Source organism: Rattus norvegicus, chromosome 19, assembly GCF_021556685.1.
Source record: "Rattus norvegicus strain SHRSP/BbbUtx chromosome 19, alternate assembly SHRSP_T2T, whole genome shotgun sequence".
Lineage (NCBI taxonomy): Eukaryota > Metazoa > Chordata > Mammalia > Rodentia > Muridae > Rattus > Rattus norvegicus.
The window spans coordinates 10153199-10284684 of NC_141552.1; the positions used below are offsets into that span (position 1 = coordinate 10153199).

The window sequence follows — 131486 nt, forward strand, 5'->3', positions numbered from 1 at the left end:
ACGAAAGCCAAGGGTTGGCTTGGGGTTCAACAGCAGCCCTGGAGCCAAGCTAGGACCCAAACCTGGGCTTCAAATTCCAAGCCAGCACCAGCAGCAACTTCCCAATGGTGCCTGGAGAGCTAAGTGGTAGTAGGCAAGTAAGAATATTTTTAATCAATAGGGAGATTAAGAGACATGTGGACAAGAAAGGGGCCTTAGAAAGTTATGGGTTTTCTTTTTTAAAGATTTATTTATTTTCACCCGTGTGCCAGAAGAGGGCCTCAGATTCCATTACAGATAGCTGTGAGCCACCATGTGGTTGCTGGGAATTGAACTCAGGACCTCTGGAAGAGCAGTCAGTGTTCTTAACCGCTGAGCCAGCTCTCCAGCCTCAGCTATGGGTTTAATAATCAGCTCTACTATCCAGTGCCCAGGCTGTGCTGGCCTCACCGACCCTCCAATTTCCTCTATGTAAGATTAGGCCAGAGAGACCCATTTCCCAGGGAGAAGAACTCAACCATTTTTAGGATCCTTTCCTGTGGAAGCCAGCCCCTGCCCTAGGTCTAGTCCTTTAACTAAAGGCCTTGGACAGGAATACATCATTAGTACATGAGCCCCTGCTTTCTACCCAGCATAGATCATGTACCCCAGCCACACCAAGGCCTGCCCAGCACAATGCTCCCGTTTAGACATGGCTCCACAAACAGCTAGCCCTGCTCACCATGGGCTGGGGCTCTGCCTCTGGCTTCCTCTAGTTGCCCCTGGCTGGAATGAGGAAAAGACCAGTCACAACCCAGAAAAAAATACTACTGGATTCATTTCATTTTCTATATGAGAAACTGGGGTTCAGGAGAGCTAGGTCCCCAAAACAGAATCATGCCTTAACTTCACTTCTGAAAGCAGGGGTTTCTTTGGAGTTGGAAGGAGCTGGGTCCCTAGCTCTTCACTCCTGGGATGCCACGAGGCCTGTACACCTGGGAAGGGGCCTGTGGGGTCTGGGGATGGGGACCAATGGGTGGGAGAATGGAGGGATCCAGGGCACTAACCTGTAAGCTTTAGCAGTCACGTCCTCACCGCTGCCTCGAGTCGGTCCTCTAGCTTCTGTAGGGAGAAAAGGAAGTTGCCAAGGGTCGAAAGCTACGGCTTCTCTGTTCACCTCAGGCCACTTGCTACCTAGCTTTTCTGGCCTCACTTCACCCTGTGCTCCTGCATTACTTCTTCTTTTGTGGTAGCAGCCTCTGTTTCCTCTGAGCTGCTGGCTAGAGCAAGATCTCCTTGATCTCACTCTGGCGGTGGGGGTGGGGGTGGGGTGGGAGGATGCTGGGGTCAACCTCCCTAGAAGTGCCAGGAAGGGCAGCATGGTACTGTGGAGGGTTCAAGATGGGCCAGCTCTGCACCCTTGGGCAAGCTATGGCTCCTCCCTGAGTCTCATTTATAGAAAGGGGAAACTATATCTATATTTTTAATATATATATACACATATATACTTATATATTAGAGAATATATATCTTCATTTGTATCAGCAATGAGACCAGCAAGTGTCACAGATACTGAACTGATAGACTAGAGAGGACAGGACCCGGTTCCAGTTGGTCCAGGGTAACTATCAGGAAGTATGGCCAGAACAGCAGGAGGAAAAGTAGACCAGCCTCTTTCTTTAGCCAGCAGTCCCACAAGCCTATCCTCCAACACAACGGTGCTTTCTACAGAACCCTAAAGAGAACGAGGAAGTGATTCAGAGAGAGGGAGCCTACCCAAATTCCCTGCGGGGGAAACCATAACTTAAGAACATGGGCTTCTGCTCCTGGGGTGGCAGGGGGGTGGGGGTGGGGCGGGAATAGAGAAACTGGGAAAGGAAGAAAGCATTGGTCCCAGCAGTCTCCTGCCCTCTACCACCCAAGCCAGCGTCTTCAGAGCCAGTTCAGCACAGCTCACAGAGGGTGCGGGGGGCGGGGGGAGGGGCTCAGAGAGGAAGGGGGCCCCACCCCAGATGCCATCAACGGTTTTGCAGGGCAATTGTGTCTCAACTCCTTGGCCAGACTCCCACTGGGTGACTTAGATAAGCACTTGCCCTCTTAGCATGTTGGCTTTTTTTTTTTCCTGGCTATTGTCTTGTGTGGTGCTTGGCCTCAACCCCAGGGCCTTGTGCTTGTGTAGTAAGCATCTGCACGCTGAGCCACACCCCTAGCTCCCACACACCCATGTTGTAGTTTACTCTGACCATTATAACCAGACATTCGCCTCCTGACCTTTCATAGCAGGGGTCTCCTGGCTGCCTGGACTGAACCACAAGTTCTGAGGTGAGCAGCTGCACTGAAGGCCTAGGTAGAGCTCTGCTCCCCAGGCCCCTACAGCCTCTCTGTTTCCTACCTCATTGTTCTGCCTCCAAGATTGGGATGCTGGTCACCCCTGCATACAACACCTTAGAACTCACCTTCAGACAGTCTTATGCTCAGAAGCCAGATCCATACCTTCCTTAGTCCCTCGGAGGAGATGAGGTCATTGCCATCCCTTGACGAGGGTCTCTCCGCCTGGGGTCAGGGGAGGGGCTGAGAATGACTGGACATTGGAACAGGAAGGAGAGTAACACCCTTCAAATCTTCCCAGTCTTGATAGCAATCAGAAGCCTCCAGTTAGAGACAGAACATCCTTAGCCTCTATCTCAGTTCTGATCTGTCGTGTTGCTGATCTGGGCCAGTTCCCCTTCCTAAAGCAATCCAGCAGTCGCCATACTGACCCAGCACTTGGGGGGACACTCAATCAGCACGGCACACCACAGGCCAGAAGTTCTGGGCTCCAGCAATCCTTCTGGCGTGGCTGGAACTACCTCTGTGCCTAGCAGGCTTTAGTCTCTTTCCAAGTCAGACCTCTGTTCCTCTTCTTCTTGCCCTGCTCCACTCCCTCCACCCCATCCCCCCCACCCATTCTTTATTCTTATTAAAAACAAGGAGTTGAGCACGGTTGGCAGGCACAGTCCTGCGAGCCCCAGCATTCAGGATTCCACAGGAGGTCCCTCTGCTCTAGGCTGGCCTCAGTTACATAGTGAAATCTTGTTTCAAAACACAACAACAAAAAAAAACTTAAAAAAGTTTTATTGTGGTAACACATGCATATATCACAAAATTTACTATTTTATCCAGTTATAGGTATCGAACCCTGCAACATGAAGTACACACACTGTCGCACAACCATAACTATTGTCTGTCACCAAGCTTCTTTGATTTTCCCAAACATAGCACCCCACTCACCAGACCCAAAGGCCTGGCAACCACTCCTCCTATTTGTCTCTATCAATGAAACTACTGTAGCGAACTCCTATAACCAGGATCACATAGGGTGTGTCCTTCCGACCGGCTGATTCCACAATGCACACCCTCAAGATTCAGTCATGTTATACATAGGTCAGAAAGTCTTCCCTAATGCCCTGTGCCTATAATCCCAGCAACTGGGAAGCCAGGGCGGAAGCACCAAGAGTTCAAGGTCATCCTTAGCTACAGACCAAGTCTGAGGTCAACCTGCAGTACATGAGAGACTCTACCTCAGACAAACAGCAGAACCTGTTTCCTGCACTTGGGAGAGAAATGCGGTAGGATCAAATGTGCCAAGCCGGCCTGTGCTACATCACCTTGTCTCAAGAGGAAGGGGGGGGGGGATGTCCTTTTTAAATGTTTAAAATCATTCCACTGTGTATATATAGCACCTTGTTTAAAATTATTCCACTGTGTGTATATATATGCACCACGTTTTTCCTACCCAGTCACCCGTTGATGAGCAGGGGTTCCCGCTACCTCCTGAATTCAGTTCATAGCCCCAATATGCATGGGTGTGCAAGCAATCTTTTATGACAAAGTTTCTAGCTAAATTTTATTTTGTTTTGCTGAGATAGGGTCTTAACTCTGTAATCCTTGGCTGGTCTGAACTTACCGTGTAAACTAAACTGGTCCTGAACTCAGAGACTCGCCTGCCTCTGCCCCCAGAGTATCGGGATTAAAGATGTAAGCCACCACACTACCACATCTACTTAATTTTAAATAGTGTTGCTTTATTTGAATGCTATTCGTTTTATAATTTTTTTTCTATTTACAGTACCTTATGCCCATATCTCCTGTTTACTCTAATAATATGAAGCATTCCCTTAAAATATACTTACATTCTAAAAGAAAAAAAAAATGCCAGTGTGGTCTGGAGAGATGGCTCAATGGTTAGGAGAACCTGGGGGAACGCATGTCAGCTTACACTTGTCTGTGACTCCAAGACGTGACACCCTCACACAGACATACTACAATGTAGGCAAAACACCAGTGCACATAAAATAAATGAAAAAGCAATCTGAAATGCCAATGCGTTGATGGTAATGATAACAGCAAGAACATAGAAGTGACATACTAACACAGGCCACGCTCGATCTCCAGTGTCTCGAGTCTGAAGACAAAACTCCTTGCCCTGTCCGCAGATGAGGGGGGCTAAAACCAGATTAGCATTTCACTAGAGGTGCCTGGAGAAGGGACAGTGCTCAAACTTGAGAGATACAGACTCCGTGACTTCCCAGAGTGAATTTAAGCCAATCAGTGGGTTTCTGATATTCTCTGGGCTCGCCATGGCATGATGGTAATGATGTCCAGTACACAGACATAGCTGTGCAGCTAGGTAACTTAAGGGAGCAGTCTAGCCTATGGCCAGCATGAACTGAGTTCCAAGAGTGAGTGGCTCCCCTTATCCACCCTATGAAAAAAGTGCACACACACACACACACACACACACACACACACACACTCATTTCCTCTCCAAACAAAGAGGGCTCAGTTGCAATGAAGTATAGCCAGAGGCTAAGCACACCATCAGCCTGACCACCATCACCTTCCCACCCTTTACCAGCTCCAAACACTAGGCAAAGAGCTCTTAGATCTTGGTTCAGAGCTGTCACTGCTGAGATATCCCTTCTCCGTGGGACATCTTACTGCTGTGAGATCCCATTCGAGCCCAAAGCCAGCCTAAACTTTCATTTCCCCAGCTCGAAAAAGGAAGCCTTTTTTTTTTTTTTTTTTTTTTGTCTTGTCATTTGTCATGAGTTCTCGATGTGTGAATCTCACACATCCCACCTATGCGTGGAGCAGAGGACAGCCGCTGGAGCATCTGCAGGCTAGCAATCTGCAGATGCTAACCAAAGTACAAGCATTCCCGCCCAAACTGGTCTTGTGCAGATTATAGCAGCTGTCATGCGCCCACCACACACTACCTGCCCAGCACATGAACTGACAAGTGAAACTACAAAACTTGCAAAATCTGTGGGATTTCACGAAGTCGGTGGAGGCGAGGCAGAGAAGGCAGCAGGAGACCACAGAGAAGGATGTCTGTGGGGAGAGTGAATGACGTCAAAAAGATGTCCTGAGTTCTCAGAACACTCAGTGCAGGACGGGGTGGGGGCGGGGGGGGGATACCGAAGAGGTGGGTTAAGAGCACTTGGTGCTATTTCGGAGGGCCCCAGTTTGGTTCCCAGCACCTACATGGTGGCTCACGGCTATCAATAACTCCAGTTTCAAGGGATCTGAGCCCCTCTTCTGACCTTGGAGGCCACCAGATACACACATGATCCCCTTAAAGGAGAGTTGTCAGAGTGATCCTTGTTTTTGAGGAAGCCCTAGGTCTTTTTTGGTTGCCTGTTTGTTTTATTTTCTTAAGTCAGGGTTTTTCCACTATAGCCATTGCTTTCTGGGAACTCACCACGAGGTAGACCAGACTGGCCTCCAACTCAGAGATCTGCCTGCCTCTGCCTCCCAAATGTTGGGATTAAAGGTGTGTACCACCATAGCCAGCGAACCCCGGTATTTTTGTAAAACGAAAACAGTCTCTTAATAGCAAGGATGCTACCACTCAATTTTGTAAGAAATCTTCAACACTCAGTATGCGTTTCATTCTTCCCAAACAACTCTGCACATGACCGTAATTAGAATTAAAACATTCTTAACCAGGAAGTACGTGATTCATTTATCTTCATAATCTTCCATCTTTTTTTGGACAATAGCTCAATCCTGCCCACACGTTTCTGGGACTGTTGGTCCAGGATGTGATGGGGGGGATGCCATCCTGATTTTCTTCTTCCCAGACAAAACTACAGACACCCTACCCAAGGAAAGAGATAGCACCTCAAGGGATGGCACAAGAAGGTCGGGGGCTCTGCCAAGCACCATTGCACACCAGAGGGGAAAACTCCACAGATGGAATAGGTCCCCATCACACTCCTTTATAGGCCTGAAGTCGCTTTGGTTATAAAACTAAGGGAAACTGAGGCCCAGTGAGGACATGGCTCAAGCCCAGTCTGCAGTCAGCGCGGGCACTGGGAAGAATGCAGTCAACCAAGTGAAGACTTGGTGAAGCTCTCCACGTGGGTCCGTGGTGCCCACTCCTGTCGCCGGGCTCCTAGCCCGTGGTTGGCGGGAAAGTCGAGGTTGCGGATCCTGCCTGGACGACCCCATGCTTGGGTGGGCTAGCGGGGGTCCGGTAGCCTGGCCCCAGGCCGCCGCAGACCGCGCCCCACGCGGGGCCCCCGCCCGCTCCCCTTCCCCTCCCCCGGCAGGAGGAGGAGACTCGGCGGCCCTCCCCCGGCCTCCCGACGGCCGCCGCAGCCAGCCCCGCGCCCTCTCCACCCAGAGCAACAGCTCGGACGTCCGGAATCCCGGCCCTGGCCTTAGGTGAGTGAGGGCGGCGGGGCGGGAGGTCATCGCGGCCGAGGACTCGCTGAAGTCCCGGAGCCTCTCACGCGAGGGAAGAACTTTGCAGCGAGGGACAGGAGCCCGGGCGGCGCCCGCCGCACCCCAAACTTGAGCTCAACTTTTTAGTCCCCACTTGGGGTTCTCCAGCCCGTCTCCATCCGGGTGGAAGCCGGGTCCCGTGGCGGGACAGTGGGGGAGGGGTCGCCGGTGGAATGCCGGCAAGGCCAGGAAGGGGGGTGGCAGGCGGGGGCGGGATGTGGAACTCTCCCGGGGGACCCAACGTGGTCACCATGGCGAGTGCCGGACGGACGGGTGGCACTGGCCAATCAGAGAAGGGCTTTACGCCTAGACCCGTTGCGCTGCCAATGGAAACCAAGCGGTGGGGTGGGCGGGACCACGCCTTGCAGGACCGGACCCCCGCACCCCCTCCAGCCGCTAGGGGGAGCGGGGCTGGTGGCTCTTGAAGGGGCTACCAAGTGGGGACTAAGGCTGCTCTGGGCCCTGGAAAACTGAAAACTTAATTTCGGAAAGGAATGCGGGCAAGTGGGGCAAGGGCTTGATGCTAAGAGAAAGGAGGGGCCTCAGCAGCCCATTGCCCTGGTAGTACTGAGGGGTAGCAGCGCTCTTGCCCATCCCGCGACTTAAGCTTGTGTAAGTGAATGTCCCTTATTCCGCCCGGATCCTGAACTTTTTTGTAGAAGTATGATGGGTTCTTATTGACACTGAGTCTGCCCACCTGCTGGAGATATTAAGAATCTTCTTGGTGCCTCTCAGTGCGATACGTAGGGAAACTGATGCCCAAAAAGGCCAGAGACCTGCACATACCACGAGGTGTGTTAATAGCAAAGCTAGGCTTCATGTCTATTTTATACGAATGTGTGATTCCAAGAGTTGCTGAGAGTCCTGGGACTGGAGTGGGTGCCCATGAAGGCTTCCACTTTCCCTTATTCAAAACACGTTTGTTTTGGCGGGCCTAGTATCTGAAGATCTCACTAGTAGGCGCTCCCAGGGGCATGGTGCTCTTCAGGTAGTCATGACCTAGCCACAAGCTCTGTTCTAGCATAGAAACCCTGCTTTCCTCCCTCTCCAACTCCTCCGTTTCTTTCCTGGATCCAGCAGCTGTAAGCTGGGCTCTCAGTATCCATGGTCAGAGGGACAGACAGCCCACAGTCTGCGGGCTGACCAGCCTTGGGCCCTGCACTTATCCAATCAGGCAGTCCCCTTGCGGTTTCCCGCTGGGCTGTAATCCCTAACCACAGCTAGGCCTGTGGCCCTGGGCTTACCCCAGAGTCTACCTGAAAGTTTCTAAGAGGATATGGGAGGATTCTGAGCTCTGGAGGTCCTGGGTTCCCCATTCCCTCAGCTGATCCTCATCCAGGTCTTAGTGTTGTTCATTCTTCTCCGTGGATACTGAGAGAACCAACCAAATATCAAGGGCAGAATACAAAGTTGCTATCTCCTCCCTCTCCCCAATCAGAGCAAGAGCACCTGACTTTGACCTTGACTGCAGATGGGCTTAGATACCTACCTGTATCAGCGCTGGCTGAAAATCGAATTCTAACTTTTAGGATGACACAACTCTCCCAAACTCTGGTCACAGGAGGACTCCCTAATAGGAGCTTTATCCGTCTTCCATGGGCTCAGGAAACGTTCACAGGAGCACCGGCTCCTGCTCAGCCCTGTTCACATAGCTAACGAGACCAAGAAGCTTTTGAAAGCTTCATACAATTCCCTAAAGCGGAGGTTCTCAGCCCTGCTAAAGCCGCAAACCTTTAATACACTTTCTCGTGTTGTGGTGACCCCCAACTACAAAACTATTTTTGTTGTTATTCCATAGTAATTTTGCTACTGTTATGAATCATAATGTAAATATCGGATATGCAGGATATCTGATTTGTGACACCCCCCAAAGAGGTTGTGACCCACAGGTTGAGAACCACTGCCCCTGAAGGAGATGGTCCTAGTGTTTAGGAAAACAAGCACAAAGTATTCAGAGATTAGGAAACTCTTCTGGAGCGAGGGGTTGTTGCAGGTCTGTCTTGCAGGGTGTGTGTAGGAGTTTACAGATGTAGAAGGAAAGAGGGAGCCATTCCAAGTGAGTGTGTGAACAAAAGATGTTGGTCACTTCCTATGGGCAGCACTGGATCTGTGACCTGTAATGAGTGCCCAGTCAAAGCCTCCTTGTTTCCGGGAGCAGGGGGTGACATAGTTATGGCTGGGGTTCAGGAGCTTTGAGACCTGCCACTCTGTTGCAGCCAGGGTACAGCTCTACATCCCCCGTCCCACCAGTCAAATTTAAGCAAGTGCTGTACGAGGGGCCCACCCTATAGGCTGTAAGCAACACACATTCCCTATGAGTGGAAGGCTGTGCTATAAGAGAGGCCACTGGCCGGGTATGGCTGGCTGTGGAGTGGGACAGAGCATCTCAGGCATTTCCTAGTAGTGGTTCCTGAGTTAGAAGGGGGATGAGGGGGACTGGCTTTAGGAAGGACGAAGACAGAAAGGAACTCTCTGGGTCTGTGGAGGCTGCTTCCACCCTGAGCTGCTCCGTGGAGTGCAATGGCTGCATTGTGGTAAATCGAAAGCCCACCCCCTATAATGGCACTGAACGGGGGGGGGGGGAGGAACAAGTGACTGGCAGCTGGGGCCCCTCTCTACAGCATGAGGCATAAGTCAGGCCTGTGTGGACCTGGGTTAGCAAAGCTTCTTGAGTGTTTCCAAGGCTGTCATGTGAGGAGGGTGGGAATGGGGAGGTGTGGCTAGGCAGAGGCCAGCTGCACTGGGGTCTGCACAGGTGTGCGTGTGGGGGGAGGGGTGGACGCGCCTCACCTCTTCCCCCATGCATGTGCGTACCTGTCCTGAGCCCGAGGAGAAAGGCAGAAGGTGTTCACGGCCTTCCTGTTACTGGTTCCCACCTTTTCCCCCACCCTGCAACCCAAGACTGGCCAGGGCTGACTTTGGAGGCCCCAACCTGGAAACTATTAGGGGCCTGGATAATGTCTGCCCTGCTCCTGTTTCATGGGCTTAGATTTTCTAGAAGGAGCCGGTTGGAGTCCTCTCTAAGCCAAGCAGAGCCCTTTGCCAGGCCTGGCAGCTCCAAGCCCGTGGAGATGGCAGCAGCCCCCACTGCCACACTTCTACTGTAGGGCTGTGGAAAGGCCTGCCTTCAGGACTGGTACTTGGGCTTCCTGCCAGCCCCACTCTTCTTTCCCACTGCAGATGCTAGTACTGTTTCTTTTATGGCTGTTCTGATGGAATTGGGCCAGGAAAATGGGGAAGGAGAGGAGCAGCGTGTGTTCAGAGCTCTCTTATGTTTAGGGGCCCATCCGTGTGGTGGTACATGTATTCAAGTGTTATCTCTGTTTGTATAGCTATGTGCCCACATGTCCATCTCTGACTGTGTGTGTCACTTATCCCTGTTTCCTGTGGATGAGATTGCTTGTATGTTCCCAGATGTGTCTCTGTGTGCAGAAATGTCTAGATGCTTGTGGGCGCCAAGGCTACCAGCTCATCACACGGGCCGAGACACTGAGTCAGCGAGGACACACTGCCTGTTAGGAACTAGAGCCCGGGTCTGTGTGGCTGTCTGGTGACTGTCTACACAAGCATCCTTGGGGTCGAGATATGTATGGTACTGTAAGTAGTGAGGGTGGCACGGGCTTGGGGGCATAGCTCAGTGGTGGAGGGCTCATTGGTGGCTTTGCGTGGAGGGGACGGGAAAGCTGAGAGACTCAGGGTTGCATTGATGTTACTTGAATACTCACATGTCCCAAACATGGACTTCTGAAATGTAGAGCGTCTGCTGCATACCTGCCAAACATCCTGGCCCACAGAACTGTCGATTGTTAATTAAGCAACAAGGGTCCAGGGGAATCCGATGAAGGAATTCTGGGCTTCCTTACCCTGCCCCCATTGTACAGGTGGAGAGACTGAAGCCCCCCGAAAGGCCCAGTGGCACAACAAAGCAGCCTTGCAGGGATGAGTTGAGGGGAGTTCGAGCCGGGGGCAGAAGGCCCCTACTGGACTCCTTGGGGTCACCCTGGAACACTGTTCCCTCCTCCTGCTTCTGCCACTACTGCCCCCTTCATGCCCTGAGCATGCACAGGGCTGATTCGGGTGACTGATGGTGGTGGGCACAGCCCAATAACCTGTTCTTCCGCAGGTCTGAAGAGACATTCCAGAGTATCCTAGAGAGCAGTGGGTCAAGGCTTTCGTCACTCGCAGTGGTATCATGTAGGTGTCTGTCCCACGCGTCGTCCTTGAGCCTAGCCGCAAGTTCGCACCCAGGGCCAGCCCAGCCTCACTATGAGCCACGGCCCGAGCCCCCGGCTGGCTGAGTCCCCGCAGCTGTCCAAGAGCAGCCTGCTTACCATCCTGGGCAGCCCGTCCCCGGAGCGCATGGGCCCGGCCGACTCGCTGCCACCCACGCCGCCTAGCGGCACTCCATCACCCGGACCACCACCCACACTACCCTTGACTGCGCCCGCACTGCTGGCCGACGGCGACTGGGAGAGCCGCGAGGAGCTGCGGCTGCGGGAGCTGGAGGAGGCGCGCGCCCGAGCCTTGCAGATGGAGAAAACAATGCGCTGGTGGTCGGACTGCACGGCGAACTGGCGCGAGAAGTGGAGCAAGGTGCGCGCTGAGCGCAACCGTGCGCGGGAAGAGGTTCGCCAGCTGCGCCAGCGCCTGGACACGCTCACCAAGGAGTTGGCGGGCGCGCGCCGCGAGCGCCAGGAGGCTCAGGGCGAATGCGAGGCGCGCGGCCGCGAGCTGGCCCGGCTGCGGGGAGCGCGCGGTGCTGCAGACAAGACACATGAAGGCCCGGAGGCGGAACGCGAGCACGAGCCAGTGCGGGACATCGGGGCGGAGAGGTCGCCTGGCAGCCAGGTGCGCCCAGCAACGGGGCTTGGAAGAAGGCTGAGTTTTGGGCCAGTGTTACACAGGGGCCCAAATGGGAAGGAAGAGCGAAAAGGGCTAGTAAGAATCTGGTTTCCAGTGAGGTGTAGATCAGTCTCACTTCCACGTAGTGGTGGTGGTGGTGGTGGTGGTGGTGGTAGGAGCTAAGGCAGATAAAAATCACCTTGCTTTGGAGATCCACAAGTTCTACCTGCCCCCCCCCACACACACACTTTAGAAGTCATCAAAATCAAAGAATCTTCCACACCAAGCACAGGGGAGATTCGTGGACTTGGCTTAGATTCGAAATAGAGCTGACTTCTCATGCTTTTCGTCCTGAAGGGATGTGGTCCCTGAGTCAGGCCTTTGGGATGGTTGGCAGAAAGACTCCCCTCCCCCCAAAAAAGTTAAGCTGGGACTGGGAGGAGGCATATATATTAGCTGTGGGAAGTGCAAGAATCCATAATCCATGGTCATGACAGAAGCCCAGAGGCTGGGGGCCTGCTGAACCTGGGTAGTGGCGGTAGTTGTCCCCATCACTCAGGGCCTGCAGACACATTGTCTCCTACAGCAGACCTGAGACACAGGGAGGTTCAGAACTAAGCTCCTCTGTGTTGGCTCCTCCAGCTGAGGGGTTTGTACCCTGGTGGTGAATCTTGCACAGAAGTTGGGCAGGATGAACTGGTATGAGGGCAGGCCATGCAGGCAAGGTCTCAGCTTTGATCCCCAGAAGACCAGATCCCAGCAATGGGACTCTTAGCTGCTCCCCTCCTTTCCGGCCTAGCCCTCTCCCTATGGCCTGGTATCTGGAGACATTTTTCTAACCTATCTACCAAGGCCTCCTGCTCTCTTTGTCCTCTTGTTTGGTGGTCATCACAGCCCCAGAGTCCCCAGGGACAATTCAGAGTCCCAGGTCTGCTGTCTGAGTGTACACACCAGCTGAGGTAATTCCATCTGTCCCAGGTGGCAGCCAGAGTGCCCCACAGGACCATGTGAGGCCAGGAGGATGGGAGGTCAGTCCTCCACAAGTCCTCAGAGCCACCAGTGTCCCTGTGTCCATGTTTCCTCCTGAATTGGAATCCTAAGCCTTGGTAGAATTCCTGCTTCACCAGTTCCAACTAGTGCACCCAGTGTTTGCATACTTGGGGTGATGGGGACCCTCGCTAGGGACGTTCCAGGATACAGGAAACCCTGGTAGTTGGCACTGTTCTTCCAGGATGGGGGGGGGGGGTAGAGAAGAATGAAGCAAACTGCAAAAGATAAAACCAGGGCTAGGAGGCACTGTGTCGCCTGTCTCAGGTCAGTTAGCAAGCTCATTCCAGAATAGGGCCTCAGATAGCCATGAGGATGGTGGCCAGAGAAGGGCCTTGGACCAGGCGCAGTCCCTCACTTTGGTCCCCACAGGAGCTGGACCTGGTAGAGAGCCTGCTGAAGAGCAGACCAGAGGAGCTTGAGGGCTCCTGGGATGCCTGCAGTGTGGCAGCTGGGGGCTCTCGGGTCAGCTCCGGACGCCAGGATCGCAACCGCCTGCCCTGGGAGGACACAGCCGGCACAGAGGAGGATACCTCCAAGTTGACCGCCCTTCGGCTACGGCTAGATGAATCCCAGAAGGTTCTCCTCAAGGAGCGAGAGTGAGTTCTGGGATGTGGGGGCTGGAGCAGGGCACCCCCAGAATCCTGAGGCACGGTCCCAGGTTTTACTTACCTCAGGGTGATGTTTTTTGTTGTTTTGGACCTTTTGGCCATTTTTCTCCCCTTCCCCGCTGCAGCCCCCACTTCAGGACTGAACCCAGGGCTTTGTGCTTGCCAAGGAAGTGCTCTATCTACCGTTGAGCTAAATTTAAACCCCAAAATCTAAGATTTTAGAACAGTGAACCCACTACAATCTTAATTTTTTAATTTTGTGTGTGTGCATGATGAGTGTGTGTGTGTGTGTGTATGTGTCTATCCATCCTTCTCTCTTTGTGTGTGTGTGTGTCTGTCTATCCATCCTTCTGTGTGTGTATATGTGTGTCTATCCATCCTCCTGTGTGTGTGTGTCTGTCTATCCATCCTTCTGTGTGTGTGTGTGTGTGTCTATGTCTATCCATCCTTCTCTGTGTGTGTGTGTTTATCCATCCTTCTGTGTGTGTGTATGTGTCTATCCATCCTTCTGTCTTTGTGTATGTGTGTGTGTGTGTGTGTGTGTCTGTCCATCCATCCTTCCGTCTGTGTATGTATGTGTATATGTCTGTGTGTGTCTGTGTGTGTCTGGTGCCCATGGGTATTGGAAGAGGGTATTGGATGTCCTAGAACTGGAATTCAGCTGTTTGTACACTGCCCATCTTGGATGATGGGAGCCAACCCTGGGTCTACCGTAAGAATAGCAAGTACTTTCACCTCTGAGCTGTCTCTCAGTCCCCGTCCTTTGTTTTTAAAGTAGGGCCTCAGTACATGAACCCATGCCGACCTTGAGCTCAAGCTACGGTGGCCTCAAGCTCACTTCTAGTGGTAAAAAGGGTAGCAGGTTCCGAGAAAGCAGGGACGATGAGGGAGCTAGGAAGTTTAAGGTTAGAGGAGTTGTATTTGGCACAGCAAAGTAACAATTTGTGAGCAAGTGGGTCTGGAGGCCCAAACCAGTTTGAGCTGGAGGTGAAAAGGCAGGGGTCATGAACAGGTGGCCTTGAAAGCTAGGACTGTGAGAATCAGAGGCGTGGATGGGCAAGGAGAAGGTTATGGGGTGGAGTCCTGGTTCTGTCAAGTCCAGAGGCCGGCAAGAGGAAGGGGAGCCATTTGCAGGGAAAAGGAACCAAAAGAGACTGTGTAACAGGAGAGTGGATGGCTGGACTGAGTGGGCACTTAGTTGACGGATGGATGGATTTAGAACATGGAGGTCGTCAGGGACTCTGAGGGTGATTTGAGAGTCTGCCCTGATGATGTTCATGAGTATTCTACAGCTCTGGTCTAGGAAATAAGTGTATAGATTATAAACTCGATTCACACATACGATTTTACTGTAAAATATAATCACACAAGGACTTGGGAAGACGGGATTAGCACAGTGGTAGAGTGCTTGCCTATCATGAATAAAGTCCCTGTTCCGTGGGACCGGGAAGGAAAGGGAGGAAGGAAGAAAGCTTACCTCTGATGACAGTTGGACTCAGGCTTCTATGGGTGTCATTACATTGTTGGCCAAGGAAAGCCAAAGGGACCAGTAGCCAGCAGAAGCCGGGGAGAGGATGACATGGGTTCTTCCTGACTGGGTTCCCCGGCCCACACCTCATCTCCGACTTCTAGCCACAGAACATCTGGGCGAACACAGTCTGTTGTTTAAACAACAACAGCAAAGTCAAACTAATATACTTCCTGAAATAGGAAGTCAGGACAAAAGAAGTCTGATAAAGTCTGTGTGCTTGCCTGTCCCCACTCCCCAGGGATAAGCTGGCTTTGAGCAAGAACATCGAGAAGCTGGAGGGGGAGCTTAGCCAATGGAAGATCAAATACGAGGAGTTGAGCAAAACCAAGCAGGAGATGCTCAAGCAAGTAAGCCTGGGGGTGGGGGTGAGGGTGGGGGGCTTCCTGGTGGTGGTGGCTGCACGCTGGGGAGTTCCAGCCTTGGGGACAAGTTAGGATGGAATTCATTCACTCACTCAGCCGCAGTTCCAGGTCGGTTACCAGGACCTGGATCAGGTACCAGCCATAGTTCCAGGACAGGCGGGTAATGGTAGCCCAGCAGGTAAGCTCTGTGAGCCATGAAGGCATCAAGACAGCATGAAGGGGATGGGGTGGAGGTCAAGGAGGGCCTCTATAAGAAGACATGTGAGCAGGGTCTAGTGGGTCACACCTGCAATCCCAGCCCTTGGGAGGCCGAGACAGGAGGATTGCTTTGAGTTCAAGGCCGACTTGCATACAGAGTGTCACCCTGACTCAACATCCCTCCTCCATTCCCTTCCTACATGAAGGGGATGGATGAAGCCATTCTTGAGCATAGAGGGGATTTGGGTGCTCACAGCAGCAGCCCTGGAGTAGGCAGACACCTGGCGTGTGCTGGACACTGAGAAGGTCGTGTGGCTGGAGAATCCTGTCAGAGGGAGGATCAAGGGGCTAAATTTCAGAGGGTTTGAGACCAGAAGTGTCAGCTGTGACATTGAGTGTGTATCTGAAACCGAAGCCTCTTCGGCAGTCAAAGGAGCTGTAACCTCACGGTCCCTGTCTCAGGTCCCTGTCTCAGCCACGAGGTGCACAAAGCAGGCTACCTCTTCTGCCTCTTGTACAGATTGGGTATGGCCACCAGGGGGCGCAGCCATCCTGGGAAAGCCTTGCTGGATCCTCTGGGTTCACAGAGGCCAAAAGACCAGAGACTTGACTTGGGAAAATTGCCCAGACAGGATCTTTCCTGGTAATCTCTTCAAGCTCATAAACGAGTCCCAGAAACCCTGCCTGTCTACTTGAATCTCCCTTCTTCTTTTGGGGTCCGGGAACCTCACCCCACACTATCAGACTGCCAACTGTTACAGAAGGGCACTGACAGAGCGCAGACGTGCAGCTGTGCAGAAAATGCTCTCCTGCCTGGCTTCCTTCCACAGTATTGTCTTAGAGGCTCACGGTGTGCTTGTGTGGACCAGCAGCTTGGGAGAAGTGCCCACAGCAGTTCTGACGTCCATACATCCGCACTGGCGTTGAGAGCCATGGGGAAGGCAGACACGCTCTCTTGGGTGCACAGTCGTGTGGGCAGTGAGAAGAGGCTAGGTGAATGGGAGGAGCTCACGGGAGAAAGATGTCGCAGGACTTTGTGAGAAGATAGGAGTTGAGTACTCTCTCAAGGCGCCAAGAACCGTCAGTGATCAGCCCACTCTGAGTCCTTCATTACCTCGGCTGGTGCTCACCTCTAGTATTAGCTCTGGGATCTATTCTGGTGGCCCTCATGACCAGGTTGGGTGATGTTCTCGCAGCTCAGCATCCTAAAGGAGACGCACCAGGATGAACTGGGCCGCATGTCGGAAGACCTGGAAGATGAACTGGGTGCACGCTCTAGCATGGATCGCAAGATGGCCGAGCTGAGGGGTGAGGTCAGTGGCGGGCAGGATGGAGGGGCAGTGCTCAGGGGATTAACTGATCGGTCAAGTAGGGGAAGGAGAAAAGTCCCAGCTGGGCTGTGAGGGGCCGTCCACACCCCAGGGGCTTAGCCTGCAGGAGGCACCCCCTTTCCTACACAAAACCCAGAAGCACCCCCACATCCTGCACACCGTGGAAAAAAAAATAAAAGCCCAGCATAATTATAGCTGCTGCAGCTGGATCTGCTTCCTGGTGCCATTTTTGGCTTCAGGAGAAGGGGGGGTGGTGGTTCATCTAGTTTGTCTCTCCACTCCTGTCCCCCTGGAGTCTCACTGCCTCCCCTCGCTGGCTGTTGCAGATGGAAAGGCTCCAGGCAGAGAATGCAGCCGAGTGGGGCCGCAGAGAGCGGCTGGAGACGGAGAAGCTGGGCCTGGAACGGGAGAACAAGAAGCTGCGTGCGCAGGTTGGGGACCTGGAGGAGGCCCTGGCCCGCAGACGACGACAGAACGCCAGTGCCCTGGACTGTGACCTGAGGGCCAGCCAGGCCGCCCTTTTCGAGAAGAACAAGGTGGGACGGGCGTCCAGCTGATCAGCCCACTATTGTATGGCCTGCAAATAGATGATTGCAGTATAAGCTGAGCCTCCTTGATCCCCAAGTCAGACATCAAACCCCCAACTTTGAGCATCAACCCCATGCCTTAAAAGAGCAGGAAATTGGGGTTGGGGATTTAGCTCAGTGGTAGAGCTCTTGCCTAGCAAGCGCAAGGCCCTGGGTTCGGTCCCCAGCTCCGAAAAAAAGAAAAGAGGAAAAAAAAAAAAAAAAAAGAGCAGGAAATTTCACGCCTACGTGTGGTAGGTACCAATCAAAATGTGAGGGCTGAAGAAAATTGCCCTCAAGCCCTGGTGACATATGCATTAAACTACTGGATTCTATGTTTAGACCCGGGGCCTGTCCCCGAGAGATCTCATGATGTATGTGTAAGTACCCCAAAAGCCCCAAAACTCTGGAATCTAGGCAGAAGATAGAGGTCCGTAGAGTACCTGTCAATGGCGTCCTGTGTCTCACCCCATGTACCACAGAACACAGTGTGACGTCTCACACCTATAGTCCCAGCACTCGGGGAGTAGAGGCAGGGGGATCATAAGCTTAAAGGCACCCTTGGCTACAGAGAGAATTCAATGAAGACTTTATTATTATTATTATAAATAATACTTGAGCCTAGGCACTTCAGATATATTAAACTCCTATAAAATGAAGCAGTTGATAATTATAGCAGCTCGGAATGCTGAACACCTACTGTGCGCTCCTGGCAGCAACGAGCAGACAGGTGTGTCTACCTATTCCGTGAGTGACGGTTTAAAGGGAAAGAGTGCTGTCTCCATCATATGGTCAGACCCGGTCAGTCCTGAAAAGGCTTCCCGTCGGGGGGTGTGTGTGTGGGGGGGGCAGCGGCTTTGAGCCGAGGTCTGCAGGAGAAGCAGAAGTTAACTGGTGGTAAACTGACCTTCCAGAGGGTCAGTGAGAAGAGGGAAGTCACAGAAGGAGTGAGAAATGAGGGCTCTGTCTAGGTGGGTGGGGGCGGAGGGGAACTGGCAGAGGTAGCAGGAGTCGTGGCTGTGGTGTGAGAGAGCAGCCAGCAAAGGTGAGGTGGGAAGCTGCCAGGTGGAAAGGCTGTGGTAGGACAGAGGGTGGGAGGCCATTGAAGTTCCCAAGGCTGTAAGGGATGATAGTCCCTGCTGGGATTGGTGGAGGGGACAGGACCGGTGAGCCCTTCAGTGAGAACTGAGATACCCCAGAGCTGGGCGGCCATCTCTTTTCCTGGCTGTCCCGCTCTGACCTCTGCTTTTCTCCCATGCCACACTCCCCAGGCTAGCTCATCCCCAGAGCCAGAAGTTTAATACCACATGCTTGTCACGAAGACTGTAGACCTCATTGCTTCCCCAGATCCTGACCTGCAGCTCCACAGCCCACTGCACATCCTCCTCACTCAGAGTTACACACGAGGCTGGAGCCTCTGATCACAGGCCCAGCCTTCTCACCTCACTAGGTGGCACTGCCAGCCCCCAAGTTGATCACTAAGTCTTAACACTCAGAACGTCCCAGGAGGTGGGGGATTCCTTCAGAGGAGACACGAGGCCCCGTGGGTCTCCCTGGGTGAGCACTCGGCCTGAGCCTCCCCACCCCTGCAGGAGCTGGCAGACCTGAAGCACGTGCACAGCAAGCTCAAGAAGCAGTTCCAGGAGAAGGTGGCCGAGCTGGCACACGCCAGTCGGCGCGTGGAGCAGCACGAGACGGAGGTAAAGAAGCTGAGGCTGCGGGTGGAAGAGCTCAAGAAAGAACTGGCCCAGGCTGAGGATGAGGCAAGTACCAACAGGCCTGAGAGGACCATATACCTACCTGTGCTCCTGTGTGCACCTGTGCTCCTGTGTGCACCTGTGCTCCTGTGTGCACCTGTGCTCCTGTGTGCACCTGTGCTCCTGTGTGCACCTGTGCTCCTGTGTGCACCTGTGCTCCTGTGTGCACCTGTGCTCCTGTGTGCACCTGTGCTCCTGTGTGCACCTGTGCTCCTGTGTGCACCTGTGCTCCTGTGTGCACCTGTGCTCCTGTGTGCACCTGTGCTCCTGTGTGCACCTGTGCTCCTGTGTGCTGGGGGCCTAGCACCTGAGACAGGAAGTGATGGCAGCTGGAGAGAAAGGAAAGTGGATGGGCTGAATGGATGAGCCAGTGAGGTGGTGTAAATGGTTAGGTAGAAGGCAGGAGGATTCCCCCCATGCACAGGGGACTAGATGGACAGAGGGCTGGAGAGCGGGGTGGAGGTAGAGCAAGTGTCCAGTGGATGATAGGTACGCAGACAGACCGATGACTGTTTGGGTCAGTGGGCAGGGGAGGAAGGGCATCTGAGGAGAAGCAGGTGAGGATGGTTGAAAGGCTATGCGACCAGACATTGGTGGGTGCTGGGTAGATTGATGCTGCTAGATCTGGAAGGCTGGTGGCCTGCGGGGATAGAAAGCAGAACGGAAGTGGTCCTAGGCCAAGTGCTCAGGAGCAAGAGCTGGATCAGACACAGTTCAGGAACAGGGGAAGTAGCTGAGCCAGGCAACTCTCCCCGAGCTGATCCTCACGTTCTCTGTCTGCTCGCCCCAGCTGGACGAGGCCCACAACCAGGCACGGAAGCTGCAACGGTCGCTGGACGAGCAGACGGAGCAGAGCGAGAACCTACAGGTGCAGCTGGAACATCTGCAGTCCAGGTAGGCGGGGGCGCTCTGCTGGGGGGAGCCTCCTAAGTGCACGGGGCAAGGGCCAGAACCCTCAAGAGAGCTGGAGGGGAAGACCGAGAAGGAAGAACTCTTGGGGCGAGAATCCTGTCCCCTCCAAACAGGAAGGGCCAAGGCCAGGAAGCTGGTGGGGAGTGGCTGCAGGAAGACAGCCCAGCTGTGGGCTCTGAATTGTCTCCTTCGGGTGGGCGGGCTGATGGTGGTGTGAGTATGTGGAGGGCTGCCAAGGAGGCCGGGCTCTGGACCAGACCAGTGATGTTGGGAATCCTTGGCGAGAAACAGTACCGTCACCCCAGTTCTTGGGGATGGGTAACCCCAGGGACAACAGGAATATGAAAGGTTGAAGGTAAGGAAATGGCAGAGTGGGCAGGCCAAGTGCCTCAGCTATGGCTGGAACCCTCAGCCCTTGAAGGAAGTGGAGTGGGGCTTAGACCCACCCACCCGGCAGACTGCCAGTTCTGCTCCCCATCCCACTGTCTCAGCTCTGAACCCTGCCTCCGCCATACACTTTTCACTTCCAAGACTATCTGGACGTGGCAAAGCACTTCAGGCAGAGCCCTCCAGAGTCATAGCTGGGAAGCACCAAGAGCTTATGGGTGGCTACACTCATACCTGCCTTCCTACCTGTGGGCGAAGGGACCCGGAGCCTAAAGCCAGACGCTTTGGGTAGGTGGAAAGGTTGAGTGACCTTAGGACACTGAACCCTCCTGGGTCCGCTCCCCCATCTATAAGATGGAGATCAATCGCCGTGAAAGTGAAGAGAGCTTATTGAGTCTTTCAAAAGCACCTGAACCAACAAACGTGGCGTCATCATTTGCACTTGACTGGGGATCTAGCACGATATTCCAAGACCTGGATTCGATCCTCAGCGCCACATAAATTCAAGAGATCGAAGCAGATCAGAAGTTCAAGGATGGGGGTTGGGGATTTAGCTCAGTGGTAGGGCGCTTGCCTAGCAAGCGCAAGGCCCTGGGTTCGGTCCCCAGCTCCGAAAAAAAGAAAAAAAAAGAAAAAAAAAAAAAAAAAAAGAAGTTCAAGGATGTCCTCAGCTACATAAGGGAATTGGAGGCTAGCCTGGGCTTTATGAGAATTGTTAGGACAGCACCTGGAACAACAAATGCTGTTTGCTCTGATTGGCCACACCCATTGCCTTTCCTGGGAGGGGACTAAAGTCTGGTCTAGATACTGTGTCAAGAGCCTGCTTTGAAGCAAAGGGGGTGGGGGTGGGGGATGGGGAGGTCTTTTCTCTCGGGACTTAGAAAACAAGGGAAAGCCCTTGCATGACGACCCAATAGTGGGTGGCCTGGTGGGATCTCCTGGCCATCAGCACTGGGTTTACTGAGCATCTACTTCGTGCTGCTGTGTGCTGAGAGCTCGTGGTTAGGATGGGCCCGGTGGCTGTGTCACATAATCAATGGGTCTCAGATCCCCCTTCGCCTAAGTGACACCTGAAATTTATACAGGGCCCAGGCACAGACCTGAGTCAGGATTATTGCATACCCAACTCCACACGGTCCAACCCTGTAAATATTCCCCCCAACCCCCCAACCCCCCCACCCCCGTCCCCTCAGCAGGTCACTCAACTGAGCCTGGGGCTTTCCAGAAGCCTCAGCCACATTCCTGGGGAGCCATAAACTCCCAAAATGGGCAGCCTGGCTCTGCTCAGCCTCGCCAGCACCTCTGTCAGGGGCGGGCAGGGCCACCCAGGATTGCTGCCTCATTTTAGTTTGTAACTTTTCCTGCTTTAATGTTCCGGGACGGGGCACTAAATCACGGCGCAGTAATGGAGCCGCACTCTCGCCCCTCCCTACCACGTTAATAATTCATGCCTTCCAGTAAGAGGCATGGGGCTACTGCCTTGTTGGGGGCAGCGTGTTTCCTCCAACCCCTCCTCCTCACATGATCGAGGAACCAAACCCATCTCAGTCAGTTCTCCCGAGTCTGCCATCTACATCAGAGCTGGCTGCGCAGCTCAGAGCCCAAGCCCAGTGTCCCCTGTCCGAGTGACTTTGAGCAAGTCCTTGAACTCCCTCATGCTTCCATATCCTTGTACGTAAATTGAGGTGACGATGGTGTCTCCCCATCCAAGCACAGGTACCTCAGAGTACATTGCAGCTCACAAGGGCCTCGCCGCTGCCGGCAAAGACGCAATATGGTTCCTGCTCTGACCTGTCACCCCACCCCTCAGGCTCCGCAGGCAGCAGCAAAATGCCCCCCTTTTTGGGAAGATTCGGAGTACCCGGTTTGGCACCGAGGAAGCCAGAGATGGAGCGAGCGACCTAGATGAGGATGAGGACCTGCAAATCCAGGTGGCCTAGGACATCCAGGCAGAACAGGACTGGCCCACAGATGCCCAGCTGAGCATCCACTCAAACCAGATGGCCTTCTTCACTGTCTGTACTTGCTTGGGTTCCATTCCCCCCTACACACACCCCGCTTTGAACCACTTCCTCCTCTCCCAGGAGGGCAACAGTTTCACCCACTTTCGCCCCAGTGAAGGGGGAGCCTGTCGGATATGTATATTTTATATATGCCCAGGGTTGCTTGAACCCATCCAAACAACCCAGCACCCAGATCTTAAGACCCTACCTGCATAGGACTTCATGCAGAGATGGGACCATGGTGAGGGAGGCTTGGTGGTCTGGAAGGGGATGTTCATATTAAGACACTATGAACTCAGACTTTTGTAATAAATGGACTTCAATCTCTCAGGGCCGAGTCCTGAAAGTGTAGGAGACTCTGGGAGGAGGCAAGATGGGTCAGCATCAGCCTGCTCCTAACGTTGAACTAGAGTCCAGGATTGTCGAGGGAATGAGTGAATACCGGTGCAGCCCGAAGGATCTGTTTCCAGTTTGTCAGGAAACAAGGCGATATCGTAGACGTCTTCTTTGGACGAGACGAGACTTCAGTTCATGGGCTCAGATCTCTGCTCTACCCTTGACTAACTGTGCAACCTCAGGGACATCCCTCACCTTCTCTGAGCCTCAGGGTTTCCATCTGCAAGTCAGTACTCTGTGGCTCACTGGATAAAAACACTTGGAATGCAAGCCTGACAACCTGGGTTGGATCCCCGGAGCCCAAGTAAAGGTGGATGGAGAGTAAGAACTCCATAAAGTCCTCCAACCTCCACAGTTGCACATATACTAGTAATAATAATTGATTTTGTAAACACAAAATTATGTTACTCTCCCTGGTGGTCTACCATGGGCAGCACCATTTGCCAGCAGGATTAGGAGATTGGTGGAAATTTACTCAACAAGGGACAGAAAACCCTCTTCTTTGGTTGTTTATTTGAGGTAGGGTCTTTTGTCGCTCTGGCTAGCCTGAACCTGCACCAGACTAGCCTTGAACTCAGTCCTCCTCCCCGCAGCCTCCAAGTACCAGGATTACAGGCTTGCCTCGTCACACCCAGACGACAATTACAGTTTTGACATCTAATTTCCGAACTTAATTAGCAGATTTATATAGGATCTGAAGGAGATGGCTGTTGGAGACACAGAAGCACACACTTAAATTTATTAAAGGTAGCCAGACAGGAGTGATACCTGCCTTTAATCCCAGCACTCTGGATGCAGAGGCAGGCAGATCTCTGAGTTCGAGGTGAATTCCAGGGCAGCCAGGACTATACCAAAAACCCAGTCTTGAACCTCCCACCCCCATTTTTTTTCTAAAGTCCAGGGGAATCCAGGGATCTTGCTCTCCTGACAGGCTCTGTAGATGTGAGGATTGTTCCAGCATGCAGGAGGTAGGTCGAGGTAGGGGCTCAACCTAGCACAGAGAAGTTAAACTGAGTTCATAGAAAGGTTCCCTGTTTGGAGAGGAGAGATGCAGTAAAGACTACCTCTGTGTGATCTGGTCAGGAAGGTCCCTGGAGGCTACACCACTGAGATCCAGAGAAGCCATGAGTCCTGGGGTCTAAGGAAAGGTGCTGAGGGGCCCCAGGGGGGAGCCAGAGCCCAGAGCAGAGTCCTCAAGAGGCTTAACTGATGGTGCGGGGGGGGGGGTGTCAGAGACTCCAGGCCCCTCCTGGGCTCCCAGGTAAAGGAAGTAAGAAAAAAAGAGGCCGTCCTCACCCCCACCCTGTACAGGAAAACTGTCCCCAGGAGTCAGCCCAGCAGGAAAAGACCCTCTTCTGCCAGGGATTTTTCTCCTTCCTCTCTCAAACAGGAAATGGGCTGAGAAAAGATTCAGAGTGCTGCCCTTTGACCCCTAGGAGCTAGAAGCCAGGTCCTCACTGACAGCCGTCATTCCGGGACACAGAGCAGAACCTAGCTCCCCCAGACTCCCTGGCACCTCTAGAGAGATAGTGTGGAGCAGGGGCCTCCTCAGTGTCTATCTCTCCACCAGGCTGCTGGGAGAGCGTCCGTGCACAGAGGATCTGGTCAGGGAAGGAGAAGCCTCAGGAGTAAGGCTTCTGGAATGCAGGGGCTGTGGAGTGTGGGGGCTGGGCCCTGCTCACGGCCTCTCCGGGGTCACTGCGACTTTCAGTGAAAGTCATCCAGGGGTCATGGCACGGCAGAAGCATTAGTACCTTAAGGAAAATCTTTAATGTGCTGCTAATATTAGTCATGGGAAGTTTGCCCATCCAAATGTGGGTTTCCCTCTCCTGAGCCGTCAGCACCTTTGACCACATGGTCCCTGCTCCTGTGTGGCTACCGCTGCTCTCAGGAGGTAAGAGGCTATCTGTACCCCAGTCCCCACCAGCCCCTGCAGCCTTATCTCATGCCGACCTAGGGAGGCATTTGAGGGCAGGATCCCTTTTGAACAGTACAAGGCAGCCAGTATGAGGTACAGCCATGCCACAGACACTTGTCACTTAAAGGGGCTTGGGTCACTGGAAGGGTGACCGCCAAAAGTTTCACAGGCAGCTCTTCCCAGTTTTCCCTGCCAGCCAGTGAGATGGCTAAGCCGCTATCACTGTACCGTTTATGCCGGAATCCAGGGGCTCAGGGAGCAACCACAGCCACACAGCTGAGTAGCCATGGTCTTGTCCTGACTCGGGCAGTCTCAGTGAAGAGCTTGCCCATGCTACCCATCCAGGATAAGGAGCCTATGGTCCTGCCTATCCTACCCTTTCCAAGTGGAATCACCACCACCCAGAATTACCCTCCCCCAACAGCCCTTCACAGCCTCAGCCTACCTGTTTCTCTCTTAGTGTGAATGGTTGTTGGTCTGGTACCCCCACCCCCACCAACCACTGTGTCCTCGGATGATGGCGGGAAGGAATGACTGAGGGATAGAGAAAAGTAGGATAAACTGAGTGTAGGGTTGCAAGCCTTTCATCCTAGAGTTCAAAGCAAGCCTGGTTGACACAGTGAATTCCAGGATAGCCAGAGCAACATAATGAGACCCTATCTTGAAAAATGGGTTGGGGTGAGGGGGTGGGGCATTATAGAGGAGTGGGGGGGAAGAATGGAGAACAGGGTAATAGAAAACTGAAGGCAGAACCTGGCCCGCCACAGCTACTTGTTTCTTTGGGAGGAGGGGAGATCTTCTGGAGAGAGCAAGCAGCCCAGGGACTCCATGCAGCAGCCACCCAGACCCTCAACGCCCCTCATCCAAGGCCTTGGCATTTCCAGACAGGCTGGGCTTGCATCCCAGGTCTGTATTGTGACTAAAGGCTGGAGACCCCAGAGTCTACCCTTGCTCTCTAACCAAGACTTCATCAGGCATTCTCACCGGAACAGCCCCAGATTTATATGACATATGTATGGCCCATCCCACCCTCCCACTGGCTAGGTGTCTTCTAGTAAGCTTTAGTTTCTCTGTACAAAGGGGGACACACCCATGGGCTGGCCAAGCCCACCTCCTATGAGACCACTGCCCATGTTCTTTCTGCCTTCCTCAAGGGCTCTGCACAGCCACCCAAGATCCTAGTGCCTAGCCCACCTAGGAGGCTGACAGACAGCCATTCCAGCCAACCAGCCAACCGTTCTGAAGCACGGGGTGGAGCCTGGAGGCAGAGGCAATGCCTGTGCACTCCCGGGAGCCAGCTGCAGCTCAGCCTGCTGCAACCCTGCCGCCATCAGCAGAAGACTGCCGACCTTATCTAGTAATTGCAGGGTTGTGAGGTACCAGCTGCCTCCCTGGCTCCAGGGAGGTGGCTCTCAAGAGAGCAGGGGCTCCCTGGACAGGCCTTCCAGCCCGCCTCCAGTTCATAGCATGATCTCTGTGGCTGGCGTAAACAGAAGCTGCTGGTTCCCAGGGACAAGTTTCCTTCCCCACTCAAGAACTAGCCATGACTGTCCACCACACCATCCACACATCTGGGGACCAGCTCTCTCCTTGAGCACATCCTCCAAGTGTTCTTAGCACCTTGACACTTAGCCACAGTCTAGACAGCCCTCCTGCTGGGGGTCCCTCTTTCTCCCTCCCCTGCCGACTTCCCAAAGACCATCACTGAACTTGCCTTGTGGCCAGAGTACCCTTGACACAGATCAGTCTGGATACTGGATTCCAGAATGAACCACGAGGGCTTCGGAACAACTTACCTGTTCCTCGCTGGACTGGACTTCAACCTCTGAGGAAGTCCTGCCTGCAGGACTCCTGGTCAGTCCCAGCAGAGGAGAGGGAGGCTTTGGAATCATGCTCCTTCCCACCTGTGCTGTTGAATCTTACCCTTCACACGCGCCTGGAAGGTGGGTAAGATGGGAAAACTGAGACCATAAAGGGGACAGTGACAGGTCAGGACTGGGATCCAGGTGTCTCTGAAGCCTGATTCTGAGTAGCTGTTGCTTAACTTGTTGATGAAAGGAGTCAAGGATGGGGAAGGGAGGGGGCTGAGCTAAGGATGCCAACACAGCCATCACCAGGTCCTCTGCAGAGTCCTTTCTCATCCCAAGCCTCACTCTGTCCTCTCACTTAGAAACTTAAATCAAATAGAAACTGAGGTCTGGCAAGGTTATCCCTAATCCTGCAGCTCCATCCTGAGAATCACAGATCCTTCCAGTAGCTCCTGATCTTTGGTTCCTACTCCTACATTCAATTAACTCAAGGGGTTGAGCTCAGTAGTAGAGCACTTGCTTGGCTTGTGCAAGGCCCTGGCTTCCACCCTCAGCACCATGAAGAAGGGAGAGACTGTCTTAGTCAGGGGGAGCCATATATAGGGGTTCACACCTATATTGCTGTTGGCATTTAGTCTAGGCTCCGCCCCACAGTTACCTGGTAACAGCCAGATGTGCCTGACTCACTATAAAAGGGGCTGCTTGCCCCCTCCTCTCTCTCTTGCTCTCTTACTCCTGCTCCCTTTCTCCATTCTCCTCCCCCTCTCTTTCCACTTGGGCCTCTACTCCTCTATTCTCTCTCTCTCTCTCTCTCTCTCTCTCATTCTCTCTCTCTCTCTCTGCCTTTCTCTGTCTCTACTGCCTCAAGTCCCCTCCCATGCCATGAATAAACTTTATTCTATACTATTGGTCGTCGTCTGTGGCTGGTCCTCAGGGGGAAGGGATGTCTCCATATTGGCCAGCAGAGGCACCTCCTTCCCCCACACCTGACTACACACCTACCAAACATATTCCTTCTCTCCTTCTTTTTTTTTTTTTTTTTTTTTTTTGGTTCTTTTTTTCGGAGCTGGGGACCGAACCCAGGGCCTTGTGCTTCCTAGGTAAGCGCTCTACCACTGAGCTAAATCCCCAACCCCTCTCCTTCTCTTCTTATAAAACACAACAACTGCCGTGCTGAATGAAACACGGTCACCAAAGCAAGTTGGGGAGAAAAGCAAGTGTATTTGGCTTACACTTCCACATCACTGTTCGTCACTGAAGGAAGTCAGGACAGGAACTCAAGCAGGGCAAGAACATGGAAGCAGGAGCTGATGTAGAGGGCATAGACCGGTGCTGCCTACTAGCCTGGTTCCCATGGCTAGCTCAACCTGTTTTCTTACAGAACCCAGAACTGCCAGCCCTGGACTGTCCCCACCCAAAATGGACTGGGCCCTCTAACATTGATCACTAATTAAGAAAATGCCCAAAAGCTGGATCTTACGGAGACATTTCCTCAGCTGAGGCTCCTTCCCCTGGTGCTTGGGTCAAGTTGACATAAAAACAGCCAGGAAGGGATATTGAGCAAGCAAGGTGTGGGGGTTCCAGCCTGTAATCCCTGTATACCAGAACTAGGGCTGAGAGGTCATGCTGAAAATTCAAGACCAGCCTGAGCTACATAATCAGACCCTGTATTTAAAGAAAAACAAACAAACAAACAAACAAACCACGCAGACACATAAAACAAAACAAAACACCAAAAACAAACAGGTAAGACATATTTCAAGCCTTGGGTGGCAGAGGATCTAATGACCTCCAGCCAGACTAGGTGAACCAATGAGCTCTTAATGCAGTGAGAGACCCTATCTAAAAAAATAAGATTGAGCCTGGCAGTGGTGGGGCACATCCTTAATCCCAGCATTCAGGAGGCAGAGGAAGGCGAATCTTTAGTTCAAGGCCAGCCTGGTCTACAGAGCAAATTCCAGGACAGCCAGAGCTACACAGAGAAACTCTGTCTCAAACAAAAAAGATGGAGTGATTGATGTTGACCTTCAGTCCCCTTGCACACACACGCACACACACACAGAGGCACGCATGGGTTGAGGGCAGTGGGGAATAAACTAGGAAGAGAGCAAGCAAGTAGCTGAGGATTGCCTACACTACTAAGCAAGAAACACCATGTCTGAGCCTCAGTTTCCACACTGGAGATAGCCTATGGGAAGTGAGAGAACATACGTGTTAAGCCTTCAGCAGTGTATTGCCTCTCAACCATTGTCCCCTTTGTGTGGGAAGCCAGTTGTCCAGAAAGGGAACATGCAAATGTCCAGACTGAGATTGGAGTACCCACCAGGAGCAAAGACAGACCACCCCACCTGGCCCTACTTGGTCTCTCCTTATGGGTGCAATCTCAGACTCCCACCCTGATGGTTACTAAGGTGTCTGGAGGCTAGCTCCATGGGGAAGGATGGGGTGATGAGCTTTGACTATCCGGGGCCCCCTTTGCCAGTTAGAGCACTGGAGTTTGGGGGTGTAGTTATCTTCTGGGGAACTTGGCTGGTGGGAACCCTACATCACACAGAGTTTATCTGATCCCAAAGTCCCTGAGGGGTAAACTGAAGAGGCTGCCAAGAGAAGACAGGCAGAAGAGAGGAGGAGGTGCTGGCTGGGTGGGGCAGCCTGTCTCGGTCATCTGCCACACCCTGACTGCCCAGGGGGACAATCAAAGCGGTTCTGCAACCACTCAGGTAAGGAACTCAAGTTGAGGCCTTTAGCAGCCTCCTGGGGTGTCAGCAGCTCAGGAGCACAACTGGAACTGGCGTCTCAAAGCAGGTGTGTACACGTCACTGTCCCAGAGGCTCATGGGACACTCGAGTGTACCACATACCCCTTCTTGGGCCTGCAGAGCAAGGAAGTTCATGGTATCCCTTTTCAGGTTTCCTGCTCCACCCCAACCCCTCGTTCACTGTTCCAGCCTCAGCCTCCTTTCTGTGACCTGCGACACTCCACACCCCTTCCTGCCTAAGAGCCACCAAGTATGTTATTCTTTCTGCACAGGACCCTTCCTTCCTCGTGTGCTTCTAGTCTCCTCTCAAATGCCACTTCCCAAGGACACGGAGGTAACAAGTGTTTCCCTGCCTCCTCCAGCCACCCAGACTCCCGCTACTGTCTTCTCTGGCTCCTCCCCTTCTGTTTCTTCGATAATGATTTTCCAGTTGGCTTCCACCTTCTGTGACTGTCGACATGGTCACCTGGCTTGTGCTGACCTCCTGATCCCTCACTCACCTGCGATCCCTCCTCTTGGACTCACCAGCCCAGCTGGATTCACTGCACAGGGTAAATGGGTTGGTAAGTAAGCGAACGAACGAGCTACTGAACAAATGAGCCAGCACTTGCATTCTCCTTGCCCCCCCGCCCCCCCGCCCCTGCTCTGTCAAGGCAGCGGGAGTCAAAGTCAGAAGCAAGCAGGCTAATGGCTTGGGCCAAGTTTTTTTAGAGGAAACTCAAAGATGCAGGGCTATTAAAAATTGATATTTCAATGAGATAATCTCTCTCCTAGGCTTTTAATTGATTGTCTAAAAAGCCTTCCTCTGCTGTTGTACCTCTTTATTCGCAGGGACCATTAATTTTTTTATGGATGAGCACACCCTGGTAAAGTGGAAGGGCTGCCACACGGTGATGCAGAAACACCAGCCAAGGCGCTAGGGGTGCACAGCTGGCGGCCATGATGCCAACTTTAGCTCTGGATGCTAGCTGACCGGGGCTGACTCCCTAAAAGGTGGTGGGAGGTCCCCGTGAGCCCAGCACACTGCTCTCATACGTTTCTCCCAGACCTAGCCAAGCTTCGTGAAGGCAGAAGCAGCAGAAAGCCCCATGGGATAGGTTGAATGGAATGGGATAGGTTGAATGGAGACCCTGGATCTACACACACACACACACACACACACACACACACACACACACACACGCCCCAATGATGGTCAGGGTCACACCCACTCCTGGCACCTGTTCCCTTCCCCTGTCCGGTGGGCTGAGAGGTAAGAGAGGAGAGTAAGGGTATAGCAGAGAATTAACTTCTGCCTATACCCGCTCCCCAGACCTCTATCTCCCACAGACCCAGTGGGTAACACTGCTCTTGTACCAAGGGTGGGTGAGCTCTGTGGACTGACGTTCACTGGGACTGAGCCTTGGTGAACACCAATGTACAGAATAGCTGTGGGTTGATGTTCTGCTGGTTCTGCAGAGAGCCTCTAATCCATCAGGCAAACAACCAATCAATTAAACAAACAATCCCCCCACCACAGCCCTCTAAGACCCCATCTATACTGGCTGGTTTTGTGTGTCAACTTGACACAAGCTGGAGTTATCACAGAGAAAGGAGCTTCCCTTGAGGAAATGTCTCCATGAGACTCAGCTGTAAGGCGTTTTCTTAATTAGTGATCAAGGTGGAGGACCCAGCCTATTGTGGGTGGTGCCGTCCCTGGGCTGGTGGTCCTGGGTTCTATAATAGAGCAAGCTGAACAAGCCAGGGGAAGCAAGCCAGTAAGAAGCATCCCTCCATGGCCTCTGCATCAGCTCCTGCCTCCAGGTTCCTGCCCTGTGTGAGTTCCTGTCCTGACTTCCTTTAGTGATGAACAGCAATGTGGAAGTGTAAGCTGAATAAACCCTTTCCTACCCAACTGGCTTCTTGGTTTTGTGCGGGAATAGAGACCCTAAGACACCATGGAACTGTTAACTGGTGGGGACAGACCTTTCCAGGTGCTCCCAAATCCCCATGTTCATAAGACTTCACTTGTGAACTGAACACACATTTTTACCTTCATCCATCCAAGTCCAACTGTTGGCCAAGGCACGTGTGAAATGCGGAGTGGGAGTGTGAACGAATTTAAATGGCCCAGGCACATCACAGTGGCCTTTGGATCAGTTTGGGTTTGGGTTCTTTATCATCCGAGAATCCGTATTAAAGTTGCAAGGGCTTTGACCTGAGGCACTGGAAAGGTTCCCTTCATTGGCGATTCCCGTCCTTAGAGGGCAACAAGGCAGTCTGGCAAAAATGCAGCGAGAACAAAGACCATTCACTTCTGGGCATCTCAGCCCAGGGCATGTGTGAGCACTTGAAGTGGGTGCAAATATTCAGCCAAACAAGTGCCCACTGTAGTGTTGTTTACAAAAGCGAAAAAACGACCACAAGGGGGTGTTGAGATGAAGTGTGGGTTTCCTCTGCAGGGCACTTGGACACACAAAGCCTCCCTTTGAAGGAGGAGGAGGAGGAAGGCCAGAGGGACAAGTTAAACTTGAAGAAGCATACAGCTAGGCTGTGTGTATATGTGCGTGCGTGCGTGCGTGCGTGCGTGCGTGCGTGTGTGGGGTGTGTGTGTGTGTGTGTGTGTGTGAGAGAGAGAGAGAGAGAGAGAGAGAAAGAGACAGAGAGACAGAGACAGAGACAGAGACAGAGACAGACAGAGAGAGAGACAGAGAGAGAGAGAGAGAGAGGAGAGAGAGACAGAGAGAGAGAGAGGAGAGAGAGACAGAGAGAGAGAGAGAGGAGAGAGAGATCAATGGAGTCTTGAGGTCATTGCTTTTCTGATCTCCTTTTTAATCTCGTGGCTTCCAGGAGCAGCCAATCTCCATGATCAGGGATACCCGTCTTCCTGAAGAAGTCTGAGGTCTTCCTGCTGTGCCCACCCCACACCGCTTCTCCACAGGCTTGCCTTCACTTCCTGTCTTCCTCTCTGCAGGCCCCTCTGTATGTTCTCTACAGGCAGCCATAGGGCTGCCTTCCAGGATGCTGATGGCGTCCGTTCCTCTTCTGTATGGAGCAGCTTGATGAACCATCTATTACTCTCCAGATGGATCCCTGAACCGTCCTTTGAGATCCCGTACGGCCAGGCTCACCAAGCTGCATGCTTGGCTCAAACTTCCTCCCATGCTGTGGGACAGGCCATGCTTGAGTCTGACACAGGACCTTTACCTGTGCCATTCCTTCAAGCCAGAATATCCTCTCCCTTCCCCTTAACAGACTGTGAGTCTGGCCTCCCTCTATCTCTAGACGCACCACAGTCCTCTCTTCATCATGCCTGCAACTAGTGGTGCTTAGATCAAGGCTCATTCCTTGCCCTAGACCATGGGCTCTGAAAGAATATGCGCTGTACTTGTGGACCACAGTGGCCCTAGTACCCTACACCTAGCCTACAAACAGATACTCAGGTGTGCACTGACTGCTGGGCACGTTCGCCCTGGAGAATAGCTTGTCTGACCTGCTGTTCTGTTCACCCGTATGCTCAAGACAGTGACCTTGGGAGACTAGTTGTGAGAGCTCTGGGCTGGGGGAGGGTGGGCTGTTGTCTTGAGCCTCCTTCCTGAGGACTGCTTTCCTGGCCCATCAGGAATAGAAATGGCCCCTCGTGGGCAGCCCTGTAGGAAGGAAGTAGAAACAGCTAGGGACCCACGTCTTTCCTCTCCACCCCTCCAGGTCATCTCCTTTGATGTAAAGTTTCCTGGGGAGACTGGCTTGTGTCACTGTCAGCTGGGGTTGGGGAACACAAGGAGCTTCATCTGAACTGGCCAAGGGAAAGGAATGTCAGTGTTCCTGCCCAGAGGAGCCTGGGATCTCAAAGGCACTGGCCATTTACCAGCTCCACTTAGAGGAATTCGCCAAGCTGGGAGCTGTGCTGGGTGGCTGGGAGCTGGAGATTCCCTGTGGTTCCTGGTTTCATCTCTTGGGTGTAGCTCTGCCAAGCCTCCCTTTGCCCAAGAGTGAAGCTGGGCTGTTGGGAGAAAGTAAGGCCCTTGCAGGAGGCCCCATATGTGGACGTGACCACAGCCAAGGACCCCTATACTTCTAGATTATGTTGGGGCCCCAAGAAACAGTCTTCATGGTCACCAATTCACATTCTGAGCAACTATTATTTTACACATATTCTTGTGTGTGTGTGTGTTTGCGTGTGTGGGTGTGTAAACGTAAACACACATGTAGGCCACAGGTCAAACTTAGGTACCACTCCTCAAGAACACTACCCACCTTGTTTTTGATGACAGGGCACTTCCTTTGCCAGGATCTCAGTGAGCAGTCTAGGCTGGCTGGCCTGGGAGCCCTAGGGAGCTGCCTGTCTTTGGCTCTCTAGCACCAGGATAACACGCATGCGCCACCACACTGGCTTGGCTCTCCTCACATGGGCTCCAGGGAATCACACACTGGTCCTCCTGGACAGTGAGCCCTTTACTGACTGAGCCATTTCCTTTCGGGTAGATTCTTCTACTCTTGGGCCTCAGTTGCTCTCTGTGAAATGGGACCAGTACTTCCTGATCCAGGTAGAGGCTGAGAGGCCCAGGAAGCCAGAGGCATGTTTCCATGGTGAACTCACAACTGGTCCAAGTCCTGAAAAGGTATTTTCTGTTCCCTCAATTTTACCCCTTGTGGTACTGAAGTTTGAATCCAGGACTTGTTTTAGGGATGGGTTCTCACTGAGCTCTAAGCCCCAGTCCTTTAAAAACAGAGGATTATTTTACGATATGGTCTGACCAGGCATGGTGGTACATACCTTTAATTCCATTCTTTAGGAGACAGATCTCTGTGAGTTTGAGACCAGCCAGGCCTGTATAGTGAGTTTAAAGGAAAGGGGGAGAAGGGTTATGTGCTAAGTTGCACAAGCTGGCCTTCAATTCTTCGTGTGTTGTAGATTGGCTTCAAATTTATAATCCTCCTGCCTCAGACTCCCTGTTAGTGGGCCACACCTAGGTTTTTTCACTTCCTTCTCTTCCCATCTCTGAACTATTTTCAAAGAGAAAGTCTCGGGAAGATTTCACACTTCTCGAACTCTTGATGTAGTCTTTTAAAAAATGTTTGGCTGTTTTGCATGTGTGTGTGTGAGTGAGTGTGTATGTGAGTATGAGTGTGTGTGTGAGTATGAGTGTGTGTATATGTGTGTGAGTGTGTGTATGTGTGAATGTGTGTATGTGTATGTGTGTATGTGTGTATGTGTGAGTGTGTATATGTGTATGTGTGAATGTGTGTATGTGTATGTGTGAGTGTGTGTATGTGTGAGTGTGTGTATGTGTATGTGTGAGTGTGTGTATGTGTATGTGTGAGTGTGTGTATGTGTATGTGTGAGTGTGTGTATGTGTATGTGTGAGTGTGTGTATGGTATGTGTATGTGTGAGTGGGTGTATGTGTATGTGTGAGTGTGTGTATGTGTGTGTGAGTATGAGTGTGTGTGTATGTGTGTGAGTGTGTGTATGTGTGTGTGTATGTGTGTGTGTGAGTGTGTGTGTGAGTGTGTGTGTATGTGTGAGTGTGTGTATGTGTATGTGTGAGTGTGTGTATGTGTGTATATGTGAGTGTGGGTGTATGCACCACAGGCATGTCTGGGGCCGACAGAGGGTAGAAGAAGGGTCAGACCCTCTGAAATTGGAGTTACAGAGTCATGAACACCATTTGGATGCTCTGTAACTCGAGTCCTCTTCTGACCTTCTCAGGCACTGCACACACAAGATGTACTTACACGAATGCAGGGAGAACAGGGAATTGACATAAAATCCTTTAACAAAACAAAAAACAAGGAGAATGGATTGAGTGGGAGGCTGGCTCATGGCTCAATAGGTAAAGGGTTTGTCACCAACCTGAAGACCCCAGACACACATAGGAGGAAAGAGAACCGAATCCTACCGATTGTCTTCTGACCTTCCCACATATGTTGTGACTCATGGGTACACACACACACACACACACACACACACCACACATACATACATACACACTCACATATAACACACACACAGCATACATACATACACACTCACATATAACACACACATACCACACACATACATACACACTCACATATAACACCACACACACACAGCATACATACACACTCACATATAACACACACACATACCACACACATACATACACACTCACATATAACACCACACACACCCCACACATATACATACACACACATATATAACACACAGACATACCACATACATACACACTCACATATAACACCCCACACACACACACAGCACACATACATATACACTCACATATAACACACACATACCACACACATACATACACACTCACATATAACACCACACACACACACCACATATACATACACACTCACATATAACACACAGACATACCACATACATACATACACACTCACATATAACACCACACACACCCCACACATATACATACAAACACATATAACACACAGACATACCACATACATACATACACACTCACATATAACACCACACACACACACAGCACACATACATACACACTCACATATAACACCACACACACACACACGTACACACGCACGCACACTCAATGTTTAGAAAGAAGAAAAGCCAGACTGTGGTGGCACATACCTTTAATCCCAGCTGATTGACTGATCTCTGAGTTCAAGACCAGCTTGATCTACAGAGTGAGTTCCAGGCCAGCCCGGGCTACACAGACAGACCCTGTCTCATAAAAAAACAGCAAAGATACGTATTTTTTAAATGGAAGAGGAAGAAGAAAAGAAGAAGAGACAGGAAGGAGAGACAGGTTGGTTTTAGATAGCAAAAGAAAGAGGCTGGGACTATGGCTCAGTGGTAAGATGCTTGCCTGGAGAGAGGAGGAGGGTGGAGAGGTGGGAGAGGAGGGTAGCAGGGAAGAGGAAGCAACAGAGGTTAGGACCTGAGCAAATGATGGGACCTGAGCAACACTGCATGGCCTGAGTGTCTGGAGCTTGGGGAGAACCTACAGTACCTACCAGGCAGAGTCTTTGCTAGCTGCCGACAGGTACAATGTGGAGTGAGGTCTGGGAGCTGAAGGGTTGGCTTCAGAGAAAGCCTTCCGGTTCCTGAGGGTGCAGGGGCAGGGCTGGAGAGACCTCACCAACGCCCAGAGAGAATTACAAATGGTAAAAATGACTGCCCTCAGCACACGCAGGCACCACGCACTTAGCATTGGTCTGTTGACTTCAGTGCTGCTACAGCAGGATGAGAAACCCCCTTTGAGCTCCCAATGATGTCCAAGACAGGGCTGGATTGGCTCTGGACGTCTCCTCTGTCCTCAGGAACACTTCCAAGTGCTCAGGGCTGATGCCTCTTCCCACCCTCTCCCAGCACAATGCCTGGCTTAGACCCTGGGTATGGGCTGCCTACTGCACACAGGGCTGGTTGGAATTTGGTATGGAGGCTCTCACCAGTCACTATGTCCACCTCCATCCTCAAATCATCCATGGCGGGAAGCAGAAGGATGTATGGGGGGGGGGGGAGCACATTTCAGCGGGATTTGGTGGTCTATATCTGTAATCTCAGTACTCAGCAAAGGCAAGTAACTGACACAAGTTCAAAGCCAACCTGGTGTAAATAGCAAGTTCCAGATCCACTAGGGTTCCATGATGAGACCCTGTTTCAGACAATACAAAACTAAAAACCAAGCAGGGTGGGGAGAGAAGTCAAAGGTTAAGAGCTTGTCCTTCCCGTCCAGAGGACTAGAGTTCAGTTCCCAGCACCCACATCAGAGCCTCATAACACCTATTACTGCAACTCCGGGGCATCCAACACCTACACTTTCTCTCTCTCTCTCTCTCTCTCTCTCTCTCTCTCTCTCTCTCTCTCTCTCAGACACACACACACACACACACACACACACACACACACACACGATTAAAAAGCAAAATAAGTGTTTAAAAAGAAAATAACGGGGTTGGGGATTTGGCTCAGTGGTAGAGCGCTTGCCTAGCAAACGCAAGGCCCTGGGTTCGGTCCCCAGCTCTGAAAAAAAGAAAAAAAAAAAAAAAGAAAATAACACAGGCTAGACAGATGGTTCAGAGGTTAAGAACCTTGCTGCTTTTGAAGAGGACCCAAGTTCAGTTCCCAACGCCCACTGTCAGACAGTATACAGTGCCTGTGCCATTCACTCACCCATAAGGAAAAATAGTAAGTATTTTGGGGGAGTCTCTCAGAGGTGCCAGGCTTTATCCCAAGGCCTTCCTATATATTTTCTCAGCATTCTAAGGGGGAAATACTCCATCCTCCTCCTCATTGTCACCAACATCATCATCCCTCTGCTTCAGAGATGACAAACTGAAGTACGTAGCGTCGAGAGGAGTCTTCAGAGGTGGAACTATGCCGTGACTTCCCAACCCCATGTGCTTGAGCACGACCCTTTCCTTCTTGGGTTCTCTTGGCTTCCTGAGCACAGCTTCTCTTTGGACCACAAGAGCTCATATAGGCACAGAACTGGGTGTACCGTCTTCACTGCCTCAGTCCCCCTGGGCATTGCTTTCTAACTCTAGGCTCTAGGGTCTCTTCTATCCAAAGTGGTTCAGGGGAGCTAGAGAGGAGAGCTATAGGGCCAGGAGGGAACTGAGGCAAGAGTGAAATATATACAATAAATTTGTCAGTCTGGTGGGACTGATAGACCTCCAAAATGGGCATATGGGGCTGAATGGCTCCATGAGCTTCCCAGGACCCAACATTGACACTGAACTGAAACCATCATGGACTACCCTACCCATGACCATACACCATCCTCCCTTGCTCAGAGCCGAGGATGTTATCAATCTCATCCCTGGATTCCGAACCAGACCTGTTCTCACCTGTGATTATAAACCAGAGGGCCTGGGGTTCTGGGACAGGCAAAGACTTGCCAACGGCCTTGTTAGCAGAGGACTAGCCGGCTGAGGCTGGACACACCCGCCGGTCCCCTTTGAAGTCTTTCCTTAGTCATCCCCAGTGCCCGTCATCATCTCTCCAATCCCTAAGAGTTGAAAGACCATTTAAGGCGTGCAACTTCAGAGTTCAGATTCTGAAGGTGGGCCTTGGGGAGATTATGTTTTTCTTTTGAGACAGGGTCTTGCTGACGTAGCTCTGACTGGAATTCAGAGAGATGAACCTGCCCCTGCCTCCCAATCGCTAGTATTGAAGGTGAGCACTACCATGTCTACATGAGATTTTTAAATTCTTTTTACACTTTTTAAAAATTTATTATTTTATGTATATAAATACAATGTCACTCTCTTCAGACACACAGAAGAGGGTATCGGATCCCATTACAGATGGTTGTAAGCCACCATGTGGTTGCTGGGAATTGAACTCAGGACCTCTGGAAGAGCAGTCAGTGCTCTAACCACTGAGCCATCTCTCCATGAGATCAGAGAACAGACCTCAGGATCATTCTCTCCTTCTACTATGTGGGTCCTGGAGAGGGAACTCAAGTCACCAGCCCTGACAAGCACTTGCTGAGCCGTCTCACCTGTGCCATGGGAAGACTTTTTCAGAATAGCTGTTTGGGAATACTTAATGTTAAATAGTATAGGACTGAAACAGTTCCACATGGAGATATGCTATGTACATGTATATACCATCTAACTATACTGTAACATATGTGTACATATGCACTGTGTTTGTGTATAACTGTCTGTTTGCGTGTATATGGAATTATTCAGTTTATGTTGGGTTTTTTTTGGGGGGGAGGGGGTGACTTCTTTCATGTTCACCTTTCATAATTATTTAGAAATGGTCACCTTTGTGGATGATTTTGCTGGGAGCCCAAATTGACTGTGACCTTGTTACACAGTGGAGGCTGGCCTTGAACTCCTGACTTTTCTGCCTCTACCTTCTTAAAGCTGGCATTAAAATCGTGTACTACCATTTCAGTTTTTTTGTTTTGTTTTGTTTTGTTTTGTTTTCAAGACAGGGTTTCTCCATGTAGCCCTCGGTGTCCTGGAACTCTGTAGACCAGGCTGGCCTCCAACTCATAGAGATCTGCCTGCTGGGATTAAAAGTGTGTACCACCACCATCTGGCTCAGTTTTTCAATATTACTAACACATGGATACTTGGGGCATGGCGAGGCCGGGGGAGTGACAAACAAGGGAACTAAGGAAAAGATGTTGTTCACCATGTTGAATGTGTTGATAGTTTCATGAGTGTATGCCTATGTCAAAATTCAACATTTGAAATGTGTGGTTTATTACATGTCAGTGATACAACAATGACAACTACTTCTGCACACACATGCACACGCACACACACACACACACACGCACACATGCACACACACACACTCAAGTCAGCACCATTAGACCGGTGGTTTAATAGACACTAATTGTTTGATTCAAGGTCAGATCAGGGATAGTGTTCACGTTCATCCCCACCCCTGAGTGAGCTGTTTCTGGGAAGGTGGACAGGCCAGTGTTTCCATTATGCCTGGCACTAAGTGCAACTAATATGCTGTGTGAACAACCCCAAGAAGGAGCTGAAAGGCAGAGAGAAGGCTCCCAGGCTAGGGAACGGCCCATCAGGGAATTCCCTGGCCTTTGTTCTGTCTCCTGTACAGAACAAGGAGCTGACAATCCCAACAGCCCCGAGGTGCAGAGATAAGAGCAGGAACAAGCAGAGCAAACACATAAAGCCTGTCCCTAATCTAAGTACCCCAGAAAGCGCTTCCTCACTAGACAAAATGTCTTGGGGTTGGGGACTTAGCTCAGTGGTAGAGCGCCCTGGGTTCGATCCTCAGCTCTGGAAAAAAAAAAAAAAAGACAAAATAAATGTCTTACTTAGTATCAGCTTACTCTGGGCAAAAAGCGCAGGAAAAAAAAAATCTGGAGTTGAATTCCCATCCTTAGTAGAGCAGGGAACCCTATAGTTTTCTGTACTTGCTAGGCTATCATTGAAGCACCCCTACTTTTTTGCCAGCTAATTATGAAGTCCTCCTGCAGCAGAAATAGGCATCCGTGTATGAGGAGCTGTCCCAATTCTTCCCCTCCGTGGTCGTTATCAGAGGAAGCACAGTGGATGGTGGAGACTTTCATGTGACCCAGGGGTCAGAAGGTATCCACGCCCCCCACAGTGGTGTCATGGAACTCTTCCTCCCTGCCCGACAGTGAGGAGCAACAGGTGTCAGCAGAGGCCAGCGAGGAACTTGTGCTTCTGCTCCACCAGCCTCAGGTTTGTCCTACTGGAGCGCAGCAGGGAATGTTAGCTGACGCAGAAGGCAATCCCCCAACCCCGCAAAAAATCAAGCTCTCCAAAAGCACCTATCTAGAGAACCAAAGACCCCCAAACCAAGTTTTCTTTTTAATGCAATCAATAAATTCCAATGCGGAAATGACAGAATTGTCAGTATTCTCTAGTGAGGTGGCAGAAGAGGCCATCATGAAATGCTCCAGTGCCCAACTACAGCAGTGCTGGGGACAATGCTCGACTTCTCAGTAAAGAGCTGCAGAGATGGCTCAGTGGTTAAGAGCGCTGGCTGTGCTTCTTCCAGAGGGCGTGGGTTTGATTCCCAGCACTCACACGGTGGCTTGCAATTATAACTCCAGTTTCTAGGGAATCTGTTTCTGCCCCCTTTTGGCCTCTGCAAGCACCAGGCACCCATATGGTGCACAGACATCTATGTAGGCAAAACACACATTCCCTTTTTTTTTAAATTCTTTTAAAGAAGCAGAAGAAACAAAAGAGCTCCAAATGGAAATTTTAGAACGGAAAAGACACAGTGGCTGCCATTGACAGCTCTGTGGGTGTCTCAGCTGCCGAAACCAGCATCTAAAGAGAAAACTCTCTGAACTGGAAGAGGGAACAGTAGGACTCCCCATAAAACACTAAAACAAAAGTGATCACAGCCTCAGAGATCTTTAAGAGAGCGACATCTGATATCAGTGCCAGTAGAGTCCCTTGGAAAAATGCAAAACAGGGAACTCGATGGCAAACCTTGGGATTTGTGAAAGGAGACAAACCCTCAGGTTCAGGGGCCAGGTGAACCTCAAACAGGACAGCGCCAAACCTAACACTTAACAGAATTAAATGACTGAAAGCCAAAGAAGAAAAACCTTGAAGATAGCCAGGAAAATAAAATGGATGCATTACCTATGGGACACAGTGCTGGTGACAGAAGCTCTCGTACAAGAAACCATGGTGGCCAGAAAGAAAAGGAATAATAGTTTTCAAACGGGGAAAGAAAAGAGCTGTCAGCCCAGAATCCTATATCCAGGGGGAATGATCTTCCAGAATATAAAGCAAACCTGATGTTTTTTATCCTAAAAGTAAACTAACGATATCGACCCACCATTAACCTTCTGCAAACAAGCAAGGAAACAAGGTACCATAGACAATCGGGAGGCACACAGAGTGGGAGCAAACACTGGAAAAGGAATGACTTTCCTTTTCTTATGTAGTATACGTTAGTATATAATAATAATAATAATAATGTACAATGATGTGTGAAGTAGAAACTGAAGAGCCCCTTGCAAAGGCAGTTGTAGGGTTGGGGATTTAGCTCAGTGGTAGAGCGCTTGCCTAGCAAGTGCAAGGCCCTGGGTTCGGTCCCCAGCTCAAAAAAAAAAAAAAAAAAAAAAAGCAAAGCCAGGTGTGGGGCACACACGTGAAGGAATGTTCTCCTGAATCGGACACAGGTGAAAGGATGTTTCACTAAGGCAGACACAAGTAAAAGGATGTTCTGCTAAAGCAAGCACGTGAAAGGACACGTGACGAAGGATTCTTTGCTAACAACACCCATGGATTGGTCCGCTTTACATTGTGTAGTTGAGCTGCATTTGTCAGGACTCCATAGAGAGAAACGCACCCTTTTGGTGTATGCTGGGGCTTTTTGCTGCTCCCAGTCTCGGGGTGATTGACAGAGTGATGTCAGCGGATACACACACACTCACATGGAGTTTTGCTAAGACAAACTCATGTGCTGAGGGAAGACCGGTGGAGAGCGCATGGTGTTTGGAGGGAGCATAAATAGGAATTAACGGACAGTGACAGAGACTGGGCTTGCTGGGAGAGCTCTGCAATGCTTCTTGGTCGCACACCTTTGCTGATCTTCCCTCTGTTGAGAGAGGCATCCCTGCTGGTCCAGGCCCCTCCTGCTGACTTGTGCTGATTTGGCTGAGGTCTGGCTATTTCTGCTAGGTCACCAACTGCCACCGACTGCTGCTATTCCAATACTACTGAACTGGACTGCTGGTCCCCTTGAATATAATGATATAAGTAGTTTTAAATTGGAAAATGGAGGGGCTGGGGAGATGGCTCAGTGGTTAAGAGCACTGACTGCTCTTCCAGAGGTCCTGAGTTCAATTCCCACAACCACATGGTGGCTCACAGCCATCTGTAATGGAGACTTGATGTAATGGAGATTTCTGGTGTGTCTGAAGAGAGTGACAGTGTACTCAGATATAATAAATAAAAATAAATCATAAAAAAAAAAGAAAAAGAAAATGGAGTCAAGGGAGCTCAGCAGGCAAGAGTGTTTGTTCTCAAGCCTGAGGGCCTGAGTTTGAATCCTGGAGAGTCGAAGGAGAGAACCAGCTCCTAAAGGTTGTCCTCTGATTTGCGCACAGACACACAGACACATACACACACACAGACAGATACACACAGAGACACATACACATAGACAGACACCTGCACTCACATTGTGGCATGCATGTCCCCACAGACATATATACAATATAAGAGAATTGAGTAAAAAAAAATACATAACAAAAGAAAATTAGAAAGCTAGGTATAGGGGCTGGGGATTTAGCTCAGTGGTAGAGCGCTTGCCTAGCAAGCGCAAGGCCCTGGGTTTGGTCCCCAGCTCTGAAAAAAAGAACCAAAAAAAAAAAAAAAAAAAAAAAAAAAAAAAGAAAAGAAAAGAAAAAGAAAAAAAGCAAGCTAGGTATAATGGTAGATGCCAAAAGTCACTGAATTTGGAAAGTGGAGGTAGCAGGATTCAAGGCCAGCCTTGGCTATGCAGGTTTGGCTAAACGAGACCCCTTTCCTCACTTCTTTAAAAATAGAATAATGTTTTAATTTTTTCTTTAGATTTATTTTATGTGTATGAGTGTTTTGCCTGCATGCATGTCTGAGCACCACATGTGTGCCTGGTGCTGCAGAGGTCAGGAGTGGGTGTCAGATCCCCTAGAATTGGAGTTGTGGATGGCTATGAGCCATCATATGGTGCTGGAGACCAAACTCTGGTGCTCTCTGCAAGAGCAGCAAGGGCTTTTGGCCACCACGCTATCTCTTCATCCCCCTAGAAAAGGATTTTTTAAGAACTGTGGGCTTGGGCTGGAGAGATGGCTCAGTGGTTAAGAGCACTGACTGCTCTTCCAGGGGTCCTGAGTTCAATTCCCAGCAACTACATGGTGGCTCACAACCATCTCTAATGGGACCTCATGCACTCTTCTGGTGTGTGTTTGAAGACAGCTACAGTGTACTCATATAAATAAAGATAAATAAATCTTTATTAAAAAAAGAACTGTTGGCTCTAGAAAAATTCTTACTTCAAGAGGAAAATCAGGGCATAGTCACAACCAAAGCAAAGCACACTCCAGTCATGCAATATCTGGGATCCACTCACAATAGGTTTGGGTCACTTCTCCAGCTCTACCCACTGTAGCACAAACAGCTCGTCACGTAGACTCCAGCTGGCTCTACCCCACAGCTGATGCTGTTTTTGGTGGTACGGGACTCTCCAAAACTGCTGGTGTCTTTGGCTGAAACTGGGCTGCACTTTCACCAACAGCTTCTCCTAAGCTCTCTTCCTGATGCCAAGCCTCAACGTCTTTGCCTGTTGAGTCTTGGCGTCTTCAGTCCTGGTTGTCAACTGCCACCGAGGCTGCACTTGCACCAGTGGCCTCTTCTGGCCTCTCACAGCGCCACGCCTCAGCTGCTCCTGATCCCCTTTGTGCCTTTAAAACCAGCACCATCTGGGTGACTCTTACACACTACCAAGTCCAGCTGACATCACAAGGTACAACTGGGGCTGCCGCTGGAACACAGGTTCTCTGTGCTCTCAGTGAACACGTCCAGAAATGTTCACTTCAGTGATTCAGGTCTCTTCTGAATCATCACTAATCTCTTAGCTCTAGCTAGCCAGCTTCAGTTGTCCCAGTAACACTAAGGTTTCATGTCAGTTGTTATGGTCTCTTGTTAAATCACAGCTGATTCTTCAGCTCCAACTAACCAGAACCACAGGATCTTAAATCAAAATAACAAACAACCCTGACAGAGCCTTTAATCTTCCCTTACAAGCCAGGCCACCATCCTCCACATTGCCCTTGACACTCTTATCTTCCAAGCTCCTACAGAACATCCCCCTGAGGTCTCAACACTCAATACCACCAACTCGAGGCTACACCTCACAATGGGCTGGGCCCTCCTGCCTTGATCCCTAATTAAGAAAATGCCTTACAGCTGGATCTCAAGGCTGCAGTTCCATAAGGGAGGCTCCTTTCTCTCTATGACTCTGGCTTGTGTCAAGTTGACACAGAAAACCAGTCAGTATAGTAGCTTTTAGCCCAAAGTTACAAAGTCCTTCCACAATCCTCCCCAAAACATAGTCAGGTCTGTTAGAGCAATACCCCACTCCCAGTACCAACTTCCTTAGTCAGGGTTTCTATTGCTGTGATGAAAACACCCGGACCAAAAAGCAAACTGGGGAGGAAAGGGTTTGTCTGGCTTACACTTCCACACTGCTGTTCATCACTGAAGGGAAGTCAGGACAGGAACTCAAACAGGGCAGGATGCTGGAGGTGGGAGCTGATGTAGAAGGCATGGAGAGGTGCTGCTTACTGGCTTGCTTCCCATGTCTTGCTCAGCCTGCTCTCATTTAGAACCCAGGACCCCCCAGCCCAGGGATGGCATCACCCACAATGGCCTGAGCCCTCCAACACTGGTCACTGATTAAGAAAATGCCTTACAGCTGGATCTCAGGGAAGCATTTTCTGAACTGAGGCACCCTCCTCTCTGATGATGCTAGCTTATGTTAGGTTGACAAACAAACCTAGCCAGTACAGTGGCAAATGACGTGGGTCAGGTGTTCAAGACCAACCTCAACATATAATGAGTTTGAGGGTAGTCTGAACTATACCAAACTGTCTAAAAGAACCCAAAAAAACAAAAAACAAAAAGCTAAACCAACGGCTTCCTCCGACCCCAGCCAAACCCCAAGGATCATCATTTTATTTACATTTTTTTTGTTTCTTTGAGACAGAGTCTATGTTGTCTCAGGTGTCCTGGGACTTCCTGTCTAGTCCAGGTTGGCGTCTAAATCACAGTAATCCATCTCCTTCGGCTACTACATGCTGAAATCCTGAAATCCTAGACACATGCTGCCAGGCTTCCCTTAGGATCAGAGGTCTAAATGCAAAATCTAAAATTATGAAATTTGTGAAATAAAAAGAAGGAAATGTATTTTCTAGACTGGCTTCAAAAGGAAAAATGAATAATGCGTCCCTTATAAAACTGTAAGTGGCTTTGTTTCATTAGAGTATCTGTTGAGCTGGGAGGTGGCTCAGTGGCATTCCCTGAGTTTGCTTCCTTGCACAGAAATAATGGAAGGGAGGAAGGCAGGAAGAGAGGGAGAGAGAGAGGGAGAGGGAGAGGGAGAGGGAGAGGGAGAGGGAGAGGGAGAGGGAGGGAGGGAGGGAGGGAGAGAGAGAGAGAGAGAGAGAGAGAGAGAGAGAGAGAGACTGAGAGAGGGACTGAGAGAGGGGAAGAGAAGGGAAAGGGAAGGGAGCAGAAGGGAAGGATAGGACTGAGAGACCTCAGTGGTTAAGAGTTCTTGCTGCTCCTCTAGAGGACCTGAATTTGGTTCCCACCCTTAGTGAGTGACTCACAACCACCTATAACTCCAACTCCAAGGGATCCAACACCCTCTTCTGGCCTCTGTAGACACCCACACACATGTGCCATTCACTTACAAGCATACACACACACACACACACACACACACACACACACACACAGAGAGAGAGAGAGAGAGAGAGAGAGAGAGAGAGAGTAAGGAAGGGATACATTAAATATACTGTAAGAGGAAAAGAAACTAGAGAAAATATTTGCCAACCACATATTCAGAAGAGGTCCAGTACTTACAATATGTTAAGAGCTCTCAAAAATCAACAACAAGAGGTAGATAATCAAACTAGAACTTGGAAAAAACAGCAAGAAATGTTTCACCAAAGGAAGAATACAAACACTATCACATGAAAATGCATTCCATATCAGGACCATTAGGGAAACACAAATTAAAACCACAATGAGATGTAACTTTTCATTGTCAGAAAGTCCTCTGAACTGAAAAAGTAGTGAAGCAGCCAAACGCTGGAGAGCATGGGGTAAATCATTCCTTCACTGTGGTCAGGGAAGGATATAACTGTTATATTGACAATTAAAAAGCAGTCTAGAAGAGTGAGTTCTAGGACGGGCAGGGCTACACAGAGAAACCCTTCCTCAAAAAGCCAAATAAATATAAATAAATAGTGACATCCCGCAATGATACAGCTCAGCATTGTGTCTGTAGCATTTAAGGAAGAGGGATAACATGGGTTTACACAGAAACCTATACATGACATCCATAGCAGAAAACTCAGAGACAACCCAGATGTCCTTGAATAGTGCATGAATAAACAGATGGTGGTACGCCCATACAGTGGAATGCTAGGAATACAGTACAATACATTACAATACAATACAATACAATACAATACAATACAATACAATGTAATACAATACAATGCAATGCAATACAATGTAATGCAATACAATACAATGTAATATGATATAATCCACCCGCCAAAGCAGCTACTGATTCAAGCTGTGACTTGAATAAATTGCCAAGTCATTACCAACTGAGCAGAATGGACTTTCTGGACATAACTGATAAATCCAGCTATTCTAGAGGCTGAGGTAGGGTTACACAGTTAAGGCTGACCTGGGCTACACAGTAAGTTCAAGGCCAGCCTGGGTAACTTCCTGAAAGCCTATCTTGAAATATAAAGTAAAACAATAAGACTTGGGGCTGGAGAGATGGCTCAGCAGTTAAGAGCACTGACTGCCCTTCCAGAGGTCCTGAGTTTGATTCCCAGCAACTGCATGGTGGCTCACAACCATCTGCAATGGGATGCTCTCTTCTGGTGCGTTTGAAGACACCTACAGTGTACTTACATATAATTAAAATAAATAAAATCTTTAAAAAAAATAAGGCAGGGATGTAGCTCAGTGGTTGAACACTTGTCTACTGTCTGAGAGGCCAGGGTTCAATCACAATTTTAAAAAGTTACTGAGTAAAAAACTGCCAAGGATTGTACTTTTTATGATTCCAGCTGTGGAGCCTTCTACCAACTGTAGAAATGGGAAACATCGAGCCCCCCCCACCCGGGAGGGGTTACAGAGGAGGAAAGGGAAGTGAGTATGACTAGAGAAGGGGCAGTTTATGGATACAGAAACTCCTTATGGTGACTTCAAGTTGCCAATATCCTGTACTATCACTTTTCAAGGTAGGAAATATCAGGGACTCAGATACTATGTGTTTTTTTCTTAAGATTTATTTATTTATTTAAGTATATAAGTGCACTGTAGCTGTCTTCAGACACACCAGAAGAGGGCATTGGATCTCATTATAGATGGTTGTGAGACACCATGTGGTTGCTGGGAATTGAACTCAGGACCTCTGGAAGAGCAGTCAGTGCTCTTTTTTTTTTTTTTTTTTTTTTTGGTTCTTTTTTTCGGAGCTGGGGACCGAACCCAGGGCCTTGCGCTTCCTAGGTAAGCGCTCTACCACTGAGCTAAATCCCCAGCCCCCAGTCAGTGCTCTTAACCACTGAGCCATCTCTCCAGCCTCGATTGTCTCTGTGTTTTGTTTTGTTCTGTTTTGTTTTGTTTTTTCTTTTTTTCGGAGCTGGGACTGAACCCAGGGCCTTGCACTTGCTAGGCAAGCGCTCTACCACTGAGCTAAATTCCCAACCCCGATTGTCTCTGTGTTAAGCCATCCACCTGCATGTGGATCTACAAACAACCACGTAAGTGTAAATTCAAAAATTAGTTAAAAATTTGGGTATGGTGGCACTTGGGAGGTAGAAGATGGCAGATCAATTCAAGGTCAATGCCAACCTGGTCTACATAGCCAGTTCCAGGACTGCTAGAGAAATCCTGTCTCAAAAATGAAGAGGAGGAGGAAGAAGAAAAGGAAGAGGAGGAGGAGGGGGGAGAGGAGGAGGAGAAAGAGAATTTAGATAGCACAGTGGGTAGAGGGTAGATATTGGGTAAAAACTCTGAGAGAGAATGAAGTTTAGGAATCCCACTTAGAGATGATAATTCTAAATTTCATTATATTATTACAATTAATTTTGAAGTTCAGGGAATTGAACCTAGAGAAGGTTCTTTCCTTCCTTCTCCCTTCTCCTTTCTTTCTTTCTTTCTTTCTTTCTTTCTTTCTTTCTTTCTCTCTTTCTTTCTCTTTCTTTCTTCCTTCCTTTCTCTCTTAGAAGTGGGATCTCACTAAGACTGGCCTTGAACTCATCAGCTTCCTGCCTCAGCCTGGAATTATAGACGACAAGTAGAACGGGGCCAGGCTAAGAGACCTCTTTTTTGTTGAAACTCATTTTGTCCTTTGTGACCGTACGACTTCTCCAACAGTGTTCCAGGATGAAAGCAGTTGACTGTGATGGCGTGAGAGCTGAGGACTTTATGAGCTGCTGTTTGAAGTAAAGCAGGGGGGTCAAGTTTGGAAGATGCATGGGAAGGTCATGAGGTCATGGGAAGGTCAGGAGGTTCAGCTTAGCATTGAGGAAGGAGAAAGCCATTTCCTTGTCCTGTAGCCCCATGGCTTCCACTTAACACACATTTTAGTGACAATCCTGGGATATTTTAAGGGGACAGAAAATGGCTCCTTTAGTTTGCTGAACAAGGCTGAGTCTCTGATGTTCTAGCAGAGGGGGTGGGGAGGTAGGGTTTGGGGAGGGTATGAGGCAGGGGATATACTCTGTGCATGGGTACTGAGTTCTTGACTCCTTCATGCTCTAGGCTAATCCCTCACAGACGAGAATTAGACTTGGGCCTTCTCATTTCTCAGGATTTCAGTCAATTAGGTACAGCCTTTTGCTTTGTATTTATGGCCTAAAGAAGGGGTTCTCAGATGTCAGCATTTGACAGAAGCACCTGGAGAAATGTTGAATAGATTCCTGCCTGAAGCTCCCACAAATTCTGACCTCTGGAGTCTGGAGTGGGGGATGGAACTTATTTCCATGATATCACCAGAACTTCTAGTTGAGAGACCAAGCTTTTGAATCCACTGATGTAAAAGGGCATAGATGTAGCCAGGCATGGCAGTAAAAGTAAACTCCGTGTCCAGAAGATGGAGGCAGAAGGGTTGCCGCAAGTTCAAGAAAAACCTGGGCTACTTAGCAAGACCCTGGGCTGGGGATGTGGATCAGTGAGTTCCCAGCACCCAGTCAAAGCCAGGTACAGAAAGGTATATGTTTGTAACCTCAGCATTGTGGAGCTGAGACAGATCCTAAGACCTAATGCCCCACTAATGTAGCCTAAATTGTAGAGCTTCCTATTCAAAATACAAGACGGAGAAATAGCTATCTGGAAGACACCCAGACTTACACACACACACACACACACACACACACACACACACACACACACACACGACCTAGTCTCAAAAAATCTAAATACATAAATGAAAGTTAAAAAAAGTAAAAACTAAAGTGTGGTGTAAATAAAAAATAAAAAGGGGAAAATAGATGAGTGCAGCTGAGTATGCGACCGGGGAAGTAGAGAAAGTCCTGGGCAGGCCTGGATGGTAAGTAGCAAAGGGAATCACTAGCCAAGAGGGTAGCAGGGTATTGACTCTTGAATTGGGAGGTGAGGTTCAAAGATTGGGAGTTGATAGAGGGTTCAGCCTCCAGCAGATGTGAGGCAACGTAGGTTTGAATTTTGGAGCTCAGTGATGACCTGGTGCGACTGAGATGGGTACTAGTAGTGAGCAGAGGGCCGGGCAACCAGGCGGAAACTTCTGTCCTAGTAATAAGACATTGGCCGGACTCTGGGACGGGGCGGATCTCCTGGGTGAGGCGTGGCTCCGAGAAGGGGCGTGGCACGACGCCAGGGATGGGCGGGGGCGTGGCGGTGGGGCGTGGCGTGGCGCCAGGGCGGCGCGGGGCGTGGCTTCAAGGGGCGTGGCGTCGCGGATCAGCAGAACCGGCTACCTCCCCAGTCTCCGCTGGATCCGGAGCTGGCGGCTGCGCTTCGCTCCAGTCTACAACCGGAGCGGCGCGCTGCCACCCCACCTTCCCAGCCGCGCCGGGTCGAGACCCGGGCATGAGCTCGCCCCGCGTCCCGCGGAGCCAGCGCCTCCGGCGCCTAGGTAAATAGGGGAGTGCGAAGTGGGGAGGGGGGTTCCTAGGCCTCACTGAACCGTGAAACTCCCGCAACTCTCATCCTGGGGCGCTCTTGGTCACCTCCGGAACCTGCGGGCTCTCCCAGCTATGGGGGCGTCCTACTTTAAGGGAGGAGGACTCAGACGCGCCTCTCAAAGGCAGCGGGACCCTGAAATTCCCTGAGCCTTCCACACCCTGCTCCTATCTCTGGGAAGCCCAGGTCTGAACCATACCTCACCTGCATTCCCCACGTATCCCATCAGAGAAACCCAGATCCCGGCTCCCTGAGCCTCTTCCCGGAAGCAGCCTTCCTTGCCTTCCTGCTCCCCAAATTTCAAGAGACACTTTCCTCCTACTGCCTACCCGACCTGCAAGTGACTTTCCTATTCACTCCAGTCCTCCGGGCCAGCAGCCTTCTGCCCTAAAACCTTTCTCCTCCAGCTCTGGGAGTCTGTACACCTTCTTCCTTTGGAGACAGCTAACTGATTTCTGTCACGGTAAAAGGACCGGAGCCGAGCCCTGGGCAGACGGGGGTTCTGTGCAATCTGCCTGCGTGGAGCGGTGGGAGTAGAACAGTTGCCAGGCATTTGGATGGAGGTCTAGGGTGGAGGGCTTTGATGAGACAGGCAGGCAACCAGGGGCCGGGTGTCAACTCCAGCACATTCCAACAGCCGCCAGGGGCCGTGCTTCCTGTACATTCTTTGCTGGCCCTTTTCAGAGAAATGCAGGCTGCTGTGTAGGTCCCAGGAGCTGTGTCCCTCTCGCTCTGTTGCTTGTCTCTGTGCCTGGGTGCTGGGTATTCCTGGGCAGGGCAACAGGCTGGATGTGACCTCATCCAACAACCCAGCCAAGGTGGGGCCCCTAGCCAGGCTCAGACACAGTGTCAGCAGTAGCACAAGTGCCCTGAGGCAGCTTTGAACCAAACTGTGGATCCTGGACCAGGCTGGTTCTCCTGGTCTCTTGGACTTTGCAGGTCTTGCCAATTGTCACGAAGATGCAGAGACTCACACTCACACTCTCTGGAAGCAGAACTAATAATGGTGGCGAGAGGGGAAAGGTGCCCCAGATTGGGCACCCACTCTGTCCTTGATCAGTGTCCTGGTCACTGGGTTGGACTATAGCTAGATAGAAGGGGTTTGGGAACTATCACTGTAGGTGTCTCTACGTGGCTAAGACATCAAATCTCATAGTGATATGTGACAGGCTGCAGTGCTGGATGTCGAGAGACAGCCAATTAGCAAGGCCAGGGTGTCAGGAGGGCCCGAAGGAGGAGGCAGATTTTCAACTGAGACCCGAATGAGGCAGCGGAATATACTTGAGACCACAGGAGGGAATTCAGTTAGAGGCAAGAAAAAGCAAGTGCAGTGAACTTTCCTAAGAAGGCGTTTACATACTGAGAGGTGGCCGGGAGGACAGACAGCAGTGAGTGGTGTGGGGCAGTGGACCGCACTCCTGGGGACCATGAGTGTTCAAGATGTCCTGACCCCTCATGTTCCTCTGCCTCATTCAGTGCTTGTCTTTGTGGCTCTCCTTGGATGGGACCTTCTGGGGCTTGGGAAGCGCACCCTGCTGGTCCCAGATAGCAACCACACAGAGATAGGGCAGCTGGTAGATAAAGTCCTCCAGGCAGGAGACCTGCAACCAGATCTCGGCTGTGAGATGAGAACCCACCGAGGACAATGAGATAGCATCCAGGCAGGGCTGATTTGCAGCCCTGATAAGATCAGATCTGTGAAGGGTGGGGCAGCCTGGTCAGGCAGACAGGACTCAGGCTTTTCCACTGGCCAAGTAGTGTTTGTTCTATAGCCAAGGCCTCCAGGCAGAATTCTGGGAGGGAACTCTCAGGTGCAGCCCATGGGGCAGGTGGGCAGGGAGAGCCCCAGAATGCCTCCTGCATTCTCTCCTCAGGATGCTGCCCTGGCTGTTTGTGGTGGCCTGGGCCAGGGCAGCTACTGTTTCTCCAGGAATAGCCAGCCACATTGACAGCAGAGTAGAGGAGAGATGGGGGTTGGGAGGAGTTACCCCTAGAACCATGATGAGAATGGCTACTGGAAACCCATCTCGCCCATTTAGTATACAGTACTGAAGGGCTTCCTGCCCAAAGCTGAGGATGCTACACACTTGGAGGGATCTGTCTCTCTGAGGGCCTGTGAGAGGCTAGTGGTGGCCCTGGATGGGCAGGGGCTTTGTTTTTTTTTGTTTTTTTGTTTTTTTTTTTACCACCCTTACTTATTGGCTATTGAGCCTTTAAGGGACCTCAGGGCAGGTTGGGGATTACTTGCTGTTTAAAATCTTGTAGTCCCTCTTGGCAGGGGGAGAGAGTGGGCATGGGTCCCCGTTGCCAGTTAAATCCACGAATCCTCTCTTAATGCTCTCTTTCCACCCCTCCGTGCACTCCATTTTGGGACTGGGTTAGTACTTGTCTCTACAACCTAACGGGACTGAATGAAACCAGAGGCCAGAGAAGGCAGGTCTTGGGCTCCCCCATAAATGTCACTTCTCAGTGGTTCTAGGGTTGGGTGTTCTTTGGACAGACACAGCACATAGCTGAGATCTCGGTGGCCCACGGGTTGTATAGAGGAGATGGCTGATGGAGCCAGTAAGAGGTGGCTTGCTCCGGGTTGATGGAGACTGGTTTGTAATGGGCTTATGGCCTGGATTGGGCAGGAGGGTCTGGAGAGTATAGCTACCCCCTGGCTTCATTTCATCATTTAAAGTAGAAAGACTGGCCTTGAACTTGTGGCAGTCCTGCTGCTTTTACCCCCACCCCCAATGTTAGGATTACAGGTGTATATTATCACATTCTACCTAGGTCCTTTAGAGAAACAAAACAAAAAACAAAAAACCTAATGTGAAAGCTGAGGGACTACACAGCCTGCTAGAGCTATATTCCTTGACGTCTGGGCCACCTTAGAAGAACCAGGGGCCTGGTGACTCTTTGGGGGACAGGTTGGGAAACTGGCCTTCAGTGTTGGGGACTGACCGTCAGTGGCCGGCTTGCTAGTCATTTTAGTAGGGAACTCCATGGAGCCAGTACTTGTTCTGGGGACAAGACAACCCCAGAGGCAGGTCATGGTGTAGACAGAGCTGGAGAAATGGACCCCTCTCTGGCTGCCAGAGGCCAGTGCGACTGGGCTAGCGATGATTAGACCTGGAAGAGGCAAAGCAGTGCTGTGGGAGCATCCTGGGGTGGAGGATGTGAAGGGGCCATCACTGCACAGAAGCAAGAGGTAACCCCTCTGCCCCACCTCTTGTTTGCATGTGCCCAATGGAGTGTCCCATCTGTTCCTTGTTAGGGACTCAATAGACAGCTAGGAGATTAATTAATACCAAGCTGCTGGCAGACTGAGATGTGTGCCTGCCCTAGGGCCCCATTCTGGCAGCACAGATGTCCAGCTAACCCCGGAAATGCTACTGCATTGCCACCCAATCATCCTGGAGATGTGCGGAGTCTTGTGGGGAGTCCAGCCCTGACTACCGAGGCTTCATGCAGAGAAAGCTTAGGTGGTAGCGGGAAGCCAAAGTGGGCTACAGGACAGTGTAGGGAACGTCTCATTCGTCTTTGGTTGTGTCCTGGGCTTGCTGTGTGACCTAAGCCTGGTGGCTTACTCTCTCTGGGCTATTTTCTTTTCCAGTGCATAATAGGCAGGCTGATCGCCTAGGTCTGTGTTAACTGAGCCCAATTCTCCCCCTGCTATTCCCATTTTTCCCGAATTGCTTATGCTACATGCTGTGCCCTGGGTCATCCTTCCTATAACTAATGCCTGTCCATGCTCGGAACATACCTCTGCTTGGCTTGTCCGGACCAAGTGTCCTGTTGGGACCCTATCCCCACCCTCAGGCTGGCCTACTCCTTCCAAGGCCAGGGTAAATGTCTACTTCCTCAGAGGCCACAGCCCACAGTCCCACACATTTCTCAAACTTATCCAGGGCCCCACCTCTTGGACTCTGCCCTCCTACCCAGGAAACACCAGTCAGTACCCAGAAGAACTGCCCAAGAGTCCAGGGGCCAGGAGTAGGGTCTGAATGACTTGAGCTGGTGACTCAGCCTCAACAGGCTGGAGAGAACCAGGTTTAGTGTGTGAGCTGGAAGGGTAGGCTTTTGTAGATAACCGAACCCTGGGCCATCTCCTGATCCCCTCACCATTTCCTGGAAGTTCTCCTCTGGGATCCCAGTACTCTCAGGAAGGTGGGGTGCTCTGGCAAGTTGCTCTAAGTCTGCCCCAAAGTTGTAAGAGGATGGCTAGGTGCCACCAAGCTTAGGGTCCAGGCTTCTCCAAAGCCCACTACCTCCCTTCCTTCCCCTCTTTTGCCTTCACCTCCACAGCAAGCAGAACGGGAGCCAGCCATCCCAGGAAGGGGTTAACTGCCAGCCCCAGCCTTGAGGGAGGGGACTGGGCCGGACCATTTTTCTGCTCTGCCTCCACCTCGCTTTTCCTGAATGGTTCTGCCGTCCTGGGGTTGGGAGGAAGGGAAGGAGGAAGGGCGGGCAGGCAGAGGGAGGGAGGAGTGTGGGAAGAGGAAGGAAAAAAAGAACGAGACAGCTAAGGGGGAAGAGAAAGATGTCACTGGCTCTAATCTCCCTGTCATTTGGGTTTCTAGCAGGAGCTGGGCGAAGGAGCCGCTAGAACAATGCTGAGGTGGGGGAGGTGAGGAGTGTCTTAAACAGGTGATCAGGGGTGACCAAGCCACCTGGGCACCCTCCCCGGACTCAGCCCAGCCGGCACCCCAAAGACAGTGGGGCAACCATGGCGACCAATTTCAACGACATCGTCAAGCAAGGCTATGTGAAGATGAAGAGCAGGAAGCTTGGGGTGAGCCACCCTGGTGGGGGCCCTTGTCAATAAACAGTACTGAGGACGGGTCTGGAGGCATGGTGTGTTGGGGCAGTGCTGCCCGCCAGCACTGGGGACTGTGTGACTGTGATTTGAGGCTTCTCGACACGGGCTGGCTGGCATGTGGCTAGCCAGCCTCTGTCTACTGCATCTCTTGCCCCAGCTGGGCTGGCTGGCATCCCAGCCACTGGACCAGTAGTGGTAGCTGACAGGCTGGCAAGAGGCATCCCCTGCTATTGTTGAAGTTGTGGCCACGGCGGCGCTGGCAGTAGCGGAGGTGGCAGCCACCACCGGCTATCGGGAGTGACTGGAGAGTGAGGCTGTCAAGAGTGGAGAGCAGCTTTAGCTCCTGGGCCTCCTCCCCTTGCTCCCCACCCCCTTTCCCCTCCCTCCCTTGCCTTGCTCCCCACCCCTCCTGTCCTCTTTTCTTTAAAGTGACCCTCCCCCGCCCTACCACACACACACACACACACACACACACACACACACACATACACATACAGACACACACACACACACACACACACACACACACACACACACACGCTTGCTTCTCAGTGTTCAGAGCTCTGCACTTATATTTTAGAGGGTTGCTTTGGGTGTTAAATTGTTTGGGAAAGAGAATGGCTTGTTGTGGGTAGGGGTAGGGACATCAGGGACTGAGGCCAGAGAGGCTGACACTTCCCTGATGTGTGGGTGGCATGGCCCTTGCTCTGGGACAGGCTGCTTTCCTTGGAGTTGGTGGTGGCAGCCCTGAGCTGGGGCTTGGAGGGGCACATACCCCTCCTCACCACCCCATACAGGTTTCCAGCTGAGGAAAATCCCCTAGAGGCATGATTAGGGCCCCAGGTTCCCTTTGAAGCCTCTATTCCCCTGCTATCCCCTACTTCCAAGGAAGGAGGAAAGAAAGCCTTGGTGACAGGTGACCCAAGTCTGTTTTACCCAAGACTCTGTGCCTCCCTGCTGCCTTGATGGGCTGGGTTCAAGGGTTCCTGGGCTAACCTGAGGGTGAAGAGATGCCCAAGGGTCTCTTCTTACTCAGGCCCACCTTGGAGTGGGGGCGATTCTTGTTCCTCCTGGCTTTCTGGGGCCTTCTTGGGCTGTCTTATGTCCAGGCAAGACCAGCAGTCCACTGCCCTCAGCTGGGCCATCAGTGGATTGAGGCAGGGCTTCTTGGCATGTTCGAAGTCTCACTGGCTCAAGCCTGGGAGACTCTGCTCTTTCCAAGACAGAACAAAGAGCAAGGCTAAGGCCAGGCAAAGAGGCCCCGGGAGTGGGGACCTCATTTCTGCTGCCACCCCTTATTCCCATGCTTAGATCCAGCCAGTCCCCAGGGGCCAGCAGAGCTCGATCCAGGGCAGGCTTACCAGGAAAGCGCTGGCTACAGGCAATCCTGTGGGGTCAGTGTCAGACCTGTTACAGAAGGATTCCCAGACCCCAAGTGGAGAGGTGGGCAGACTAGGGAAAGAACTGGAAGGTGGGGTGTGGCCTGACCCAGACTGGTGTCCACACTGTCCAGGGAGATCTACTTTCCACAGACCTAAGCTTATTCTGCCCTTCTGTGAGGGGCTAGGCTTTTCAGTTGCCCCAGGCGTGTCTTATCTCAGTCTCCAGGGATCAGGGGAGGGGGTGTGCTGAGAGGAATGGAAAAGAGATGGCGCCCACCCTCCCTTCCTACCTGCCAGGACCTCCCTCCTCCCTCAGCAGAGCCTGGCAGAGTGCTTAGGAAGAGCTGATCAAAGACCTGTGAGAACTGAGGAGAGCTCTTGAGTGCATGGCTCCCTGGGGTTGTGTGAGTGTGTATCCTGTAACCAGGCAACCAGGGTGCTCAGGCCCCCAGGCCTCCCATGTTGCTGCCTGTTGGGGTGGGGTGGGGTGCTTGAGCAGCTCCCACCCATTCAGTTATCTATCCATTCATCTGTCTGTCCACCCTGTCCTTCATATGGTCATATGCACAGCCGTCAGTCATTGCTAGCTGGTATTAGCAAAGGGTGTGAGAATATGGTATACACGGTTTCTGCTTTTAAAAAGGCTCATGTGGACAGAGCAGGGCTCAGCTAGGGACAGAGTTGCAGGGGCAGACATGCTTTTCAGGGTCCCAGACAGCAGCTAAAAGTGACCCAGCTATAGAGACTTCCAGGGACAAGGACTGTCTAGGTCCATTTTGTTCTGTGATCTGCTTGGCAAGGCCTGGTGGCACACCTCTGGCATATGCAGAGAAGGTAACTGGGCTGGCCAGTGACTGTGGCAGTGGCCTCGTCCTTTCCTCTGCCCAGCCCAGCCCTTCTTTAGGCCCCTTCTGCTCACATTGACAACAGCACAGGAATGCTGGGACCAGGTCTACCAGGCTTGAAGCCTGCTGGCAGCGGCTGGTAACTCCATCACAGCCTGGCTAGAGAGAGGCTCTGCAAGACGAGCTCAGATGGGCAGTTTATGGAGATCCTGGGACAGCCTTTCATGGTGTCTGATAGGTCAGTTTGTCTCTGGAAAAGGGTCACCTCTTTAGGAGTTTACGAAGCTCTGGAGAATCTCAGCAGCGTAGAGCACAGGGCACTTAGTAGGTGTTGTGGCTCATACCTCTGCCCCCTTAGCCTTTGTGGGCCTCTGGTGCCCGTAGGGCACAGTGTTGATTAAGTGCTGATGGAAATCCTTGGAGGGCAACAGTGATTCCCCTCACACCAGATCCTTGCTTGGGCCCACAAACAGGGCACAGATGATGTGCAGTCTAGCTGGGTGCTAGGGGGCCGCTTCTTGTTCCTGGAAGACCCCATGTATGTATGGCCAGAGTGGTCTGTCCTATGGTAATGGGTGTGTCTCTGGAAATCTTGTCTTAATCCCAGACCCATCACTTGTCAGGTCGTTCCTACTTGCCTTCTTCATAGCCACTAGTCTCTGAAACGGAAGAATCAATCGAACTGCCTTCAGGAGTGACCCTGATACTGAATTCCACAAATGCTCCTTCTGTTACACAGAGCATCACAGAACAGCTCAATAGAGATGATCGTGAACTTGGCCATTTGGGTAGGGCTGCCCCTCTGGTGGCTGGCATCCTATAGCTACGATCCTAAGGTTTTTTTCTAAGCTAGGGTCCAGGGAAGGGTGTGGTACTGCTCTCTCAGGAGGCTGGGGTAACTTCAGGACAGCATCGTGGGGAATCATGGTTCAGCAACAATCTGACCAAAAGTTGGCTTCTTGACCCACAGATTTACCGGAGGTGCTGGCTGGTGTTCCGAAAATCTTCCAGTAAGGGGCCCCAGCGGCTGGAGAAGTATCCTGATGAGAAGTCAGTGTGCCTCCGAGGCTGCCCCAAGGTTAGGGGCCTGGGCCCTAGATCCCCCAACCTGTGAGCAAAGTTGACTCGCTGAGTCCTGAGGTCTGAGGGTACCTCCCTGAGGAACCCAGCTATGGGAGGTAGGGTTGAAGGGGCCAGCCTGGCTACATATCTTGGGATGTCTTTCCAGGTGACTGAGATCAGCAACGTCAAGTGTGTCACGAGGCTCCCCAAGGAGACCAAGAGACAGGCGGTGGCCATCATATTCACGGATGACTCTGCTCGCACCTTCACTTGTGACTCAGGTGAGGCCCCAGGGCTGCAGGCTCCATCTGCTCTTCTTGGGCTGGTCGGTCAGTGGTCCAGGCAGCGGCTACCAGAGCAGGGCCAACTGTTGCAGGAAGAGTGGGAGAGTTGTGTCTCTCCTTAGTGGAGTAGGTCTCAGACGGAGGTAGGCAGGCAGGCAGCAAGGCCTCCCTGCAACGTCAAGCCAGGGCAGACTGGGTGGGCTGCTGGGACTCTGAGCTGATAGAACTATTAAGTGCTATTTTTCTCTAGAGCTGGAGGCAGAGGAGTGGTACAAGACACTGTCAGTAGAGTGTCTGGGATCACGGCTCAATGACATCAGTCTGGGAGAGCCAGACCTCCTGGCCCCAGGAGTACAGTGTGAGCAGACAGGTGAGGCTGGTCCTGGGTCTCGAAGCAGGGAGGGGGAAGGGGGAGCCCTCAGTTAGCTCAGCTGTTATCCTCTGCCGCTGCAGATCGCTTCAATGTCTTCCTGTTACCCTGCCCTAACCTGGACGTGTATGGCGAGTGCAAACTGCAGATCACTCACGAGAACATCTACCTCTGGGACATACACAACCCCCGCGTGAAGCTCGTCTCGTGGCCCCTCTGCTCTTTGCGCCGTTATGGCCGAGATGCCACACGATTTACCTTTGAGGCGGGCAGGTAGTACCCTCTTTCTTACCATCCTGTCCCACTGTGGCCATTATGGAGCCTGCTCTCGGCATGGCGTCAGGCATGTTCATCAGCACGGCAGCCCAGGGGGGATATAATGTTTCAGTTTTACAGATGAGGAACTCAAGGCCAGAAGAAGTAATTAGCTTATAACAGGCAGGTCAAACGAAGCTCCCTAGCTGAGTCACTGCCAGGGGTGACACTTTCTGGCTTTATGATTGTAGCCTCAGTACCAGTTCCCTATAGGGGGTGAAAAAGTGCCCAGCCTGACAGAGTGATGTTATAGCGAGGGAAGGCCCTTGCTGGGACTCCAGCAGTCTGCTTAAACTTCAGCTCCCCACCATCCTCTGTGTAACCTTGGCAGAGCAACTCCTCTACGGTAAAATGTAGAGGAAAACGAATAGGCTAATTTCTGCGAAGCTTTCAAATCTCCACTGGGTATGTGGTAACTACTGCTCAACCCATGTGTACTGTGACCAAGTCCCCAGATCACCATAGCCATCCTCTCCCTGAAGACCTTCATACAACCGCAGCTGGTATTTAGAACTTGGTGCGTATACACGCACGCACCGAGTGAAATTCCTGACACCTTGTCCTCCTTGCTACCTTGTCCTTAGGATGTGTGATGCTGGGGAAGGACTCTATACCTTTCAGACACAGGAGGGGGAGCAGATTTACCAGCGGGTTCACAGTGCCACCCTGGCCATCGCTGAGCAGCACAAGCGGGTCCTGCTGGAAATGGAGAAGAATGTGAGGGTGAGGCGTAGCTGCTGTTCCAGGGCACTGGGAGGCAGGGCAGACGGGCTAGCTAAGTCTCCACCAGCGCGTTCGAGGGTAAGTCAGGCAGGACCTTGGGCTGGCGGCAGTGTCCCTAGGACTAACAGACGGAACCTGTTCTGTGACACAGCTGCTGAACAAGGGCACCGAGCACTACTCCTATCCCTGTACACCCACGGCCATGCTGCCCCGCAGTGCGTACTGGCACCATATCACGGGTTCTCAGAACATCGCTGAAGCCTCCAGCTATGGTGGGTCATCGTTGGGGGCCTGCCCCTGTGGAGGTTTCTTGGGCAAGGGCTTTGGGTCTTGGATTCAGATTCTAAGCATGCATCTCTGTCCACAGGTGAAGGATATGGGGCAGCCCAGGCCAGCTCAGAAACAGACCTCCTGAACAGATTCATCCTGCTTAAGCCAAAGCCTAGGCAGGAGGACAGCAGTGAGACCAAGACCCCTCCCCAGTGACAGCTGCTAGGCTGCAAGAACTCACGACTGCTGGGCCACTTGCTGGAGGACAGTGCACTGCAGCAGTCCATGGACAGCCTCAAGGAGCTGGTGGCCAAGAGCCAGAGAGCAAGCTGTCCCTCTTGCCCTCAAGGGTGAGGCTGGACCTCAGTACATGGCTGGCCACACCACCTGAGCATGAGGGGCTAGAGCCACCGTGGAACTATACACTGTTAATGGTTTTAATATATATGGCTTATAACATATTCTGTATAAACGAGGCTATCCTCTATCCCTCCCCACCAACACATACCCATTTTTAATTCCACGACCAGGCATGGTTAAGGCTGTCTTTTGAGTATGAATGAGGGCTGCCATGCCTGTCCTCAGTGATACAACTCTCTCCTGCTGCCAAGATTGCTTGAGCTGCTAGGGTCAGAGGAGGGGACAATCAGACTGGTGCTGTCTGCTAGCTCTTCTCAGAAGCCTAAGGGCCACAATAGCAGGTAGCTTCTGTCCTCTGGGCCTACAGTGACACAGGAGAGTTCTAAACTTCACTGCACCACGTGGCAGCCTTGCACTTGGGAGTTTTAAGCAGAGGTGGCATCTGGTTTTTAAATGCACTTTCTGCACTGGCTCCTTCCCGCTCAGTAGGCTAAGATGTCTTCAGGCGGGCAGGGCTCCCTTACCTCAGCAGTAGAGGACAGTTGGGACCAGCCCAAAGGCTGCAGCGGGCCTGCTGTGGGGAGCACCTGGCTGCCCCCTTCACTGACCAGGGGTATAGTGCTCTAGCAAGGGAGTCCCTTGCCCTGGGCCAGCCACCCCAGGCCAGATTCCAAAACTAAGACCTTCCCATCTCCCCCACACGGTGCTGAGGCTCCCTGCTGAAATGCAATTAAAGCAACTGATTTTCTAGTGCTGGTATTTATTGACTACCGTGCAGAAGGGCTATCTTTCTATTCACATCCAACCTTTTGTTGCGTGTTTCTGTTTTTTAATACTTTAGGATCTGCTCTGTGGGAACAGACCTTGTAAATAACCACTGTTCATATGTGTGGCAGAATGATAAGGGGGCCTCTCTCAGGGGGCCCTGGAGCCAGGGAAGTGGCAGAGCCAGCCCAACTCTGACTGTGACCCAGGAACGACCACCAGAGGTCAGTTAGTTTGTACAGGAAATGGGCCTAAGCCCTTGGGAGGGAGGCAGAACGGGCTCAGTTAGTAGCACGATGACGCATGAAGGAGATTATGTTGTGCTCTTTATTGCCAAAAATAAAAACTTTTAAAAAGACAGCTACTGTTGATCAATAAATACTCCTTTTCTGTACTAGTGTGTGCTTCCCCCTAGGCTGCCTGAAAACCACTATGTAGGGCCAGGGATGCTAAACCCCTATAAAACCTGCCTTGTCTAACACCAGTGGAACCCCTGGCCATCTCTCCGATGTCCTTCCAGGAGGCAACGTGAGCAAGCGCAGTCCTTAGCCCAGAAACCAGAAGGGCCCCAGGGCCTGGAATCCGGTCAACTTTGAACCTAGTCTCCGCAGCAGGCGGGCTAGTTTATGGTGAGCACGTCACTCTGGATCTCATGGCTTAACTGGGTCTGTAAATCACTCAGCTTCTTCTTTAGCCCAGACAGGGCTGAGAGGACAATGGTCTCAGGGCGCAGTGAGCCACATGACTCCACATTGTAGTAAAACCTGAGAGACGAGGGGGTGAGAGCTCTCATGAGGCAAAGCCTGGGCTTCAAACAGACTTCGTTCTGAGACTGGACTCCATTCCTACGAGGCCTTTGATCTTAGGACAGGGCTGACTTCCCTTTCCCTAGAACCCCTTACGCAGAGTGGTCCAGGCCCACTTCACAGTTCCTCGGGGAAGCTACGAAAAGGGCATTGTTGTAAAAACCCTAAGATGACTCTGGGCGTGCATGTCTACACTGGAGACAGCAGGAAGAAAACCAAACACGATTCTGGCTACAGCTCTTCAGTTCTTCAGGGGAGGGCTATGGTTAATTTGTTCTGGCTTGAGCCTAAACAGGAAGGCCAGAAATAGCATGGGGCAGTAAGAAGGTCCCTTTCTTTATGGTGACTAGAGAGGGATGAAGACCAACTCAAGATGTGCGAGTTTGGCAGTTGGTTCTATCACGTGGTGGGGATGAGGGTGGGAGTGGGGGATGGGGTGTGGTGTGGTGAGCTTGGGTGTGTGACTGCCTAACAGCCTCCCACACCTACACTTACAATTACAGTCCCAAGCAGGACTGGGGTCTTACCTCTCTGGCTTGCCGTTGGGGTCATAGGGAGCCTGTGACTCATCCTCATCCAGCTCAGAGTACTCACTCTTTGGCCTGAGGGCAAGCACAGGTAAAGCAAAGGTGGCTGCTTCTACTGTTAGCAAGGCTCTCAGAGCACCCACCTACCTAAATCTCACTACAGCCATTGCTATTCCCCCCTCCCCCCAGAACATACCATTCCTCAGGCTTGGGATACACTGTATGCCTAAGTGCGTTGTCTGGATCGTATTCAAAAGCTACCCCCGCAGTAGGGTTCCACTTGGCATGCTCCTTGCCAAAGCCCTTCTTGGCATAGGCTCGAAGTCTCAGCTCCTGGCCCTTCCTCAGCTTGACAATAAGGATGTCTGCAGGGAGAGGTGAGAGTGAGGCAGAAACAAAAGGGACAAGTTCTCCAACTTGTGTCCTGCAGTACTGCATGAAGAGAAAAATATCAAGAGACCAGGCGACTCAAAAGGGTCTCTGCTCTGACCACCAGCTTGACTGCCCCATCCCTTTCCCATCCAGCCCGACCCCCTTACCATCCTGCTCCACATAGTCATTGGGGTCATTATCCCGGTTCCGGGATGTCACCTGTAGGAAGTCCAAACAAGTATGCATTAGCCTCTCACCTCTCAATCACCTCTGGCAACTGTCTCTCAGTAAATCCAGCCTGTAAGCTGCCAAGCCGGGGAAAGGAGGCTGAGAAGGAGATGGCAGAGTTGTCCAAAGAGCCCCGTGGCCTTTAAAAGGGTCTTTGGACAACATAGGGCACATGGCCCCAATACTGCTCTGTTCAGGAACTCAGGGCCAGCACGTCTAGGTGGCAGTTAAAGTAGATGATCACAGGGTAGGTTAGCATCTCATAAAAGACCCACTCTAATCTACCCCACTTGGAGCCAGGCAGAGAAGAGCAAAGGCACTAACCGGGATAACCCGGGGGCTGTTGGAGATGAGATCTCGGGAGGTAACATGGCGCGTCTGGTCTTCATTGCACCTCACGTCGAGCGTGAACTCCACGGAGCACTCTGGGCAGAACTCTTCACATGTGCAGTCCTGAGGCAGGAAGGGCAGTTGGATCGGGAAGACTGGACTCTCTGCTTTTCCTAACCAGCTCCTTTCAACTTCTTCTTGGTGAAAAGGGGTGACCCCAGTCCCAGGCCCTTTTGGGCTGTGACATCTGGTTCACCTCATGGTAACTTGTATACCCGCTGGCAACCACACTTCCTTTCCAGGGCCACTGCTACAGGTGACCACTAGGGGGCACACTAATTCAGCAGTGCCTAGAGAGGACCAAGGTTTTATGCAACAATAGAGTTCTGTCTATGCAGATCAGCTTGGGAATTACTGAAAATACAAACAAGGGAAGAACAGGAAAACAGACAAAAAACAACAAAAACACCCCCAAAACCCAAACAACTTTGAAGTTCTAGATTACTTGGGGAGGAGGGGGCTGGCACTCATAGCCTAGGCTGGCCTGGAATTTAGGATGTAGGTGAAACTTAAATTACTGATCCTCCTGCTGCTACTACTGCCATGTGAACGATTATAGGCACGTGTCACAACATCCAGTAATCTTTACTTCAAAACTTCTTATGGAAAATTCTACCCACATACAGAACCAGAGAGGACAGATGGCCACTTGTCATATGCCCACCTTCCAGCTTCCTTAATTATCAACATTTGCCACTCTTTGTGGATGTTTTGTGTGTTCCGAGACAGAGTTTTTCTCACTAGGTAACCCTGTAAATGGTGGGATACAGGCACACAGCCGTAGAGGACTGCAGCACACTGATCTGTGCTCAAGTGCACAGAAGGCAAGGGCAGGGCGCCTGCAGCTTATTTTCTTAGGGAAGAACAGGGCAGACGTAGTAAAACGTTATCATCTGGTAACCACAGAGAAACAAAACAAAGGGGGATTTATTACTGTTTCTCAGACACGCACGGGGACACATGCCTTTAATGACCAAGGGAAACACTCAGGAGGCAGGGCAGGCAGATTTCAGTTCAAGGCCAGCCAGGGCTACATAGCGAGAGTTCCTTAAAACTAACACAAAAAATGGAAACAATAAGTGGATGAAGGGTGTGAGGCTGGCTGTTAAAAGTGACTACGGCTCAGCTGCCAGAGCAACACCCAGTAGTTCACAACTGCCTATAACTAGCTCCAGGGGCTCCGAGCGATGCCCTCTTTTGACCCTAGCCCACCTTCACAGACAGAGGCAGACATACACACACATAAAAGTGGCTGTGTTCCCCCACCCTTTTGGTTGTTTTGAGACAGGGTTTCTCTGTACAGCCCTGGCTGTCCTGGAACTCAAACAGATCCACCTGCCTCTGCTTCCCAAGCTGAGCCTAGAGGCATGTGCCGCCACACCTGCCCGTGATGATGCCTGGATGTGCTGAGAGCAATCTGAAGCCCCATCAGAACCAAGGACCACACTACTAAGACATCATCTCAACAATGAGCATGCTACAGTCAGCTGGAAGGAAGATGCCCAGAAAGATCCCAGGGAGAACTGGACCCCCCTCCCCCGACCTGTGCTTCCTGTCTATCTGCCAACACACGTACCCGGGAGTACTGCAGCTTGTCCACAATGTCATCACTAGTGAGGGGGATTAAACCTGCAAGACACAGAAAAGTGCTCTGCAGAACAGCCAACAGCCAAGCCACCACAAGAACCTCAGAGGTCAGGCAGGCTAGGGACAGGGAGCATCCCACTTTGATCTCTTCCTCAACACCGGCACTCACCAAGCCTGTGCGCGATGAATTCATCATGAAGGACCGAGGAGTTGGCATCAATCTGAACCCAGTCAATGGCTGGAAAAGGCGGCAACAAGACAGGACGAATGAGAACTAGCCATCAGATTCATTTACAGACCTATAGCACTGTCTCACATCACTCAGTGCCCAGCAGCACTCGGGAGGCAGAGGCCAGCCTTGTCTACAAATTGAGTTCCAGGACAGCTAGGGCTACAAAAGAAAAACAGTGTCTCCAAAGCAAAAACAAAAACAAAAAAACCAAAACAAACAAAAAAGAAAGAATCAAGTCAGTGCTTACAAAGTTGAAGGTGACCAGACCAGGCCAGACTAGGCTGTAAGAGGCTTCAAAGTTTAGCTCCAGGTTTAGGCCTTCCACATTTCATATATATAATCTTCCTGCCCCAGTGAACTGGGTATAGGCCTTGTTAGTGATACACACACACCCCTACCTACCTCAGAGAATTTAGAGATATTTAGGGAATTGAGTACTTTAAACCAGCTACCTGTGCCAATACCAAATCCAAGAATAAAAGCTATTTGGGCACCTAAAAGTTGAGGGAAACATGGGTTGGAGGAATGGCTCAGAGGTTAAGAGGTTCCTGGCAGGGTTGGGGATTTAGCTCAGAGGTAGAGCATTTTCCTAGCAAGCGTAAGGCCCTGGGTTCGGTCCCCAGCTCTGAAAAAAAGGGGGGGGGGGAAGGGTTCCTGGCACCCATGTCAGGTAGCTCACAACCCCTGTAACTCCAGCTTCAGGGGGATCTGAGACTCCTGGGCACCTCTGGCACCTGCATTCACCTGTAAACACCTACACACAGAGACAGTTAAAAACAATTTAAAGGGCTGGAGAGATGGCTCAGCCCTTAAGAGCACTGACTGCTTTTCCAGAGGTGCTGAGGTCAATTCCCAGCAACCACATGGTGGCTCATAACCATCTGTAATGGGATCTGGAGCCCTCTTCTGGTTTGTCTGAAGACAGCAACAGTGTACTGACATACATAAAATAAATAAATATTAAAAAAAAAATTTAAAAATTTTCAAGTTAGGGAAAACATCTCAAGAGTAAAAAGTAAAACATCACAAGTTCATGGCCCACACCTTATTTATGATATCACCAGAGAGCCCACTTAGAATTTCAGTGTTACTCCCATCAAGGGATGGTTCACTGGATGGCTTCAACAGGGAAAGCACACTAACAATAAATCCAACCCCTCTCAGTTCAATGCTGGGCATACGGGACTGTACACACACAGAAGCTTAACTTAAACCTGTACCTAATCGCCCATAAGCAAACACCTGCACATAAACAATGATGTTCAGAAATCAAATGGTGTGGGAGCCCAGTTCTCAAGCAGCTGCCATAGGCACAAGGAAAAGAGGTCAGAAGACCAGGCGAGGACAGGCCCAGCCTGCCCTTCCCTGCAGTGCTTCTTCAACCCTAGCAAGGGTGAGGCTTCCTGACGCTTTACTTCCAGGGCCCCCTCAATGCCCTTAATCTACTCCCCATCCCTTAACCCCTGGTGGGAACTCCCGGTATAAAAAACCCTGTGTGTGCGTATCTACAAATGCTCCATCCCCTTCTTTTGGTCTCCTTCCTTTCTCTCAAAACAAACAACAAACAAACAAAACTGTTTAGACTCTCCTGAAGACAGCTGTCATATTTTGCCTTGTGTTATGTTTGCTCATTTCTTGACTTCACCTGGAAACTTACATGATCTACAGAAATAAGAAATTCATTAAAAAAAAAAAGACACCAGAATAAATACAAAAAACCCTGTAGTCTGTCTTATCTGTCTGTCTCTCACTCACACACACTTCAACCATAAAGAACTAAAGTATGCTGTTTGTAAAAGAAAAGTTTAATAACACACATGCTTTCTCTCATGTGGGCGCTCTCTCTCTCTCTCTCTCTCTCTCTCTCTCTCTTCCTCCCCCTCCCCTTTTTAAATAAAAGGAGAGTTCAGGGCCTACAAGATGGTTTAGCGGGATAAAGGTACTTACTTGTTGTCAAGCCTTATCGAGGTCAATCCCTGGGACACACATGGTGGGAGAAGAGAATCCCTCCCACAAACTGTACTCTGACCTTCACACATGAACTATGGTACTCTCGAGCCCAGAGATATACAGATATATGTAAATAAATATGTTCTAAAGAAGATAGGGGGAGAAGAAAAGAAAGTATAGCAGGGTACTATCTGGAAGGACGGAAGGACGGGAGAAATCACTCTGTGTGTAGATTTAAAAAATGTCATTACGTAGTCTGTTATTTTGTAAAATTAACAGACATTTTCAAAAGACGCCAACCAGTAACGAACACTGACTTAAAAGCAAAAGCGCAGGGGCTGGGGATTTAGCTCAGCGGTAGAGTGCTTGCCTAGGAAGCGCAAGGCCCTGGGTTCGGTCCCCAGCTCCGAAAAAAAGAACCAAAAAAAAAAAAAAAAAAAAAAAAAGCAAAAGCGCACCATCTACATTACTTCAGTAATCTCTGTATCACCCGCTAACCTAGGGTCACCTTACGGATGAGGAGGCTGCAGCCCTCGGCTGTTTTAATAGTGCTTAGTCTTGATTTCTGTTGCTTTTGGGTAGACGAACAGAGTTGGAATCCCCGCTGCCGAGCAAGGCACGCACCGAGGCGGGCCTAGGCAGCCGCAGCCCGGCGTGCACCTCCTCAGTGTTCTCAGCTCCCACCCGGGGCGGAGGGACGGCGGCACGGGCTCCGAGGGAGGGTCGCTTACCTATTATGGGCACCTCTGCGATGAAGACCCTCCGAATGGAATTGGCCACCCTACAGGAGGAAAGGCAGGCAGCGTGAGAGGCCCCGAAGACACAGCCCCGGGGTCAGGAGCCCGAGGCCCCGGCCGCCCGCCTCTCCCCTCGCCTCCTTACGCCAGGTCCGTGTTCTCGATAATGAACTTGACGTTCTCTTCAGTGAGTTCCGTGATCCGCACGGTTGGCTGGTTGGCGTACGGCATCACGACCGGCTGCCTGTCTCCCGCGCCAGCCCCACAGCGCGCCTGCGCGACCACCAGTTTGTCGGCGGGGCACCCGGGCGCTTCCGGCTAGACGTGGGCGCAGTGCCACCTGCTGACCGGAGGCCGGAACTCCTGGCCTGTGTTTTCTAACCACACTGGCTACATGCACTGGTCCTATGCTCTTGAAATCCCCAAGATACACAGCACAAAATTTCACGGACAGGGTCATTCACGCCAATGTTATTTGTAATTGCTAAAAATAATAATAAAAATTCCTAGGAAGCGCAAGGCCCTGGGTTCGGTCCCCAGCTCCGAAAAAAAGAACCAAAAAAAAAAATTGATAGAGGCTTGGTTAAACGTACATACGGGGATGTGGAGATAAGAGCACTGGCTGCTGTTCCCTAAGAGTTGGATTGTATTCCCAGCATCCATATGACGTCTAACATCTTTAGCTCCAGTTTCTAAGGAATCTCTTTCCTGGCATCTGAGGGCACCAGGTAGTCAAATGGTGCACAAGCATACATGCAAGCAAAACACCCATATACATAAGAATAATTTTTAAATGTGTAGGAATACAATAAAGCCTTTTAAAAGATGGAAGCTGTACATCTAAACATAAATAAAATGGCTAGGGAGGTGGCTCATTGTGTAAAACGACTGACAGGTTATTTCTCTGCCAGAGAAATGAGTCAATTCAAGTCAAACTAGAACATATTAAAAGGTAGGTTTATTGGGAAGCTGTTCTCAGGCAAGTTCACTGGCCCCCAAGAATGGAGGCCAGGGGAGTCACCAAGGGAAGGACAGGGAGGGAAAAGAGGGGAGAGGGAGAGAGACGGGGAGGGAGGGAGGGAGAGAAAAGGAGAGAGAGCACAAAGCACAAGGTATCTGGATTAAACAGGAAAGAGAAGAGCCTCTGAGGAAGGGCAACCCAGCCTCTAAGCTGGAAAGTTCAGGGTGGGGGCAGAATATGACAAGTAGGGACTGAAAGATGCTGGGAGTACCTAGGGGCCAGCTCTGCATTGATATGTAAAGTACGCACCACAGTCCCTGGTCCCACTGTCAAAGCCAAAACACCAATGTGCAAGGATACAGGTTCAAATTCTCAGAAAACTCGATGTGCAAGGATACAGGTTCAAATTCTCAGAAAACCCGTAAAACAGCCGGCATGGTAATGCCAAAGTCTGTAATCTTAGTGCTCCTTTGAGTTGGAAGGTGAAGAGAAGAATCCCCTGTATGCTCTTAGGACAGTTAGATAGTGCGCAAAGAAGCAAACAACAAAAGACCCACACCCGAGCTGATGTCAGAGAGAGTGCTGTAACGCATACACATGAAAATCAAAATACATGTGTGTGTGAGAGACGGTACAACACATCATGTGCGTGGAAAGACACCAGGCCTGACTGCAAATGCTCTCACCCACTGAGCCATCTCAAAGGTCCCCAACATATACTCCAACAATGCCCATACAGAGGGGGCCTGCTCACAGTACACACCATCCCTGGGAATTGTGAGTCCCACTTGTCTGCTGAGTGAGAGGGATGCTAAAAAGGATAGAGAAAAGATGAACTGTAATCATGGCAGTAACTTTATGGGACGTCGAGACAAAAAAATCAGAGGTTCGAAAAGAGCCCGACAGAAAGTCCAGTGGACAAGAACGGAAACTCAGCTTTCCCCGTCAGCTGATTTAAACAGGAGTACAGCAGAAGGCAGTGCAAACCATGGGCACAAAGGAAACAGCCAGTGTAAAGGCTGGAGGACTATGAAAGCTAAAGATTGCCCTCATGTAGTCAGAGAGTAGGAGCAGACAAGGAGCTCATGGCCTGGGACTGCCCTCACTTGCCTGGGCCCAGAGATGCAATGCTGTCATGGTGGCCCTGTAGGTTTAAGGAAGTGTCACAGTCAGAACTCAGACTTCTTCCATATACTACTGTCTACCGTCGGGGTCTTGGATACTCAACATTGTCTAGATGGACACCGTATAGACAAAACAATAAGAAATTGTTTCAAACATATTTATTATTTTTACAGACTCTAAATGTACTAATGATCCTGCAATGCACACTGGTGTCTGTGATGCCAGGTTCAGCATGACCATCCAAAAGGCACCTGTCTAGGGGAGGCAGCTTTCTGAGGGGATCCAGAGGAGCAGTGGCCAATGGCAAATACCTCTGTGAGCACACTGTCTGCCCTGTGCTGGGGAAGAGCCCCCACTATGTGTCGCCTTTGGACCTTGGTTGTGAGCCCCTAAGAATATTTCTCAGGGGATTTTGATCGACAGGATCACACTCTGTGGCTCAAGCAGGCTTGTAATTCTCTACATGGACAAGCCTGCCTCTGAACTCTCAATCCTGCTCTCCAGTCTTCTGCATACTGAGAATACAGGTATACGTCACTATGCCCCACTCCTAGAGAACAGTTCTAAGGTCAAGACATGATCAAGATGCCCGTGACACCATGGCAGAGTCATGCCAAGTTTCTGTGGTTTGAAACCTTGGATGTGAGTCTCATTTTTCAAATACACAGCTGCAATGCAAAAGGCACCAGAAGGCCAGGCCTGGTGTTAGGAACTGAAGAAGAGGCCCAATTCCAGGTCAGAACTGTAGCAAATGCACTGTGATTTCCAGCCTTGTGGCCGCCATGCGACTCCAAGTTCTTCAGTGTGTTCTCATTAACATCTCACTCAATGGATGATGCATCTTGTCAAAGCCCTTCATATCTACTGATGCTCCTTCCTGCACGTGGGTTCGCCTCCTCTCACCGGCGCTGGTTTAGACCTGTCAGGTTCTTGAGCTAACACAGGAATAGAAGCAGAGAGTACTGAGGCTTGCCTTACCTCTAAGACCACAATGGGAAACCCTGGGGTATGCAGGGCAGCAGGTACAGCTAGGATATGGATTCAAGCCTACTGGGAGCTCAGAGGCAGAGGCGGTCTTCTTTGGGGGGTGGAGGGAGCTTGCCCTTTGGTCAAGGTGGCCTGGAACTTTTTACCCTCCTGCCTTAGCATGCGTGATGGAATAGAGGCATGCACTGCCCCGCCTCACCCAGCTCTAGCAATTGTTTCTTGATGACAACAGGGAAGAGCTGGGGCATTCGAGAAGATACTGAGGAGAAACCAAGGTCAGTTTTATTCAGCTTCAGCTTAAGGCTCCAAAGCTATATGGGTTGGTGACACATTACAAACAGCATGGGTCCAGAGTGGAATGGAGGCAGGCAGTGTGAACTGGGTAGTACTCACCGTGACTGCTGCACCCATCAGTCCTTGCACCAGTGCCTCTCCAGTGGACTTCACCTAAGAGGAGCCTGGGTCAGATTCTCTGAAGCCCCCAGAGTGAGCTCAAAGGTGAAACAGATAGGACAATTCAGGAAGCCTATGAGCCTCACAGTGGAGTCAAGGTGGCTTAATGTACTGGAAAAGAGCCTACGGGCAACACAACCACAGACAGACAGAGCAGGCTGTTAAGGAAGGACTAGCATGAGGAAGAAATGGCTAGCCTTCTCGGCAAGGACTTTGGGACAGTTAATGACAACAGGAAGCCAGAGAACACCAGGTGAACACATGACAGACGGGTGTGCCTACTGAAAAGGGGTTCCAAAGGGTCAGTTCCCATCTACCTGCTTAGCCGTGTGGCCCATGTTCATTGCATCATTGATCCGGTTGTCCAGGAAACGCCAAGTATCTTCGAAGTCTGGGGAGGAGTCCTGCATCATCACCAGCTCTGTTGTGTTGTAGATGCCGGCCAGCACTGCGCGGCGGGTGTACCAGTTAAACTGCAGAGAGGCCCGCCCAGCAGGTGGAGAATCACTGCTCTGTGCGTTAAGGGAGTCCTGGGTTCTTTCCACTCAAGACCTCAGGCTCTTTCCTCATTTCTTCTCTCTCACTGACACAAATTAGCCCTCTGGACACCACTACTACCCTGAACTTGGCTGGGTATGGAAATTGCCTGTGAGATTAAAACTGTAAGCTCTCGGTCCCAACCTCTGAGGTTGAGAGCCAGAGGGTCTGGACTAAGCACCAGGAACCAGGGAGTTTAACCAGCACCAAGATGATTGATTGCTAAAATGCTCTACCCTCCGAGTCCTGGGGAGGTTCCACGAGCAGACAGCCATGACCAAACCTTAGCATGTATAGCACATGGGAGGGCTAAGGCAAGATCAGAGGCAGGCTATAACACCAGGTGAAGCTGGGAGTTCGAGTCCCTGGTGACTTCTGCCTGTCCTGGTAATTGCTCTTCAGAGGACCAGCTCAGCAGCTCCGTGTTTTATTCCTTTAATTTCTTTGCTTTCTAATTTTGCTCTCCCACCGTCTCTGTTGGTGGTAATTCCCACACAGACAAAGTTTATTAAAGCACTTTGTTCTAAGTATGGTGGGAGTATGTATCTGCTGTGTGCCTTCCCATCTTAGAGGCCACAAAGTACTATCCCATTTTAATTTCCTTTATGAAGGTATATTTTGTTTTTTTTTTTCAACATCCCACTATGGTAGCATTAACAAGTCATATTCTTCCTTGTGCCTGCTTAAAAGGGGCTTATTGATCTCTCAACAAAACAGGTCAAGATGGGGAGGAGTTTCTTTTTAAAGCAATGGCTGTCTCCATGGTTTTTTTCTCTTACAGTCTCAGCAAAGGCAGACATGGAGGAATCTGCTGCAGAATCTATGTCTCAGGAGACTGAGAGGAGACAGTTAAAGCAGCACTATCATACGGTCCTAAAGTCTGAGCCACCTCTACAAGCCGGAAGGACAGTCACCAGTTCATGCTCAAATGCTGGTCCCTGAATGACAATGACCCAGATGCCTCTCTGGCTTATCAAGGACCCTTCCTCCTAAAATGGGAATAACACTGCTGCTCTTCCAGACTTCTGATCAAAGAAATTTTACAAACTTTAAAAGATCCCAAGCCTTTGCTAGCAGCCTATGGGCCTACTGAAAACACTCACATCAGTGGACTGGTCCCCAGCGTAATGCCACATGTCATCCACCATGCTGGTGAGCAAGCTCAGGCTAGGTGGGATGTTCTGAGGGAGCAGGAGGATGCTGAGGGCCTGGAGAACAAATGACAGAAGAGGTACCATATACACCAAGAGCGGCACACACAGGGTTCACATGGGGAGGTCATGGGGTCGCCCTAGTTCTTGCTCTTTGAAAGTCATCATGGCTGGAGGTAGCACTAAGAAACCTGGACTAGAGGTGATGGGGCTAGGGACATGGTTTTGTTCTAAGATAACTAATTAGGTTCTCCAGGTCAGCATCTGAAGTGGTGAATACTAGCAGCTGAAGGGGTCACTCCTGAGAGTCCTGGAACAAGGATGAGAAGGGCACCCCATCCTGTCACAGTAAATTCCTGTTGCCTTGCTTAACTCAACTGATTCCTATTCTCAGTAGGCAAAATCCCCACAGTTGATACTAGTGCCAGCACCGATCTGAGAGCCTCCTTTAGCAATACCTGTTTTTCCGGGCCTGACCAAACAAGCTCTTGATGCTTTACCTACTCCACAATCCTGAGGCTGGCAGAGAGGTCCTTCAGCAGCTGGAAGGTGTCCCCTGCAAAGTAGCCCAAAAGGCTGGACTGTGTTGACCCAGGCAGCTGCAACCCAGTACTGCCTTGCCCGGGCTTTATGAGCCACAGGTGATCAAAGTCTATCAGCTGCTGCCCAAAGTCAGAGTTAAGTCTTGTGGCTGGACAGAGGATGCTGGGTGCTTTCTTAACTCAGAAAAGGCCCAAGCTAAGACCTGCTTCAGAAAGGAGAAAGGGGAGCTTTAGAAGACAGAGGTGAAGTCCTTACAATGAACACTCTTCTAACAGGCATTACTCTAGCAATACAGCGATCAAGGAGGCCCCTCTTCCAGACCTGGAACACACCAGGGCCTTCACTGAGCAAAGATGGCTGATACCAAGGTCAGACTGCTGTGATCTTACTCAAGAAGACTGTTCCTCCCTGACCTGGTGGCACACTTGGGCTACTGGGTCCACCTGTGATATGAACTGGTATGCAGGGCCACTCAAAGGTCCGTGAATTTGTACTCCCTATGGCCACTTCCAAGCAGGAACCTAGTTCTGCTAAGTGCACTATGCTTTCCTGGCCCCGTGGGAACGCTTGTGAGCTGTCTCAATGGTGTGGGTGAGCCCTCCAAGTGCACAGTGCTGAGGATGGAACATTATTACTGCTGCTCTGGGGCTCAACACGGACTCTGTACCCGCGGCCAGTGCTCAATGTAGGGGATCAGCATTCTCAGTCTGGTTTCCACTGCATCCCTCAGGAACTGGTCTGTTTTCCTCTTCCTAGAAGAGGGAAAAGAAAACAGTGTGTTTCTAGTTCAAAAGCCAGGGCCATACTTCCTAGGTCACCCCAGGAGGAATGTGCTGCCAGATGTGGAGGAAAACTGTCAGCACGGGCTGCTGGATTTCAGACCGTCCAGGCTGTTAGCCCTACTCTGGGCACTTCTTTTATCAGCTTCCCGGGGACAGCTAGTGGGGCAAGTGGCCAATCCCTCGTCGCCCCACGAGCTATAATGCCATGAAACTTACTCTGCCTGGCCCAGTTGCACCAGCTTCTGCTCCTCTTCCAGCACATGGTTGAGGCGAGCATTGCACTGGGTCACAAAGTGCAGAATCAGTTCACTGCCATCGCTCCCAAACATGCTGGCTGCTGCGCTGGAGAGACCCAGGGACTACCGGAGAGAAAGCAGCAAAGTGGTGGGTACGCATACCAGCCTGCTTCCTGAGGAAACATCATCCCTCAACAGGGCTGGGTTTTCAATGGCAATCCCTGACTCAAAGCTCCTGTGATTTCAGTGACCACCACTGGTCCACCGAGCCCCTTAATTTGTGCAAAGTGTAACTGCAGGTGTGTATGCTGGAGTTCAGTGGCTGGCTCGAAGATGGGTGCATGACCACACATAAAACTTAGGATACCATAGGAATCTTGCTTAGTATGGAATGGTTCTAAATTCATTTCTGTTGTTGTGATGATACCCTATAAAAAGCAACACAAGGCCGTGTAATAGCATGTCTTTAATCCCAGCACTTGGGAGGCAGAGGCAGGCAGACCTCTGAATTTGAGGCTAGCCTGGTCTACAGATCTAGTCTAAGGACCTGGTCTAAGGACAGCTAGGGCTACATAGAGAGATACCATCTCTAAAAAATCCTAAAGCAACACAGAAAGAAAGAATTTATTTGGTTTTCGATTCCAGCTTTTTTGTTTTTCGAGACTGGGTTTTTCTGTGTAGCCCTGGCCATTCAATTTTTGTTTGTGGGGAATCAAACTTAGGGTCTGGGGCACATTAAAGCATTTTTACCCTTGAGTTATATCCCAAACTTCTGACAGTTGTTTAAAACATTTTTTTTCATGGATGCATTGAGGAGTTAAATAAGTCAGAGATGCCCTTCGCTTCCTTGCTCCCTCCATATTGTTTGTTGAGCATCCAATGCAGGCAGAACCTCGAAGCAGCAGGAACAGACGGCAGGAACAGCAGCGGCACGACCACTGCAGGCCGCCTGCACACTGCACACACTGCCCTCACCCAGCTGCTCTCATCAGTGGCAGGTCCTGGCGATACTTTACAAAGCAAGAAACTGAGGCTTCCAGCTCTCACCCATGAACTGGGTTGGCAGGGTCTATAGGTGTCATGCACACAGCACAAAAGAAGATAAGTAGGTGAGGAAGGCCACTAACAGAGACTCCATTTCATCCAATTTTTCCAAACAATCCTATTAATTTCTCTCACATTTGTTCCATCAATTTCTTCCTTTCCCACACATTTCTGCTGCCCTCTACTCCTTCATAACCTCAGGTTCTCCGGGCTATGACATGCACACAACAAAACAAAAGTCATCCCATGGGAATTCCCCTAAAGTTTAGAAACTACACTCGATGAGTTTGTGGCTAGCCTAGTCTATATGGTGAGACCCAGGACAGCCAGGGCTACGTAGGAAGACCCTCTCAAAAACAACAAACAAACAAACAAACACACGAACCCAAAGCTGCCTTCTCCAGCTCCGTTCCTAACACGTCTGAGGCCAGACCTTCCACCTGTACTCTGGATCTTGCAACTCCTGTCTTAGGAGTCGTACGGTTTTGGTTTTGCCTGCCGCCTTCTATTACTCCACCCTCACTATGACTCCCTCCTCTTCCCTCGACCATGCTTGCCTTCCATTCTGCTTGCCCTGCTTAGCACAGCCTTCTCGGCCTGACGGTTACCTACGTCTTCCATGCCGTAGCTCCTCCCCCCGATTCTGACCAGACCCCACAGCTATTGCTACAATAACCAACAGAAGATATATTTTTATTCTCTCTCCAGTACCAAGGTGCTATAACCCAGACCCTCCCCTATACCCTTCTTCCCAGCCCTTTTCTTGCTAGGCTCTCAACATGTATGTAGCCCAGGCTGCCCTCAAATGTGTGGCAGTCATCTTGCCTCAGCCTCCTAGTGTTGGGAACAGGTGTGAGTCACCACGTAATACTGGGGTTCTCTTCCCACTTTATGCTCTTACCATACACCCATATACTTGCATCCTGACACATGCTAGAATACTCAAACAGCTATCTGGAGGTCTGCTATCTCCTCAAGTTCAAATTCAGATTCATATGTTTGCTTGACACCTCCACCTTGGAGGAGGGTCAGATATTAACATTAGAAATGCACAAGCAAAATGCTAGATCCAGAGAATGGAGCACGTGAAGAAAAATAGCTCCATGGCTAGTTTGTAGGAGCTGTTCTGGTCTTTAGTTCAGTTCAGTTCCCAACACCCACACTGGGTAGCTTATAACCTCCTCTAACTCTGGCTCCGGGGCTGGAGAGACTGCTCAGCAGTTAAAAGCACTGACTGCTCCTCCAGAGGTCATGAGTTCAAATCCCAACAACCACATGGTGGCTCACAATTGTCTGTTGTGAGAGATCTTCTGGTGTGTTTGAAGACAGCTACAGCACACTCATACACATAAAATAAATAAATCTTTAAAAAAAAAAGAATACTTGCTGCTCTGACAAACAACTGGGTTGAGTTTTTAGCACCTCCATGGCAGCTCACAACCACCTTAGCCACCTGTTCCAAGAGACTCAACACTCCCAAGGTCCCCCTTAGGCACAGGTACAGACATGGTGCATATACATACATTTGGGCGAAACATACATAAAATAAAAACAAATCCTTAAGTTTAAAGAAAAATATTGCTGGACTGAGCTCAACCAGAGGAGGAACTCTGTCATGTGTTCACTGTCACCTCCTAGCACAGTACCTGCTCTATCATTGTTCAGTAAGTATTTAAAGAATAGACTAACAGTTTCTTAAGTTTTTTTTTCATGCCAAAAGAACAGGCATTGAAAGCTGTGGGCCTGGGGGCACATGCCTGTAGGTCCAGCATTTGGGAGGTTGAGTCAGCAGGACAAGTTTCAGGGCAGTCTTGTGTACATCTTGAGTTTCAGGCTGGTGCTGTCTATATAACGTCTCTAAATTAAAGAAAAACAAAAACCAAAAGGGGACATAAAGATGGCTCATCAGAGAAAGGCCCAAGGTTGCCAGAGCAGGTTGTGGTTTGCCCTGGAGTTATTGGTATTTTGATGCTAATTCCACTGCCCCAAGGACAGCTGCCCAGTCAAGTACTCAGAACTCAGGTGACTTCTCCAGAACCACCTCCCCCTCGAATCTGTAAAGTACAGGTGAGGGGCAGGTACAGGATAGAAGGAGGCCTGTCATTGGAGGAGAAGGAAGGATGGGCGGGAGAGAAGTTTGAAGGAAGAGGAGGAGACTAGAACAGAAAGGAGAGTCAGGACAGAGGAGAGGGTAAGAAGCCATGGCAGGTGATGTTAAGATTCTGCTCTGTGTATTTACAGGTTGTTATTAATGTTCCTAAAGGATGGATGGTACCGGGCTTTGTATGTTTAAGTAGGCAATTATATCTTATCAATTGGATCTAAGATTATTGTGTTGTGTGTTCTTTTATGTGAGGGTTTAAGTGTAGGAAAGTGTGCGGCTGGGATGTGTTTCTGTCAAGATATCTAGCAGATATGTTGGGGCACCTTGGCGCAGACCTAGCGGGGTAAAAGACACCTATACTTTTTTTTTGTTTTTATATTTTTACAACAACAATGGCAAGCAGGACCATCATCTGAATTCGGTGCCTGAGACCCACACTGACAGAAGGTGATCCTCCCCCTGACTTTTATACATGTGCACATACCAGATATAAAAGAAATAGGATCGAAAACAAGGTTAAACTCAGAGTTTCATGTATGCTAGGAGAGCACTGCAGCACAGCCTCATGCCAAGTCCAGCATTTTTTTTTTTTTAAAATCAATGCATTAAAAACAGTGCTTCTTAAGCCAGGCATATGCCTTTAGTCCTAGAACTCTGGGGCAGGGGGCAGAGGCAGGAGGATCTTTCTGAGTTCCGGGTCAGCCTGGTCTAGATAGCAAGCTCCAGTGCAGCTAGGAAGACACAGAGAGACCCTGTCACAAACAACCAATCAACCAAACATTGCTGCTACAAAACACCAAGCGCCAATTCCATGGCACACTCTTTTAATAATTAAAAAATAGCTTGGTGTGGTAGCACACAAGCAGAGGCAGGAGGATCTCTGTTAAGTCTCAGGCCAGCGTGGTTTACATAGTAAGTTCTAGGATAGCCAGGGTTATGTAGAGACTCTGTCAATAGATAGATAGATAGATAGATAGATAGATAGATAGATAGATAGATAGATAAGCAGACAGGCAGGGAGGCAGGCAGGCAGACAGGCAGACAGACAGACAGACTGACTGACTGTAGGCAGGCAAACAAGCAAGCCATCGCTATCCTATGGGGAAGAGAGAGAGAAAAAGAAAACCCAGACAATCCTGGGCTGTGCAGCTCTGACCTAGGCAGGAAGCATGAGGCCCTTTGTAGTCTGACTCTGCATTCATTTGGGTCTGCTGTCCCACCCTCATCTCTACCTACCTGGGCTCCTTCAGCAATGGCCTCTGCAGTCCAGCCATGGTCAGGCACAAACTCTAGGGCTGCCGTCAAGATGCGGTGCTGTATCTGCTCCTCACTCTCATAGTCCTCTTCCTCCTCTCCACTCTGGTCTGTGTACCTGAGATACAGAACGCAGCATACATCACACCTCATTGTCTACAGCCTGGAATGCAGAATGAGCCAACCAGAAACAGAGGCTCTGGCTCTCCTTTGAGCCTGCTAAGAGGGGCTTCGCTTCTGCATTAGTATGGGTGATTTAATACCAACAGGGTTCAAATCCTATTATCCTTCCCCTCCCACCACAGTGCCCAGGGCTTTGAGTTCTTAAGATATGAAGGCAGTGGTCCTGCAGTAGCCTGGGAGAGCTGTGGACATCTGTAGGTCACCGCAGAGCCATAGGTCGGACTCCTGCAGCACATGGTTATATAGATGCTTTTCTTATTTCTGCACCAGGCTGAAGTCCAAGAAGAGCATGGAAAATGGTTATTCTATTCACAGGTATAAATCCTCAAAAATATTTATTGAATCGCAAAGTATTTTAGCTAGGTAGAGGCTGGCAATCCCAGCCCATGGGAGGTTGAGACAGGAGGAAGTTCAGAGTTAAAGGCCAGTCTTTGCTCCATGAGAACATCTCAAATAAATCAATAAGCAAACAATAGGGGTGGAGAATATCTCAGCAATTAAGAGCATTTACCACTCCTGAAGATCTGAGCTCTTCTAGTTCCCAGCACCCATACCAGGCGGCTCACAGCTCTGATAAGTTAAGCTCCAGGAGATCTGATGCCTTGATCATGGCCTTTTTGACACCAGCACCCATGTGCATATACCATAACACACACATACGTACACACGCATGCATACACACTCACACACACATACACATACACATACACACACACATACACACACACACACACACACACACACAGAGAGAGAGAGAGAGAAGTAATGCATGCTTTTTATCCCAGCACTTGGGAGGCAGAGGCAGGCAGATTTCTAAGTTTGAGGCCAGCCTGATCTACAGAGTGAGTTCCAGGACCGCTTCAGCTACCTAGAGAAACCCTGTCTCAGAAGCCAAAAAACATAAGCACTAAACAACACGACCCTATCAGCAAGGAAAGAGGGAAGGGGAGACGAGGGAAGAGGGAGGGAGGGAATAAGGAAGGGGTGGAAGGAAGGAAAAGAAGGGCACTGTCTGAAGGCAGGAGAGGACGGTGAAGAAAGAGGTACACTCTGAACCATGCAAGGTGGCCAGCAACAGGTAGACGTGGACACTGATGCTGACCTGGGGGGTGGACGAGAAAACTCTGGCCCCTGTGTCTCAGAATGCTGCTGAGAAGAGTGCGGAGGCTGCTGCCTCTGCTCTTCTGAAGACCTGAACCCCACGGCGGTGTGGAAGGCACGTGGCATCAGAGGTGATTGGCAGCGGGCCACTGAAATAGAAATGAGACTCTTGGTTACGGACGTTCACCATGGAAGACCCTTTGAGCCCCAGAGTGGTGGTAAAATGAGGAGGAAATGCACAGCAGGGTTGCCTCTGCAGCCACTCATTCCAGTGTTGAGTCCCCCATAGACACCTTGAGTGAAACAGGAACCTTGAGACATGTAATGCAGTTAACACAAGACCTGGCTGTCTTCTTGGTCTGTTTCTACCACTGGTCAGCTGTATGTCTCTGTATAAGACATTTCCCTCCATATGCAGACTAAAACAATTATCTTAGTTATTACTGAGTGTGTATGATGTGCATGGATATTCATTCCATGACATGTTTGGAGCTCAGAGGACACCTTTGTCGAGTTGGTTCTCTCTCCCCTTACGTACTTTCTGAGGATGGAACTCAGGTACCTAAGTTTGTGTCAAGCACCTTTACCCACTGAACCATATTGCTGGCCCTTCATATGCTGCTCTTTAAACCCCACAATGGAGAGTATTAATCTCTACTTGATCAATGACATTGTTGTTATGGTACCCTCCTGAATGTGAACACAACAGTGCCCGCCTTCCAAGTGTTTGCAAGGCATTTCTTTTCTTCTTTTTCCATGTATGTGTGTATTGTGTGCATGTGTGTGCATGTGCATGTTTGCATGTATGTGGGTTGGAGAGTGTGCACAAGGAGGTAAAGGCTTGAGGTCCATTTTGGGAATCACCCGCAAATCATCTGTTCTTCCACTTTATTTGCCGAGGCAGGATCTCTCAACCAGACCCAGAGCATATGGTAGTCTTACTAGCCAGCCTGCACTAGGGATCCCTAGACTTCACCTTCGGAGACTCCTTCCTTTCTTCATTTTTGTTATTGGTCAAGGTCTCACTATGTAATCCTGGCTGGCCTCAAACTTTTGGAAATCTGCGTCTCTGCCTCCTGAGTGCTGGGATCAAAGGCATGTAAACTTATGTGGGTTCTGAAGACCAGAATTCTGGTCCTCACACTCAAGCACTTTAACCTCTGAGCCATCTCCCCAGTCTCCCTAATTAGTATATTTTTACAAGATCAGCCTAGGTAATTCTTTGAGGAGTCTATAAAAACTTAGAAATGTTTTGTTTTCTAGGACTCTCTGAAAAGCCATTTTCTTGGCTCTGTCTTACTTTCTTTTGAGTGCCTGTCTTTTTCCTCGACCCTTAAGCCTGCATTAAAATCTTTGCTAAACTTCAACTGCTTTAAACACACACACACACACACACACACAAATCGAAAGATCAGCCCGTATTATTTTGAGACATAGTCTTCCTGTATAACTCAGGCTGAGACAGGGCTAACAGGTCCAAAGGAGAAAAAAGGAATTAAAAAGTAAGGCATGATGACACACTCCTTTAAGCACTCAGGCAGGAGGCAGGGGCAGGCCGATCTCTGTTAAGTTCAAGGTCAGTCTGGTTTATATTATTAGCAAGCTTCAGGTCAGCCAGGAATATAGAGTGAGACCCTGTCTCAAAAACTTTAGAAAAGCGAGGAGTAATTTGGAGGTACCTGTTGTAATCTGCTTGCACAGTACTGAAAATGATGAATGTTTGGCTTTTGGGGGCCCAGCCACTATAAAGTTGCCATCAATACACTTGAACTTTTTGTGGACACAACTTCATTCATGGGTAAATAAATACCCTAAGACTGGATTTGTTGGCTGACATCGCATTATGTTTGCTAAGCATATTTTGTCTGCAGCTTTAGCTAAAAATGACAGAAAGGAAGTCACTGAAAATAACAATATGGAAAGAAACTCAGAACATCATGCATAAAAACATCAGCATTTTGGTATATGCACAGAAAATGGAGCGAATGACCACGAAATTTGAAGTGAGGAGTCCCCAAAGTGAGGAGTGAGTGGCTGCGAAATCTCTGCGGCTCACCAGAGATTTTAGTTGTATACTTTTTTTGTTAATGTGTCAGTGCAGAAAAATTCTATTATGGACAGCGATTTTTGCCTTTCCATTTAACGACAGTGTACAAAGTTTTTTAAAGTAAACCTCTACTATAAACGTGGAAATAAAAACACGGGGCATATGGCAGCAATGACAAATGTCACCAGCTTAGTGACGTGGTGTGGCAATAACTGACTCTGGCGAAAATATCGGACTGGACACTCTCTGGCTGTTCCGTCGGTTTCTCCAGAGAGGCTGGCACGGCGCCTAAGGCGACGGAGTTGAGAACGCTTCGCCACGGACGAGCTTTGTGACCTTGGGCACACCGAGCCCTCTCTGAAGCTCCATTACCTCTGGGAACCGGGGTGACAGGGCTGCCCCCAGCTTTTGCCCCTCACACCTCAAGTCCGGAGACTGAAACCCATAAGTGCCTTTTTCCAGCACGCGACTCCAGCGGCTCCACGCCCATGCCCTTCACCTTGCTAGCCCCCACCACAGCCTCCGTCGTCCCACGCCAAGCCCAGATCCACCCTGTGCCTCCTTCCCCGCTTTCCCCCCACGACCCGGCTCGGCTGTCACCTCACCAGGCAGGCACCGCAGCTGCAGGAGCCTCCAGCCCAACCGGCGGAGGACACCAGACACTGCTGCCGTCGCCGCCATCTTGGAGATGGGCACGCACGCTGAGGGCGGCGACGCGCCGGGCAGCGTCACGCCGTGAGCAGAATTGCGTCGACTCTCTAGGACTCAGACGCTGTGCGGCATCTTCTCGCGAGAGATTGGAACGAGAAGCCGGTGTCTACCGAGCGTGTTTTCAGGCTCTGAGGAAGGTGAGGACGCTCGGGGTGTCTCGAGCACCTGACCGGGCTTAACGGCCCTCTTTGAAGCCTTCTCGTCTTCCGTCCTCTCGCTCCGGTCCCGGCGCCGTCCTTGGTACGCCTGGGAAAGTCAGTGTGAGGGGCCGCGGCGGCAGGGCCCCTGCACACGGCGTGCCTGAAGCCGGGACTCGTCTGCCGCCTCTTTCCGCGTGAAACCCGGAGCTGGCATCGGGACCGCCGGTTTACTCATAGCCGTCGGTGGTGACCTTGAGTCTCTTCCAGGCACTTGGCGGAAAGCACCAAAGGTGGGGAGATCCTGGAGCCACAGGTTGTCCATCCGAGCCTGGCATTTATTTCCTAGGATGCTTGTTTAAAAAACGATGCACCCAGGCTTTTGTCCTGGAGAGTTGACCCTGTGCCAGGATGTGGTCTAGAGATCTAGCAGTAACAAGCCATTTGCAAGGTTGGCAGAAGTTCGCTTCTCAGTGTCTGGCATGCCTGAGTCCAAGGTGCGGGTCGCTGCTCCACCAGGGCAGGCTTGATGTGTGTTAGAAGTAAACGGTGCTGTGTTTATTGTCATGGTCGTGGAGGGAACATGTATGTGTGCGCTTGGAGCCTTCATCAAACTGTGGCCACTTTCTGAGTGACAAGGCCTCTAGTTGGCCTGAAGCTTAACAGTTAAGGCTGGATCCTATCTTCCGAGTGCCCGATTACAAATCTGGTCACAGGAGCTCTTTAAAAAAAAAATCATGTATTCTATTTTGTATTATTTTATGTGTGTTGAGGGGAGGTGGCGTGTGTAAATGGAAGTCCGAGGGCGATTTTGAGGATTTCTGAGAGTTAAACAGGTTGTCAGGCTTGTGTAGCAAGCACCCCATACCCACTGAATCATCTTGATAGCTCACACACCAAGGTTTTCTATGTGCGTTCTGGGGCTCAAACTTTGTATGCTTGCAAAGCACAGGCTCGTCCTTCCCAGAGCCCTGGTTATGGTTTTTGAGAGGAGTTTCGCTGAGGAGCCCAAACTGTCCTCAGAACTCATAATCCTTCTTCAGTTTCCCAAGAGAGCTAGGATTACGTGCAGGCGCCAACATTCTTGGCTATTAAGTTGGTGTTTGTTTGGCTTTGTGATATTGAAGTCTGAACCCAGGACAAGCCGCTGAACTGTGCCCTTATCCCTAGTCAGCTGTACCTGCTACCACTGAGTCATCTCCAGCCTCTCTGCCACCTTAAGTGGGACCACAAGCCTAAGATTGTGCTTGTTAGGTGCCTTAAAGATAAGTAAGCTCACCTCCAGAAGTTACTCTCGGAAGCATCTGCTCTTACTGCCTGCTGGTAACTTAGCAGACTGGCCTCAAACTCCCAGAGATCTCCCTACCTTTGTCTTGAGAATTCTAGTATAAAATCAAATGCCTGTTCACCTGCTAGTACATTTTTAAAAAGCAATGGGTGGATGGTATCAGTTGGAGACGTGTCTAATAAACAAGGTCAGTTATGTGACATTGACTTCTACTTCACCTCTTTAATTGTGAAACAGCCCTGAGTCACAGCTTCTAAGTATGCTGGCAGAGGCACTGGAGTTTGGGCTTTTTGTTTGTTTGTTTGTTTTTGATGTTTGTTTGATTTTTAGTTTTTTTGAAATGGAGTTTCTCTGTTAGCCCAGGCTGTCCAGGAATTTGCTCTGTAGACCAAGCTGGCCTTTTTTTTTTTTTTTTTTTTTTCCTTTTTTTTTTTTTTTTTTTTCTTTTTTTCGGAGCTGGGGACCGAACCCAGGGCCTTGCACTTTCTAGGCAAGCGCTCTACCACTGAGCTAAATCCCCAACACCCCCCCCCCTTTTTTTTTTAATGAACTAAAGCAAGCAAACAAACAAAACAGATGACAATTGTTAGTTACACTTCTGGAGTTGAAAAGAACATTGTCTATTAAGGAAATGCTGACTGGAAGCTGTAGGTGTGTGTGTTTTGATGTAGGGAGAGGTTTAAGAGGTTTTAATCTACTCATGAGGTCCCTCTTGTTATGGGAAGCAGAATGTGTTATTCAGTCTAATAAGTTCCTGACACAATGCCGTTGGTTCAGGGATGTCAAGGGGAGGCTCTCCTGTGAGGGTCTAAGGATGAAGGGGGAGCTTTGCATATCTTCCTTACAAGCATCTTTAAAGAGGAAGAAGAAGGTGTTACCAAGACTGTTGGAAACCAAGTAGTGGGCCTGAGTCTTTTCAAAACAATGTCATTGACCTCTGTGCCCCGGAATCTGCTGAATGCTTTACATAACTTACTGTTCCAGGGCTTCTCAATCAGTCTTAAGAATAAGAGAAGAGACTCAGAAAAGTTGACTTTTTGTAGTCATGTATCTAAGGAAGCTAAGTAGATCTGCAGGTTGCTTATTTTTAATACCTTCCTACCCAGCCGTAAGTACTCTGATCTTCCCTGGCCAGTTCTTAAATGTGAGATTGCCCAAGTTACCCAACTTAAAGATTTACAAAGATTCTTTCTCAACACCATGTGACAATTAAAAGCTTAAAAGTGTTCATTCCTGATGCTGTATTTCTTGGGGATTTAAAATCCAAAACCAACCAAAAAATCCTGCCTGTCTGATGACCACGTGGCATCCTTTTACTTCCGTTTTTTGCTGAGTCAGGGTAGCACACAGCTGATGTTCACATGAAGGAACTAAACAAAAGGTGTGGTTGGAAATGTAATAAGGAAGGAGTCACTTGGAGTGGAAGCTGGGTTTTGAATCTAGCCAGATAATGCAATCAGTTTTGCTGAAGAAATTAAAACCATTAGTTGGTTACTTCTTAAATGTTGAAGCTCTCTGTAATCAAGAGTGACTAGTCAAAGGCCACGCTTTTATTAGACACAAAGGAATCAGACTACTTGAGCATTTTTTTCAAGCCAAACATGTTGTTGTATACCTGTATCCTAGTACTTGGGAATTAGAGGAAGCATGATCAGAAAGAACTTCAAAACCAGCCTGAGCTATATAAGGCTCTGACACCCCCCAATAACTTAAAAATGGATGGAATTTTTAAATTATGTTGTATTTATTTGTGTGTGTGCTTCCACCTGTGCTGTACCTGCATGTGTGGCTGTCATAAGACAATGGGTAGAAGTTACTTCTCACTTCTCTTGCTCTGTGTTGAGTTCATGAAGACTGAATTCAGATCATCAAGGGTGGCAACAAGTGTCTTCACCTGCTGATCCATTCTGTCGGCCCCCAAAGTGAATGTTTGTACAGAAGGAAAGTGTAGTGCATGTTACTTAAATCCCGCCTGGGAGTGTGGTGGTGCCCCTGTTGCAGAGTGGCTGTCTCTGCAGAATCAGAAGTGTTGAGTGGGAACCTCCTGCCGCTGCCTCTTTGTTTCACTTATTGGAAGCTAGAAACTTAGTAGCATTAATGTTTAAGGAGGGAGGAGCTAAAGAGAGGTATCCCTTGACCTCCTTCACAGTAAGCATCATGTACACAGACCTGCATATCAAGTGGAAGAGAAAGTTGACCCAGCGCAGGAGTTTTCATAATTAAAACATAGGCTTGTATTCTAATCCCACTTTTTGTTTTACATCACATAATACTGGTGTGCACAGTGTTGGCTGACAGTTCTTTACTTATACATTGAGAGTGACCTACTATCAGACTGTTCTGAGGGTCATTTGAGGTGATGTATATATAAGGTGCTTTAAAGAGGCTGGCTAAGGTTAAATGTTGAAGGCAGCATTGGTTACCACAGATGCAGTGGAGTTGAATTTTTATAAGTAATGAAGTGTTTGGTTTGCAAATTTAAAAAAGCCTGGCTGTGGTTAAGTTATCTGCCAGCTTTCTTGCTGAGTCCTTCTGCCTGATGAATGCCCTACTTGTTGTATAGCTAGCTCAAACTGAATTATCTTAAAGATGAAATAATCCTTCTGTCTCCACCCTTCTTACTTGATGCTAATCCCTTGTCTTGACTCTGCCTTATCCCTGTTATGTCAGGGACTATTGGGATTTTCAGCCTGAGGCCCTAGGCTCATTCAGTCAGGGTCTTAGGGTCACAAGCTTTGCAAAAAGTCATCCTTAGCAGAGGTTGTTGGAGGAAGCTGAGACTAATCATACCTGATGAGCCCATGACTTACACTGTACTTTTGTCCTGTCTTGTTTCTTTTGCCAGTAGCATTTAGGTCCAGCAGCTCTGCAGGAATGGCCGAGTTTGGGATCTCCCCTGGCCAGCTTGTGGCAGTGTTCTGTGACAACTCATCTTCTGAAGAGGCCCTTAAAAAACTGGTGGGTAGAGTTCAAGGATTAACTGGCAGCGAGGGCCAAGTATTCGTGGAAAACATCACCCAGCTGTTGCAGTGTGAGTACCTACCTCTTCTTTCCTTGAAGGGCCAGAAGAGTTTGGATGGGAGTGCCACTTGTCTGTAGTTTCTGATACTTGGGTTTTGTTTGGGTTGCCCTATTGCTTTTCAGATGAAATGTAGTGGACTTGGGCATGCACTTGGGAATCTCTGCGTGCTCTTGTGTTGTGGAGTCTATTCCCATCTAAACTTCTTTTTCACTTCTCCTGGTCCTACTATGGTCAAGAGTCAGTAACAAACAGAGCAGAACAGTCTTACTACTATTTGCTAGTATCAGTGGCTTAATGTTTGCTATGTAGGTCATTCTCCGGGGTGACGCCTGTGTCCTGTGGGAGCTTGGTAGGTCGGAGGGTTAGGAGAGCGCTTCCTGGCTTAGGCCAGTGTTGATTATTCTTTTCAGCTGCCCATAAGGAATCCAGCTTCGATGTCATTCTGTCCGGTATAGTCCCAGGAAGCACCTCTCTGCACAGTCCTGAGGCTCTGGCTGAGATGGCCCGGATCCTCCGGCCAGGGGGGTGTCTTTTTCTGAAAGAACCAGTGGAGACAACTGGAGGTAAGACATGCATACTGTCTCCCTGAGCCAGAGGTTACTCCCTCCTGGATAGATGTTAGAATCTGAGGCAACAGAGCTGAAAAGCTGTGATCTTTGGTTGACCCACCAGGTCATAAATAGAAGAAAATTATCACCTAAAATGGCTGAATCTGTCACCAGATGAAAGGTTCATCTTTGTCATGTTTCTGACACAGAGGACATTCTAGCAGTAAGGAGGAGCACTCATAGCAATTTCCTGTGTATCTATGGTTACTGGAGAATAGAGTGTTTTAAAGTAATGGCTGGAATCCTGAGAGTAAAGAGCAATTTGTGAGAAGCTAAAACTAGTCCAAGAACTTTGGCTCAGTAGTGTAGCTGTCAGAATTGTTAATCCTGGGTTTCTAGCTTTTTTTTCCTTCATTAAATTCAATCAAGATGTAGAAATATATTCCATCAGATACACTAAAATAGTAGAAATGGAAGTATTTCAGAGTAAATAAAAATGTATTGTGTATCTATGTATTGTGATGTCTGTGGCAGACACTAGCTTTCTTGCTGGAAACTTACTTTTATGATTTTTTTAAAAAGATTTACTTTATTATATATAAATTTACTGTAGCAATCTTCAGACACACCGGAAGAGGGTGTCAGATCCCAGTACAGAGGGTTGTGAGCCACCATGTGTTTGCTGGGATTTGAACTCGGGACTCTGAAAGAGCAGTCAGTGCTCTTAACCAATGATCCATTTCTCTACTATGGTTTTTAAGAAAGAAGAAACGTGCCATGCACACATGCATGCCTGTCTGTCTGCCTGTCTGTCTGAACATGAGTGCAGAAGGCCAGAGGTATCTCTCCTGCCCTGTGGAGCTAGAGTTAGGTTTTTGGGAGCCCCCTGATGTGGGTGCTGGTAGCCAGCCAAATTCCCATGGCAGTATATGCTTATAACCACTGAGCCATCTTTACAGCCTGTTCTTGCTGGAAATTTTTTTTTTTTCTTTTTTTTCAGAGCTGGGGACTGAACCCAGGGCCTTGCGCTTGCTAGGCAAGCGCTCTACCACTGAGCTAAATCCCCAACCCTCTTCTTGCTGGAAATTTAAACCTTGAGTCATAAATGGTGTCTCTGACTTTACAGAGACAGTACTTAGGTTTCTGTGTACTTCACAGTTTATAACTTTATTCATTATCTAACATTTGGGAAGGGTTTCCAAGAAGCAGACTGATGGAGTTATGACCTGTAGAAGCCTAGATAAGAATACCTGGGGTACTGGAGAGATGGCTCAGCAGTTAAGAACATGGACTGATCTTCCAGAGGTCTTGAGTTCAATTCCAAGCAACCACATGGTGGCTCACAACCCTCTGTAATGGGATCTGATGCCCTCTTCTGGTGTGTCTGAATACAGCGACAGTGTATTCATAAAATAAATAAATTAAAAAAGAATACTTTGAACAACCAAAAGACTTTTTTGAGGTATAATGTTATCACTAAACTATATACACATTAAACAAAGTAAGTTTTTCCTGTTTGAGAGCCTGCTGACTCAAATAGGGTAGATAGAGCCTTATAGTTTTTCCAACTTTAACATATGTAGGCATTAATGGAGGTTTTCCTTGACAGTTAACAATGACAAAATAAAGACAGCCTCTAAGCTGTGTTCAGCCCTGACTCTTTCTGGCCTTGTGGAAATAAAAGAGGTGAGTGTGGATATCCATCCTTATCAGTGCTTGTCAGTAACCTGGGGGAGTGAGGTGATAGGTGCTGTGCAGAACTGGGAGGTGATGTGAAACTTGCTGCCTGAGAGAGAGATACAGGATGCTTTGAAAAAGAAACCCTTGGGAACAGGGCCCTTCTGAAGACTTGGTGGCTCGCACTGGTCTTCCTCGAGCTGTTTAACAGTGGTGGCTGTGCTGTGGGGAGGACGGCGACTCACTGTTTCTGTCTGTCTCGGTGTGTACAACTCAGGCATGATGGAGTGTCGTCCTGTAGACCTTTTGGTGGAGGCAAGACTATGGGTGCGGGTTGTGCGCTTAGGACAGTTGAGTAGAGAGAGATGTTCAAGCTAAGCAGAGGCATTTGTAGTTCTGTATGCTTTAGAAGTTAAATTTTAAAATATTAGCATTTCCTTGATTTGGAAGAAGTGTTAGTCAATGGCAGCTGTATTGCTGTATTCCTGCTTTTTAAAAAAAAATGTGATTTAGGCCTTTAAATTCTCTTTTTGAGACAGAGCCTCACTGTTGGATGTTGCCCAGGCTAGCCACATGGCTGGCTTGGTGAAACAGTGAATGGAGGAGCGTGCACTGATTGGGGGAATGTCTTCAATTACAGTTGCAGCGGGAGGCCTTAAGCCCTGAGGAGGCGCAGTCCATGCAGGAGCACCTGGGCTACCACAGTGACAGCCTGCTCTCAGTCCACGTCACAGGCAAGAAGCCAAACTTTGAAGTGGGTTCTTCTAGCCAGCTAAAGCTTCTCCACAAGAAGTCGTCTTCAGGTAAGACTAGTGGGGGACATTCTTCTGTGTGTGGTGAGGGACTGTGTGGATGGGTGGATCTAAATATTCTTAGATTGGTCCTTCAATGTCATTTGCAAACTGCAGGTTGTTTCCTGTGCTTTTATCTTGGACATACTAGTATACAAACCTGAAATAATTCAATGATATTTCCTAGTGTGGCCTGTCTAAGACCACCTCAGCTTGGAGACCTGAGTCATTTGTTCAGTTGACGAAGTCTCTTCAGGCCCTGGGCGGATGGGTTTGTCCTCAGGAGGCCTCACAATGGTGATAACACTTTCATACATAATTCTCATACAGAAAAAAGGTTTTTGTCATGACCTTTTCATATACATCATTGTACACTGCTCCTCGTTGCCCCCTTGCTGCATCCCCTGTAGATATCATTTTAACGTTCTGTCAGAGGTGTAATCACAGGATGCATCCTGTTTAAATGCTTAAACACAAAACCTGTGTTTCTTCTTTTGGCTAAAATGTGTGCCGTGTGTGTGCAGACCCTGCTCATTGCTCATCGCACATCTCAGTTGTCATGCCTCAGTCGTGTTTGGCTGTGAGGAATGCAGAGACTTAACAGAAGTTTGCCAGCAAATCCACGCTGCACTCTTGCTGTCTAGCTTTAATCTTTATGAAGTACTTTACCTCAGTTTACAGCCCTTACTTCTCTGTCCTCTGAGTGGCAGGAATCATAGGCTTGTGTTCTCAAGCCTGGCCTTAGGAAATACTTGGACCTTTGATTTCATAGTTCCTGGAGGGTTGGGATAGCTTAGATCAGTAATGGATCTTGTGGATGTTCTTAGTATCCAGCTGTGGCAGTGACAGTCTCTGGTGGTGTGCTTACCCAAGAGGCCTTACCTAGGATTTGCCCCTCTATGAGCCCTGAGGCTCATAGATCTTTCTAGTGTCTTGACCTAGATGGAAAATGTTCTATCACTGACTGTGTAACCTGGCCACCAGCCTCACCGGGGTCTGTTTTCTTCTATAACAGGCTTAAGTGAGGCTCAATCTTAGCCACTTAGGAAGTTGTTGATGCTTTTTTCATTTGATTCTCCAAATACTTACAGTAGGCAGAGGGAGTGCTACAACCCATGTTGTAGGATGTAAACTCTGGTAGCAAGGAACAGGCAGCATGGAATGGATGCCCCACATAACAACCACAGCTATAAAACTAGGTGGGGTACCTCAGAAGATTCTCAGCACACACGGTTAGTGGGATGATGGGAATGCTGGCGGAGTGCCTCGCTTAAAGCAAACAGGTAATGAACACAGACATCCTTTACTGCGTGAAGGCTGTACCTTTGGGCTGTAGTGGAGCTGAGCACAGAGCCTACCCTCCTGTCTCCTCAGTCTATTCAGTCACTCTCTGACGGTTTCCACAGGTGCTGGGTCTTGTAGCTTGCTTCTGACAGTTTAAAGAGCTCTTTTTCTTTTATTGTTTGACTCAGTGAAGCCTGTTGTGGATCCTGCTACTGCCAAGCTCTGGACCCTCTCAGCCAATGACATGGAGGATGACAGCATGGTGAGTTGGCCCTGTGGTCACTTGACTGTTCCTCCCACCCACACACCCCCATGCCTTGCAGTGAAAAGGGACCTTACATTTTTTGTTTGTTTGTTTGTTTGTTTTCATTTGATGTATAAGTGTGTCCATCTGCCTACTGTGTATATGGGCACTATATGCATGCCTGGTCTCAGAGACCAGAAGAGAGTGTCAGATCCCCTGGACCTGGAGTTGAGTTGCAGGCAGTTATCAGCTGCTGTCTGGGTCCTCAAATCCAAACCCACATCCTCTGCAAGAGCAGGAAGTACTTTTAACCACGGAGCCATGTTTCTAGCCCTGAAAGTGACCTTTTAGGTTTTTGGGTACTAATGTGTTTAAGGCCTGGCATTGTAGTTGTGCCTGACATTGATGTCTTTGATTAGAACAGTCCTTCCTAGTAGTATTTTAGGTTTAGTATCTCTTTCCCCCCAACAGATTTTCTTGTTTTCCCTTTAGGTGAAGTAGTAAAGATTCTTGTAGACATATAAACCAGGAAGGAAGCTGGCTGAGATATTTTATTGTCCTCTGTCTAGGCAAATCATTGACTACTCACTGTCTCAAACCCAGTGTTTGCACCTTTGATCTGCCCTGTCTTTAAAAAATTAAGCTGGGGGGTTGGGGATTTGACTCAGTGGTAGAGCAAGCGCAAGGCCCTGGGTTCGGTCCCCAGCTCCGAAAAAAAGAAAAGAAAAAAAAAAGAAATTAAGCTGGGCAGAAATTAAGGAACACACTTAATCCTAACATTTGGAAGGCAGAGGCAGACAGATCTGAGTTCGAGGTCAGCGTGATCTACAAATGGAGTTCTAAGATAGCCAGGGCTACACAGAGAATTCCTCTTTTGAAAAAAAAAAAAAAACAAAGAAAAACAAACAAAAAAAACAAAAAAGGGCTGGAGAGATGGCTCAGCAGTTAAGAGCACCCGACTGCTCTTTCAGAGGTCATGAGTTCAATTCCCAGCAACCACATGGTGGCTCACAACCATCTGTAAAGAGATCCGATGCCCTCTTCTGGTGTATCTGAAGACAGCTACAGTGTACTTATATATAATAAATAAATAAATAAATCTTTAAAAAAAAAAAAAAACAAAAAAAAAAACAAAAAAAAGAAAACGGTTTCTGCACCTTTACTATTGAGGCAAGAGTGATGAGCAGATATATCATGGTTTATGCTCTCAAGCTTATAGACATAACTATCTTCACATTTATAAAAAAATTATACAAATATATTTATAACTGCCTTTTCCTCTTGAATTTTATGGAAAAGTGTTTTATTTCCTTTGACTATATTTTATTCCCATGACTAGTCATATATTGAAATAAATACAATACTTCTCTTTGTTTTACCTGCTTCCACCCTTCCCATGAACACACACACACACACACACACACACACACACACACACACACACACACACACACTACATAGTACAGATAATCTATTTCTGGCCTCATGCATCTCCCATGGATCGTTAGCCCCTTCCGCCTATGGCCTAGTTCACAGTGGCTGTTGCTTTACTTTGCGCTGTGTGAGCTTGCTCTCATAGCTGGGATTACCTCAGCTTTTCATCAGAGGAACCATGGCTGTGTTGCTAAGTGTTTGGATCACTTTCCAGGATCTCATTGACTCAGATGAGCTGCTAGATCCAGAAGATTTGAAGAAGCCTGATCCAGCCTCTCTGAAGGCGCCTTCATGTGGGGAAGGGAAAAAGAGGAAGGCCTGTAAGAACTGGTAAGTGCTGGGGAGCAGGTCTGGTCTGCTGGGTATCTCTCCAGGTGTCAAGTCATCTCCCTGTGCCTCATTCTCTTGAAAATGGTTTTCCTCTGAGATGTGAGGTCTAGAGAGGAATAAACTAAACAGGTAAACCTTAAAGAATAGCAAAGACAACCCCCCCCCCATACACACACACCATGGTGTAGATTAAAAAAAATGGAAGCATTCTGTCTGGGCATCCCAGCACTTAAGAGGCAGAAGCAAGCAGCTCTCTCTGAGCTCAAGGTTAGCATGGTCTACGTAGAGTTCCAGGCCAGCATGCAGGAGGCTGAGACAGGGTTGCTATATAGCAAGACTGTTCAGAAACTTTGTAAAATAAATAAAAACAAGCTGAGCATGGAACTGAGCATCTCGGTGAATTTATTTGTTCACTTGCATCGAAAGGAACCTAGGTAGATGTTGGGGGCGGGCTCTTCTACAGGGATGGGGTTATTCAGTGTACGGTTTCCTATGTGTGCTACCAGTCCTTTGGCACCTTAAGGTTCAGGATGAAGCGGGAGTGACAGTTTATCTGTTAAGCTGATTCTCTTGCTGTTTCCCTAGTTGTCAATAGTGAACCGCTGTTGTTTCTGTAGTGCTGGTGGGGGCTTGAAAATGAAATTGTAGGTACCCGTGTCATTCTTTCCAACATGGAAGCTTTGCATTGATGTTTCTACTAGTGTCGGACAGGCTGGGCTTGTTTAGTCATCCACTGCTTGTTACTATGGTTTTTTTTGGTGGGGGGTTGTTTTGTTTGTTTGTTTTGAGATAGTCTCACAGTACAGTTCAGGCTGACTGAGCTCGGAGTTGTTCTTTGTTGACCTCTCAGTGCTGGGGTTTCAGCCCTGCGTCACCATGTTCTCCCTCCTTCATCAGGCTGTAGTTATTCCAATTTCCAAAATCTACAAATGAGAGGATTTCAAGTAAAAATCCAGGTTTTCTTTTGTTGGTTTGTTTATTTTGGTATGTTTGTGATGCTGGGGATACAGCCCAGGGTCCTGCACGCGCTAGGCAAATGCTCTACTTCTGAGCCACATCTCAGCTCCTTCTGTTCATGAATGTGGAAAATGAAGCAGCACAGGGTCTGCTTCCCACAGAAGTCAGCAGTATCCTTCTCCACTCTGCTGTCTTCCCCAGCAGCCTCACCCCTAGCCTGCTGCTTCTGTAGCATTTATCTTGGCATTTGGTAAAAAGAGAAAAATCTTAAGTGTGCGTTGTTAGCACTGTTAGAGATTTGACGTTTCTGTTGGTTCCCCAGCACCTGTGGCCTGGCAGAGGAACTGGAGAAAGAGCAGTCCAAGGCGCAGAGCTCTCAGCCCAAGTCAGCCTGTGGAAATGTACGTACTACACCTCCCCGCACCCACCAACCCCTGCTGCTCAGGACCACCCTGACTGCACAGAGTAGCTGATCTGAGGGAATTTGTCATCGAGTGTTCTCATAGTGGGCCAGTGAAAGGCCATGTATGCAGCTGGGCTACAGAGGTTGCTCAGGCTCAGAGAGAGTCGGCATTCTCACGCCCCTGCTGAGGGTGGTTATCAGTTTTCATTCCTTGTGGGGTGTGGTTTATTCAGCCATTTGGCCGATCTTGCTTTGATCCTATAGCAGAGGCTGCCTGAGCTACCAGCCCTTACTGACTGACTTTTCATAAAACCAGAGACCTGTGGGTATACAAAGGTACCCTTTCCTTTGGCCCTTAGCCTCTCTTTGTGACTGTTTTTCCACAGTGCTACCTGGGAGATGCTTTCCGATGTGCCAACTGCCCCTACCTTGGGATGCCAGCCTTCAAGCCTGGAGAGCAGGTCCTCCTGAGCAGTAGCAACCTCCAGGATGCCTAGGAGGAAGCCCAAGCCCACACACCTCCTCCTCCAGCCGACTCCTGCCCCTCAGTGCCTGCCAGGCCTCCTCCCATCCCTGGATTCAATCACTCTGAAAACATTCGCAGGGAGAGGCTTGTAGCAGAGTGAAGCTGCTTGGGGCAGTGGGGTGTGGTGCTGCTATGTCTTGAAAGACCAAGGTATGAGGGACCTGCCTTCTTAGTGTTAGGAGGAGGAGATGTACCGTAGGAACTCTGCTCCTGGTGTTACAGTGCTGACCCTCTCCACCCTTGAGTCTAGACATCCTTGAATATTTATGCTGAATAAGCTCCAGGTCCACTCATTGATGCTGCCACTTGCTGAACTTCCTCAGTCCGTATTACTTGGAGCCATGGGTCAGCTGTAAAAGGGCCTCGGGCACCAAAGAAGTCACTCCCTTAGTTGTCGTGATCCATCTTGTGTCCTGCCTTTCTCACCTCACCCCATTTTACTGTAGTGTTGTATCTGTGTCCTGTTGTGATTTCTGTTAAATAGGTATTAAATTTTTGTGTTTCTGTCTCCCTTTTACTTTGTGTCTCTGTGTCTGTGGGAGGCAGGGGTATGTGTCAGTCATCCACATTCAACTTGGACTATGAAAATTGTTTTTGAAGAAGTCTGTGTCACACAGGAGTGGGGCCAGAGCTGCCTTTGGAGATTAAGAGCCAGGCTGAGGAGAATGCAGTTTAGGGTAGCCTGGACCAGCAGCAAGGCGTATCAGAGCAGGAGACCCTCTGCAGTCTCCCTCCTGCCTCTGCCCACATACCTGTAGTCCACCGTGCCTGCTCTTTCCTCTCCTTGAAACTTGATCTTCCTAACTTGCCTTTGCTTCTGAAGTTTAGCTATGGGTGTGGTAAAAAGCTCCTTTGAGAAGCAGAATTTCTGTTGACCCCTGTGACTCTTGGCCACAAAGTATTGAGGTACATAGCCCCACTAAAAAAGTGGGGGCTATAGCCCCACAACCACAAGGAACTTGGTTCTGTCAGTACTGTGCCAGCTTGGAAGAGGACTTATTTTCAAATAAGAACACAAGGCCTTGTTTTTGATTCCTAGTACCAAAACCAAAAAAGGTATTCTCAGGCCAGAGCAATTGACTGAAAAGCCAAGATAATAAGTGGGTGTGTGACTGACTGATTTGTCACACAGCAACAAAAACTAACAGCCCCAAATAGGTTTAGGTTAGCGCTGACCAACTGGCCTAGCCACAGACCTGCTGATCGCCTCTACTGCAGTTGCCGCCGTGAGGGACAAACATTTTGGCCTCTGGGTTGAGGAGAAGCTCCTGAGCCAGAGCTTCCTTCAGACCTGCTTGTTGACTCCTACCTCTGATGGCACAAAGGATAATGGTTTGATTGGCATGGTCAATAGGGTCCTGGTGGGGAGTCTTTCTGTCCTTCCACAAGGATGGGAAGGAACTTGTCCAGTTCAGTCAGGTCCTCGGCTGGTGGAGAGAACCCGTGCCCGGAGCACATGTAGGCCTTTACCTGGCTACCATTGCACGCTGAGGGATTTGGAGTGTGTATGGTGGGGCACAGCTGTTTTCTGTCCAGACTCTTGATTCTGTGACACTAGCCTAAGGAACAGTTTCAGCCATTTGTAAGCTTATAGTAAAGAATCCAAAAACAGTGTTAGCTGTCACTGAATTCAACCTCCATCTTCCTCCCCTCCTCCTCTCTTCCCCCTGTCTGAAACAAGCTCTGGCTACAGGAGCCTGAATCTCACAGTGCAGACCAAACTAGCCTGAGCACACGGTGACCCTCAGGCTCCCAGATACTGGCATTACAAGCATGTCCCATCATGTCAAACCTGGCTTTAAAAAAAGGTTTTCATTTGCTGTGTGTGTCTGCGTATATGTCTGTGCACCAGGTTTGTGCAGTGCCCATGGAGCCCAGAAGAGAGTATCACATCCTCTGGACTGAGCTGCTGTGTAGGTGCTGGGAATCAAACTTACGTCCTCCCTAGAGGCAGCTAAGTTCTCCTAACCATTGAGGATTCCTCCAGCTCCCTGGCTTCTTAACTCTAAGGTCTTTGGCTTAGAGTCTGGTAGTATGCACTCTATCTCACCTCGTTCTGAAATCACTTGGTTGGTCTAGGCAACAGAGGCAAGCCACATCTTTCCTCCGTTTTGGTGACAGCTGGGCCTTAAGGGGCCTGGAGCTGAAGCATGAGGGGAATGAGTGAGACGGCCTGCCATTGCCTGAAGCTGATAGTTCTCTGATGTTACAAAATGTTGCTTCACCCAGTATATGGTGATGGGGATTTTCGGAAGGCTAAGCAGACACCCTACCAGATAAGGATGGAGGTGTGGCCAGGCGGGACACAGCAGGATTTATTTGGACAGTTCAACACTGGCTGAACATGAGAATCACCGGGCAGCTTCCAAAAATAAAAACAACCTCCTGTGCCTGGGTTTTACTTACAAAGACTAGTTAAATCAGAATCTCTGGAGTCAGCAGTGTTTTGCGAGGCTTTCCCAGGTGATTCTAAAGTGCATTCTGTGTTAGAGAAGACTTTTCCCACACAGCAGAAGACAAGGTAAAAAAAAACACCCCAGCCAGGTATTGTGGTGCACACCTGTAACTCCAGCACTCCAGAGGCTGAAGCAGGAAGATTGAAAGTTTAAAGTAGCCTGAGCCAAAGGTCTAGTCAGGCTAGGCCACATAATGAGACTGTTGAAAACCAAAAATCCTAAGCAAGAACCTCGGGTGCAATCAGGTGGCCCTTAAGAGCGAGAGGGCTGGAGAGATAGCTCAGCAGTTAAGAGCACTGACTGCTCTTCCAGAGGTCCTGAGTTCAATTCCCAGCAACCACATGGTGGCTCACAACCATCTGTAATGGGATCTGATGCCCTTCTGGTGTGTCTGAAGACAGCTACAGTGCACATAAATAAATAATTTAAAAAAAAGGAGCGAGTTATAGGCCCAATATAGCTGTGGGTGCTCAGATGGTGTATGTGTGTGTGTGAGAGAGAGAGAGGGAGGGAGAGGGAGAGAGGGAGAGGTGAAAGGAAAATTAAAAACATCTAAAGGATGCGTTCATATACATATAACTTGAGTACATGTGACAAAGATGTTCCAGAAAGCTGGTGAACACACTTGAGACCAGAATCTGTTCTGGAACAGAGATGAATCGGGGAGGCAGGCTTTCGGGGTAGAAGGATACTTGGTTGGTTGGTTTGAGACTGGGTCTCATACAAGAGCCTAGGCTGGCCTACAGCTCACCTTGTAGTCCATGCTCACCTAAAAAGGCAGTTCTGCTCCAACCTCCTGAGTGCCGACCTGAAGCTGAGCCACCACATCCACTGGCAAGATGATTTCAGCCCCAGGCCCCCTCACATATGTGCCTTATACGTACATGTACTTAGTATGTTAGGATACTTCTAGGCCAGAACAAAGTCCTGAAGCTCCTGACAGGGACTTCCAGGGATGTATTCCATATGCGGAACAGCACAGCGGCTCCATAAAGAGCCCACGTAGCCTGTAATGCTAGCAGGCAGGAGGCAAAGGCAGGATGGAGGGTTCAAAGCCATGCTGGACCATAGCAAGATGCTACCCGAAAAACGAAAGTTAAAGTAAGCACGCTTACATAGCAGTGCTGTGGAGAATGTCACCACAGCTGATGAACACTGACCAGAACCTTTGTTTTCACTTAATTTCATGTGTTTGCCACAGTTTGTGTGAGGAGCTCAGAGGACAATGTGGAGTTTGTCTCCTTTCCTGTGTGGGTTCCAAGGTCAAACTCAGGTAGGTTTAGTGGCAGGGACCTTTGCCTGCTGTGCCATCTCACTCGCCCAGGGCAAAATTTTTGCTAAAAATTACACAGATGTATAAAATACAGAGACACGAGAGCATTACAGGAAGTGGTCATGACGTGGAGACATGATGAGGGCGCTTACCAGCAGGCTCACCGAAGATGGGAGAACAGTTTGGGTTGTTGGGAATGTCACGAGGAAGAAGGGAGGACAGAGTCCCGCAATGGACTGGGAACAGAATGGAGTCAAAGTGAATGTATTGGAACATCGTATGAAGTGAGCCTCACTACGTCATGCATGCATACATACATACATACGTACATACACATACGTGTACTTACCACTTTATGAGTTACCTACAACAACTTTTTCTTGAGATTTTTGTGTGTACTGGCTGGTTTTGTATGTCAGCTTGACACAAGCTGAAGTTATCACAGAGAAAGGAGCCTCCCTTGAGGAAATGCCTCCATGAGACCCAGCTGTAAGGCATTTTCTCAATTAGTGATCAAGGGGGAAGGACCCAGTCCATTGTGGGTGGTGCCGTCCCTGGGCTGGTGGTCCTGGGTTCTATAAGAAAGCAAGCTGAGCAAGCCAGGGGAAGCAAGCCAGTAAGAAGCATCCCTCCATGGCCTCTTCATCACCTCCTGCTTCCTGCCCTGCTTGAGTTCCAGTCCTGACTTCCTTTGGTGATGAACAGCAACGTGAAAGTGTGAGCTGAATAAACCCTTTCCTCCCCAACTTGCTTCTTGGTCGTGATGTTTGTGCAGGAATAGAAACCCTGACTATGACAATGTGTTAGTATGTTGTCAGCATCTATATGTGTGTCACGTGTGCACAGGGCCCCCAGACAGAAGAGGATATTGGATTCACTAGAACTGTATGTAGTTAGAGATGATTGTTAGTGGCCCTGTGGATGCTGGGAATTAAAACTAGATCTCTGGAAGGACAAGTGTTTTTCACTACGGAGCTAATTCTCCACCTGAAAAGTTTAAAAATAAGTCAAAGCACAGAAGTAATAAAGCCCAAAATGAAATGGGAAGGGGGGGACCCCACAAAAATATCAAAATAGTTACTTAGATGCAGTTCAAGAATTAGCCAGGAATTGAGTTGATTTATAGGTCTAGAAAGATGACTCAGAAGTTAAGAACTTATTGCTTTTCCAGAGGTCCTGAGTTCAGTTCCTAGCACCCATGTCAGGTGTCTCACAACTGCCTGCAGATCAGCTCCAGGGAGTCTGACCCCTGGCCTCGTGGCACCCACATATGCTGACGTGTACACAACAGTCTTCAGAGGAAAACATCATCTACAAGACAGAACTCGAGCATCATGGCACATGATTTTACTCACAGCACTCAGGAGGCTGAAGCAGGTGGATCTCTAAGTTACAGGCCAGTGTGGTCTACAGAGTGACTTCTAGAACACCCAGAGATACATAAACTGCCTCCAAAAAAGAAAGAAGGGGGAGGGGTTGGGGATTTAGCTCAGTGGTAGAGCGCTTGCCTAGGAAGCGAAAGGCCCTGGGTTCAGTCCCCAGCTCCGAAAAAAAGAACAAAAAAAAAAAAAAAAAAAGAAGGGGGAAAGGTCAATCTATAAATAACTTTAAAGATGGCGATGTCTCACATAGAAAATAGTTTTATTCAAAACCATTCATAGTTCCTGGAACCCTGCACACAGAGTGCTGTGCACACTGTCTAGGAGGCTTTGTCCATTCTCAACCCTTAAAGGAGTGACATTCATGTGCATAATCCTGGTAGTCAGGAGGCGTTGTGCATGACTTGAGTTCAGAGTGAGCCTGGACCATATAGGAGAGTCTACTACTCCAAAACCCACCACCACCTGAAAAAGGGTGAAGTTAAACTGAATCCAGAGACGTCTAGACTGCTTGCAGTCTTATCAGAGGCCACAGAAAAACGCTGCTTACAGGCCCATGCCTCATGGCTTGCTCAGCCTTATACAACCTAAGGCACAGTGGGCTGGGCCCTCCCACATCAATCACTAACCAAAATACCCATAGACCTGCCAGCAGGCTAATCGGATGGAGGCATTTTCTCTATTGAGCTCCTCAGATAACTCGAGCTTGTGTTGATAAAACAACCAATCAATACAGAAAGGGTGCCCATGTCATTCAACGGGACCACAAACAACACGGGGTTTCTGTAAGGTGTTTGAGGCCGAAAGTGACTTAACTGGGTCCATCCTCAACAGGTCACTGTTGCTGGAGAAGTGTGAGGGAAGGGAGGCCATCTTGTGAGAGCCCACAGCCAGGCAGTGGCAGAGCATAGGGCATACTGAGGATGTCTTTGAGAATCTCAAAAGCATGATAGTGATTTTGGTTGCTGTAGTCAGGACATGTCTTAACTTCCTTGTAACCTAGGATAATAGGATTTAATTTAATCCTTGGGGTCTATGGCTTTATCTCCTCAGCCCATACTCTTCTCTAAGGCACCCTAGAAACCACCTATGATCTCATTTTAAAATATTCCTGGCTGAACATGGTCGTGCATGCCTTTAATCCAGTAAGCTGTACGGGGGTTTCCTCTGCATATGTCTGTACCATGTGTGTGCCTGGTACTTTTAGAGACCCAAAGAAAACAGCAGTGAGTGGCCATGTGAGTGCTGGGAATCAAACTGGGGTCCTGTGGAAGAGCAGCAAGTGACTTTACACTGTCATTTCGGTTTTGCTTTGGAGTTAGATTCTCCTACGCTCCAGGCTGTCCTCAGCCGCACTGTTACAGAAGCTGGCTCTTGCCCCGACCTCGAGGGTGTGTTGAGGTTTGCTCTGTTGCTGTAGTGTAATTCTAAATTCTGTATCCCAAGGTCCAGTTGCCTCAAGATGGGGGAGTTCTCACCTACGCCACCTTTTGTTTGCAAACCTTGCTCCTCAGTTTAAAACTATTGGTTGAATAAAGATGCCTGCAGCCTGTAGCTGGGCAGAAGAGGTGTAGACGGGGCTTTGGTTCCCAGCCTTGGGGACTGAGGAGAGACCAAAAAGGTAAGAAGAAGGGGGAAGAAGGCATCATGGGATCGCTGGATCATGAGAGCATGTCCGTGAGGGCCGGCCAGTTAGAGTAGGAGCGATCCAGGCAGAACACAGCAAGTGGTATCTCGGGATTTGTGACAGGGACATAGACAAAATAGCATCGAGGGTTAATATCTGCCCAGCTCTAGTGCTTTAAGGCTTGTTATAAATATAAAGGCTTTGTGTCTTTTATTTGGGCAGTAAATGATCTAGGGTGAGGTAGAAACCCTCAATTAATGCTTACTACAACACAGGTGCCGGGATTACAAGCGTGAGTCAACATGTCTGGCTTATAGTGATTTTTAAAAACTCACAAAAGTTGGATCACAGGTATACAAACGCCATTTGCTATTTGTGGCCTTGTGATAAGTGGATGATAAACAGTTACAGGTGAAGGAAATAGAAGCCTGTGTGCTTCTTAGTGCTCTTGGAGTTTGCCCAAGCTCCTGGTGTTAGTGGCCCTGCAACTCCATCCCCCATCTTGCTAACTCTGGTAGTATATTTGGTGGTTTCCTGACCTATGCTCCCCAAAAGGGACCATCTGACCAGCTACAGACACCCCTGTTTCAGGTCTTCCATAATTTCAATCAGCTAAGGCCAGAGTATATGCGGCTGTCAGCAATCTTGGACCTCTATTACTGTGCCAGCGCGCCCCCTGGTGGGGTATTGAAGAACTAGCCAATTTCAATTTCCACATCTTAAAAGGTGCTTCAGTGTTAGGAATTCTCTGGAAATTTATTTCCTTGTAGGTGTTCTTTTAGGAATTCACCCAGCCATTGTTGACAAAATATATTATCAAATGTCCACAATGTAAATAATTAATTTAGTGAGTTATCTCACCCAAGTTATCAAAGACTATAAACATATTGGGGGAATCTAAGTCTCCCTAAGTGACAGGTGACATTTGGCCAAGATTAGGCATGTGTATGTCAGGCTGGTGTCCTACAAAAGTAAGAAGACCATGGAAGGTCTTGTGGGCATGGTGGTGTTTGCACGGAGCACCAAAGGGAAACTATTTCAGAAGTAGACAGGAGAAGCACTTTGAAGACAGAGGACAAATGGATACCTTGCATCCCTCCCCACTGCCCACCCCCATTTCCACCCCTCTCTCATTAAACATGAGAGTCTTCAAGCCCCAGTCCCTTAAAGTGCCCCCAGGAATATGGGGGTTATCACCACACACCCTTGCACCCTCCCAAGTGGTTAGCTTGGATCAGAACCCTGCATTTTGTTGCCAGTTGTGGCCCCACACTTTCTCTGCACAGCAGCCTTGAAACAACCCTTTTACTCTCCCCAGGGCTCACAGGTCTCTTTGAGCTGCCCTGCTTAGCTGAGTTTACCCAACAGGTGTCTCTGGAAGACCTCACGAGCACAAGAGATCTGAGCAAACGGGGCCAAGCATACTCTGAGGAACCCAAGAATGTCTTCAGGCTCCAGCCTGAGCTCTTCTTCCTTCAGTAGGGCTCCCCTTTGCCTACCCCTCCTACTAACTACCCTTACTCTAGTCCCTGGATTCAGAGCCTGTCCCCTGCCCTCCCCCTTCCCAACATAATAAGGTACCCCAGGACTCAGAATCTTAAGCAATTGTTGGAGGGATATTCCTGGTGCTCAAGGGAGAGATGCCTATTGTTACAGAAGGAACCTGGGCTCACAGAAACCACTTCATGGCCACCAGCCTTATGCCTTCCTTGTTCTTAATTCTACCCCTATCACGACACTTAGCATTCGTTATGCAAGGCAAAATCTGGCCACAAGGTGGCAGCAACAGGTTAAAAAACTTCCCTCAGATGACTACTGCAGCCTGGCAAGAGTCCTGGGAAGAGGACTCTTGCCCGTGCTACACCCGACCTAGAAAGCGAGGCATGCTGATTGGCAAGGTTGACCTGGAATACCAAGACGCCAACTCCCTCCACAATCCAGCCGCAGCGCTGAGCTAGGCTTGGACACGGGGGCCTCCTAGACTCCTGTGCCGTTCCTTCAGTGGCTCACAGTGGCCCCAGAGTGCTCATAGAGCCCTCGGTAGAATGGAGAGCCACGTCTGCAAGCACACACAGGCATAGTTTGATGAGCTGCCAGCATCCGAGGCCAGTGGCAAGGCAGCCAGCCCCTAAGAGCTGGGGAAGAAATCCCAGGGCTTGTGCAGAGGGAACGGAGGAGGAATCGAGCCTGGGGGCCTGCTGGAGCCTGGGGGCAGAAGGAGATAAAGTGGCCATCAAGCCTTAGGTGGTGGGTCTTCTGAAAGAAGACCATTTCCCAGAGCCAGACAGACTGCAGCGGAGGCGGGGGTGGGGTGGGGGGAGTGGTGGGGGCGACAACGATACTTGGAAATGAAGGAGGAGAGACAGGTCCTCCAAGAAGACAGACACCTGCAGAAGGGTCTGGACATGTTTGTGACAGAGTTCAGTGCAGCTTCATGTGGGACAATAGGAGCTGGCCTAGGGGCTGGCCTTGAGGTGATGGGGAGACTTGGGGTACAGGGAAGACAGGCCCCCTTGGGATTCCTTTGAACACTTTCCATGGGATACAGAAGGAGGAGGGACCCTTGCGAGGGTCCTGCTGGGCTCCTTGTCCACCTCTGCCCTGCCCTGCCCTCGACCATGTCACCCCAGTTCCACTCTCACTTGTATGGGACCATGTCTCCCTCTCAGCCTCAGGTAACCTGGGCAGAGGCAGGACCAGCTGTCCTGTGTGACCAGCCAGAATGGAAGGAGTTCTGCATTGTGGGGACAGAATGCGCTGACCCAGTCTGAAGGAGGAAGACTTTAATCCGTGCTTTTGTGTGTGCGTCTGCAGCACACAAGAGTCTATACAAAGGGGACAGGGACTCCTGCTCTGTGGCAGCTCTTGGGCTCTCGAGGCCTCCACTGGACACAGGCAGCTCGAGGTTGAGGCCATGGACAGCAGCTCTGGAGTCTCCAAATGACTCGCTGGGAAGATCACAGCCTTTGGTTTTTCAGGTGTCTGATGGCCTTCTTCACATGCTTGTCTTTGGGGTCTGTGCAGATAAGCCTTCCCTGGACAGTCTCAAACCTGCACAGAGGAAGGCAGTGAGTAAGAGACAGGAAGGCCTTCAGAGCTCGGCAACCAGCCACACCTGCATTGACCTGAACACTGAGCGACCTGGGCATGAGCTGGATGACATTACATACGCCATTAGCGACTCCTTCCTACTGGGACCCCGACTCCATCCCAGCCTCCCTAGGGCCAGGGCTGTAGGGCTGAAAGCCTGGTCTCTCAGAGCACCTTGAGCCTGATGAGTAGAAGTGAGAGACGAAGCCTCAGGCTGTGTGTTATCCTCTATTCAGTCAGACCCAGAGCAGGAGGGGACGGCATTGCTGCCTGCTGGCTCTGTAACCTGGGACGTCCTATCCATCTTGGAGACTCAATTTCACCATCCATAAAGAGGTTGGACCTCCCCCCCCCCGGCACCGCCCCCCCAGCGGCTGTGTGAGGTACAAGAGCTTCCCTGGGTGCCCAACGCTGCTGACCCAGGGGACCCCAGCTTGCACTTTCCTTCCCTCTTTCCCAGTGGCCTTCCTGGGCCCTCCAAGGCCCACCCACTTACCCCTCTGGGTTCTAGGCATAGGAGCAGGACAGAGGGAGGGATACTCACACGATGGCATCCCTGGGACACTCCACTGAGGTCCTGAACCACGTCACCAGCTTCCTGATGGGAATGGCCCCCTTGAAGTAGTCCAGGCAGCACTCTCGGCCTACATTGGTGGCTCGAGCTAGAAGAGCGATAGGAAGCAGGTGTCCTGAGGGTCAGGTCACGTGCCTGATGTATGCCTGTGTGAGCTGTGCTCCCTGTGTCTGCATGTTTGCATATTCATCCGTGTGTGTCTGCATGTGCAGCTGGCTGGGTCTAGGGACCTCGTTTCAACTTCCCTTTCTAAACTAAATATAAAAATCTTTTCATACATTCTTGGAACCAGTTCTCCGTCGTTACGCTGTTCCCTGATGATACATGAAGCTCATTAATGAAACAAATGGTGGCAATTCTGAGAATCATTCGTTCTGCATGGTAAGCCCACGCTCAAGGCCACCATGTCCTAACATCTCCAGATGAGATGTGCAGCCGGTGGGGTTCCAAGTGTGTGCTCGGGTCAGGTGCCCGACATCATCCCCATCACCCCCACCATCCCCAGCACCATTGTTCCTCCTGCAGTGTTCCTGCGGCCACCCCCTTGTGACCCCTGTAAGAACAGACAGGGTATAGGTCACACAGCTTCTCTGTGTGACTGTCTCTGTTGTGGTCTCTGTGCGGGTGGGTGAGTGGCTCCTCCACTGCCTTATCCTGTCTGTGCGCAGCTCTCACCAGCGCTGGCATGCTGCAGAGAAGTCCCCAGAAGCAGGGCAGCCAGGAGCAGCATCTGAAGTGACATCATGGTACCAGAAGTCCAGGCGAAGGTCTTCATGGGTCCTTCTGCTTGTCTTGGTGCCCAGCGTCATGGTGACCTATTTAACCTCTTCGGAGGTCATCCCACGCCTCCTGTCTCCTCCTATAATTCTTCTAGACTAGAGAAATTCAAAGAATTTGAAATAATTTAGCAGAAGTCCAGCTTGGGAATGTTTGTGGCTTTCCAAAGAATGGTCGCTCGACTCAAAGGAGGAGGGGGTCCATGTCTAGGGGAATGACAATGACTTACTTCTCTTTTCAAAGGGAACATTTCTTGGTTCCTCTATTAGCAGGATTCAGGGCCTCAGCCTCAACTCATTTCATCCCTTGTCCTAGTACTGGTGAACTTCCTTTGTGCCTGATGCCCTGTGGAGGCAGGGTGGGGGCCTAAACAGAGATCTTAGGGACTGTGCCAGTCAGGGATCAGGGGTCCAAAAGGTACACAGGAGGGTGAACAGGTTACAGGGCTTTTCTGTAGAAAAGGCCTAGCTCCATCCATTTCTGAGGAAACCTATTCTTGTGCTTCCCCAGGCTGGCCCTTAGCTCAGGAGGCTAAACTGACTGGGACTTTAGTCACTGTGTACCCACATGTGTGCTAGTGGACTAGAAAGTGAGAGAGAGAGAGAGAGAGAGATGCTTACCTCGATGGGAGCTGCATGCTAGAGGTTGCCCTGGAAGCCTGTCCAGCATCGCCAGGCCCCAAGCAGACTTTTAAGAAACCTGTGGTACTACCAGCGTACCCCGAGACCGTTAACAACAGTGCCCAGAAAGGAGTTCCAGGACAAGTCACTATGGAGCAAAGCCTGGCTTTAGTGAGAAAAATAACCAGTTCTAGTGGCTTAGGCCTGGCATCCCAGCGACTAGGAAGGCAGAGATAGAAAGGTTTCAAGTTCGAGGCCAGCCTGAGCTACCAGAGTTCACAGGTGCTAGCGAGCCCTATCACAATGAAGGGAAATGCCACTGCTTTGCTGTGTGACCCAGGACACCTTACAGATAAGGCATGTGCCTCCAGGCCCGGTTTGGCCGTTTGTGCCTTACTCTTTAAAATTTTAATTTATTGATGTCTTATTTATTTATTACATTTATGTGCATGGGTGTTTTGCGTGCATGTGTTAGCAGGCACTCTACTAACTGAACCACATCCCAGCTCCTCTTGGCAATTGGCTCTCAGCCAGCAAGAAACCCAAGTGCAGGCTGAGGGACCCCTTTCTCTTCCCATTTTCCTTCGATCCGGCGCCCCACTCTCTCAGACTAAGAGGCCTTTCCAGGCCAAAGCCATCTCTTCTCTTATTACCTGTCCCCAGGGGTGCAGTACTGTGGCAGGCAGGGCAGTGGAGGCCTGTAGGTGTTTGGGCTTTGATTCTGTCACTTGAGTTCTGGGCCGGGCTTCTCCTTGCCCCTAAGTGACCAGAGGCAGTTTGCAATGACACCCCATCCTCCCTCACCTCCTCTCATGCTATCAGGTCTGGCCCCATATTAACCATTGAACCGCCATTAAATTTTCGCTAGAAGTAACGGTAACCCGGGTGGTGGCGTCCCATGCCTTTAATCTCAATACTGGAGGTAGAGAAGCAGGCAGAGCTCTGTGAGTTCGAGGCCAGCTTGGTTGGTCTACAGAGTGAGTTCCAGGACAGCCAGGGTTACTCAGAGAAGCCCTGTCTCAGGGGTGGGGTTGGGGAGTGATATAGGAACGGCAGCCAGTATCCGTTCAGACCAGACTCTTGGGAACAGTGCTCAGAGTATAAGCCCATCAGTCCCGGGGACACTCTTGAGACCAAGAGGAGAAAATCCAGGCATCCTTTCTCCCTGCCAGGACGATGGCTGTTTCAGGTCCTGAGGCCTGGGCATTCTCCTACATCATCCAAACTTTCCTGTGGGCTGTGACCTGTGGCATTGTTTCACCGTGACCTAGGGCATCTCGCTAATGCTCCGGGCCTCAATTTCATCCCCTGTGCAGGGAAGTCCACATACTTCCCAGGTACCGGGGGTAGTAGAACTGGCAAAGGAGGGCTCTTCCTTTGGCAGGCCATCCTAGTGATTCTCTGCTTCCCTTGGAGTCCTGTGGCTGCCAGATTCCCTGCCCTCCTTACAGCTACAGCTTTTACAAGCCTTTAGCTTGTCTGGCTGCACCCTGGCTCTCCAGGCCAGACTTGCAGCGCTTCAGAGAGAATGCAGGGGAGGCTGACTGTCCTATGGCCACAGAGAAGGTTATATTTGTCTAGCGGTGTCCCAGGTAAAGGCTGGTCTGGTCTGAGAACCAGGTAGGAGGTTGTAACCTGGAGACAGGAGCCTCATGCTTGAGAAAGAGCTGGGAGGGAGCTGTCTGCTGATCTGTTCCTTATGGGTATCTCTTAACCTCACCGCACCCCTGCTGGCCTCTCCCCCGACTGTCACCCTCACCCCTGCATTCTCTTCCCAGTGGCGGCAGAGGCCATCACATGGTGCTCTGCTCCAGAGCACAGAAACGGACGATTATGCTGCAATCAACCATTCTGTTGCCAGGGACACAGCCCGGGCACCGCTTTGGAAACTCCCCACATGCACAGCACGCTGAGATCTTTTCTCCAGAAAGACCCAAATCCCCGGTCCTTCTAGAGAAGCAGCTGGGCAGCCAGCAGCAAGAACAGAGTCTGAACAGTGACCTCTTGACTCGAGGAGGGCAGGACTGCAGTTGTCTAGGTGTCCCCTCAGGTCTTGGCAGCCTACCTACTGCTCTTGGGGAGGTTCCCCAGGAAGTGGGGAGGGGGCTACAGGTGAGATAGGCACATTGGAGGACTGTCTAAGAGGATGTGGTAATTCGAAGGTCTTTGCAGGTAGAATTCCTACCCAGAGAGGCGATAAGGGCGACTCTATAACCATGGCATAGAATAGGCAGAGGTTCAGAGGGAGCACACACAGAGAGGCAAACTGGGACACCACCATGAACTCTGAGGGAAAGAGCCCAGTCGCTAGATCAGAACTGTCCATCCTAGCATAACTGGTGAGTGCGGACAAGAACAGGGGAGAATCCTGTAGTTTAACACTGTTGGGGAAGCAACATGAAGGGACATTTGTGAGGGGCTTTCCTGCCCAGGGATTATCCACACCAAATCTGCTCCATTACCCCAGCAATGTCGTGGATTCCCTGGGGACCTTCCAAGTGGAATGTTCTAGCATCTTTGGGCATGCCATGTCCAGATCCCTGCACCCCCAGGCAGCCAGACTCACGACTTGTGCTCTGGCTCCCTCTTCTGCCCCCCACCTCTGAACTTCTGCCTCAAGGGAGTCCTTGGGGCAAGACCAGCTAGACTCTAGCTGTTAGTGGCACTGAGACCCCTTCCTACTTTGACCAGAAGAAGCTGGACCAGTGGAATTCTGGGCCTTTCACCCTGAGAGGTGCCTGCTTCTAACCAAGACTCTTCCTAGGCATGGATCTTAAGGCTTGGGATAGTCTTAGGATGCCTAGGTCACAGAGCAGGTAGCTGGACTGGAAGCTCTTCATCACCTTCAATGGTTTGGGACACTTGTCACATAGCCGGAGTGGAAGGTAGCACAGAAATGTCATCCCAGGGCCTTGTCCAGGGAGTCCTCTATTTTAACACCCAGCCATCTTTCCTTACACCTCCCCTCCCCAACACCCTCAGTGCAGTCGCCTCCCCCTGTACATCCCCAGCCTCAGCCCTTCCTGCAGCGCCACCTCTTACTACTCAGCTTCCAGTTCATGGACACCCAGGTCTGTTCCTCTTGTCCAAAGCCTTCACATCCACCTCTCCCACTTCCTTACACTCTGGTCTTCTTCGGATCACGGCTTGGACTCCTTCTCGCGTCTTTGACTCCCACCCTACTGTGTTCAGAGGTCACCGAGTCACTATTTTACTTGTCTTCACGTTGCATTTGTGTGTTGCGTCACCCTCAAAGACTGTGGAATCCGCAAAAAACAAGACCCAGTAGCACCCAGAGAACATAGTAGGTGCTCAGTTAAATGCCCCAGCTGGAAGTAGTGTGTGGTTGGACGGATGGGTGAATGGCTGATAGGTGAGGCAAGTGGATGGGTGAATATGTGGATGAATGGATGTGGATGGAGAGACCATCAATGCATGCACACATGCACACGTGCACACATGCATGGCCACTCACCAGTTTCTGAACTGCAGGCGGGTTCATGCCCAGATACTTCGCTTCAGGACAATTATTTATTTTACTTTAATATCTTTTTTTTTTCCCAGAGCTGAGGCCCGAACCCAGGGCCTTGCACTTGCTAGGCAAGCGCTCTACCACTGAGCTAAATCCCCAACCCTACTTTAATATCTTTTACTTTAATAATTTTCCTATGTAGTACAGGCTGTCTTGAATTCATAACTCTCTAGTCTTAGCTTCCAAAGTGCTGGCACTAGAAGGATGCTATCTGCGCCCAGTTTAACAGATTTATTATTATTATTATTATTATTATTATTATTATTATTATTATTATTGGACATAGTTTCACTAATGTAGCACAGGTGGCCTTGAAGTCACAATCCTCCTGCCTCAGCTTTCCAAACGCTGGGATTCTAGGTGTGAGCTGCCATCTGGAATCTAACTTATTGTGTCAGCGTGTCCCAGCACTCACGGGTCCCTCTGGGGTCCCTCTTGTCTTGAAAGAGGCAGAGAATTGAGCTGAATGCTCTTTACGTGAGGAGAGTGGGCATATTCAGGGCAGTTAGGGTGTGGACATGACCCTTCATCTAGTTCACAGCGTCCTGTGGGTTGTGATGTCTGACGATCTGAGTCGCTTCTGTGGAAGCTGGGGTCACACAGCCTGCCTTCGCCCTGTAGAGGTCTCCTTTCTCACCCACAGCTTCCAGCCCTGACTCAGTTTCTGACAGAAAATAAAGTGCCAGAGGCAGGGGAATGGCCACAGTAATGGCCAATAATCATTGCAACAGTTAGCATCTGCGAGGATCCACACAGCCCCCGCCCCCCGGGTAGGGATCCCATGAGCCCTTTCCACCTGTCCCTCTGCTTCATAAAGAACTCTGCTTGACCCACGCCCTTCTCCATGACTTCCTACTTCTTCTTTCACTCACGGCACATCGCCTTCTCCCTCGTGTGGTCCACCCTTCCAACTACCACTTCCTCTCCACCCATCTGTGAGGTGATTGTTCCTTGGCAGTGTGGTTGAGGCAAGCTGCTCGATGTGGGCCTCTGAACCATGCAAGGCTACTCCCAGGAAGTGTGGCCACCCAGCAGACATCCTGGGAGGGGCATCGCGATTGCTGTCCTGTCCCTCTTCCATCTTTCCATGTTGGTATATCCAAGGGCAATTTCGTGACCTTCACCTTTCTATCTGTGCAATGGGCACGATGCTGGACACTCCCTCCATCATGGTGCTGTAGGTGAAGGGAGTATGGGAAATTCCTCGTTCCCAGGAAAGGAGCACACTCCTTTCCTGATACTCTATCCCTCTGGGACGTGCGTGGGATGGGATTCTCCCCCTGGGCTCCCTAGGGCTCCTTCCTCAGGAGCATACCTGTGTTCCCACAGTGGGTCAGTAGGCACTCAGCAGGGATAGCTCCTGGTGACATCCACCTCAGGACAGCCATAGCATCCTTTGTATTTTCAGATGAACCTCTCCAGGGCACAGGGCCAGAAGTTTGCAGGAGCCCAGGTCTCGGTTCTAGACTTTGTCCACTACCCCTTCTAGTGTCACCTCTCCACAGCTCTTGGTAATGGATGGATGTGCTCTTGGAAGGCAGAACGCCATGCCCTCGGCACCCACTCAGCCTCAGGATCCGCTCAGGCTCCATCCAGCATCGCTCTCACCTCCCTATCACCACGGAGTCTGAAGCTTTGCCCTTGACTCATCCCTGGCCTGCAGCCCCCACACGTCATCAGACAGAGGCTCTGCTCAGTCACTTGTCCTCACCTCCTCGTCATTCCACTACCTCAATCTTTTCCTTTCCACCCACACAATCCAACCCATGGAACCCACTTCCTCCCGGAAGTTTCTCCTACTGCCACCAACTGGCAGTAGCCTGTATACTGGGCTATTCCTGTATTATCCCAGGAGGCCGAGGAAGGGGGATTGAAAGCTTGGGGCCGGCCTGGGCTACACAGTGAAGATGCTATCTCCTCTCTCCAAAAGCAATCATCACTTAGGGCGGTGGCACACGCCTTTAATCTCGGCACCCAGGAAGTAAAGGCAGGAGGATCTCTGTGAGTTCAAGGCTAGCCTGGTTTACCTAGTGAGTCCCAGGACAGCCAGGACAAGTCTGTCTCAAAAAAAAATTACCCATAAAAGGCTCTGTGTGGTTTGGATATATGAAGTGTCTCCCAAAAGGTTTATGTGTTGGTGCTGTAGAAATGGCTCAGAGGTTAAGAGCTTTTACTGCTCTTCCAGAGGTCCCATGTTATGTTATGTAGTTCATAACCACCGCAGACACCTCCTTTTGGGCACTAGGCATACATGTGGTATTCATACACACACACACACACACACACACATATACGGGGAAAGCACTCAGACACAAACAATAAAATAAATGGACATGGCACTTTGGTTCTGTGCTTACGGCATTTACTGCCAAGCCTGACAGCCTGTTTGTCCTAGGAACCCACATGGTCGAAGGTGAGAACCAGTTCCAACAAGACGCCCTGTGAGCTACACAGGAACATGGTGGCACATGCCCCACCCCCACAATTTTTCATAGTTATTAACATTTAAAGAGAAAGGCGATTAGCTCATAAGGGCGCTAACTTCATTCTTAGGTTTATCCACTGATGAAATTGTACTATGTGGGCTGTGAGAAAATGGGACCTGAGTGGTGAGGGGTGGGGAGCTTGTAAAAAATATACCGCCTCACTTCCTCTGGATCCTGCCCTCTGTGAGGCAAGCAACCCTGTTGCACCATGTCCCTCTGTCTTGCTCTTATGACTCAACTCAGACCCGAGTCAACACACTCAAAACATAAGCTGGACTAAGCCCTTCCTACTTATCACACTTCTCCCTGACATTTGTCACACGGTCAGAAAAGCTGACGACACAGGCTCTCTGTGTCCTCCCGCCTCTGTGTGGCTGGGACTGTCCCTTTCATTTCTGGAGGATGCCTCTGAAATGGTCTGCACTCTAAAAGATGGCAAATCCAGCGTGCTCCTTGCAGCAGCAGAGTTAGGAGCAATGGGTGAGCTGGGTGCCTGACTTGGGGTTCCAGTCTTCCATTAATGGGTGGTAGCACGTCTTAGGGTCAAAGCCACCTCCCTCTGAACCTTTAGTTTCTACACCTGCAAGATGAGAGTAATAATAGCAATGACATCAGAAGTCGACACTACCTTTTGGTGGCAATAGCAGGCAAAAAAAAAGAAGGAAGGAAGGAAAGAAAAACCATCTATATGCTGGTGACTCTGACTTTCACAGACTGCAGAATCACACATATCCAGCTTCCTACTCAACACACCAAATAGGCATCTCCAATCCCCATGTCCAAAGCTGAGTTCCTGATTCCCTCACCCCCACTTGTGTACCGCCCCTTCCTTCCGGTTGAACGAGCCAGGAGCCCGAGTGCTGTCTTACTGCCTCTTCCTCTCTCCCTACCTTACATCTGCTAGAGGACTCTCAGTGCGTCCTTCGCCGAGCCTCAGATGCCACCCCTTCTCCTCTGGATTCCTGCATCCACCTCCCAGACACTTCTACTACACTTGCTTTACACCCTGTCCCCAGCCCAGTAGCCCAAAAGTCACAACTCTCCTGGTGCTTAAAGGTTCCCCGAGGCTCTGTGTTAACTCGGAACAAGCCTGCAGCCCTCTTGGGCCACTCCCAGCCTTCTGGAGTCTTTCCCACCGACCCCAAATGCCCAGACACACTCCCTTCTGGAAGAACCGTCTGCAGATACTCACACACCTTTAGCTCCTTGTTTGGGTGTTCCATGAAGTGCCCCAGTTTCGGGGTGCTCCTGCCCCTCCTTGGCGCTACTTTTTCTGCTAATATTCTGCTACAGATGCTTTCAAGTCTGCTGCTTGTCACCTGTTTGCCAGCTGCACCCCCGACCACGTTACCACCGGGCTAAAATGTGTCTTTTGTTCAGCACAGTTTATTGTGGGTCCCTGGCCCACAATCATCTGAGACAGAGAGAGAAAGAAGGGGGAGGGGAGAGAAGAAAGGAGAGAAAGCCGACCTGGTGTCATTCTTGAGGCAGAGTCCATAAGCTTTTGCACAAGCTCTCTCGTGCTTTTCAACCTGTCTCCGTGTCTCTGATATCTGAACATTAGGCACCGAACTTCCCTCTAGCATGTAAGTCAGTTCTTTTTGCACGCTGCAAAGGGCTAGCTCTTCCTAGAGACCACAGGTTTCCAGGTTATTTCAAAGGTGGGTCCTTGGTTCTCCAACGGCCCTGGGGACAGGCTCAACCGTTGGGTGCAATGAAAGAAGCCATTGAGAACTCAGCGGTCTGCCGTTGCTAGGGTGGAACATGTTTGGGTTGCCAGGGGCTCTTTCCGACCCAATCAGACCCTCTTGGTTCAGCACCAGGGCCAGCGCTAGGCACCCACGTCTGGGAAGCGGCGTCTAGACTCTAAGGAGCCTACTAAATCTTGTCTGCTTGAAAGGCTCGTGTTGAAGGATCCCTGCCCCCACCTCCACCTTTATCCAACTCCAGCCAGAGCCAAAAAACCACCAGGGAGAGGTCAATCAAACCCCATCAACACTGTGATTTGACCTCCCGACCACTTCGTATCTCCCCAGCAGGCAGGATTGGGGAGGGATGTGGCTCCTTCTGAGCAGGGTCCAGACCCGGGAAGCATGGCCCCGAAGACCCCATTCCTGAGATAAACTGGCTCCCCACAGCCTCTGCCCCAGCCGGAAGGGACAGCAGCTTTCTCCCTGCTTTGCCTCTCCCTGCTCGCACACCCTTCCTGCTACGCTTGGGCTCCTTCCAGCTCTCAGCTGCCGCTTCTATTTTTAAATGAGATGAACAGAGCTTAATCCACCTCCACAGATGACTGCAGTTGCGTTGACTTTACAGATTACCTCGGGAAGATGGACATCTGTCCCACTCATCATCTCTACTCCCCACGTCCTCCACAAGCTAGTTCTTCCCCCCTTGCCTTCTTCCCATGGGAGCAGCGGTTGGGGCTCCTTCCTCTTAGGTGGTCTCCCTGCCCCTCCTGGCTTTTCTTTTTTTCTTTTTCTTTCCCACAAAGCAGTTTTTATTTGAGGCAAGGAGAAGTCTGACTCAAAGGATTCCAGTTTTAAGCACTCAAACTTAAGTGTTAGTGGCGCAACTTGGGCTATAAATCTTGTTTCGACTTGGTTGGAACAAGGGAACTCGTGTTAAAGTCCTCCAGGTGGGAAGAAGAAAGACCAAGGAAGGCTGAAACACACACCTCAGCTGCTGGTACTGCCCTCCAGATTCTGTGTCAGGTTAACCAACTCTCACTGTCTGGTCTGCAAGGTGCCAGCCAGTGCAGAGGGACACAGGCCACAGGACACTTGCACGGGCAGATGAGGCAGAAGAACAGGTGGAAGCCACTTGGCGAGGAGCAGGAATCTGCAGCTTCAGACTTCTGAGTGGAAGGGGTAACCCTTGTGTTTGGCACAGCTCACCAAGGCACACACCCTCCTGTTGTAGCTGAGTAGAGTGTCATGTCCTTGCTGCTCGGCTCAAAGTCAAAGGCCTTAAAGTTCTCAGCAATTCGTGCTGGTGTCACAGAGTTGGGGATCACTACCAAGTTCCTTTGAATGAGGAACTGGATCAGCACCTGGGCTGCAGTTTTATTGTACTTGGCTGCAATGTCCTTGATCCTGGGATTCTCCAGGAGAGAAAGGTCTTTAGGAGAACCAAGGGGACTGTATGCAGTCACCGCGATGCCTTTACAATGGCAGTACTCGATCAGCTTCTCCTGAGTTAGGTATGGGTGGCACTCGATCTGGTTAATGGCAGGCTTATACTTTAAGCCAGGTTTGTTCAAGATCCCCTCAATCTGAAGAGGGGTGAAGTTGGAGACACCAATTGCTTTTACCAAACCTCCATCCACTAGTTGTTCCATAGTTGTCCGTCCAAGTGTCCACAACATTGGTGTCACTAGGAACCACGTTTCCTGATACATCCAGTGGGAGATACTCAGACCCAGGCTTGAAGCCAGTGAACAAGGTTGAGATCCAGGTAGTCCAGCTGCGGGTCGCTCAGTGTCTTCTGGCAGATTCCTTCCACCACGCTCTTGTGGAACGTGCATCACAGCTTGCTGACAATGAAGAGATCCTGGTGCTTCATCACCTGCTCTTTGAGCTTCTCCTGGAGGGCCACTCCTATCCCCTTCTCCTTCTGGTACACCTGGACGCAGTCAATGTGGCTGATACCCCATGTCAATAGCAACCTTCACAGCCTCGGTCACCTGGCCAGGAGGAGACATCCAGGTGCCAGGTCCAGGGTGGGCATCTTGGCACCTTGTTGAATTCCAAATGGCTAGCCGTGATCGCTGCATGTTAGACACTGGACTGGCAAATGTCCCCTCTTGGTTTTTCAAGAGAGGGTTTCTTTATGTAGCCCTGGTTGAACTGAAACTTGCTCTGCAGACCAGACTGGCCTTGAACGCAGAGATCTGCCTTCCTCTGCCTCCCAATTGCTAGGATTAATGGCGTGCACCACCACTGCCTGACTCTCAGGTGGGCCTTTAAGGATGTGCAGGCAGGTCTTGCTGGCACAGGCCTGCAATCCAGTTACTTGGAAGGCTGAGGCAGGAGGATCACAAGTTTAAGGCCACCTTGGGCTCCTTAGTGAGACCATGCTTCAAAATACAAAAGCAAAAGGAAGGCTGGGGAGTTGCCGGTGGGGAGATGGCTCAGTGGTTAAGAGGACTGGCTGCTGCTTCAGAAGACCTGGATTCAACCAAGCCCCGCATCCGTGTGGTGGCTACAACTGTCTGTAACTGCAATGCCAAGGGATCTACCGCCCTCTTCTGACCACTGTCACAGGCACACAAGTGGTACACAAACATTCAGGCAGGCAGAATATCCACATACATAAAATAAAAGAGACAATTACAATATTTTTGAAAGAGAGATGGGAATGTGTATGTGTGGTGTAGCCTTTGGATATGTATGAGTCCCTGGGCTCAATCTCAAGCGTGCACACACACACACACACACACACACACACACACACCACATGCACACACACATGCACATGCATACACACATATACACACACAACACATGCATACACACACATACACACATGCATACACACATGCACACACATACACACATATATACACACATACACACACAACATATGCATATACACACATGCATACACACATGCATACACACATGCATACACGCATACACACACACGCACAACACATGCACACAGTGGGGAAGGAGGGGGTGAGGAAGGGAGTATAAGAATGAGATAGAGTAACTTAACAAGCAGAGGGGGCAGCTTCAGCATGCTGTCCCCGGTTGCTCAGGACTACGGGTTAGAAGAAGTCAGACCAACCAAAGGAAGCCAGGCCTATGAGCCACATCCTTGTGTGTCCTGCCCAGGCACTCAGTGGGCTAGCCATGCCCACGAAATGTTCAGGTGCTTCTGCAGTCACATCCCCTTGGACTAGGAAGAGCAGAGTTGGGCACCCGCTGGCCCCACGTTTCTTTGTGCTCTCCTAAGCAGTGTGTATACCTTTAACATACAGCTGCTTCTCAGAAGCCCAGGGTGTGGATCTAGGGCTTCCTGAGGGCACCGATAGCTAAAAGCGTTCAAGTCCCTACTGTGAAATGACACAGTGTTTCCCAGTCTCTCTGATCATCCTCCTACGTGCTCCTCTTTAGATGGCTGCTTCTATCGTCTGTCATTACGTAAGCACCGTGTGAATGCCATCTACCGCAGACTGCTGGGGAATAATAAATGACAAGAAGAGAAAAAGAACAGGATGTGGGGCCTGTGCATAGCAGACACGCACTCTACCACTGAGCTAGATCCTCAGCCCTGGTTTGGTTTGTTCTTCCTCTCAAACCACATCTCACTAAGTAGCCCTGGCTAGCCTGGAACCCCTTCTGTAGACCAGGTTGGATTTGATCTCACAGAGCTCCACCTCCACCTGACTCCGCTTCTCCACTGCTGAGACTAAAGGTGTGTGCCACCACACCTGGTTGTCGATTTTGGCCTGATATTCTGGGTCCGTGGTTGGTTGGTTTTGAGTGTGGACCCTGGGGTGCGGGTTGACCGTGTGGAATTCTAAAAGCACCCTTCGCTTTGCACCGGCAGGATCGCACCCGGTCTGTGTTTCACTTCCCTGAGCATTGCTCATTAATCCTCTGCTGATGGGTACCGACACCTTTCTTCCCATGACTGTGTGCTATGTGTGCGTTACTCTTCTCAGTCCAAAGTTTGCGACTTTGGGTACGTTTCTGAACCTTCTCTGTGCCTTTGTACACCATGTGGAAGAAGTAACTCTTTTCAGCATGAACTAATCTTAGAGCATCGGCAGGAGTTACATAAGGACGTTGTCTAAATGCTTACAGCAGGGATGGAGATCTGGCTGGTGGTTAGGATGCATGAGGCTCTGGTTGCCCTTCCTTGCAACTCTCTCTCTCTCTCTCTCTCTCTCTCTCTCTCTCTCTCTCTCTCTTTCCTCCTCCTCCTCCCTCTCTCTCCCTCTCTCCTTCTCTCCCTCTCTCCCTCTTTCTCTCTCTCTCTCCCTCTTTCTCTCTCTCTCCCTCTGTCTCCCTCTCTCCCTCTCTCCTTCTCTCTCCCTCTCCCTCTCTCTCCCTCTCTCCATTCCTCTCTCTCCATCTCTCTCTCCCTCTCTCCCTCTCTCCCTCTCTCCTTCTCTCCCTCTCTGTCCCTCCCTCTCTTCTCTCTCTTTCTCTCTCTCTCTCCCTCTCTCTCCCCCCTCTCCCCTCCCCCACACCACACCATCACCACCACCAAAGCTCATGACACCTCTCAGGAAGGTGCCAATGATTACCTCTGGCAACTGACAATGTCTCTTCCTCTTACCCCAGGCCATGCAGATGGCACTTCAGTCCTATCTATCTGGTGATGACCGTGATAATGTAATAAAAAGTGGTCCCACGCACACATCAGAGAGCCATGTGGACCAGAAAATCGTTTGGTTAGGAATGAGTTTAAGTTCTCAGGCTGTCCAGAGCTCAGGCCTGTTGGATTTTGCCGCTAGCCAGTTATCTAAGGAGGATGGGGACAAGCAGGACATTGTCCCAGTGGGAGTTCTGACCTGGCCCGGGAAGCAATACCCTACAGAGTATAATGATGGTGGGTGGGGGCTCATTCAGGAGGCAATTAGGTCTATCCACCAGACATCCATCTCCCCGGAGATAGATAGGGGTACAGTACAGACACCAGGTTAGGGGGTGTCAAAGGACATAGGAGGCTCTGTCCTTTTCTCTTGTCACTACTTCTAGCATCCATGAAGGCACTGCCACAGAAGGGGGAACAGAAAGCCCTCCCCTGGGAGCCTATGGGTCCAGAGGGAAGCAGCATTACAGCTGGGAGCACAGAAGACTGCCATTAAACCAAGTCCAGGCCTTTGAACTGAGCAACACCCAAGCTAAGCTCAAAGGTGACGGGGGACCAAGATCCAGGCAAGAGGATCTACAAAGAGTGTAACCAAAGGGGTGGGTAGGTGTATTAGTCAGGGTTCTCTAGAGGAAAAGAACTGATAGAATGATCTATGTATACACAGCTAGTCCCACGATAGTTGTCTTTCAACAGAAAGTCCAAGAATCCAGTAGCTGTTCAGTCCACAAGGCCGGAAGTCTCAGTTCAGTAAATGTTGCAATCCTAAAGAAGTTCTAATGCTGGTGAAGGAATCGACTTGCCAGAGAGAGGCAAGTAAGCAGAGAGCAAGTGGTTTTTCTTCTTCCATGGCCTATACGTGGGCTGCCATGAGAGGGTGTGGCCCGGATTTAGGGCGAGTCAAATGATCCAATCAAGGAAAATCCCTCACAGGAGTGCGCAGCTGTGTGGGCTTTTAGTTAGTTCAAGGTGTAGTCAAGGTGACAACACTCACGTCTCCTTAAGTCATACTTTATTCCCAAATGAAAATGACAACGGAGCCATAGTTACACCTATCATGATCCAGCTATCCCATGTTCAACCTCAAACGCTATGCATTTTAGAACAGGTGGTGATGTGGACCAAGGGACATTCTTTTAGAATCTCATGACTTAAATATGATGAACACTGGTAGTCCCTCCATTGCTTTTACATTACACGAGAAAGAAATCGAGGAAAGAAACAGACATCTTCCTAACAAACGCATTCCTAACAAAACAGGACAGAAACACTCAGATTAATTTAATCCTCATTACTTTGGCTGAAAAGGTCATCCGGCCTTGGCTGGGATTTAAAAGCACCCACACTGTATTTTCTTACCTTCAGCAAGCACCTGGGCAGGCCTTGGTTCTATCCCCAGAGCAGCCATCCGTATCTTCATTCCTGAAGGGCCTGTGCCCTTTGTCCTCCTGCCTGTATTGGGCTGTTGTGCATTTCCACTGACTTCAATCAGTGATAACTTGGGGAGATACCCTAAAGCTTCTCCTGCACTCCAGATGTAATTCTTCTTATCTCCATTCAGAAGAATCAATAGGATTTTTTTTCTTCTAGAAGTCTGGATCCATCACTGGCTCCTAACACTGCTATTCCTATCTTAGCCTTAGCACATCAGAATCCCAAAGTGGCCTGGGGAAGTCGGAGCTTCCAGTTCAATGAAATGCTTGTTGTATCTCAAGCAGGAGCTCTTTCCACTCTGGAACCAAAACTTAGCAGAAGTCAAGAGCTCTGGAGCAGGAAGCAAGCATTTCCCTGGTTGGCCACTAGGGGCGGTAGTGAGTGTAACCGTCCCCCTTTCCTCCCTTGATTAGGTTGTCCAGAGTCAGCTGTCATTCTCCATGATCTGTCCATCTTCTGCACAAGTCGTTTAGGAAAGTTAGTGACAGGTGCAGTGTAAACCACCACCCCTGCATCTTTTAAGTCCTTGATGGTGGCACTAATTTCTGCAGTCCCTCTAGGGATGCAACACTCTTTTTGGTTCCCATTTTCCCTGAGAAAGGTTAACTCCAAAGGCCTCTGTTTAGCCTCTCTGTAATAGCCCTATTCCACCAGTGAGAACCAGTGTGTGAATTCCTAATTTCTAATTATATCTATTCCAATTATACCTTCTGGAGCCGAGGGAATAATCACAGGAAGAGTTCAGGAATGCGCTTGACTTACTATGAGTCGGACTTTAGTCAAAACCCCTGACCTCCATAAACTCCTGCTTTAACCGGAGGGCCACAATGTTTCTTGGAGTCTTGTGGAATTGGAGTCATGTCAGAAACAGTATCCAGTAGACCTAGAAAGACTGATTGTTTCCTTTTCCTGCTTTTACAAGTTACCCTTGTAAAAGGCCAGAGAGTCTGAATGACTGGGGAAAGACTAACGGTAAAACGGTAAAACGTTTGGGTGTTTTGTCAAGGTCCTTCCTCAGAGGAAGCTGGCTGTCCATCATTCAAGGGATTCTGAGTCTGAAAACTGGTTCAAGTCTGGAAATCAATTCATGGGCTGAGATTCCCCTTTGCCACCATACAATGTAGGCTTTCTTTCATTTGTTTGAGAATTTTTTTCCACTTATGCAGATCAAGCAAAAGTGGGCTCCTTATCTATTTCATGCCTGGAAACACCATGACTGATTAGCCAGTACCAAGGGTCCACCCAGGTCATGCTACTATGTCAATCATTTTACCTGGGCAACCCATTCCAGGTCAGGCCCTTACAGAGACTGCTTTGCCGGTGCTGTCCATTTTGATACCTGTGATCACCTTGCCTTTGACAATTTAGTGCAGCCGCTGCCTGGCCTCTGGTACTCTGGAGCGAAAGTAAAAACATCACATCTGATTCACCCAACAGCATCTCTGACCCTAGGGTCTGACACGAGGAAAAGGGCAGCTGCACAGCTCTTCAGAGGTGCCGGTGCCCCTCTCACCATGTTGAGTCTTATAGATCAGTGAAGGGCGTGTCTCCTGGGCCTGTCCATTGTGAAGGGTTAGGATTTACAAAGAACACTCAATCTAGCATGGTGGTTTCCCGGAGCTTTAAAATCCCTTCATCAATGTCGTGGAGTATTCAGCAGAGAAGGCTGCTGGGGATATGGGTTGAGCCAATAGAAAGTCTATATTAGCTGGCCAGCGACTGTACTTAAAATTTGGGATCCCAGTGTAGCCTTGAGCCTTTTTTCAGGGTGAGTTTTAACCCAAAAACCAACATTCTGGCCTGACATAACTGCTAACAAGAACAGTTAGCCAGAAGCAGAACTACAAAAGCCAAAAGCAAGGTTAGCACATTTAGGGAGTTTTCCAGAAGTATGGACTTTGATGGACAGGGCCTTTGTTTCAGTTTTGGCATGTGGTACTATCCACGTGCTGAGTTTTGTGGCCTAAACGGTATTTCCATCATGGAGTCAGTCGTGCTAAGGTTTTGGAGCCTACTAAGTCTGAGACCCTGTTACAGTCGACTCTAAGCCGAGGGATGTAAGTCATTTCTAGTTCTTTTTCGGTAGGCCATCTTTTGACAAAGGCTTCAGGCTTTAAACACCATGCTAAATGATCAAGCTTCCTAAACCTGGACTCTCCACTCAGTGGTCCATATCAACAAACTCAGCCTGACCCAGTTGTATGTTCCTTCCATCACTATCCCAAATGCTTAAAACGCTTTCCCACACACATTCCCCAGATTTCTGCTTGAATCAGCAACTCATTGAGCTCTTTAATGGTGGAGCGCACTTCCTCATTGGGCCACACTTTCTTTCTCCCTCCGCTCTAGGAGCCTGTTTTGCCTTAAGTCTGGTTATAGGTCTAGAGACAACTACCAGAGAGCCGTTAGGGACACCAGTACTATCTGTCTTGTATCTTCTTCAGGGGCTAGCAGACAATGAGGGATTGATTCCCTCAGGAGGTGGGGGTTGGGATACATTCTTTGCTAAGGGAGGAAAGGCTACCCACTGAAGAGATCCCTCAGCAGCAGGTATATGAGCTTGCCAGGGGGTGCAGGCAAACAGGCAAAAAGCAAAAGCCTGTTTTCTTTCCTGCGTCTTTCACATGAGCTGCCACGAGAAGGCACGCCCCAGATTTATGGTGGGTAGTCCGACCTCGAATGATCCAATCCAGAGCAATCCCTCACAGCTGCATCTGTCAAACTGCTTGGGTTTTCAGGTAATCCCAGATGTAGACGGGTTGGTCACCAAGAACGGCCATCACAGTAAGGGGGAAAGGACGGATCATCCACGGCCAGTGGACAAGAATGGGGCTCAGCACATTTTATGTCCACTAAGAGACAGTGTTCAGCTGGGTGTGCTAGAGCACTCCTGTAATCCTGACGCTTGGAATCCGGAGACTGGAAGATCAGGAGTTCAAGGTCATCCTCTGAGACACAACAAATTCAAGGCCAGACTGGGGTGCCTGCAACACAAGACCTATGCCCTCATCAGAAGCGTTCCAGCCTTTGAATGGTATCATGGCCAATAAGTCAGCCTCCAAGCTGAGCCTGTGTTTTCTTGATGGTGTCAGAGCTAACCAGATGGACCAGTTATGCAGAATCATAAGAACCCTCCAACCCTCCCAGATTAAAACCGCAAATGTTTATTTGTTCTAACCCTGCACGTTGATCAGTTGGACTCTCTTCCACAGCCGGAAGCTCCCTGTCCCTTGTGCTCTGAGACCCACATACTTCCTGGAATATTGTAGAGGCGGGGCCAGGGGTGACATGCATGGCGTCAGTCAGTCCCAGAACCGTAACTAGGGGCGATGAAGAAAAGATAGAAACGTGATGGAGAAGCCTCAGCACCCCAAGAAACTCAAAGCCTCAGCAACTGTGGTTATACAGCTGAACAGGGAGGCATGTTTAGGTAATCTCACTAGGAGCAGGCTCTGCAGGGGAACAGCCCTTAGGCCATAAACATGGGCGTTGGGGGAGAGAGAGGGGTACTCTGTACCCCATGAACTCACTTGGACTCAAGGAAAGCTGAGCCTCTCCTGGGGATGGCTCTGCCACTTCCACAGGGCTGAGGCACTGGTCTTTGACAAGGCTATTTGAGCTAACCGGTCACTTAAGACTCCACTGAATCCCTACTGTGTCCCAGACTGGTGAGTGTCTGTCTACTCAGCTACCTCAGTCTGCCAAGTTTACACACAGCTTCCCATCTCACTTACCAGAGCTGCCCCACCAGCCCAAGAGGAGTGCCAGGTCATGTGCCTGAGAGGCAGCAAGCCAGGAACATTAATAACAACCCCAGTCTCCAAGGACTTGACTTGAAAACTTAAAAAACAAAACAAAAAAGCCCCCAAACTTCCCTTTCTGTCCAAGCATCTTGATAGTCTGGTTTGAATTACTTGTGATTCAATAAGTTTTGCTTACAAAGTTCAAAACAATAGAGAGGAGAGAACTGTCAACTTGAACAGAAAGTATTAGCTTAGGGGGGGAATGGTGCAAATTATAGATTTTTTTTGAGATTTTATGTATTTTTGTTTTATGTGTATTTATGCACCATGTGCCTGCAGTACTGGAGGAGGCCAGAAGGTGGCGTCATATTCCCTGGGAATTTGGGCCTAGAACTGAGGATGAATGGCCATGTGGGTGCGGGGAATGGAACCAGGGTGCTGTAGAAGAGAAGCCAGTACTTATTCTTAACCATTGAGCCATCCCTCCAGCCCAAGTTATAGATTATTGTTCTCCGCTTAATAAGTCATTAATGCCTTTTTTCTCCCTTCTTCCCTCTCTTTGCCTCCTTTCTTCTTTCTCTTCCTCTTCTCTTTTTTGAAACACGTTTCCCTCTTGGTCTGGCTGGTCCTGAACTCTCAGCAATCCCCCTGCCTCTGCCTCTCTAGTACTGGGATCTGACACCCCAGTCTTTCTTTACTTCCCTGAAGACCAGAGAGACTATATTTATTTATGGTCACCCTGTAATTCTATAGTCTTATTCGAATACCCAATAACAAGATCTTGTATTCCCAGATCCCTGGGAGGCTGAGAGGATCCTGTGTCCAACAGTTCAAGGTCAGCCTGGGCTACATGAGATGCCCTGCCCCCTCCCCCTCCCCCAATTAGGATAGTGGCAATTCCAGCACTTGGGAGGAAGAAGCAAGATTATGAACTCATGGTCTCCTTTGGCTCCATGTTAGGTCCAAGGCTAGTCCGACCCATGGGAGGCCATCTCTTTTTTCTTCTTTGAAGATTCCTTTTGCTGTTTACTCATGTGTGTTATGCGTGTTTATGTATGTGAGCATGTGTACATGCAGAACCCTGAGAACTATTGTTTCGAGCAGTTCTGAGCTGCCTGCCATGGGTGCAGTCAGCTGAACTCAGGTCCTCCAGGAGAGCGGCAAGTGTTTTTAACCACTGGGCCATTTCTTCAGCTTCCAAGATCAAGTTTCAAAGTGTGTGTGTGTGTGTGTGTGTGTGTGTGTGTGTGTGTGTGTGTGTGTGTGTTTGTGTATGTATGTGTGTGCGTTTATGTGTGTGTGTGTATGTATGTGTGTGTGTGTGTTTGTGTGTATGTATGTGTGTGTTTGTGTGTGTGTATGTATGTGTGTGTTTATGTGTGTGTGTTTGTGTGTGTATGTATGTGTGTGTTTGTGTGTATGTATGTGTGTGTGTTTGTGTGTGTTTGTGTATGTGTGTGTGTTTGTGTGTGTGTTTGTGTGTGTGTGTGTTTGTGTGTGTGTATACACAATTTCAAACCATTTGGAAATACAGATCTTGGGTTCTAGTTACCAGCCACTGGTCACAACCACTTGTCTTAAATGTTCGGTGAGGGTCATCTTACGATTTCTATACCCCTGAGATAAGTTCTCCTTTCTGTTTGATATAAGAGGAAAACAAGGAACTGGGTCAAAGTTGCACAGCCAGCAAACCCCATGTGATATTGTGTCTCTGTATTGCTAGAGACGAGGGGTGAGTTTTGAGCAGTACTCTTCTGCCCCCTAGGGACAGCAGGGCCACCTGGAGGTTAAGGAAGGGCATCGTCTGCTCTGGCAGTAGAGGCACTGACTGCAATGGCTTGAGATTACAGAGGTCCTTCGGGAGTCCTAGCTGAGGAACTCGGTGTGGTTCAGGCAAGCCAACCTAGAACTAGGTTTTGTTTTGGAACTAGGTTTTTTTCACATCCTTGAAATTGAGTCATTATGTACTTTGAACATGTGCATGGGCCCTTGAGGCCTTTGAGCCCTCCCTGCCACCCCCTAAGTACAGCTGTAGGCACTCACATACTGTGCTTGAACACATATACTACATGCAACACATGCACACATGTGCACACACACACACTCACACACATGCACACACACATACACACACACACACACACACACACACACACACACACACACACCCCGCAAAACATCTATTATTCAGCTCAAAGCTGGAAATTCCCAGCCATTCACTTGTGTGTTTTTCTGTGTGGCCTCGCCCATCTGGGGAATGCAGAAGTCGGGCACAGATCTAGGAGCAAAGGAGCTAAGGTGGAGGAGCCGAGGCTGGCTACTGCTGAGTCTCCCTGGGGAGAGGGAAAGGGGTTTACCTGTTGCAGTGGGCCCTAAAACTCTGGCCAAGTAAGAGGTAGAGGCAAAGGGTGAGGAGGAGGGGCTGTAGCTTAATGGTACAAATTCTAGGCCTGCGCTCCAGGGGCTGAGGGTAGGAGGTCTGATGGGTTTAGAGGTCTGCAAGCTTAGGAATTGTGGCTGCTCATCCGTGACTTACGGGAACAGTGTGGAGCTGGGCGTGGTGACACACACTGTGGCACTTGGAAAAGAGAGGGCAGACCATCAAGGTTTTGGTAGGTTGCTCTGCCTCTTTATTTCCGGTGGATTCCTTGCCGTGTAGGAAGAGGTCAGGGGAGACATCATCAAAGCCAGCCTGGGCCACACGAGGAGAGCTGGTCTCAAAAAAACAAACAACAACAACAACAAAACCCAAAAAACCAAGAAAACACAAACAAACAAAAAACCAAAGAACAAAAACCATCTCCCAGAGCCCCAAAGCCTAACGACATATGCCATAGGATTTGAACTCTGGAGAAAGGCTTGGCCACGTGCCAGCTCTGCAGGAGACTGGAACAAGTCACACATCTTCAGATCTCACATCGGGAATGAGTCAGTTGCTCTACCACTGAGCTATGCCCCTGAGCCTGAGTGCACATATCCTGGCAAACTTTATTGCCATGGTAAAGCTCACTGCCGGAAGAGCTTGGCACAGAGCCTGGTGCGAGGAAACTACGAAGAAAGAGTGTCTATTATCAGCACGATTGCACGGAGTTTTAGAATAACTGCCATTTCAAACTTGGAACTGGTGATGGGAACTGCTTTCGCTAAGTCAAGCTTGCAAACTGAAAGAGAAAATGAGAGGTCACGGAACTTTGAGGTCCCTGGGGAGCCTTCAACCGGGATCCAGGTTTCTTGACTCCCTTCCTCTTCCTGAACCCGTTGGAGATGTCATCCACGCCTCCATCATGTCCAGCCAGGGAACGGCCTGGGGCAACAAACTGGGGCGGTTCCCATTTGGATGTGGGAATCATGTGAGGAGGATGAAGGTCCATCTGAAAAACTCCCCTCACAGACGGAGAGCTGACTGCAGCTTTCATGGATGTGGGGAGGCAGCCTCTTGTCCTTCAGGAGCTGAGGATCTGTGCTCCTGATGAAAATGGGCAGGAAACGAAGGGGCAAGGGAGGCCCCAGAAGAGAGGGAAGTGAGATCACGGTCTGCCTTCCCTTGACACATTTTTGATAGGGACAGTGACTCCAAAACAATGTCCTTAGCATAGGAAACAAAGAGGGTGGTGATGACAAATAGCACCTGATGGATCCAGTGAGCCCAGGGAGATGGTTTAACTGCATAGGACAGGCTGCAACCCCCACTCCCAACCCCCACCTGTCACCCGGAGAGAACACAGGCCTATGGGGTCCCGTCTCAGTCACAGAAAGAATTTAGGAAATGAGTGTACACGGCCGACTTCCTGATTTTTAAATGCTGTCTCTAATTTTATTTTCAAAGATTTACTTATTTTTATTTTACGAGTATGAATGGGTATCTGCAGGCGTGTGACGGTGCCCATAGAGGCCGGGAGAGAGAGCATCAGATCCCCTGTGAGTTGCTTGATCTGGGTGCTGGCAAGAGCAGCAGGTGCTCTTAAAACTCTCTCCAGCCCCTCGCTGCCTCCAGTTTTAAAACTACAGTGTAAACACTGAATCTACGATGTTATTGATAGAAAGATGTTCTGACATTTAATAACCACAGAATACGTAATGCTAGCTACTCAAGATGTTGAGGCAGGAGGATTATAAAACCTGCCTGGTGGCTGGAGAGATGGCACAGTGGTTAAGAGCGCTGACTGCTCTTCCAGAGGTCCTGAGTTCAAATCCCATCAACCACATGGTGGCTCACAACCATCTGTAATGAGATCTGATACCCTCTTCTGGTGTATCTGAAGACAGCTACAGTGTACAGTGCACTTATATATTATAAATAAATAAATCTTAAAAAAAAAGATCCTGCCTGGACCAGACCAGTTACACCCACATGCATAGAGGCTCACCATTATACACAGAGGCAGCACTGAGCCAGGCCGGGGCCCAGTTCTCCTCATTCCCATCTGCAGTGCCTTCTGGGAAATCCCTGCCCATGGTGCATGATGAGTTAGACACAGGGTGTCAGAACTTCCCCTCACCTGTTCCATTCCTCATGCTCCCTCCTCCCCCCCAAAACCCCAGCCTAAGGCCTACCCCAGAGAAAAGTTCCCTTATTTGATCCACAAGACTTTAAAATTTTATTAGTAAAATACAAAATGGCACAGACATTGGTAATGATGCTTGAAAAACCAACTCCTTCCAAAGTCCTCCTCAGATTGTTTTGGCCCACGAGGCGCGGGAACCAACAAAGTCCAACCATGGGTGTCCCAACCCTTGAAGGCTCCCCACCGAAGGAACCAGGATATAGTGCACTCGGGCTGCTGCTCCTCAGGCCTACAACTAGTACTCTGGAGCCAGACCAGAGCCTCCCACAAGCTTCCCAAGAGAAGGGTCGCCAAGGGGCTGGCTTCCTCACTCTGGGACAGAGCCACCTGTTCTGAGCTTCCACCTATCAAGGAGTGAGTCACTGGCTGGGTGAAGCCCGCCCCTGGGAGGCTCCAAAGGTGACGGTTGGAGCTATTCAGAGCAGGGTGGGGAAAGCTGCAACGGAGGGCCCTCCCCCCAGGGGCGTGGTCTGCCGGTACAGCTCCCGCTGGGGCGCTGGGGCGCTGGGGCGCTGGGGCGCTGCTCTCTGCTTCAGTAGACACTTTGTGCCCAGGGCAGAGTCCCTTCCAGAACACGTCACAGGGCTCTTGGAGAATGTTATGGGAGTTCTGGCCCTGCCTGAAGTGAGGCGAAGGTGAGACCTTGGCAGGAACTGCGCTCTCAGATGTAGGAAAGGACCCTGGCAGCTTCTGAATGATCTGGGCTGTGCAAGTACACACATGCACAAGTCCCTAAGCTGAAATTGGGTGTGTGGCCACTCCAGGGGTTTGCCCTGGATCCTTGGCCTCCCAGGGACTTGTCATAATCTTCCTTCTGTGGCTTGTTCTTCAGGCAGGGCAGACCTGTGACTGTCACCTTGGTGCACAGGGGAGGGGTGCCAGTGAGAACACAGTGGAGCCTTCTGAGTTGGCCTCTCTTCCTGCAGGTCCCCAGCTCAGCCTCCATTTGGGGGCCCATGGGGTAGGATCTGCACTCTCAAGTCATCCCTTGCCAGCCCTCAGAATCACAGCATACAAAAGTGTCAGTCCAGTGGAATGGCAGTGACTATTCATGTTGATAAGGGCTGGGGGGGGGGGTGGCATCCAGGGATGGGGACAAAGATCTCAGAGAAAGTGATGATGTCAGGGCCATGGGTTTTTGCCAGCTCTGGGCCGAGTCT

General features: G+C 49.9%; 8 protein-coding genes, 1 long non-coding RNA gene and 1 pseudogene across 38 annotated transcripts in view; 3 read left to right on the forward strand and 7 right to left on the reverse strand.

Annotated features, from left to right (window-relative positions):
* Positions 1–2861, reverse strand: part of Adgrg5 (adhesion G protein-coupled receptor G5) — a 20927-nt gene extending 18066 nt beyond the window's left edge. For 4 of the 22 annotated variants that reach the window (XM_087594459.1, XM_087594478.1, XM_087594476.1 and 1 more), the window contains exons 1-2: positions 1153–1228; positions 1026–1080 (exon numbers count right to left, since the gene is read on the reverse strand). Coding sequence is in view for 1 of the 22 variants with exons in the window: in XM_087594458.1 (XP_087450584.1) it covers positions 1026–1080; positions 1735–1759 (80 nt within the window). In the remaining 21 variants the exon portion in view is untranslated. 22 annotated transcript variants of the gene reach the window in all.
* A 3740-nt stretch (positions 2862–6601) lies between these two features.
* Positions 6602–22606, forward strand: Ccdc102a (coiled-coil domain containing 102A). 3 transcript variants are annotated; one of them, NM_001434581.1, is given in 10 exon segments: positions 6602–6669; positions 10144–10326; positions 10853–11577; positions 12991–13217; positions 14999–15107; positions 16517–16633; positions 16978–17187; positions 18810–18980; positions 19765–19868; positions 22084–22606. In NM_001434581.1, coding segments are annotated over 8 exon segments (1650 nt in total). In that variant the 5' UTR covers positions 6602–6669; positions 10144–10326; positions 10853–10995; the 3' UTR covers positions 22214–22606.
* A 27766-nt stretch (positions 22607–50372) lies between these two features.
* Dok4 (docking protein 4) lies at positions 50373–62114 on the forward strand. Of its 2 annotated transcripts, none has more exons than XM_087594783.1 (9): positions 50373–50524; positions 55143–55351; positions 58576–58683; positions 58834–58948; positions 59202–59321; positions 59405–59594; positions 60221–60359; positions 60511–60631; positions 60727–62114. In XM_087594783.1, the coding sequence occupies exons 2-9, from the start codon at positions 55286–55288 to the stop codon at positions 60843–60845; spliced, it is 978 nt and encodes a 325-aa protein (XP_087450909.1). In that variant the 5' UTR covers positions 50373–50524; positions 55143–55285; the 3' UTR covers positions 60846–62114.
* LOC147998789 (uncharacterized) lies at positions 55924–60335 on the reverse strand. Its single transcript, XR_015643732.1, has 2 exons — positions 60251–60335; positions 55924–59034 (listed from the first exon to the last, which is right to left on the reverse strand). It is a non-coding gene; the product is annotated as an uncharacterized LOC147998789 (long non-coding RNA).
* On the reverse strand, positions 62063–68838 carry Polr2c (RNA polymerase II subunit C). Its single transcript, NM_001012473.1, is given in 9 exon segments — positions 62063–62518; positions 63088–63162; positions 63284–63452; positions 63627–63678; positions 64012–64140; positions 65654–65706; positions 65834–65902; positions 68578–68627; positions 68729–68838. Coding segments are annotated over 9 exon segments (828 nt in total). The 5' UTR covers positions 68815–68838; the 3' UTR covers positions 62063–62373.
* A 1974-nt stretch (positions 68839–70812) lies between these two features.
* Coq9 (coenzyme Q9) lies at positions 70813–83787 on the reverse strand. Of its 2 annotated transcripts, none has more exons than XM_087594990.1 (9): positions 83692–83787; positions 81046–81193; positions 79743–79878; positions 75339–75481; positions 75008–75092; positions 73750–73854; positions 72427–72582; positions 72050–72103; positions 70813–71604 (listed from the first exon to the last, which is right to left on the reverse strand). In XM_087594990.1, exons 2-9 carry the CDS (start codon positions 81168–81170, stop codon positions 71569–71571), a joined length of 840 nt encoding a protein of 279 aa, XP_087451116.1. In that variant the 5' UTR covers positions 81171–81193; positions 83692–83787; the 3' UTR covers positions 70813–71568.
* Positions 83788–83884: 97 nt separating this feature from the next.
* Positions 83885–96960, forward strand: Ciapin1 (cytokine induced apoptosis inhibitor 1). 5 transcript variants are annotated; one of them, XM_087594485.1, is made up of 9 exons: positions 83885–84436; positions 88076–88258; positions 88660–88812; positions 90407–90483; positions 91115–91277; positions 92738–92811; positions 94442–94557; positions 95837–95915; positions 96304–96960. In XM_087594485.1, the coding sequence occupies exons 2-9, from the start codon at positions 88102–88104 to the stop codon at positions 96412–96414; spliced, it is 930 nt and encodes a 309-aa protein (XP_087450611.1). In that variant the 5' UTR covers positions 83885–84436; positions 88076–88101; the 3' UTR covers positions 96415–96960.
* An 8986-nt stretch (positions 96961–105946) lies between these two features.
* On the reverse strand, positions 105947–107722 carry Ccl17 (C-C motif chemokine ligand 17). Its single transcript, NM_057151.2, has 3 exons — positions 107518–107722; positions 106813–106930; positions 105947–106229 (listed from the first exon to the last, which is right to left on the reverse strand). Exons 1-3 carry the CDS (start codon positions 107615–107617, stop codon positions 106136–106138), a joined length of 312 nt encoding a protein of 103 aa, NP_476492.2. The 5' UTR covers positions 107618–107722; the 3' UTR covers positions 105947–106135.
* Positions 107723–117106: 9384 nt separating this feature from the next.
* LOC134483523 (aldo-keto reductase family 1 member B1-like) lies at positions 117107–118053 on the reverse strand (annotated as a pseudogene).
* Positions 118054–130343: 12290 nt separating this feature from the next.
* The window catches only part of Cx3cl1 (C-X3-C motif chemokine ligand 1), a 9482-nt gene continuing 8339 nt past the window's right edge, over positions 130344–131486 (reverse strand). Inside the window, 1 exon segment of the mRNA NM_134455.2 lies at positions 130344–131486. This exon segment is cut by the window's right edge and continues 1704 nt beyond it. The gene's annotated coding sequence lies outside the window, so the exon portion shown is untranslated.

What these genes read in the sequence shown, in the direction of transcription:
- Coq9 (XM_087594990.1), bottom strand. Translation starts at nt 81,170, where the DNA reads ATGCCACGTGCCTTCCACACCGCCGTGGGGTTCAGGTCTTCAGAAGAG. An exon ending in ACATTGAGCACTGGCCGCGG is followed by an intron (nt 73,855 to 75,007) that starts GTACAGAGTCCG and finishes TTTGTTCTCCAG; the next exon opens with GCCCTCAGCATCCTCCTGCT. An exon ending in TGATGGGTGCAGCAGTCACG is followed by an intron (nt 71,605 to 72,049) that starts GTGAGTACTACC and finishes TTCCTGTGTTAG; the next exon opens with CTCAAGAACCTGACAGGTCT.
- Dok4 (XM_087594783.1), top strand. Translation starts at nt 55,286, where the DNA reads ATGGCGACCAATTTCAACGACATCGTCAAGCAAGGCTATGTGAAGATG. An exon ending in AGTACAGTGTGAGCAGACAG is followed by an intron (nt 59,322 to 59,404) that starts GTGAGGCTGGTC and finishes CTGCCGCTGCAG; the next exon opens with ATCGCTTCAATGTCTTCCTG. An exon ending in AAATGGAGAAGAATGTGAGG is followed by an intron (nt 60,360 to 60,510) that starts GTGAGGCGTAGC and finishes TCTGTGACACAG; the next exon opens with CTGCTGAACAAGGGCACCGA.
- Ccl17 (NM_057151.2), bottom strand. Translation starts at nt 107,617, where the DNA reads ATGAAGACCTTCGCCTGGACTTCTGGTACCATGATGTCACTTCAGATG. An exon ending in TCTGCAGCATGCCAGCGCTG is followed by an intron (nt 106,931 to 107,517) that starts GTGAGAGCTGCG and finishes TCGCTCTTCTAG; the next exon opens with CTCGAGCCACCAATGTAGGC. An exon ending in TGTCCCAGGGATGCCATCGT is followed by an intron (nt 106,230 to 106,812) that starts GTGAGTATCCCT and finishes TCCTCTGTGCAG; the next exon opens with GTTTGAGACTGTCCAGGGAA.
- Ciapin1 (XM_087594485.1), top strand. Translation starts at nt 88,102, where the DNA reads ATGGCCGAGTTTGGGATCTCCCCTGGCCAGCTTGTGGCAGTGTTCTGT. An exon ending in CCACAAGAAGTCGTCTTCAG is followed by an intron (nt 91,278 to 92,737) that starts GTAAGACTAGTG and finishes TGTTTGACTCAG; the next exon opens with TGAAGCCTGTTGTGGATCCT. An exon ending in AGGAAGGCCTGTAAGAACTG is followed by an intron (nt 94,558 to 95,836) that starts GTAAGTGCTGGG and finishes TTGGTTCCCCAG; the next exon opens with CACCTGTGGCCTGGCAGAGG.